General features: G+C 37.6%; 1 long non-coding RNA gene across 1 annotated transcript; it reads left to right on the top strand.

The window, feature by feature from the left end:
• The first annotated feature begins 66,861 nt into the window (after positions 1-66,861).
• LOC140609432 (uncharacterized) lies at positions 66,862-132,272 on the top strand. The gene is made up of 4 exons (XR_012011265.1): positions 66,862-66,953; positions 76,389-76,516; positions 89,723-89,783; positions 131,928-132,272. It is a non-coding gene; the product is annotated as an uncharacterized lncRNA (long non-coding RNA).
• The last annotated feature ends 11,907 nt before the right edge of the window (positions 132,273-144,179 follow it).

Raw genomic sequence — 144,179 nt, 5'->3', positions numbered from 1 at the left:
AGGCTAAACAACACATTCTAAATTACAACTGGGTTAACAAAGAAATCTAAAAAGAAATAAAAAATACATGGAGAGAAATGAAAATGAAAACACAATGGTCAAAAATCTTTGGGGTGTGGCAAAAGCAGTTCTAAGGGGAAAGTTTATAGGCTTACCTCAAAGCACAGAGAAAATCTCAAATAAATAACCTAACTTTACACCCAGAGTAGCTAGAAAAAGAGTAACAAAGTCCAAAGCTAATAGAAGAAAGAAGAAAAAGATTAGAATGGAAATAAATAAAATAGAAACTAAAAAAAAAAAGAAATGAATAGATCAGTGAAACCAAAAGCTAGTTTTTTGAAAAGATAAATAAAATTGATAAAACTTCAGCCAGACTCATCAAGAAAAAGAGGGGACTCAAGTAAATAAAGTCAAAAATGAAATAGAAGAAATAACAACCAATATTACAAAATACTAAGAATCATGAGAATATTATGAAAAACTATACACAGATTCATTCTACAAGGACAGCATTACCCTGGTACCAAATCAGATAAGGACAGTAAGAAAAAAAAGAAGAAGAAGAAGAAGAAGAAGAAAAGAAAACCAGAGGCCAACATCTCTGATTTTTAAAAATCCTCAACAAAATAATTCAACAATACATTAAAAGGATCATTTCTCACAATCAAGTGGGATTTATTCTGAGAATGCAAGGGTAGTTTAATATTTGTAAATCAATCAATGTGAAACATCACACTGAGAAGAGAAAGTATAAAAGCCATATGATCATTTCAATAGCTGCATTTGACAAAGTGTAGCATCCATTCATGATAAAATAGATGATAAAATATACCTTAACATAATAGATGTCATATATGAAAAACCCATAGCTAACATTTTACTAAATGGTGAAAAACTGAAATCCTTTTTTATTTATATATATATCAGGAATAAAACAAGATGTCCCTTCTCACTACTTGTATTTAACACAGTACTGGAAGTCCTAGTCACAGCAGTCATACAAGAAAAAGAAATAAAAAGTATCCAAACTGGTAAGGAAGAAGTAAAGCATCACCATTTGCAGATAATATGATACTATATATAGAAAACCCTAACGACTGCCAAAAAAAAAAAAAAAAAAGCCTATTAGAAGTGATAAATGGATTCAGTAAAATTGCAGGACACAAAATTAACATACAGAAATCTGTTGCATTTCTATACATTAATAATGAAGGAGCAGAAAGAAAAATTAAGAAAACAATCCCATTTAAAATTACACCCAAAAGAATAAAATACCTAGGAATAAATTTAATCAAAGAGGTAATAGACCTATATCCTGAAAACTATAAGATACTGATGAAAATAACTGAAGACAACACAAACAAATGGAAAGATAAACCATGTTCATGATTCAAAGAATTAAAATCATTAAAATGTCCATGCTTCCCAGAGCAATTTATGGGGTCAATACAATCCCCGTCAACAAACCAATAGTATTTTTCACAGAACTAGAACAAATAATTCTAAAATTTGTATAGAAGCACAAAAGACCTCAAATAGTCAAAACAGTCTTGAGAAAGAACAAAAGTAAAGATGTCACAATCCCAGATTTTAATCACAACCCTGTATGGCTATAATAATCAAAACATTATGGTACTGGTACAAAAAATAGACATACAGATTAATGAGACACAATAGAAATTGACACATCTATATTGTCAATTAATCTATGACAAAGGGGACAAGAATATACAATGGAGAAAAGACGGTCTTTTCAACAAATGGTTTTGGGAAAATTGGATGAAACTGGACCACTTTCTTACATTATATATATATATATATATATATATATATATATATATATATATATAAACTCAAAGTGGATTAAACATCTAAATATAAGACCTAAAATCATAAAACTCCTAAAAGAAAACGTGAGAAATAATCTCTTGGACACAAGCCTTTAGCAACATATTTATGGGTATGTCTCTTCAGGCAAGAGGGTAAAAAAAGCAAAAATAAACTCTTGGGACTACACCTGGATAAAAAGCTTTTGCACAACAAAGGAAGCCATCAGCAAAACAAAAAGGCAACATCTTGAATAAGAGAGGGTATTTGCACTATATCCCATTAAAGGTTAATATCCAAAACATATAAAGAACTTAATACAACTCAATACTACACACACACACACACACACACACACACACACACACACAATCTAATTTTTAAAAGTAGGCAATGGACCTGAATAGACATTGTCCCAAAGAAGGCATAAAGATGGCCAACAGACACATGAAAAGACACACAATATCAGTAAACATCAGGGAAATGAAGATCAAAACCACAATGAGATACCACCCTGCACCAGAAGTGTGAAATGGCTAGTATCAAAAAGACAAGAAATAACTGGAGGAAAGGAAATCCTTGTGCACTGTTAGTGGAAATGTCAACTGATGCAGCCACACTGGAAAACAGTTCCTCAAAAACATTAAAAATAGATGTATCGGGATCCCTGGGTGGCGCAGCGGTTTGGCGCCTGCCTTTGACCCAGGGCGCGATCCCGGAGACCCGGGATCGAATCCCACATCGGGCTCCCAGTGCATGGAGCCTGCTTCTCCCTCTGCCTGTGTCTCTGCCTCTCTCTCTCTCTCTCTGTGACTATCATAAATAAAATAAAAATGAAAAAAATAAAATAATTAAAAAAAAAACTTAAAAAAAAAAAGATGTATCATAATATTTAGTAATTCCAGCGCTGGGCATTTACCCAAAGAAAACAAAAACACTGATTCAAAAAAGATATATTTTGCTGTGGTATCAGACTCTATGTTTATTGCAGTATTAAATTTACAATAGTCAAGATAGGGAAGGAACCCAAGTGTCCATCCAAAGATCAATCGATAACAAAGATACGGTGTATACACACAAGAGAATATTACCTAACTGTAAAAAAGAATGTGTTCTTGCCATTTGTGACGTTAATGGACCTAGAGGGTCGTATGCTAAGGGAAATAAGTCAGGCAGAAAAAGACAAATACCATATGATTTCATGTACATGTGGAATCTAAAAAACAAAAGAGACCAACAAAAAACAGACTCTTAAATATAGAGAACAATCAGGTGGTTGCCAGAGGGGAGCTAGGCTGGGGGAAGGGCAAAATAAATAAAAGGAAATAAATAAATAAATAAATAAATAAATGGGATTAAGAGGTACAAACTTCCAGTTATAAAATAAATAAGTCACTGAGATGAAAAGTACAACACAGGGAATATGGCCAAATACTATTTTAATAATTTTGTACAGTGACCGATGATGACTCTACTTAGTGTGGTGAGCACTGAGTAATGTACAGAATTGTCTAATCAACACATTGTGCATCTAAAATTAATAAAACATATGTCAGTTTCACCTCGATAATAAAACACGTTTCTTTTAAAATATTATTTTAGCACTCATTGAGTGCTCCTAAGATTGTAAGCAAAATACAAATGATTAACTGGGACAAATGTAGGGCAGACTGAGTGTGTTTCCTGATTCTCTTAACTATGATAAGCTGGGTCAAGTTATCTAACTTTTCTCTTTGTTTTTTTTTCCCCCCTCTGATTAGGGTAAATAGTAATAGCACTTATCTCAGAAGATCATCATGAAGAAAAGAGATAGATAAGCACATGTAAGGAGCATAGAGTAACGCCTGGTAACAATATGTGCCCAATAAACGACACATCGGGTAACCGAGGCCCTGATGGGGACCCAGGAGGAAAGGGCACTCAATATGTGACATTTGCATTAATGGGTCTTAATCCCCCTTCTATAACATTTTGTGGTTTTAATGCCTATTATTTTATTTGATCCTTAAACACAACTGTGAGATAAGGAGTACAGGTAGCAATCCTTCATCTTGTTCGACGGACAAGAGACGAAGTCGCAAACGGGAGGACCTGAACGTTGTCACATGGCTTGTTATTAACAAGTCAAGATTTTTAGCTAGATCTTTTCAAGCCCTCCTCTCTACCCACTGCATGTGACCACACTGTCTTCATTTATTTTGCCCTCGCCAGAAGGATGCTCAGTGGATCTGTTCGCTGTGGGTCTAGCATCTTCTAACAATTTCCGGGACTTCATTTTTTTTTTTTTTTTTTTTTCTGAGGCTTTAAATAGAAATGAATTATCAACAACTATTTCGATGTGTATGGGTAGTTTCACCAGGTTTTTTTTCAGCTCAATTTCAAGTGTACAGCCAATTACAAGCTACTGTGGTAACATTTGTAAGGTATTGCTGAATTTCAGTGCAACCAGATTCTTTTGGAAATAGGAGGCTTGTAAATAGTACCTGTAAAAATAAAGTATTTTACCAGTATCTTCTTACTGGGAGGTTTACAATGTTTTCCTGGTTTTGCTCAATGTGTGGCTCGGCCTATAGCCTCCTTCTGTCTGTGCTTTGACCTTCTCTTCTGAAGTGCCCCACACTGTCTTTGTTGCTCGGTCTAACTTAGCTGCTGCTTCTCCTGAGAATAGTCTAGTCGGTGTTGCTTTGCATGTTCCAGAGGTTTACACGCTTCCGTGAGCAGTAACTGAGTGCTCGTTGTCCCTGTTACGACTCGGGTGCACTGATCTTATTGCAAATCCTAGACGCTCAATGTTTCACCAGGGTCTAATGTCTTGTCTTTTTTTTTGCACTTCAATTTTTTTCTGCTTTTTTCAAACAAGATCCCATAGGAGATACTTCTTCACACCTTTAACTACTTTGCCTTTCTCATGACCAAACACCCATTTGGTATTTACACAGGCTCCCATGGTGGACATCACCTTCTTTTACTGATCGTACAGCATAGGATTCCCATCCACCTTTCCCTCAGGAAATCCTCCCATATGTAGCTGGAAAGAACCCGCCTGGAGGAGAACCACCAGAAAGTCAGCTACCCTCAAGAACCAGCACCACTGGGCCTGCTGGATACTTCTCATTCCTTCATTCCGTAAGGACGCTTTGGCTAAAATAAAAAAAGGCTGCACATCAAAAGTTTGTAGCAATATGCCTAATTCCTTTTCTGTCCCACTCTTTACTCTGCATTAGTGGTAGTTTAAAAATATATAAAAATTCAAATAAATTCATTTAAAAAAATTTCTCCTAGAGGCAAGACAGAAGGACAAAGTGGAAAATGTAAGGAAAAGATTTCTATTTGTTATTGTCATAAGTATGCAATACGCTTTTACTCACTAGTAGGTATATATTTGTGAAATACAGCGAGGGTCACTGTAGTGTTGAGTTACGTAGAGAATAAAGGTAACTTGAATGGGTCCTCTTCCAGCTGTTTCTACTTTGTTAAGGGAAGGGGAAAGAGAAAACAGATAACTAGAGAAGAAAGTTTGGAATATTTGCAACTTCTCAAAGATTACTGTAATTAAGATTAAAAAGTAGATTTATTTTATTTGGCCTGCATGTATTCTTTTTTCTTTTTCCCATTTAGGCTTATCTTCAAAGCATTGTTTTAATAGTTGTGAAAGTTCAAACTCTCATACCTGAAATAAAACATTGAAATTACTGGTTGGTACACAATGGCTTTATGGAAAACTAATCTAACCGAATACTGGCACTGAGTGCAGAAATCTCTATCATCTTGAACGACACACAGGAGGGCCTAGGAGGGGTAGAGCAGGAAAGGGCGGAACTCTGACACCAACGGCTACAGAAAAATATCTCTTGCTGATTTCCACAAGGGGTGGCAAACATCTGTTTTACTAGTTTCCTCAGACATGCTCCTGGGGCCTCCCTGTGTGAGGGCCTAGAATTCCACTAACCCCCTTACATTACTAAACCTTAAAATACACTAAAGTGTCAACTTCTTTACTTTTTTCTTTTCTTTTCTTCCTTTCTTTCCTTTTTCCTTTTCTTCTTTCTTTCTTTCTTTCTTTCTTTCTTTCTTTCTTTCTTTCTTTCTTTCTCTCTCTCTCTCTCTCTTTCTTTCTTTCTTTCTTTCTTTCTTTCTTTCTTCTTTCTTTCTTCTTTTTCTTCTTTCGTTCTTAAATCCCATCCTTGTCATTTCAAAGGTCAAGGCCATTTCCTATTAGAATGAAGGATAGTTGGGACAATAACACCACATTCCACAATATCCCTTTGCACAATATCTCTTCACATGGTATTTCCAAATGATACAAGGTTCAAAGGAAACCAAGTTAAAAACACATCTCTTGGTGGGTAGGGTGGGATGCCATCTAGTGTCCCCTGTCATGTCTTCTTGTCCAAAAGTAGACTGCAAACCTGGATGAAAAGGTTTTCCAATTATTGTAATATTCCCAGAGCCATTGACAAAGATAATGGGGAATATTCTCCAGGAGTTTACAGTTTGTATAATTTATCAGTGAAGGGTATTTCCTATGACTCCCTTTTTGCCATATCATACCTGGTGGCTTGCATGGTGAAAACACGGAAGTCGAGAATAGCTAACTTCCTTGCCCCTGAGAGCTCACAGGGCTTTAAACATTTTGAATGTTTGCTTACTTTTTAAAATAGTGGCTTTCTACATGCAGAAGCTAAATTTGTGTCCTTCCCTCAAAATCTGGCACCACAAGGCCCGTGAATCCCATGCCTCCGCAAAAAATGGAGCCGGGCAATATGTTCCTTTATATGGGACATTTCCTCATCCGTTCAAAGGAAGCCAGATCATCCTGAACATAGGTTTACATGTCTTGACTAGCCCCCGTAGGCATTTGAATTTGACATAGCTGAAAGTCATTATCTCATCTCATTGAACCATGTTTTGAAGAAAAAAATTTATTAAAAAAGAATATACACAAGTCATGCACGTATCAGTGTATACCTCACAGAATTTTTACAAACTAAACATCCCCAGGTAATCGGCATCAAGTTTAAGAAACAACATTATGAACCCCAAAGACTCATGAGTGCCCCTTCCAATGACCACTCATCCCCAAATAGCACTAACTGACATCTAATCAGCCCTGATTTTGACCACACTTCTGGAATGTTTGCTAAGTGTTTGAATATTTTTTGTCTCATTTGATCCTTACAACACTGGGAGGTAGGTGGGCCTGGGTAGTTAATTAGATAAAGAACGCAACTTCATTTATTCAGTGCCATCTTTCATTGTCTTCATCATGGCATTCCATAATTTGGGCAGTTATATTTTGTGAATTACCTGAATAAAATCCACCTGAAAATCCTCCTATCCTACTGAAATAACTAAACTTGAGACATTATATAACAGATAATAAAATCTGACCCACTGAAAATGCCTGTTATTTCAAGCAGTGGGAGACTCCAGTTCAGTAGAACTTCTCTTTCCCCTCCAGCCTTTATTCATGTTGCTTGTGTTGAGGGCTCCTGGGTGCTGCTCTGATTAGAAGTGAAGAATACAGTTGTTAGAACATTTGCTGCAGCTGTATGCTTGGCTTTCAAAGTTCCTATATTACCGGGATATTGCAATGGTTCTGAAAATACATAAAGCATTATTGTTATGCTTAGCATGAGCCTTCTAATGCTTCCATTTGGGGAATTTATTTTGATGGAAATAGCTCATTAGACCAGAAAATGCCTGTTTTGTTTTCATTTCATTTTTTTTGTTAAATATCTGTGCATGTTTGCATAGCAGGTAGAGTTAAAAACCCAGTATAGCAAGACTTTAGCTGTTTTTTCTTCCCTTTCAAAAACAATAACAGAAAAGGGACTTTATATATAATATGGACCCAATTTACTTGAAAATAATGAACGCATACAATTTTGCATCCTCAAGTATTAATTATAGAGGAATTTATAGTAATTTATAATGCATTAGAAGATTATTTTTTTAAGAGAACTTGGCCAAAGCCAATGGTAACTTTAGCTCTCATTTATAATAATGGAATAACTGCATTGAAATTTGACTTTTTATTCTAATCATATAATTGAAAAATAACATTTAACATACCCCCAAACATGATGAACTCATTAAAAAGCTTTTTATTTGTTATTTTACAATAGTTAAAATAATTAACTTATTTTAAACAAAATTTTAGCCATTATTTTCCTTAGTTCTTTACAGACTAACAAATAGTAGTGGAGTTGTTTCTTCAATTATGTCACAGTATATGTCCAAATAGACTGCAAATATATTGAATTATAGTGCCCCGATGGTTCTGTTTAAGAAACTTTCTATAACTGCAAACTTGCCTGGTATTGTTTCTCTAGAATTAATAGGCATTTTTTCCTTTTATATAAAAGAAAATCAAGATTTTCCAAGGGTGGTATAAAGAAGTTGAATCAGTTATAGAATAGGGGGCAGGTGGATTTTTATGGGTTTCTTTTTGGGGATTTTACCATATTTTCCCCTGCTATACTTGTAGCTCTCTGATCCCAATTTTGTTCTTAGAAGTGGGTTTAGTGCTTTTCTGGTTATTCCATTTTGACCCAACTATGAATATATAGTCTTTACCTTTATTACCTGCATTAAGGAAGGCATTCAGACAGGACTCTCACTCTTCCAAATGGAAATACATGAGAGAAGTAGATAAACTAGACTATTTGGCTTATGAAGCAGAACTTAATTTCAGCTAGAATTTTACAATCAGGATACAATAGCTCTTTTCTGGGTCCCCAGAGGCCTGTTCTTAACAGAAGCGGTATCTGACCACTGGCCCTTGGAAACACCTTCGAAAACATCAAGAAGTCTCAAAGTCATTAGGAAGATGGAGAGGCAGAAGTAGAGTTGGCTCTTTTTTTTTTTTTTCAGATTTCTTATCTAATGAAACCACTCTTCTGTGAGCAATTGGTCCACGGACCTCAGGAGACACCTCATCTGCCCACAAAAGCTTAAAGCCTCCATAGGAGAACCTGTGGGTTAACAACACAATAATATCACCCCTCCCCTTACCAGTCACACCAAGGTGCACTTACACAGAGGAGGGTGCTTGCTTTGTGTTTTCACCTCTGAGGGAAAGTCCTTCATCTCTATCCCACAGGGAGGTACCCAAATTCCTTGCTATCCTCTGGCAGAGAAGGGACAGATTTCACCTTAATGGGGGTGTGTGTCTTTTTTTTCTTCTTGGTAGGCCTCCACAAAAGGCTGATCAGCCATAACTCTTGACAAAATATTTGTATAGCCATGCAACATAATTATTCCTGGTCCCTTCCAGGTCACAGCGGTTGATGCTTTGTACCAACTTTCTCCTTCTCTGGGGCCTTACCATCTAGTGAGCCTGCTTCCTCCAAGCTCTGCCCCATGGTAGAAAGGGGTTTGCTGTGACCAAGTTTCTTTTTTTTTTTTTTTTGTGACCAAGTTTCTACCACCTGTGTGTGTGTATGTGTTGAGTGGGGGTGACACAGCTGAGTTCTCTTTCCTTAGATATAGGTAATATGCACATATGAATTAGGTCTCTTTTTATCGCAATTTAGAACCATCTAATTTAACCAGATTAAGAAAGAGGAAATTCTTTGGTTTAGGTAGCTGAGAAGAATACGGGGGTGGTTAGCTCTTTCAAAGAATATTCAAGAGGGACTGGACCCAGAATGCAAATGCTATTTGGCCTAATCTTATTTCTGTTAGTCTCTCATTTCTGCTGCTTTCTGATTGGGTTGCATTCTACCTGTAGTCTTTTCCAGTTCTGCTGGAGAAAAAGTGTATTTCCCTCAGCATCCATTCACATATTCTAAGACAGGACTGTTGGTTTTGCTCCTGTCACAGGCTCCTGTCTTGCAGTGATCACTTTTGAAGTTCATCCCCGAAGACATGGAGTAGTGTCTGGGACCAGAAGAAGAGGGGTGGGTGGAGACATTTTGCTGGCTAACGAAAACAAGCCAACAAACAAAAACAATGTCTCCAGCAGTTCTCTCTACAGTGTGCGTGCATTCTGTTCCCTCTCTTTCTGTTAGGGAGGGTTGAAGCCTGTTTCTTCCTAAGTTTACCCAAGTGCAAACACATTTACCACGAATATATTCTCCCATGAAGAATGTGTATTCCTGCTAATCACATGGCAACATTGCTTTGGCACCATTCCTTTTGAAGACTAGTATCTCTGGTATTGTTTACTAAAAGAGTATTTTTTTTATTACTAAAAGTGTATTTGTCTTATTTTTGGACAAAGACATTTTGAAGGGCCTCACTTTAGCTAAAAATGCTTCTGCCTGTGCAAAGGTGAATGGATACATCTTTTATCAGTATTTTCTTTCTGAACCTCCAGTGTCTCTCCTGATGGTGGTATATGTATATTTCATTTTTTCCTTATTACAGCTACAAGTGGACAACTGCAAAGGTGCACTATTTTGAAAAAAGAGAAAACTTGGTTTCAAGATGTGCCTTTCAGAAAAATTCACAGGGAATGACCTGGAGTGTCTTTTCAGAAAGCAAACCAAAACAATCACTTGAATACCAACTGAATATTTCTTAGCCTGAATTTAATTTCCCCTCAATCCTACCTTAATACTTCAACCTCTGAAATTAATTGCTTAAAATAGTTTCGGAACATAATAGAAGCAAAGCACATGCATGAAAATGGACAATAGACTGGCTATTTAGATTGGGGGGAAATGAAGGGAATCGTTTATTTTGACCTCTTAATAATTGCTATAGATAATAATGTTTCATTTGAAGATAGACATGAGTATTGAGTAAGAAAGTGGCCAAAACACAGAGTAACCATGCTATGTGACACAGTTTATGCTACTTTGTCAGGTACTCTGAGGTCTTCAGGTGGGATACTTTCCCATTAAGATCAAGCATCAGGCACAAGGGAGAGAACTTTCCTCCCAAAACTTGTTGCTGATAACCAAAGGAAACAGATACTTCTTGCTTCTTTTGGGACAGAGAGCTATCACTATTGACATGTATTATTTTTATTAAATCTCATTCTTCTTGAGGCCATTGATTATTCCTTTTGTGAGAAGAAATGTCCACTAATGTCAAACATTACTTTAGAAAGGAAACAATTTACATAAAATAAATCACAGAAAACCAATGAACTGAGAACTCTTTTGCTGAAAGCCAATTTGCCCAATGACCAATTTGCCTAAAGCTAATTTGCTAAAACTCAATTTACTGAATGATCTATTCTCCAAATTATTGAGGATTAAAAACAAATTCTCGTTCCCCCACTGGTCCTACTTCTTTCACTGCCCTTTGTCATCACCTTTGCCCCTGGTTGGGTCTTTGCATTTGGTGACAAAACAGCTACCAACTACACAAAGGCCTATGTCAAGGTATTTATCTGACACTTCTTAGTCTATGCCTTCCATCTTAGAGAAAAGGAGATTGAGGTTTACAAAAGTTAATTAAAAACTTGTGCATTTAAGTCAGTTAAGTTCCCATATGCATTATGTACATAGATTCCTCTGGGTTTAAGACATCTACTCGGCCTTCATCATCATTTTTTTAAAGATTTTATTTTTTTATTCATGAGAGACACACACAGAGAGAGGCAGAGACACAGGCAGAGGGAGAAGTAGGCTCCATGCAGGGAGCCCGATGTGGGACTTGATCCCGGAACTCACACCCTGAGTGGAAGTCAGGCACTTAACCGCTGAGTCACCCAGGCATCCCGGCCTTAACCATCATTAACCATTATATTGTTATCTAGTCATTTGTAGAGTATTTCATACTGCGACCATACCTAAGAAGAAGTAGGGCAAAACAAATTCTTAATGACCAGGAGCTTTTAGGAAAAGAGAGAAAATACCAATATATTAAGTAATGACCTGTGAGGGAATGGCACATTTGGATTTATTAAATATTCTGTTTAATTATGTGCATCCCACATTGGAGATATGTAAATATAATATAGAAATACACAGTTCTACGTCTACATGGAAAGAATGGAACTTTGTTATTTATTTTAGGTTGATTTTAAAAATGTCACTGAGCCTGGAGTCACTGTTTTGATCAAGAGGAAGCCAGATTCAGAGTTCATACCTGGAACCAAGGTCCCACAAAGATTTAAAATACTAAGAGTACAAAGTTATAAATTCATTTGACAAATGGTATTAGCTGCCAAAACATGTTACTGATTAGTAACAACGTATGTGTTGTTGCTTATTAGTGTTACTGGGAACTTTTTTTTTTTGGAACTTTTGAGAACAGTCCTGGCAACTGGGAGGGAGAGGGGAATCTTGCTTTGGAGGAGTAGCTCATTGACAGTCACATCTTCCAATGAGTGAAGGTGCTTGCGGTCCCTGCCCACGGAATAAGAGACTAACGTACAACTCAATAACCTGTGGTCAACAGTGAAACTGAGGCTGAGGTGTTAGAGAGGTGATGTACGGAGGCGTTCATGAGCCCAGGCAAATTCAGGTCATTTTTTTTCCCAGAAACTACCGTACGGAAGAAACAATCTGCTCATATCACCGGATTTAATGCCTGCTCTTTTGCAAGGGAGGATATTTTTCTGGCTAAGTGGTTATTGGCTCTTTAGAAAAAAAAGAGAAGTTTTAAAACCTCTCCTGGAATTTAGGTGGGAAACAGGATCACTGAGCCGTATAGGGAACTCTGGGGTACCTATGGATGAATTAGAAAATGAACTCCATCAAGGATAGGGGATATATTCAGATTGGCTGAGGGAATCTGGGCTGGACCTAGCTCCCCTGTTGCCTTGACTGAGAATCTTTGTGTGGGGCACAAATTGTTTAACATGTTTTCCTTCCTCATGCAAAAACTGTGACCAGCAAAAAAATCATACTGGTTACAATCTAATTTCCAAAAGTCTGCTCCTATGAGGAGCATTTCATATATAATATATGATATTTCAATTTCATATACTTGCCAAATATCTTGTAATTAAATTCTAATTACTTTCTAATTCTCATTGCCTATTTTTTTTTGTTTCTTATTGATTTTAGGGTAAATAAATGCATGTTAAAGTTTATTTGATATAAAATGGCTCAAGCTCATTATACCTATATACATGTAAATGTATCTGTCTATATAAAGAAACATTAAGTAGATATAAAATAACAATCCAGGAATACAAAAAAGGACAAAGAAAAAAGGAAAGTCATTCTTCGCTCCTAGTCTCATCCTCTAGAAATATCCACTATAGGACTAGGCATGGAGGGGAGGAGGGTAAATAACTTGCCCAAGCTCTACCCAATAGTAGGCAAGGGTTTGACTCAAGGCCCTTTGACCCAGAAAGTTACTCTTTAAAACTCTACACTCAGGATTCCTGGGTGGCTCAGTGGTGGAGCGCCTGCCTTTGGCTCAGGGCGTGATCCCGGGATCTGGGATTGAGTCCCACATGGGGCTCCTTGTGGGGAGCCTGCTTCTCCCTCTGCCTGGGTCTCTGCCTCCCTCCCTCCCTCTCTCTGTCTCTCTGTCTCTCTGTCTCTCTCTCTGTGTCTCTCATGAATAAATAAATAAAATCTTAAAAAAATAAAACTCTATACTCCATTGCCTCTTAATGCTTACAATGTCGTTTTCTTTCCTTTGGATTTTTCTGTTATTGCCATAGAAAAACTTCATCTCTCTTACTTTTATTCTCTCTTCACTTTGCTAGTTGGGAATCCCATATGGTCTCAGTCAAGTCAAGCAAGAAGAAGAATAGAGCTAATGAAATATCTTCATTAAATAAAACCAAAGTTTTATCTTTTGTAGCAAGATTAGACACAGTATCAGAAAGCAATGGCATCAACCTTAAAATATCTTGAATCCTCTTCAGAATCTATAATGACATCTTCTACTTTCTCTTATAATTAAAATTTTAATTTAATTTACCTTAAGCACCAATGTTCAAGGGAAATTTCTTATTAAATTTTATTGTACCTCTTATTTTCCAAATTTATAGCAACTTCTACCTTACCTTTGTATGAATGAATTTGAATACTGCTTCAGACTTCTTTCTTAAACTCCAGTATCTCTTTGGAATACAAAAAGTACATAAAGTATGAGATAGAATCGTAAAAGTGGCTCTATTTCTATGTAGTTGATTGACTTATAGGAGGAGTTTCTGCATCATAGTCAACATAATATGCACTACCGGATTGTATTATACTTATTTAAATGTTTTCTAGTATGTGATCCCTCACCCTTTTAAAAATCATTTTTCTTATTGCATTTTGAAATTCTCAAGACAGAACCTCTTTCTACTGCATGTCAGGTCTGTTTACAGTGGAGACTACGTTGGCTTATTTTTATACAAGTTCAACACATTTTGAGAAATTTCGTTACATAATTAGCCATCAGATGGCTACACAGCTTTCTACTACAGATATTTTTCTGTACATACAGATATTTCTACTACAGATATTTTTTTTCATAACATGATATGACTCTTAGGTTACAGACTTTATTTACGATGGGTATGTGGTAAGTTTTGCTGATTTTATCCAAAAGGTTTCAGATGATAAAATTTGGGAGGAACCCGGGCTAAAAGCTTCAGTCCAACTCACGGCATCTTGTTCCTGGTTCAGATCCCCCCCCCCCACCCCCACCCCCACCCCCGGGCCTTGGTTTCTTGCACCATTAACTGAGAAGGGCCAGACTCCAGGAATCCTGGTCTGCAGAGCTGGGGCTCCTCCTTCGAGATAGAATGCAATCTATGAACTGATAGTTTACTTTTCCACGTGGAGCTCTAAAGTAGGGAAATGTTATTCACTATAAAGATTACTACGCTGTTTGAAGATTAAATGTGGACCACACTCTAATTACAACTTACAACATTTAAGTTCTGAAAATTTTAAAAGCCGCTTGTTTGTCCCCACAGATCTTTCCTCCTCTTTTATAATATCTTACGTATTCATGCATTTTTAACTTGCAAAAGCAGCATGATGCTTAAGCTCCTGTATTCTTTTTTTCCCCCTTTTCTTAGGATTATGATTTTAAGATCTATCCACGTTTGCCGTTTGCATTTCTAGTTCATTGCTTCTAAGCAAGGCATAACATTTTATAGTATGCGTTTGCCGTGTTTTACCAATCTATTGCTAGTGATCTGACTTGATTCACACTCTGCCACCACCAGTAGTGTGACGTGTTTTTTTTTTTAATGTCCCCTTAAGCAACTGTGTGAGAGATTCTCTAGGGACGTACCCTGGAGGGGGATTGCCGGGTCATTGGTTACAGCACTCCAATTTTCATTAAGTATTGCCAGATTGTTCTTTGGAATGACTGTACTAGTTTTATTTCTACATTTTGGCCAACTCTTGGTATTACTCAACTTCTAGATTTTTACAAATCTCCTAAATATGAAGTGATACCTTAATTTGCATTTTTTCCTAGTAATTAGTCAGACTAAGCATCTTTGCAAATACTTATGAGCTGTGTATATTCCCACCCGTGAATTTCTCTTTCTGTATTTTGCTCAATTTTTCCCCCTATTGGGTTTCCTATCTTTTACTTGTCTTTTCTGTAGAGGTTGCTCTTAGACTGTAGATATTAATCCCGAGGTAATTCTTATTTTTGAAGCATCTTCAGCTTTCCAGTTCTGTCAACCATTAGTCTATGGTAATGATAAACAGAAATCCCAAATTCGGTTTGGTCTTCATCTCGCTGACCTTTTTGAATCTGATTAATAAGTTCTTTCTCATTCCAAAGAGAGATTTTCAGCTATGATTTCTTCTACTGGCCTCACATTTTTTTTCCACCAATTTTTCACATAACATAATTTTATTGAACTTCAGGTTATGCTACAACCTTTTCTCTGGTGAGAGATCCGAACCCCTCCATGATGCAGTAAACCACATTCAGCATTTGGGCAAAAAAGCAGATTCTGGAGTAAACCTTTTCTTTTTCATATTTGACTTGAATTTAGATCTAAAAAAAACTGAAATGTGAGAGAGATTTTTAAAGACGTCTCGTGCTTTCTTTAAACAGGAAGGAAAATCGTTTTGAGAAATGTTCACAGTTCTTGGTCTGATTCTGTGACAATGGCTGGGATGGAGAAGATGGGGCACAGTGCATTCACACAGAGCCTCAGAGCAAAGTTCTTAAGGTGTTTGTATTTGCTTGGATCGGAGCAGTTCCATTATAGCACAAGGGTTTAAGTGCATTCCCTGTTGTGTGAGTAGCATCATTATTTTCAAACATTTTCCATCCCTTCCCAGCCCCCTTTCGTTTTGTGACTTTCAAATGGTAAAAACAACTCCCATTTCAGAGCTGTTGCAGTGCTAAAAGTTATGGCTTCACAGAAACTCCAAGCATATTTTTCTTTTGCTCTACATTTTGATATTTTTGTGCATTTGTTGTCTCTTTTGGTTCTTAAATTAACCTAATTTATAAATTGAGCCCTATTCATTTCCATTTATTTTTTTATTGCCTGAAATTTGTGTCAAAAAACTCAGAGGATACGGCCCCAGAGGAAACAACCTATTTCCCAATTTTAGATGCTAATTCACTACTAAAATCTTGGATTCTTCTATTATTTATTTATTTTTTATTCTACATCTCACCTTGGATGTACAGTCTGGACAGAGCATCTTTTGGGAGGATTAGCCTATGCTCTGAAGAAAAGTACAGAGGATGTAGGGAGAACCCACAGCTCCAGCGACCTCTGTCTTCTGGAGACTGTGATTCTTTCAGGCACTTGCCATTCCTAAAATAGCCAGAGACCAGGGAGCAGAGCCCCCGGGACAGGAACAAGGGGCTGATACAGTGACCTCCCGGGCCAGACGTGCAATTGCCTCCTTATCTTGCAGAGAACGAGGCCCTGCAGCAGCTGCTTAGCAGAGAGTGCTCATGACCACACTGGTGGCCTCTTCACTTGTCTGCTCTTTGATTTCTTTTTCCCCCTTTTGTAAGCACAGATGTGTGCTCAGATGTGAGACAGCTGTTCAAAGGACATCTCAGGACAAAAAGCAGCTTTTATGCAGTTATTAGTAGCAATGCTTCAGATGTCATTAGTCTAGTAAATATATACGGCATCACTCAAACCAATGCTCCACTACTAACCTGAGTATCTTCTCAGTAAGGTTGCTGTTAACTAGACTTAAAAAAAATATCCTGTAACTATTCTTATGCTTAAATATATATTTTTAGTAATCTCCCCCTCCTGCCATGGTTGGTCCTATACCTACCTTGCATAATTTAAGGGGTGTAGAAAAGTGACTCTGTTCATAAATGTTTCACCAGCTTGTTACGAAAGCTGCAATTTCTCCCAGAGAGGCCTCCTTTAGCTCAGGTGTTCCCCACTCACCTGACCCGCCAGGGTTGTCTTAGGACGCAGTCATCTTATAGCAGGCCCGTAGTGGGAAAGCATCTTGCTGTAAACTGAGCATGCAAATTTGCACAGGTCAGGGAAGGTTCCTGCCCTCGGGGCGCTTATGGTCTGGAGAGACAGGGCACACGTACATCATATGTGTGTGTGAAAATATGTGTGATAAAATGACAAGCGAAAGGAGCGTCTGTGGAGATCGTTACCTCCATTTGTGGAAATCATCACTTGTGTATAAATCATCATGTTTGGGGAGCTGAGAAAAATCTCCAAGGGCTGGTCCTCAGAAAAGGGTGTTTGGTTGACTAGGTGCTGAAGGCTGACCCAGATGGAAGGTAGAGCTTGGGTAAAAGAGAGAAGGTAAGGAATATTCTAGACAAGGAACAAAGTTAATAATGTGGAAATGGGCCAGACCAGGGTGGCTGGAACGCGTAAGTTCATAGAAGAGGTTCCCGACAGCAAGTCTGCTGTTGAAGACAAAAGCTTGCATGACAAGGTCAAATAAGTGAACATTTCTTTTTTTCTATTTTAGATCTAATCCATGGAAAGCCTGATTTTTCAAATACATGTAAAGCAAAGCGAGTCATTCTGTTTACTATTGGAGCCATAGAAAGTCTTCCCAAAGCTGTGTATAGGTGACACTCAGCCCCCTCCTAAAGCAAACCTGTGAACACATCAAATCTGTGCTTGAATCCCTGACATCCTCTTTTTTCTAGGAATCTGATTTATTTTTTCTGTTTGCTGTCTCTTCTATTGGAGATGATCTATCTAAATGCCTTTGGAATGAGCCCATTTTCTGCCCATCCATGAGGTTTTCATCAGAAAAATTGGGAGAGAAAGAAATCCACGATGCCTTGTCTCCGAGCTGTCACTAGAGTCCCTTAAATTGAAACCCTCTTCTCCGGCTCTGGAATCTTCATCCCAGACCACTCGGTGCCTCACCTTGCCTGACTCCTCTTCCACCGCAACACCCTTCTGAGTTTTTCAGTGTGTCACCTGAATCCTCAGATACTCCTGGCACCCTCCAACCCTTCATGGAATGTTTTCTTCCTTCCTGATCTTACTAGAGACCTAGAGGCCTCTTACAGGTGCCGTTTCCAAGGCTGCTCATCGTACTGAGGTTTCTCATTCCCTTAGAGCCGAGTAACACCCTCCTCCCTTCCCAGTACCCTCCTCTTTTAAAAAACATTTTATTTATCTATTTGAGAGAGAGAGAGAGAGAGAGAGAGAGAGAACAAGAGGGGCAGAAGGGGAAGCAGACTCCCAGTTGAGCTGGGAGCCCGATGTGGGGCTTGATTCCAGGCCCCTGGGGTTAATGACTTGAACTGAAGGCAGATGCTTAACTGACTGAGCCACCCAGCTGGCCCCCAGTACCCCATTTAGATCTTTTTTCTTTCCCAAATACAAACCCTTAGTCGTTTGAAGCTCTTTATTTCCTTTTACCAACCTAAAGACTACCAGCCAGTCAGGTGTTTTGAACTGATTTACTGCTTTTCCGTCTAATCCAGCTCTTTCCATCACCTACAATGACTCTGTTGTTCACATTAATGTTTAACTCAACATTTTAGCTCATTTTCTCTATGTCTTCCTCCTGGTGGCCTTTCTACCCAGTTTATTTCAGGTACCCAATCCTATGACCGCATTCTGGACGCTGGAATCATTAGCAATGGTTCCTTTTCTGGAAGGACACGCTGGAACATTCTCCGTATGATGACAACTAGACTGTCTTTCTAAGTCTTCGTCCAATTACGAATAGCTCTTCTCAACCTTTGCTTGCTTAGGGATATCCAGGCTTTTCACTGCTCTACTAGTTTCTCAGGTATCATGAGTACATGTCCCTGTGCTCTCCTCCCTATCCTGACTGGATACCACAGTCTTTTATTTTAACTACACTGTTGTCCGTATCTCTAGAATCTTTAACCCATTGTCATTTTGTCCCCTCCAATCCACCTGGTAAAATTCCAACCCTGGGTCAATGCAGCCACGTGCTTTCTTCATAATGGCTTATTAATTGAACTGTTGAATTATTGAACGGATGGAGTCACACACACACACACACACACACACACACACACACACAACTTCATGGACTATTGCCACCAAAATTCATGTTTTCTACCTTCACCTGGTCATCCATGCTGCCGGCATTTCTTCTGGTGCCCCTATCTCCCCTCTATTCCCTGTGGTGCCTACCTCCAATCTTCTCCATTAGCTTCTGACTTCTGGTTGCCCCCACCCCAACCTCCACAGTCTCATTTGTGGCAAATGAGCCTGCCTCTAAGAGGAAATAAAGAAAGAAAAAAATAAATAAAAGGAACTCTCTTCTTCTTTCCCAAGCCAACAACCTTAGCTGCCCGAACAACTATTATTGCCTCTGCGTCTCCTGTTGTATCAGAGAAGACGCCCCTTCTTGTTTGAGGATTATCCTACTTGTGGCGCTTGGAGTTCCATCCTTTGATAGGATGCTGCTCTTCAGGTTACCAGCCCCTTCTGTCTCTTCAATCTCCAACCTGCTCACCTAGTTACCATCACTCCTCTGTCTATGCGTCCTCAACTGCACGTTCCTCTCTGACCGTGGCTCTGTCCCTCCTCTTTGCCTTGCCAGCAGAATTCTCCAGCGAGTTGCCTATCCTTGACCTATGCTATATTCACGTCTGCATCCACACCTTGTATCATCTCCCTTTCATAATCCAGCCACCTTGGGAATCTGCTCTTTGACGGAGATGAAGTCGTTCATTCCAGAGACACTGGAAGCCCTCCCCTTCTTTGTCTTCTCTGTAGCACTGACAATACTGCTTCTCCCTTTTTTTCTGACAAAGTGCTTTCTTGCCTTGCAATTCACCTCATAACAGATGTGGGAATATTTCAGCTCGTCAACAAATTCCCCACCCATACATACCTCCACACTCAAGGTTCCTTTCCCCCTCCTGTTGTCAGAGAAGAGGTGACTTCTTCTTCCAAAGCCTAAGCCTGTCACCCACAGGTCTGAATCCACTCAGCCAGAAATCCAGGCACCCTGACTCCTCCCCTCTTACTCTGCTTGTTATAATCAGGCATCATGTCCTACCATTTCTGTCCCATTTCCTGTCTCTCCACTTTCTCCAGTATCCTCATCTCCACGTTAAGTATTTGGGATCAGTGTACCATTCTCAGGTCCATACTGTTATTTCAACAGCCTCTAGACAGGCCAACTTACTACTAAGCTAATGATGCTTCGGCATCCAGGTTCTATACTTCCACAGGCTTTGCAAACACTTAGAATGTCATATTCGTCGTCTTAAATAGAACTTCCAAACTGCTTCAGCTTCAGAACCTACCACCCTTGGGTCTGCCCCCAGGCCCACACACTGTGTTGTCCCTGGTATCGTGCTCAACTAACCCATTCTCCACACTGTCCACAGTATGACGGTTTGCAAGTGAAAATGATATTGTGCCACTTTCTCCCTTAAAAATCTTCCAATGTTTTCCTATTGCTTTTAGGATTTAGGGAAAAATTCCTAAACACAGCTTTTAGGTCCATTCTGACCTGACCTCTGCTTTCCTCTCTGGTATCCCCTTTCGTTACGCATTTTACAGGTTTTTAGGGCATTCTCTCATCTACAGTGTGGCAAGCAGGGTAGCTTCTATCTTTCTTTGAAGACGAGAAAAATAAAGCTCGAAGAGGATAAATAATCTTCCCAGGTTTATGGAACAAATGACTTAAGGGGCTGAGATTTGGGCCGAGTTCTTCAGATTCCACTTATGACTTATTTTTCCATTATAACATGTGGTTTCTATGTACAAATGTGCTCATTCTGTGACTATGCTGAAAACAGAAAAGTCTTTGTAATTTCTGGGTCACTTACTAGTTGGGAAGGTTTTCACAATTTGGACTGTATGTCAACAAAATCAACTGGCTTTAAAAAACATATTTTAAGTAAGCTCTGTACCCAACATGGGGTTCGAACTCATAACCCTGAGATCAAGAATCACATGCTCTACTGACTGAACCAGCCAGGTACCCCTCCACTGTTTGTTTTTTTTTTAACATGTAAAACTAATTTTCTAATTATTATATTTTAGTTCCTACAATAATCTAAATTTTCATGTGAACTTTTTTGCAGGCTGGCATGTGTTTCCCAAAGAATCGTTTGGTCTGTGTGAGGTCATCCTACTTTCTGAATAGTGCACTGACTGAGATGGTCTGGAACTTGTCTGAACTTTAGCCAGGTTTCCTCCTGATGTCTATTTTCTTAGAGTATCTGCTTAAAAACAAAAACAAAAACAAAAACGTGCAATTCTAAGTTTTTTCTTCGCCCTCTGAGATGTAAATCTTCTCCCAGAAATCTAATAATACAGTATCTTGAATAAAGGCTCCCTTGCCATGTTTATCAAGTTTCCTGTATAATTTCTTTCTTGGTAGTGTCCATGATTGAGAAAATTTATACAAAATACGGAGAACTATATTGTAGGTATGACGCCGATACTGATCTTGGTCCTTTTCATTGCGTTTCACTTGCCAAAAAGATTTTCTCCTAGGTATTTGCTACTTGTACACAGAGAAATAATTGATGCATATTTCTCAGAGAGCACATACACTATTCCAAGTCCATTGATTTATTTAGATTCCCCCCGCCCCAAAATGGATTTGGACATAGGGTGTCACTTTGGCTTACAGACTTTCTTTTCCCCCCCTTCTTGGTAGTATGTTTTCCTGGCAAGGCTTTTCTTACTACAAGAAGAGACAGCATTGTTTTCCTTGCTGATAGTGCCTTGAGTTATTTTATGACATAGTTTCATTTGTCTCCATAAAAGCAGGAGAATATTGAGAAGGCTGGAATATAAGGAGAGGCCGTTCAGCCCACCAGGCTCTTTTTCCCTTTAATGCACCCTGGAGAACATTTAATTGCTTCTTGAATGACCCCCAAGGTCTTCCTAGAATGAGCTTGTTGTCTTCTTTGTGGAGGAGACCATCCCCATTTCATTCGAACTCATTGTGACTTAATTATAGGATACATATAATAAATTGGAGGCAATCAGTAATCCTTAATCAAACAGGGTAAATTTGTTTCACATGCAAGACACAATGGGCCCTTGTGAAATAGATGGCACACTTTCATTTACTGAACGATACCCAGATTAATTAACTCACCTGATAGCTGTGGTTCCAATTTCCCAACTGCAACTCCAGTCTATCTGATGCTTGCCCTTCTTTCTTCTCTTTCTTGTTATCATTCCATGACTCTCTGTTCCTCAGCAGACTCTCAAAGATGATCATTTCTGTCCACATATATTATTTTGTCATTATACAAAATAAGGCATGTATTTATGAAATGCACACAGTATCCATGTGTATATAGGACATATATCTACATGCATCTGTACATACGTGTGTGCACACGCACGCATACGCATACGCACTCGGTGGAGGAAACAGCAACATTTCTTTTGATGTGGCATTTCTTTAATTACAACTCTATTACAAATCTGAGTTCAATGGGTCTATATCCAGAATTTTACAGTAATTTCCTCAAGCCTCCAGCGGTGCCTAATCACTTGCGAGAGCAGAGATTTTAGCTGTTTGGTGTCTGCTGGCTGTTTTCCCTGAAAATTACTGTAAGAGATTTAATTGATTTATATTTCATTTATCTAAAAAAAGTTGAGGTTTTTATTAAATTTAAGTGTCTGTTTAGTGCCTCTCATTGTGTATCCTGATTACTTTTGGTGACTCAGTGTAACATTTAATAACTATTAGTTTTCTTTTGGAGAGTTCTTAAGCGGGAAACAAGAGTTCTTACAGCTACATAGATAATTAACTTGAAGCTTGTCTGTCTCCTGAGAGACATCAAATATGTAAATGAGGAACTTAAGCCTTAACAAGACATGGTAAGGAAATCACTAAAACTTTTATCACATGAAAGCTAAAATCCGCAGTTAAAAAATATACCAATATGCTTTGAAGAACTAATATATGCTTCTTGCTTAGGATTTGTGAAATTTATGGGCTTTAAATTCTTTTTCAAAGCTGCAGGAGCTAGCCAGATCTGTTAAGAAAAAAAAAAAAAAAAAAAAAACCAAAGAAGATAATAAGAAAACAAGGACAGGAACCGCATTTACATGTTCCACGATGCCTACCATATTATTGGAGCTCAAGAAATATTTTATAAACTTACAGCAAGTTTTTCTCTTTTATTCGACAAAATCCTCATTTGCAATATCTAACATTGTTCCAATCCTTTTAATCCCGATGCCTTTCAGAGCAAACCAACCCATGACATCTTTGGACTGTTTTTATGGCTCAAGACTTGAGACAGAAGGAAGAGCCATTCACGTTTGATTTTTTTAAACCGATTAACCAATTTTCTTCATTTTTCTGTACATGCCTTGATTACATAATGCATCTGAAGAAAAACCTGGAGGAAAAGACCCTTTACATTTCTGAGCTTGTTTTAATATGAAAACATTTTATCATTACAAAAACTTTCAGTTACCTGGATAATGTATTTTTTGTTATAATTGCGGGATTATGTTTTCTTGAGACACAGGCAACTAGTGGATGCAATGGGTGAAACTGAGAAACTATTTGCACATTCACGAGAGAAGGGTTTTCTTGAAAAGTCGATAGATTCTTTTGATTTTTTTTTTTTTTTGAAAAGGCAAATCATGTGAAGCTCTTAAAGACAATTTCCCTGGCTCTCAGAGGGTTATGTACTTTTGGTGGAATGCACTTGTGACTCTCGACTCAAAGTCTCCAGATGATGTATTTGCCATTATGTCGCCAGGTGGGCGACAACATAGAGGCCCCCAATTCCTTCCCTCCAATTCCAACTTGGTTGCATGCTCCTGTGGCTGGTGCAGCGACTTTGTCCTGTGGGGACAGGGCCGGATGTCCTTCATGCTCCCACAGGGCAGTGCCTTCTCCCTCTGCAAGTCGCCAGGCCCAACCTGGGCTCGAACCAGGATTAGTGTGGAATGTGCATGATTTCCTTGAGGAAATTGTCTGACTCTTAGGTAAACACATTAAATAGCACCTGGTCAGGGATAAAGGGCATCTGTGTGCTTGGTCAATTCTCCTCAGCCAGAACCCTGGGGGGGGGTAGGGGGGGGCCTCCCATACCAACGGGGGGTGGTGGTGGTGGTGTGAATCTGATCAAAGGCAAAAGGAGTAAGAAAAGGCAGCATGGAGGAGACGGCCACCACCATCATATCTCCTTGAGGGTGTTAGTGCTGCTTTCCCTTCCCTTCTGCCCATCACACTACTTTGTGCGCATGTGTTTGCCCAACGTCCTAATATTTCTCAGTTTCCCAAGGGATAAGCTATTCCTGGGATTCTAGTCAGAACATCCACACAATTTTTAATGACAATGGGGTGGTTTTTTTTTTTTTTTTTTTCTTTAAGCTTGTTCCCAGGGTCTCCTAAGCATGAGGTTCTGAAGAGCTGGCCGTGGCCCCAGGCCATGGATTGGTTATCGCTGCAGTGCAAGCTCTGAAACACTGCAGGGGGTGTAAGATGTTTCTAGGCTCCTGAGAAGTTAACAGCCTCGCAGGGGAGATAAAGTTCAAATTATGCATATTCACGACCTGATGTGGCAAGGCTCTGGTTCCCTCTTGACTCCCAACCTGTCCTCCGCGTCTTTTAGACCTCTTCAATTGATAATAAAAACATCTTCCATTGGTATGGTCCCTGCCTATTCAAAAGCTCTGTCACACTCATAACCCTTGACCCTGGTAGCAGTGCTGTCTCTCTGGCTACCTACTCGTCGCCTCATTAGCGGAAGTTAATCTCTAAGTCCATTAGACACATCTAGAATTAAGATGAACCATGTCATCGTGAGAACAACGACAAAAAAAAAAAAAAAAAAAGACACATCGGGAGAAGAGAGAGGACTGGTTCGATTGTAAGACAGCAGTTGTGTGGGAATTGGGTTTGGACCACAGGAGCTGATCTAAAAAAAAACAAACAAAAAACAAAAAACCTCTGATCATCCATTTAGAAGTTCATTTGTAGATATGTGGACCAGTTATTCTTTAATTCCTACTTTTTTCGGCTTGCCCTCTTGGGAGTCACGCTAGATAATGTATGATAGGGTGGCTGACTCCATGGGAAGGGGAAAAATCAAATAAAAAAAATAAAGGCTTGCCCGGCTTCCTGTTTAATTCATTACCTAAAATGTTCCTTTTAATCACATTAGTGATTTTAAATTTTGTTACAAATATTTCCAATTAAAACTAAACAAGGGATCCTTTTCAGGATAGAAAAAGGAGTTTATGGTTCAACATTTGGCCTTTTAAAAAGGTAATTTAATTTTGTTTCCCTTCAAAGTGAAGGGAAGATTTCAAAGCTTTAAATTATTAGAATACTTGGCTTTTGGGAATATAGTAAGAGGATTATTTTTGGTTAAATTACTGGGACCATCCTTAATAATTCATAATAGCTACATCATTCATGACTTAAGATTGCCTTAATTAGAGAGGATTTTTATCTCATCTTACTTTTTACTATTAGCACTTACTACTGTTTCAGTTCTCTCCTTGACACTATTGGCATCAGAGCCATCTTTTCCTGTGCCAGATACATAATTATTATTTATATTTGGATTTATGATGTTTAGGAAAACACGCAATGTCGATACATAAAACCTAAAGGAAAAAGGTAACTTACCTTGGAATTCATAGAAATGCATCAATTCTGATATTTTGGGGGGTCTTGGTGATTTTAGTTTTACTTTTCTACGTAAAGAACAAAGTGCTTCCTGACTGTTTTCTTTGGTTAAAGAGACATTAGAGAGAAACATGGATTTGGGAAGAAATAAAATTTGAGTACTTCCAGGGAGGTTTTAATTTGTTGACTCTTTAATGGATTGTTTATAATTGTCAGATGTAAGAACAATTAGGGAATAAGTACTAATTCCATCCTTAAGAAAAGTTACAGCTGTCTTTGGCTGTGCTCATCTCTTTCCACGTATTTCTTGCTTCTTTTCTTTTTTTAAAAACAAGATTTTATTTTTAAGTAATCTTTATACCCAACAGGGAGCTTGAACTTGCAACCCTGAGATCGAGAGTCCCGTGCTCTACAGATTGAGCCAGCCACTTACCCCCATCTTTCCTTATATTTCTCGCAGAGAGTAATCATATGCAAAGGTATTTGTATCTTGATAAATGGACAAATGAAATATATTTTTGAGTTACTTTCAATATGATCAAGTTTGATTATGAAAAAGGTGAGTGCAATCATTCATGTGCTGGTAAATTGTTTTAAGACTTAGACAAAAGTGTTAGAGATTTCAAATCTAAAATCAATTACAAAACACTTAAAATGCGACAAAACTAATTTTGGCCAATGTTATTCGCTCATATGATAGCCAAATTAACTAGCAGCGAATATCTTTGTTTCAGGAATCTAAAACTGGAATAAGGCAAACAGGAACTTAGTAATCAAGTAACCCATAGTTTTTATGCTATAAAAGCCAAGATAACACTGTACAATAGATGCATTCCTGCTTCTTTGGGTCGGGTTCTCGTGGATGTTTTCTGGAAAGGCTCAACAATGTACATTAGTCCAGAAGTATTTATTTTTTAATGCACTATGATTGTAACTGGAGGTTTGTTCAATAAGTTTGGTTTTAGAGCTTGTTTTGTGTGCAAACATACTACCTTTGATTTAATTTTTTCTGACACCGTGCCCACTGCACAGTAGAGAAAAAAAAAAGTGTAATTGTAGTTTTGTCCTTTATAGCACAGGACAAATAAATGTCAAAATCAAATGGTGGTGTCCCCCAAGGGAAAAGGCACTTCAGTGATGAAATATTCTTCCTCACTTCCCATTGCTATTCCTCTGAACACCCAGGTGAAGCTGCCTCAGGACCTAATCAAATGCTACTAATTTGCATATAATAAAAACCTTGTCATGAGACTTTAGAATGTGACAAGGGAAAGTGCATCACATCTCTAAAATGGTAACTCACAAAGATATGCATACAACTGCTCTGAAGCCACAGTTTATAAACCCTCGGAATGCTTCGACCAGACGGAATCCGGGACGAGCACCTGCTTAGGTTGTTGATGTAATTGTCAGTTTAATTCTCTGCTTAATAAAGATCCTTGGAAGTGGTGTACTGCTATTTCCTCTGTTCCTTGAAAATGCTGTGATATTGATAAAATGTCAGACTCCTTCTTGGGAATGACGATAACAATCAACTTTGCAAAGCAATCATTAGGGTGGCTTTACAAAGAGTTATGTGAGCAAACAGTTTTCCTGGGAATTATTTGTACTTATAATAGTACTTTTGTCTTTCAGAAATAACAATTTATGTAATAAATGTGAGGTTTTCTTACCAGAATCATCTCCACCCCAAATTATTTGAAAGAATGTATTTTTTAAGTCATGTGAATTATTTTTGGAGTAAATTCTTTGAACTTTAGGACTGTGGTTGTTTTGATAATTTCTGCAAATTTATCAAGTGGTTTAAAAAAGAAAACAAACTCATTTTGCAATATTCTTTTTGGATCTATAGGGTGAAACCGAACCTTTTTTTTTTTTTATTACAGCTAACATCAAATTCGCAAATACAAAGTATTAAATTTCTGTTCCCTAATCCTAACATTATACACAGAATTTTGAAAAATGTCTTCTGGAAATTATGGAGTTACCTAAGCATTTGAAATGCTTGAGTCTTTTTTTTTTTTTTTTTATTATGAAAGGCTAAATCCCCTTTCTCTAAAATTGAAATACTTAACTGGTAAAGGAATACATTTGAATTCTGAGATAATTTCATGCTATCCGGTATTGTAGAGAGATACTAGTTATCATTGCATTGCATTTGGCTGGCATGGGGTACAATAAATATTCCATTTTACGCAGCCATGGTAAATACTGTTTTTAAGGACACAGTAAATTACGGAGAATGAGTTGCTGTTTGAAGGCCATATGGTCAGAAGGACGAAGGCTTACCTGAAACATGAGAAGATGAGGGCAGCCAGAAATTTCCTGTCTAGGTTAGAATTAGAGACGTTACTTGGGGTGTTTTTGGGATTTCTTATATTGAAGTTTTTGAAAGCACAATTGGTTCTCATTTGCCAGTGATACCCTATCTGGAGAAGAACAGACTAATATTTAGTAGTGTGTCAGTGGCCTTCCCTGTAACAAAGTTCATGTGACAAGAACTTAGTGTTCTGCAGTTCAGATCATGTCCTCTGTAAGGCAATGGCATGTAGAGTAAGAGGCTGTCTGGAAGCAAAAATAACAAGACCAAAAGAAAGATTTGTCCCTGCTGCCGATGGCTAGCTTCTAAGGACTGTTGGATTACTTTTTTTTTATTATTTTAATTCCAGCATAGTTAACATACAGTGACAAATCGGTCTCAGGTCGGATTACTTTTATTTAAAGTAATCATGAGATCACTCTTCTTCAGTCGTGAGCAACAGAATTTACCCATCTGGGGAATCTCAGGGGATAGGGATTGTGTCCACTTCCTCTTTTTGTTCCCAGAATCTGCACAGGGCCTATGGTATAATAGGCTCTCCATTAATGTGTGTGGATGAATGAATGAAGTAACCATTGATTAGGTTTCCTGGCTTTTTTGAGGCTGGGTACCCTTTTTCAAGGACTGAAGCTGTAGTTTGATTAATTCAGCTACAGAAAGTCCTGGGGGTACCCATGGATTTGAAGCTTTCTTATGAGGATCCTACAGTGATCCTGTCTCCTGGATGGAACCTTGTCTCTAGGGTGGTCAGTGGCAAGATGGCTTTTCTGTGGTCACCATCTCCTCGGATCCTTTACCACCACGTCAGCAGACATTGTACTGCAGAAGGAGTGTGAAGTAGCCCTCAGAATGGACTGATCCCTTTTTTCTTTCTGTTTTGTCTCAATGAAAGGATGGAGTAGAGTTATGGACACACTACTTGCTTCCCATCACGCTGTGCATCTTGGGTGAACCACGCCCTGCGTTAGGCTACAAGTAGACTGTTTTGTGTTCTGCACTTCTCTGACATGAAAAAGTTTGGATTCATGAAAATGCTATTGCATAGGGACCCCAAATTAGGCAGAGTCCTTTAGTTTAGGCTCCTTTGAACAAATTTGAATTTGAATGTAGGCTTTTCCTCTTGTTTCATTATCACTTTCAATTTCTTCGGTCATTCTCTTTTTTTCCATTCCGTGTCTACTGCTATCCAAGCTGAAGTAATTTCTTCATATGAGTGATCTGCTTTGAAAAAAATTGTTTTGGATTTACCATTGCTGACTAAGAGAGTTCCATGGAAAACTTAGTGAGAGGTACTTAACTTATTCTGCTCAAATGTTGCCTTTATATACAATAAACATCTTCAGAGTAACTTCTTTTGAAACTGGGTCTCACTTACTGGAAAAGCCTAAATTTGAAAACAAAGCCACTACACGGTTGTGATTTTTTTTTTTTTTTTCAGAATGCATCCATAGTTTCCACCATGGTTTGGGCTTTTATTTTTATTCTCGGGGTTTATTAATTGTTTTCATCTAACTTCTTAATGGAGTTTTCTCAAAATTCATGAAGGAAATTTTCTTGGCTATTATCAAGGGCTTCAGTTTTGTCCTATTCATGAAATGTCCTGCCCTTTTAAAGATAACTTAAAATTCTTGACAACTTTAATATCCAAGGTTTTACAATCATTTGTGAGTGCATTTTTCCTTGACACTTTTCTCCTCGTGCAGAAAAAGTAGGGCAGTAATAAATGATGAGAAGCTTAAACGGCAAACATGAAAGGTTTTATTTTTGGTGTCCACAGCCTATAATATTTTCTGAATTAACGTTTTTGACCAATGTATATTTTGATTATTCATCAATTGATGAATCAATTATTAACTCTTTAAAATGCCTAGATCTACTCCTTTAAATGCCATAATCTTTCCCCAGAGATAAAATGTCTATATCTCATGATGTTTATGCCAGGTTAACCAGAACTCTGTTAACAGTTTTTTTTTTCAAATAAAAGGTACATTTACTACACTGCCATTTATTTGTCATTATCTAAAATCTGAGACAGGGGCACCTAGGTGGCTCAGGGGTTGAGCACCTGCCTTTGGTCCAGGGTGTGATCCTGGAGTCTCGGGATCGAGTCCCACGTCAGGCCCCCTGCATTGAGTCTGCTTCTCTCTCTGTGTCTCTGACTCTCTCTCTCTGTGTCTTTCATGAGTAAATAAGTAAAATCTTTAAAAAAAAATAAAATAAAATCTGAGACAACTCTATATATGACAAAAACTAAACAATGGGTTTTTAATGTGTCCATGCATGATTATCAACCATTTTCAGGGCAAAGACTACTTTTAAAGGGAAAAAAATGCAGGGTTTATATTAGAGAGCAGTTGAATCTGCCAATTGCATTGTTTCAAAAAAGTACCTGGTGACAAAAAGTGGCTTTAAGCCCAATAATATTTCTAACTTTATTATCACACAGTATTTACATATACTTGAAAAATATAAGTATATAACACAACAGGAATACACCCACAATTATTTTATTATGCTACCTATGGGTCATGTTGGGGAGACCTTTGCCCAAGTGAATCTCCTACAATTATTTCACAGCTTCCCCCACTCCAAGAGGATTGTGACTCACAGGAAGGAAGGACACTGCAGGTTCAGGAAGGACCATCATAGTCAACTCATCTCATCCTCCTATGGTCAAAAAAGTAGACCCCCAGGCATTTGTTTTGGTGTCTATTTGGTGGGACAAATCCTATAGCCAAAAAAGAGAAAAATTTAAAGAAATGGCTGTAGAAAATTTGGCTGTTGGGGAAGAGAATGGCCAGAACTCCTAGACATGATGGAAGATTGCATCAGAATCTTCAGAAGCTTGCTTTTCTCCATGGGGAGAAATATCACTATTTCCTTTTCCCTAGATGAGTCCAATTCTGGTATTCAGAATATATCAGATTTTATGGCACTTTATATTCTGGTTCAATACTCATTCAAGAGTTGAACATGAGTTTTCTTTATAGGTGAGGATCATGGTAGCAGACACATCTGGACTTTAGACCACTACTGTCTCTTGGGTGACTACCCAGGGGTTAGGACTGATGCCACCTAGCCACTGCTTGGAGGGAGAAATAGGAGGTTGAAGGTGTCAGTAGATTTTTGCCACGTACACTGACAATACAAGAAGAGATCCTTTTAATCCTTTCACTACAAACTTAATGAGCACCGGATAGTGCCAAGCATTGTGTTCGATCATGGAAATTTACAGTTTTGTTTAAAAAAGCGTGGCATCTGCCCTAAGAAACACAAGTCTGGTAGAGATACAGATGTGATAACAAGCAAGTACAATTATGTGGAAGCTTTTAGTGGAAAGAAATATAAGAGAATTTAATAAAAAGAAACAGAAATTTAATGGGAAAATAAAAAGGAGTCTTATGACTTATTCCAAGTATGATGTGACCAACTTAACAATTAAAGATGAAGAAATAATTATCTGCCATTTCAAGTCTCTTTCCAGGATATGTACATAGCATAAAGTGCCTGTTGGCTCAATTATAATGTCCCCCAAGTGGAAAGTTGAGCTTAGCGTTCTGCCAAAGACTAAACCTCAAAAGCATTTCCAAGTCACATTAATGGCTCTTCTGGACCAACGTTGTCTTTGTGACCACAAACCAAGACAAACTATTAACAAGTCACACCACTGATAAAAACGGTTGTCTCCAAAATCTATAAAGAACCCTTCAAACTCAGAATTAAGGCAACTATTCCATTAAAAAAAAAAAAAAGGGCAAACGATTAGAATAGACATTTCATTGAAGAAGATATATGGATAACAAATAAGCAGATAAAAGAGTGTTCAACAGAGTCATTGGGGAAATGCACAGTAAAACCACACTGGGAGACCACTAGGTATCTATTAGAATACCTGAGAAGAAGGCCATGACCATATCAAGTATTGGCGAGGAAGCAGAGGAACTAAACCCCACACACTTCTAGTGGGAACACGGAATGTTTTAACAACTTTGCCAAATATCGTGGCAGTTCCTTTTAAAGCTAACCACACAGCTACTATATGTGTTTCAGCTCCTCCCTGTTCAGGCAATTACACAAGGAAAATGAAAGCACATGTCTACACGCACACTTAGACACGAGTGCGCAGAGCAGCTGCCCCTAACTGGAAACAACCCCAATGTCCAACAACAGGTGAGCAGATAAACTAACTGGTTCATCCATAACATAGAATACTACACAGCAGCAAAAAGAATAAACTGGTGATATGTGCTGTAACATGACTAAATCCCAAACTTCTGCGACGTAAAAGAGGTCAGCCAAAAATAGAGCGGAGACTGTAGGATTCCATTTATACACAATTCTTTTAAAAGTGCAGACTAACATAGAGCAAGAGAAAGCGAGTATCTGCACCGAGCGTTTTATTTATGCCATCAAGGGTCATGCCTGGGAAGCATTTTGGTGCTCAGACAGCTGAGAACACACTGAGGCTGCAGGAAGAGGCAGCAGGAAACTTTTGGGGATGAGGAATGTTTATCACCTGGATTGTGACAATGATGTCGTCAAAGTACACATATGTCAAAATTTACCAAAATGTGCCCGTTGAGTGTGTGTGTGTGTGTATCCCACCTTAGTTATAATTCGCTACATCTATTTTTTTTTAAAGCAGCTGGAACCCCACTGTTACACCGATTGCTAAGATTGAAATCAGAAAGGGTCTTGGAGCAAAAAAAGTAGGTGCAATTTCTTTCCTGCCCTCTGTTTTCAGTCTAATTTTTCAATGGCATTACATCACTGGTGACACTGGTCAGCCCTTAAGTCATTGAAATTTTGTTGAAACATACCAGGGTAAACCGTAGATTAATATATTTCTTAAGGGGAACCTCCACAGTCTTCAGCTGCCTGGGAAATCCGTTTTAATGGAAGCTTTCATTGCACTCAATACATCAGAGATTAGAAGCCTTAGCTACCTTTTATTTAAAACATGTTTGCTTAAATTACAACAAGTTATTTTACAGCTAGACATATGAATGCCACGTGCTAAGTAAATTGTACATTATGTAGAAAGTGTTTAAAAATACCCTGAAGTTGTAGAAATATGAGATGCATATAGAGAATGATAATTTAAGCAGATTCAGTCATCTCACTGATGTGAAACTGAGCTTTCTGTAGTTCCTGCAGCGGAAGAGACATATGTCTTGAATGTATTTTAAATATACGCCAAAGCTAGCCCTTTTAAGGGCATCATTGAATTGATAATTTCAAACAGTTTGTCAAACTTAGAGATGTTCCAGAGAGGGAAGGGGAATCTTGAATGCATCATTTAGTATATTTTATAATGTCATTTTTTGAGGATTCATGTTTACTTTGACTGCCTGTCCCACTGTACCCAAAATATGAATACATAAAGAAGAACACTTGGTTTCCATGTCCTTCCACTACACAGTGTCGAATGAGTGTTAAAGCTAATGTAGCTGGATATAAGTCATATCCCCCAGTCATCACTCTGTTAATTTGATAATTGCTAAATACTGATCTTAATGAAGTTAACATGCCTGTTATCTGTAACCATAAAACGTTCCTGATATAAAACAGTTCCACTGTAAATCAAAGAAAAATGATATGGTCACACATATTAACATGCAAGGTGGTGAACAAATTTAGTTGAATTACATGACACTGTCAGCTCTGTACAGAAAATTCTAATTTTGTATAAAAGGTCTTGATTTCTAAGCTCTTTACTTGAACAAGAAGATTTAATTTATCTGTTATTTTATGAAGCATTTTTATGTGTAGAAAAAGTGCTACTTGTTTGCACATGCTGGTTATGTGGCATTCTTACATGATTTCATGCTTTGCTGATGGAAAATTAGACCCTTGTGTATTATAAAAGAATAGAAGATGGCTATAGAATCAGGATGCAATTGCCTCAGGACATTCTGTTGACAGCTAGAAATATATACAGACAAAGCAATGTCACTGGATGCTAATGTGAACTATACCGCTGATGAGTACTGTAAATCCCTCTAAAAGGAGAAGCCACGGCCCTTTTATTGAACTGGGGGCAGGGAGAGTTACCTTCAACTTTAACTATGGAGGTAATTTCTACACTTCTGTACAATGAGACCATTTGGAATATTCTATAATCACCTTATGGAACTCATACCCGTGAACTCATACCTGCGATCCCAGGGGCTGACGTATCTGGATAAAGCCACATACAGGTACACGATCCTCCATCTCTGTTATTGATGTATTAGACTACGAATATGATGTCTTTCATGCATCCCGAAGATGAATCATTCACTTCTTGGATTAGTTTGTACCACGCAAATTCTTACACAACAATTTCCTTGTCAGAAGTCTTCAAATTTTCTCCAGTGTGGAAGTGAATGAGAGGTACGCTGTAATTTAACTAACAATACGTACAAGTAATAATATTTCTAATACTACCTTATAGGGAATTCTAGTAAGAGATGTCAAAACAGCCCTAGAAGCGACAGTGTCTCTGTTGGCCTTTTTAACCTTCCGAGTCAACTTTAATAAGCATCACAAATACTCGAAAGAACAAACCTCAGTGCAAAGGTGTGAATCGGAGGCCAGTGAGCCAAGTTCCGAAAGGATTGCCTTGCTTCATCCCCATGTGAAACTATTTACCTTACATTTCAGAAAGCATCTTGTTGCCTATCAGCACAGAGTGGGGATAAATTGATCCTGACTGCTTCAGCTCTGCTTCCAGAGGCCTGCTACGCTTTATAACTTGTGGCTGAAATATTGGAAGTAAGTAAAAAATGTACAGTAGTCAAGTGCAGAGGTCTTTGGTGATGTTAACATTCTTGGTGGGTTTGGCACCCGGAGCAATTTTCCATTACAATGCAACCGTAATATGAGTGGAAACATTTTCTTTAACCAAACAACCCTGTAGGCAGGCTGTGTGTAGTGTTCCTTGAAATGAGTTTGGAAAAACAAAACAAAGCCCTTCCTTGTTTCTTCTAATTGTCACACTCTGAAATGAACTGTAAGTGAAACCTGGTAAGTAGAGATGTCAGGACTATTTGGTTTTCCTACAGCAACTGCTTCTTGGTAGTCAGTATCAAAGAGCAGCCCTCTGCCAGGTTCAAGAATTGACTGAAAAGAATATAGAAAAGTCCTTGAAAATCATGGCAATTATTCACAGCAAAAAAAAGACTCTGGCCTAGAAATCCTAATGCCAGTAGATACTTTTGGAATTTTTGTTTGGGGTGTGAGTAAAACAGAAGAGCTATAGGAGCAGCTCTTTATAAGAAAAGTCTTTTGTTGCTATCCGTAGGCTGACCCTACTTTGTAAGAGTGCCAGAGACAACTGCTAGGGCATAAATTGAGCAAAATGAACAATGAGCAACAAAACCTCCTGGGACAGAAGATCAGGGACCCTAGTGAGCATTATTTCCCATTTTAAGTCAAATGATGTACTAAAATAGAATAGGTACTAACTATACAAAACATTCTCAATCTGACACAGTGGAGTGCTTAGAAGTAAATAGAGTTCACATGATTTGTTTCTATTTCAAACACGTTGCCCTTTCTAGATCAATTCGACACTGTCTTCAGTTCTAAAATGGAAAAACAATTTTACCAACATGAAAATGACTTTGAATGCAGCAAAACCAGAAGGAACCAGGTTTATTAACAGTCAGATAGAATGATTTTACCTGTAAAAATATCTCAAGGGAAAAGGAATACCTTTGGAAACACGAATGAAAGAAAGAGGACACGAAGAGGTAGCAAATTATCTCCCCAATTCATCAGCACTATTGTTCTTAACTGATGAGACTGGTAAGTGGGCCTGACTGAAGAAGACTAAACTGTTCACGCTTTCTCTAAGGTGAACCTTCTTTTTATGATGACTGACACGACACCACCATCATCTGGGTCTTCCTACCTCACAGCAGTATTATCACAATTATTATTGCCAATTGGTACCATGTTTCTACTTGGAGCTCCCAACCTGTAGCTCAATTTGTTGTATTGTTCCCTCTTAATTTTTAAGAACGGTATATTATTATTTCAACCTTGTTCAAAGCATTCCCGTTGCCCTCTGGAGAAAGTAAAATCACCTAGCCTAGAGCTTGAAAGCCCTCCACAATCAAGCATAAAGTTCCCATTACAAAAATCCCTTTTCCTCCTTATCCTGCTCGATCACAGGGGCTCAAAACATTATTTTCCCCTTCCAAATTTTGATTTAGCCGTTGGCTCTTTGAATTGCCTTCTGTCTCTTCTGCCTAGACAGCCAGTGCTCATTTATTTCATTTAACAAAGAATGACACACCCACTGGGTGTCAGGCTCAGTGCTAGGCAGAGAGGATACAATAGTGAACAAGACCAACATGGTCCCTGCTCTCAAAGAATCATGTTCTAGAGAGTAATTTTGAGGACGGTAGACATACTGCTACTATTTTTTTTTTTTTAAGATTGATTGAGGGGATCCCTGGGTGGCGCAGCACTTTGGCGCCTGCCTTTGGCCCAGGGCGCGATCCTGGAAGACCCGGGATCGAATCCCACGTCGGGCTCCCGGTGCATGGAGCCTGCTTCTCCCTCTGCCTGTGTCTCTGCCTCTCTCTCTCTCTGTGAGACTATCATATATAAATAAAAATTTATAAAAAAAAAAAAAAAGATTGATTGAGTTTAGATAGATAGAGAGACAGACAGAGACAGAACAAGCAGGAGGAGGGCAGATGGACAGAGAGAGAATCCACAAGCATGGAGCCTGATGTGGGGCTTGATCCCAGGACCCTGAGATCACAGCCTGAGCCTAAACCAAGAGTCAGCTGATCAACTGACTGAGGCTTCCAGGTGCCCCATACTGCTACTATTAAAAAAAAAAAAAAAAAAGATAGTAAAAGTGCCATAAAAGGGTGGGATCAGTTAGATTTCGTAATCAAGGAGAACCTCACTGAAGAAGAGGCATTTGAATTAACTAAGCACAAGAAAAGCAGCCACGCAGAGACTGGGAGCAGAGCTTTTCAGAGAACGACAAATGTAAATGCCCCAAGTAGAGAAAAATCTGGCCTCTTCACGGAAAGAAAAGGCAGTGAAACCAAAGAAGAATGAGCTGAACCTCAGAGAACCCTTAATTTTCTGTATCAAGTTCCTGGAACTTCCCCTGCCCTCTTGAAATATTCTGACATGTAACTAATTAACTCCTATCTTGTTTTCTATCTTTTTTTTTGGGGTGTGTCATTGCCCCAGTTAGACTCTGAGTTCAATTTATGATGGAAATAAAGTCACATGGTAAACGATTATGCAAGGCTTACCAGATCTTCCAGCGCACTTTTCACAGAGTTGGTCTTTATTTTATTTTATTTTTTTAAATTTTTATTTATTTATGATAGTCACAGAGAGAGAGAGAGAGAGAGAGAGAGAGAGAGAGAGGCAGAGACCCACCCAGGCAGAGGGAGAAGCAGGCTCCATGCACCGGGAGCCCGACCTGGGACTCGATCCCGGGTCTCCAGGATCGTGCCCTGGGCCAAAGGCAGGCGCCAAACCGCTGCGCCACCCAGGGATCCCCAGAGTCGGTCTTTAAACACAGTAAAGATGTCAGATCTCTCCAATATCATATATAGGTTTAAAATTATTCCTATAAGAACCCAAGCAAGGCTTATTGTAGGTATAGAAAAGATTATCCTAATATTTGTGTGGAAAAAAACCCCAAAGGAACCAGAATAACTAAAACAAGAAGAAAAAAAGATGGAAGGGTATCAATCTACTCAATTTTAAGACTTCTCTATCTACAGTAATCAATACTCTGTGGTACTGGTGGAGGGATGGACACAGAGCAATGGGACAGAAAAAAATCCCCCAAATAGACTCACACAAGTTCAGCCAACTGATTTTTGACAAAAGTGCAAGAGCAACTGGACCCCCCGGGGGCCGGAGGGGAATGAACCTTAATCTAGACATTGTACCTTTTAAAAACTTAATTCAAAACATATCATGGGCTTAAATGTAAAATTATAAAACTTTAAGAGGAAAATAGAAAATCTTTAACATCGAGGGCTGGGCAAAGCGATCTCAGACTTGACACCAACAGCACAATCTAAAAGGGGAAAATTGATATGTTAGCCATCATTAACATTTACAGCCTTTGCTCTCTGAACCCTTTTAAGAGAATTAGAAAAAAAAAAAAAAAGCTATGGACTGAGAGAAAAATATTTGCAAATCACTTATCTAATTAAGGACTAATATCTAGAATATATAAAGAACACTCTAAACTCAACACTAAAAAACAACCACCCAATTAAAATGGGCAAAGGCATTAACAGACATCACTGAAGCAGGTATACAGATAGCAAATGAGCACATGAAAAGATATTCAACATCATTAGCCATTAAGGAAATTCAAGTTAAAACCACAGTGAGATATCATTAAATACCCATCAGAATGGCTAAAATTCAAAACAGTAATAACACAAATTACTGACAAGGATGTAAAGAGGCTTAATTATTCATACATTCTTGGTTGGAATATATAATGGTACAGACATTTTGAAATGGTTTGGCAGCTTCTTAGGACACTAAGGATCCTGTTACCGTATAACCCAGAACCATAAAATACAATCTTCGGCGTTGATTCCAGAAAAATGAAAAAATTATATTCACATAAAAACCTGTATTTATAGAAGCCTTATTTCTAATAGAACAAAACTAGAATCAACCCAGATATCCTTCAAGGGTGGATTGTTACAACAACAACAACAACAACTATAGTACATTCATAATGTGGAATATTATCAAACAATGAAAAGGAACAAACTATTTATACATATAACAACTTGGATAAATCTTGGGAGAATTATACAAGTCATAAAATCTAATCCTGAAAGGTTTATAATAAATATGTGCTATGTTATTCCATTTATATGACCTTCTTAATATTACAAATTTCAAGAGAGTCCGAGAAAGTGGTTACCATTAACTAAGGAGGGGTGGAAGTGGAAAGGAAGTCTTTGTATTTGATAATAGGAGGTATCCTGGTGAAGAAATTGTTCTTTATTTGACTGTATCAGTGTCAATATCTTGGTTATGAATTTGTTATATTTTGGTCCATCTCTATTTTTCCTTCTAGCAATCTGACTTTTCCCTTGCCAGGTGTGAATGTGTCTTCTTTCTGCTCCCTGGATTCTTCTCAGCTTACTTCTTATTTTGTGGTACATTCTCTACCTGAACAAGTATATTCATGACCTCAAGTATTACTGGTTGGAGCTTGAGTGAGAAACGATACACATACTCAAAGGCTTTAACCACATAGAGTGAAATGAAGGAACTGGTTAAAGAGCTTTGTGACAGTTAAAGGGAACCAAGAAAGGACAGTGAAACACCAAACAACATGTAGCCATCAGAAGCCATTACCATCTCAGGGCCTGAAGGTTCAAAGAGAGGGAATAATGACGGCGGGTCTAAAGAGCTGAGGTCAGGGACTGCGTTGGTAGATGCATTGCAATGAAAGGGTGTCCATCTGCATGTAAAACACTAAGGACAACTTGCCACCCTCTGTCTGAAAGAAGCCCAATTCACCCTGCCACTGGGTGACCAAACTGCCCTGCCCTGCTGACCCCCAATACTTCTGTCAGTCTGTTGTATCAGGCTGTCAGTCTGTTAATCGGCATTGGCCTTTGGTGCTGGGGTACCCCAGGAGTGCCACACCTGCTGTTGTAAGAAGTTCATATTGTTGGTAGCATACCTGGCTTCCATCCCTGCTGCGATGGATAGCATAAACTTCAGAGTAGATGGGGAAAGAGCTGACTTCTGTGAAAGGATGAGTGATGTTTTACACCTGGTTAAGAGCCTCCGGCACTGTGCATACCCTCTGCTGAGTATTTATGTCAGAAATTCTTCTCTCTCCTCTCTGTGCATGGTTTATTCACAAGGATCTCCCCCAGATAAATGCTGCCAATCTTCCCACCTTGTTAGGTCATGGTATAGACGTTTATCTCTAACTTTAAACTTCAGGTAACCTTTCTCTGGTTAACCTTAGTTTTTTCTTTAGTTTTCAGCCTATCATTTTGCTCCTTTTTAAAGTGCTATGTTTTTATGGGTACTCTCTATGACTACTGAAATATTAAAGGGAGAAAGCAGCTTTAGTGCAAAGAAGTGAGTTTGAGCATTTACCAAAAAAGATTTGGTTTGGCTAATTTTATGTATAACTCTTATTGATATGATGTTTCTATGCGTTATATATTTCATTCAATATAGAGAATGGCCCAAGACATTTCAGGAGTCCCAGAGTAATGGGTGGTTTGTGTTTTTCATAAAAAAATATGAATGATATAAAATACCAAATACATAAATGTCATACTTTTTCAGGAATAAGGGATGAGATGAAGACAGAAAATGTCAAATTATGTATTAATTGGTATTATTCATAATGTTTGTTTTAATCAATTTATACTGATGAAGTCATGCCAGGCTTGCAGTTTGACCTCAACATTACACTCATTAACATCTGTCTGAGAAGGCTTAGAGTGATGGTCTCTATGATTTTATACTACAGGGACTAAACAGCTTTTGTGGCCTTTTGCTATTCTATTCCCTTCCAGGATTATCTTGCACAGTACTCAGAAACCAAATTCAGATGGCAAACTGTTTAGTAAGAAGCTAAATTTTTATCCCTAAGCATGGAGATAAATTGTTGCTTAGTTAGACTGGCCAGATATTGTTGAATTCTGTATTGTGCCTAAAAACTTTTTCATAAAATAGCATTAATCTTCTAGGTAGTATTTATAGTATCTTAAAAATGGTGAACATTTTATAATCCTTTAGTCCTGGCTTATTATTCCATGACCAATTTTTTTTTCTTTTAAACTTATACTAAGTCTTACATGATTAGGAATTAAACATTTTTGAGCTGGAAAACTCAAGTCTATCATATCCAATTATTTTTTGAATATACATATTAGGCATAGATACATTTATAAGACTATCAAAATTCATACAATAAAATATAGGCATTTCCCGTATATTAAATTTATCAGATAGCAAAATGGGTGACACTGACAAACAAAAAAAATGATGGAGACATTGTCACCAGTAAACCCACACTAAATGAAATGTTTGGGAGTATTCTTTAGGTAGAAGAGGCCCAAAGGGAAGCTCAGAGAAATAGGAAAGAATGGGGGAAAAATTAACTGGATAAATACAAATGAATTTTAATGATAGAAAATAATAATGTCTTTTTGAATTTTAAATACATAAAGAATTAAAGCTAATGATAAAAATATACATCTGGAGTGGGTAGAGAGGTATTCCAAGGCCCTTATTTCATGTGGGAAGAAATAAAAGAATTTACTTACTTTAGTCTTTGAATAGTAAAGAACGTGCATCACAACCTCCAGGGTATATTAACCAATAAAAATACCATATCAAATTATTAATTCAAAAGAGGAAGAGGAGAGAGAGAGAGAGAGAGAGAGAGAGAGAGAGAGAAAGCAGGTGGAAGAAATAAAAAATAGTATGACTATAGATTTATTCCAAATGTACAAATAATTACATTAAACACAGCATAGCTAAATGATCCAATAATATATATAAATTAGATTAAAATTCAAAACAAAAGAAACACAATTATAGACTACTTTCAGAAGCACATCTAAAATATAACACATAAATGTAATTTAAATTATGGAGAAAATATATTATTCAGACACTAAATAAGAGAAAGTTGGTGAAACTGCATACTTATTAGATAAATAGACTTATAAGAATTACATAAGATTAATAGAGACACTTAATAAGAAAAGTTTAATATACCAAGAAGATGAATGATTCTAAATTTATATGTACCGACAGCTTAGCCTTCATTTTATTTTATTTTTTTTTAATAAAATAAAGGTTCAGAGAAGTAAAGGAAATACTGACAAATTCACAATCATGTGAGATTTTGGCACACCTTACCAAAAACAACATGTTGACCAAAACAACAACAAAAACATTATAGCTATAGAAGTTTTAACAACATTATTTTTTAAAGTATGATCTAACTGGGACACCTGGGTGGCTCAGTGGTTGAGTGTCCACCTTTGGCTCAGGTCGTGATCCCCGGATCCTGGGATCAAGTCCCACAACAGGCTCCCGTCAGGGAGCCTGCTTCTCCTTCTACCTGTGTCTCTGCCTCTCTCTCTCTCATAAATAAATAAATAAAATCTTAAACAAATAAAATAAAATAAAATATGATCTGATACAGATTATTGTACCCAACAACTGCAGAATACACATTACTTTCAAATACACATGGGATAGTTATCAAAATTGACTATATGCTATGTTATAAAGCCAGTTTCAATAAATTTCAAAGGGTTAATATTCTGGAACTACAAAAGAATTAAGTTGGCTATCAATAAGAAAGGATTACTAGAAAATCTTCATTATTATACAAGTCACAAAATGTACTTCTAAGCAACCTAAGGTTCAAGGAAAAATCAAATAGAAATTAGACAAATTTTAATTGAATAAAAATGGAAGTACTACTTATAAAAATTTGTGAGGTAACATTAGCAAATGGCGATAATAGGAAGCCCCGGCTCCTCTTTCACCCCAAGAACATATCAATTTAACAATTTGTGGACCAATTTCCTTTGTAAGAAACCCAGAGAGAGGTTTCTACACCCTGAGTAAGTGCAAATATGCCCATATCAGAGCTGGTAGAGAAATGCAAAACACCATCTTGCTATCATCTCTATCCCAAGCACAGTGCCCTATGATCAGTAGGAAACCCTATAGCTCCCAGCTTCATACTTGGGAGGAGGAAAGGGAGACCCACAGATCCAATGCTCCAACTTTTTGGGGAGATACTCAGAGGACTGGCTTCTGTCCGACCAATCTTGGAGTGCTAACAAGACCTGGCTAGGGAGATCTAGCTGTTTTGGGCTAGGGAGAAAAAAGATGCAGTTGAATTGGAATCCTTCTCCCTGGCTCCATCAGTAGACAGAAAACAAACAAAAAAATCCTACCCCCAGATGTTCCTTTGGGAGGGAAAGAGCTGGACTATGTGTCTAATGACCCAACTTTTCCAGAGGATACACAGAGTATTGCCCTTTCTTCTGGCTGATCTTGGAGGGCCAACAGAACCCAGCATAATCTAGCCTCCTGGCAGCCACCAAGAGCAGGTAATGTGTCATGAAACTATTCACCACAGTCTCTCCCTTCAGGTTACTATGGCATGAATAGGTAAAAAACACCATATCCTAGTTTTTCCCTGGGATGAGGGCAAGAGTCAGATCTCTTTAGCATTTAATGATCCAGTTTTTCTGAATATTGCTTGAAGAATTAGCTTCAGTCTCACTCATCTTGAAGAGTGAATGGGACCTAACATACTTTAGACACTTGGGACATCTAAAAACAAAGGAAACAAGTTGGATAAGCATGATGATTGAGGAGATAGCCAGAATCTCTGGCAAGGCTGTGAAGACTAGGAAAGTGGCTACTATGTCTAATGCACAGATGCCAACATAGAGTCAAGGAAAATGAAGAAACAAGAAGTATCTTCCAAATAAAGGAATAAGATAAATCAGATAAATCTCCAGAAACTGATCCTAATGAAAAATAATTATGTGATTGACTTGACAGAGAATTCAAAATAACCATCACAAAGGGGTTCACCAAGATCAAGAGAATAATGCATGAACAAAGTAAAAATTTCAGTAAAGAGATGGAAATATTTTTAAAAGTACCAAACAGAAATCATGAAGCCAAAAAACATAACTGTATTGAAAAATTCACTAGAAAGGTTCAAAGCAGAAGACTGATCAAGCAGAAGAAAATATCAATGAACTTGAATACAGATCATTATAAAACTATTCAGTCAGTGGAGCAAAAAGAAAAAAGAATGAAAAAGAGTGAAGAACGCTAAAGGGACTTCTAGGGCACCATCAACCAACTAATATAACATTGTGTCAGTTCCAAAAAAGACAGAGAAGGGACCAGAAAGTATATTCAAAGAAATAAAGCTGAAAATTTCTCAGATCTGGGGAAGGAAAAGGAAATTCATTCAGATCCAGGAAGCCCAATGGGTATCATCAATCCAAAGGAATTCACATGGAAACACATTATAATCAAAGCTTTGGAAATCAAAAGCAAAAACCAAATTTTGAAAGCAGTGTGAGAAAAGCAACTTATCATACACAAGTGAAACCCATAATTACACAATAGTAGAATTTTCAGCAGAAGCCTTGTAGGCCAGAGGGAAGTGTAATGATATATCCAGACTGTTGAAAGAAAAAAAAGAAAAAAACCCTGCCAGCCAGTAATATTATATCTGGCAAAACTGCCCTTTAAAAATGAGGGAAAGGTGAAAACTTTCCCAGACAAAAAAAAAAAAAACTAATGGTGTTCATTATCACTTGAACTCCTTTACAAGAAATATTAAATGGAGTTTTTCAAGTTGAAATGAAAGGATACAAAACAGCATAAGCTAAATAGCATAAGAAAGTATAAAACTCACTGGTAAAGGTAAATATATAGACAAATACAGAATAGTGTACTACTGTAACGGTTATGGGTAAATTGCTTTCAATTTTAGTGTGAAAGTCAAAAGACAAAAAAAAAACAAATATAACTAAAAAATATTAGTGGGTTCACAATGTAATGGATGTAAATTGTGACATCAAGAATATAAAGTGTGTGTGTAGGAGGGAGTAGTAAAAATGTAGACTATATGCAACTGAAGCTAAGAAGTTAGCTTAACATTGACTGCTCAAACTATATTTTATGTAATCCCTATTGTAACCACAAAGAAAATACTTACAGAAATTATACAAAAGACAAAGAGAAATTAAAGTGTATCAGTAACAAAAATTTTTAAAATATCAGCTAAACACAAAGTTAGAGAAAATTAGGAACAAGATGACTCTAAGGCAGACAGTAAACAATTAACAAAATGGCAATAGTAAATCCTTCCCTATCAATAATTACTTTAAATGTAAATGGATTAAACTCCCCAATTCGACAAGTGACTAAATGGATATAACAGGACAGGATCCAACTCTTGCTGTCTAAAAGAAACTCATTTTCAATTTAAGGACACATGTAAAGTGAGTGAAGGGATATAAAAAGATGTTCTATGCAAATGGCAACCAAAAGAGAGCAGGAGTAACTATACTTATGTCACATGAAATATATGTTAGGTTAAAAACAAGAGATAAAGAATATTTTTAATGATAAAAGGTTCAATTCAACAAAAAGATATAACAATTATAAATCTACATACATCCAACATCAGAACACCTAAGTATATAAAGCAAACATTAACAGTACTGAAAGGGGGAAATGGACTACACTCCAACAATAGTTGAACTCTTCAACACCTCACTTTCAATAATGGAAAGAACAACCATACAGAAAATCAACAAAGAAACAGTAGACTTGAACAACATGATTAAAAGAAAATGAATCTATCATATGTACAACATTCCACCCAATAGCCCTGGAATACACATTCTTCTCACATGCACATGGGACATTCTCTAGAATGGATCACATGTAAGGCTACAAAACAAGTCTTAATAAATTTAAGAAAATTGAAATCATAGCAAGTATCTTTTTTAGCCACAAAGAAATTAGAGATCCAAAACAGAAGGAAATTTGGAAGACACAGAAATATGTAGAAATTAAGCAACATACTTTTGAACAATGAGTGGGTCGGAGAACAAGTCAAAAACAAAATTAAAAAATATCTTGAGACAAATGAGAATGAAAATACAACATAAAATAACTTATGGCATGCAACAAATGCAGTATTAAGAGGGACATTTATAGCAATAAATGTCAATATCAAAAAAGAAAAAAGATTGGACATAAATAACCTAAGTTTACACCAAAAGTAACAAGAGAAAGAACAAACTAAGCTCAGGTTTAGCAGGAGGAAGGAAATAAGAAAAGAATAATGTTTAAAACAGAATTAAAATAGAGAATAATGGAAGAAAAACAATGATACTAAGGGTTTGTTCTTTGAAAAGATGAACAAAATTGGCCAACATTTAGTGAGATTAAGAACAAAACAAGAGAAAACTTAAAGTAGAAATGAAAGAGGAGACATTACAAATGATGCCACTGAGATAAAAAGGATTACAAGTGACTACTCTGAACAAGTATACACCAACAAATTGGATAACCTTGAAAACATTTCATAAATTTCTAGAAACATATAGGCTACCAAGATTGAATCCTGAAGAAACAAAAAGTCTAAATAGACCTACAAATAATAAAGACATTACCAGTGATTAAAGCCTCCCAACAAAGAAAAGCCCAGGACCAATCTGATAGATTCATTTGTGAATTCTTTCAAACATTTTTTGAAAGATTTTATTTATTAATTAATGAGAGAGAGAGAGAGAGAGAGAGGCAGAGACACAGGCAGAGGGAGAAGCAGGCTCCATGCAGGGAGCCTGAGGTGGGACTCCATCCCGGGTCTCTAGGATCAGGCCCTGGGCTGAAGGCGGCGCTAAACCACTGAGCCACCCGGGCTGCCCTCTATCTAACATTTAAGGAAGGAATTAATGCCAATCATTTTCCAAATTCTTCCAAAAAAATAAAAGAAGAGGAATACTTCTTGACTCATTTAATGAGCCAGCATAATTGCAAAGCCAGACAAAGACATCCCAAGACACCTAATTGCAAAGCCAATTGTAAAGCCAGACAAAGACACCCCAAGAAAACTACAGACCAATATCCTTGATGAATACAGATGCCCAAATCCTAAAAACCAAGCAACAAAAAAGCACACAGAAAAGGCTAGCAAACCAAGTTTAACAGACATTATAAGGATTATACACCAAGACCAAGTGGGGTTTACCTGGGACATTCATTCGACATTTGAAAATCAATTAATATGATGTATCAACAGAATGGAATAAAAATCACATGATCATCTCAACAGATGCTGAAAAATCATTTGACAAAATTCAACATCCTTTCATGGTAAAGCTAGGAAAAGAAGGAAATTTCCTCTGAGTAAAGAATGCCACATATAAAAGCCTACAACTAACATCATTCTCAATGGCAAAGACCAGGAATAAAGCACCAGAATGCTCACTCTGATTATGGTTAGTCAACACAATCCTGGAAGTTCTCACCTGAACAATTGAGCAAGAAAAAGAGATAACACTCATTCAAATTGGACAGGAAGAAATAAAATCATTCCTGCTTTCAGATCACATGAAGAGAAAACTCTGAAGAGTTTACCAACAACTGTTGGAAGTAATAAATGAGTTCTGTAAAGTTGCAGGATAAAAATCAATATATTAAAAAAGTCATACATAAAAATCAGTATAACTATTTGGAAAATAAATTAGGAAAATAACCAAATTTTCAAAAGCACCAAAAGTAATAAAATACTTATAAATAAAATTAAAAAGGTAAAAGACTTATACACTGAAAATTACCAAACCCTGATGAACTAATCAAAGAAGATATAAACAAATGGAAAGATGTCCTGTGTCCATGCATTGGAAGACCCCCTGTTAAAATGTCCACCCAAAGTCATCTACAGATTCAATGCTATCACTAACAAAATTGCATTGGCAGTTTTTACAGAAATAAAATCAGCAAAACTAAAATGTATATGGAACCACAAAAGACTCCAAGTAGCCAAAAGGATTTTGAAAAAGAACAAAGTTGGAGGCATTGTACTTTCTGATTTCAACACATATTGCAAAGATATAGTAATGGTGACAGTATGGTAATGGCATTAAGACACACATATAGACCAATGGAAGAGAAGAGAGTGTAGAAATGACTTCATGCACATGTGGTCAACTGATCTACCACAAGGATGCCAAGAATACACAAAGGGGAAAGGTAGTTTCTTCAACAAATGGTGCTGGGAACACTGCATCTCCATATACAAAAGAATGAAATTGAATTCTTATTTTATTCCATACACAGACGTCAACTCAAAATGGATTAAAGCCTTAAACATAAGACTCGAAACCATAAAATTCCTGGAAGAAAAAAATAGGAAAAAATCTTCATAATGTTGGTCTTGGCATTGATTTCTTCGACATGAAACCAAAAGCACAGGTAAGAAAAGCAAAATAGACAAGTGGGATTATATCACACTAAGAAGCATCAGAGCAAAGAGAACAATCAACAGTGGGGAAAAAAAAAGCATCTTATGTGATTGGAGGAAATATTCACAAAACATGTATGAGGTGAGGCATTAATATCCAAAATGTATAAGGAACTTCTACGGTTTCCCAACATATGTAATAACATGGACCAACCTTGAGGAATTATGCTAAGAAAAATAAGCCAATCATAGAGGAAAAATACGGCATGATTCCACTTAGATTAGGTATGTAGAAAAGTCAAACTCATAGAATCAGAAAGTAGCCAGGGACTGTGGGGAGGGGGAAACAGGGAGTTGCTAATCAACAGCCAGAAAGTCTCAATTATTCAGTTATTAGACATTCTAGAGTTCTGCTATATAAAGTTACCCCTTTTATTCTTATTTACATTCTTACTGTGCCTTCATTCTTTTGTGTAAACCCAAGATAACAATTTTCATCTGGTTTCATTTTCTTTCTGCTTGAAGAAATTTCTGTAATATTTTTTGTAGTATACATACAATGGCAATGAAATCCCTTGCCTTTATTTCTCTGAAAAAAGTATTTATTTCACCTTTACTTTTAAAAGATATTTTGATGGAATTAGAATTCTAGGGTGACAGCTTATTATATTTTGTTATATTAAGGGTGTTTTTCCACCAAATTATGTACAGTACAGTTTCTGCCAACAAGTCTGCTATTATTTTTATATGTGCTCCATTGAATGTAGTGTGTCTTTCTCCTGGCTAATTTAAATACATATACATATATATATTTTTTTGATGTTTTTTTTTTAAGAAATAAACTTTGATTAGGATAGTCCTTGTAATTGTCTTCATCCTTGTCTTGCTTGGGGTTCGTTAAGCTTCTTGAATCTGGTATAATCTATATGTTTATTAATCAAATTTGGAAAATTTTCAGCCATTAATCCTTCAAATATCCTGTATCCCCTTCCCTTCCTTGACTCCCAAGAGTACATAGATTAGATTATTTGATGTTATCTCAGGGATCACTAAACTTTTATGGACTTTTTCTATTTTTCTCTTTATGGTTTTGTAGTTTTTCTTGCTATACTTTACCAGTCATTACTTCTGCAGGTTCTGTTCTGCACTTAATAGCAAAATTTCCATTTAAGATATTGTGTTTTTCATTCCTAGAACTTCTGTGTGGTTCTTTTTTATGTACCACATTTCTCTCCTATGTCCTTCTTTATCTTAAATCCTTGGAAATAGTGAGCATATTTGTCATAGGGCTTTTAAAGTTTTTTCTCTTAAGTCCATCACCTTAATCTATTCTGGGTTTGTTTCTAATAATTGATTTTACTCCTGCTTAGAACATTATTTTTCTGCTTATTGGCAAGTGATTTTAATTGGATGCTAGATATTGCAAATTTTATGTTGAAGGGTACTAGATTTTATTGTATTTCTTTTTAAGAGTAGGCCTTTGCTCTCTCCTAACATTAACATACTTGCAGATTAAATGTGATTCTTTCTAAGCTTGTTTTAAAGCATTCTGAAGATAAATCTATAGCAACCTTTTCTCTATAGCTAACTTCGATTCTTTTTTAATCTGTCCTTAATGTGCCATATTTTCACTCTGGCTGGTTAGGATTCAGATGATTCCATTGGGTGATTGATCTCTGGCAATTCTTTAGCTCTGAGATCCCTACTAATTATTCTTTCCTCAGATTTTATTCTTTGTTTGGCCTTGCTAAATTTCACCCAATTCAAACCAAGATCGGTTTTCAGACAAAGACTCAAGGGGATCCAATTTCATATTCATTTTTAAAAAATATAAATATTTTTAATGTATTTGAGAGACAGAGAGCCTGTGAGCATGGGGAGGGGCTCAGGGAGAGGGAGAAGCAGACTCCCTAATGAGCAAGAAGCCCAGTGGGGCTCAATCCCAAGACCCAGGGATCATGACCAGAGTGGAGGGCAGACCCTTAACTGACTGAGCCACCAGGGGCCTCCCACTTTTATATTCTTAAAACTATTTTTCTTCGTATTTCTATGACACTCTATTCCACCATTTCTTGCTGCCTTATCTTCCTGAGTTCCAATCTCAGTCTTCTCAATTCAGAGGGATCACTCGGCTTTGATTGCTTTTCCCTCCTCTGCAATGGAATTTGAAAATTTCCTCTACATAGAAATCTAGGATGATCATAGACCTCTTTTCATTTATATGCTTTTCCAGAAATCTTAGTCCAGTATTGTTTTTTGTCCTAAATTTTTATATCACATATTTTTCCAGTGTCTTAGTATTTTTATGATGATAAGAGAAGTCAGAATTCTATTACTTTCTCAGGACTGGAAGCAAAAGTCCAGAAGCACATTTTTATATTTCTTGTGGTATATAATCAAATTGTTTTCCAAGTGAATCAAACCAAGTTATATTACCGTTCCAATGACTACTTCCTTTAGAACAGCTTCACTGAATTTTCATCAATGGACTTATTTTGATAGTATACTTTAACATATGTGTATGCATTTTCCTTATAACTCATTCATCATAACTAAGTGCAGAGTGTATGCTATGTGAGATTGCCAACAAAGCTCCCATGGCTCTGTCTGTAAATATTTTAGGTTATCATAGTTATCTCTGGGGTAAACTGCATTGTTATCTCTGGATAAATTGTAAATCATACATTCAGCTTTGGAATATTGAAGCATTTAAATAATGTGAATTGATACATTATCATAAATTTGTAGAACATGATAATATATGTGTAGGTAATTAAAATATGTGCCTTATTTCATATTCTATGTTTTTATATTAATAAAATATATTAAAATCATCTCTGTATCTTGCTAGGATTCTTTACTCATTAAAAATAAATTTTAATTTAAAATTTTAAAAATAAATCAGAAATTATAGAAAGCAGAAAAACGCGAAGATGAAAACAAGGAAAGGTTATCACCTTTAACATCCATAATTTTATTAATAATTACACTAAAGATAACTAATGCCAAAATTTGGAACATTTTTTATATGGTTGCAGTCTAATTTCATAAATAGTTTTATATTCTGCTTTCCCACTTAATAATATACTTAAAAATATTTTGTGTTTATCTTTTAGAATCACAGACTAATTTATATGTGCACTATTGTTGGGCAATTAACCATCTATGCTACTTCCAATGATTCTGAATATAAATACTTAATATATTTGAGAATCAAAACTTTTTATTGTTTATGATCTTAAGTCACTACTACAGGAGGTATATTTAAATGCTCAGAAGGTATAAACTTCTTAAAAGGTGCTTAATAAACACTGTCAGTTTTTTATGAAATTGAGAAAACTGTATATAGTTTCACAAATAGTGCATGAGACTAGTTGATTCTCTGCATTCAAATTAACTTCCACTGTTATCATTTTTTAACAATCCAGGTTGAAACTGCATGTCTTATCTTACTCCGGCAAATTTCCATCCTAACCAGTGCTGTGTATGGGATTCTGGATCCCTAGGAATTATAGATTGTTCAGATCCAGGCAAGAATCCTGAAAGGCCTGGATGTTTTCCTTTCTTCTGCAAAATTAACATAGGTCCAGTTAAGCCTACTTTGTTCAAGGGGTGCTTAGTACGTAAACGGAGTTAAGCCTGGTATAATGGTAGGGAGGTTGACACTTGCTTATCCCTCCTCAGGTTTTCACATTTCCAGATCTAGAGTTACTTTGATGATATACTCAAGTAGCGTCTTAGAGGGCTGCTTATTCATATCAGTCTTAGCAACCCCATGATCAGTCTCAGCACCAAAAATTCTTGCAGTTCATACAAGGCTGATTAAAATGCAGGCCGTATTTCCTATCAGGGTGATACATGGAGCAGGAAACCTGTGAAGATTTTTTCTCTTACCCCCAAATTATCTACTACCTCAAAAGATTAGTGGAGAGTAAGTGGAAATAGTTTATATCTGGGAATATAAGCCTCGACTTGCTTCAGTTTTTAATTTTAGAGAAACATTCACTGCAATGCAAACTATCCCAACAAAGAACTTGGAGAGTAACAGCGTTCCCATAGGACAGGTACAGTGATTCCTTCCTAATTCCACTATGAAGCAGGTTTGAGAGGCAGAAAGGGTTGTGTCTTCAGGGAAGGAAAAGAGTTTATTGCAGATGTTAGCTCCTCTTTTCCTTTCTCTCTTTCCTCATCATGGAATGGAGGATCCCCAACTCAGAGGTGTTCACAGAATTAAGAGGTACTTCTGGAAATGGTAGCAAAGCTGTTGACTTTGTGTGAGAAGCTAGGATACATACAAGTGTTCTGTGGCAAGCTATGATGAAAACAAAATAAAACTAATGTGGAAAACCTAGCATTGGTGAAGGCGGGTGGAAGAGTCCAAATCCAGTACCACTTAGCTATAGGCCCCGATGGCATTCTAGGTTTTTGGTATTCTCTATAAAAATATTAATGGAGGGATATTTTATGATCCAAGAAAGGGGATAGGATCCAAAAGAGAATATATGTATAGTGGTGGCTCAGGGTGAAGTAACACCCCCTTGAAAGGTTTTGCCCATGCCTTGAAGTCAGGTAAAAAGGAGCAATACTCACAAATGCACTTGGTCAATGCCAAAACGCCTACAGGGGACAGAACACTCGTATAGTGAAGAGATCACAATGGTGATTAATTAACCAGTTATCTCCATCATTTTATGCAAAAGCAAAAAGGACTAATATAGAGGTAACTCCTTATTACCCTCCTCCAAAATGGACAGACAATAGTATTTTGCCTCCTCAGTAATAGTGAGGAGTGATCTTGACATAGAGGGCATCCGTCCTTTCAAATCCAACAAAAAACACATCCAAGTATTCTTTGTGGAAGAAGAAAGAGCTGACCAAGTGATATTGAATATATTGTTTTGGCATGAGTCTTTTTCAAAATCAATATAGGGTTACTATAATTTGATATCTAACAACAGAGTGACCCTTCCATGTTATTCCAACTGTAGAGTTGCAGTTGTGCTCTCCTACAAATCCTCCTGGAATTCATCTGATGGTCCACTGTGGGATTGCAGTTACTTTAGACATTTATCCCAAACCAGATCATTTTTTCAAATAGATCATCTTTTCTAATCATGGAATGGTAAAAACGAAACCAGTTGCCACTTCATCTATCAAACCAAATAAATCAACAATAATGAATAGAGTGGTAACATATGTCAGAGTCAGATTGCTCTCATTTTTTCAGGGATTTATGCTTTCACCTATTTCCTTTTCTCATTAGCAACACACCTGTTGTTTTTCAAACTACTTAGTATCTGAAGATGCAGTCTCTAAAGATAGAGCCAACTGCCTGAAATTAATTGTCCCGTGACAATTAATACTATTATACAAGGAAAGTGACCCTCAAAACGGCAGGTTTGAGATGCACTATGCAGACCATCTACTTTAACACTCTTATTTCAGAGGAAAGAAATGAAGCTAAAGAAAGTTAAGAGATTTGCCCCTGGCAATTTTCTGTAAATACTCTTAAAAAAAAAAAAAAACTCTTATATGTGTTGGAATTAGGATACCAGCTTTGGGGTTAATGGAATTAACCACAGAATTTAGCTTCTCTATACCTTATCTTACCCTTTTATAAAATGGGAATAGTAATACCTACTTACTATCTTTCGCACAGGAATTTTATGAAACTAGTGTCCCAAATGTATGCAAACAATATAATGATATAGGACAATTATTGTTTGGATTATTAGTGAGCGTTAGTAGTTGGGGTTCTGTCTATCTTTACATAGCAGAATATCAGATAAAGCAAAAAGTTCTAATGTTAAGTAATGGAAGACATATAAGGCAAGAATTGTACATTTGTGAGATCACAATAGGGCCCTTAGGCTATAATTTGAATGACAGCAATGGGATTTGGTGTCTAATCTAGCACCCTAAATTGAGTTGTAACCTGCATTTGGGTGGGAGACTAAATGAAGAAAATTAAACTTATGAATACCTTACTGCCTGTCAACTACTTTAGATTGCCATTTTGCTTAACCAGGTCTGTAAACTACTTCTGAGTCTATCATCTTGGAGAAAAAATAACTTTTGAAACAAATTGTTTCTTTCAATAGTTGTTCCTAGGTATTAGGCTTTCTGTGAAAATGGCACACTTTTTCTCAAAGTCGAATCACTGGAACACACACCCACCAAATAGGTTGTGTCTTAAAGTGCTGAATTTTGATTGGCCTTGGCAGCTGTACATTTTAAAGGGACAGATTAACACATATAACCTGTCTGGCTTGGCCGAAACTTCTGTTAACACTGTAAACTGACAATTTTGTCTTCTTGAAGCAAAAAACAACAACAAAACCCAACCCAAACCCAAACACCCCCCCCACCAAAAACAAAACAAAACAAAACAAACAAAAAACCTACCCAAACACAGTTTTTCTTCCCAACAAAGGCTTTTTATAAAAGCAATAAGGTAATGGCATGAAGTGTGCTTATCATGCTGTAATCACACCCCAGGGGGAATGGGAGGTACGCCACTGCACCTCTTGCTTTGTAATGACCCAGGGGTGTGATTATCTTATGATAACCACACTCCCTGTCATGCCTTATTGCTTATATATTCCACATGTCATAATGAATCCTGAAGCACTTTCTAGGTCTCACAGCAAAGGCAATGACTTTGAAGTACAGGAAGTAGCCAGCTTTTCTAGATACACACAGATTAATATTGTATACATTAGGGGGAATTATGAATGACTACTTTTAAGTGCCAACCAAGCCACAAATATTGGGGAACTTTGGGCTTTATGCTTTGAGAAAAAAAAAAAAACTACTTTAACTACCTTTTTAAAAAAAGTTTTATCCCCCTGTTCTAATTTTGATGACTATTAAATTATTCTGTTTCTACAAGGAACAGTATCCTTTTCCAAAACCACCAGGGAAATAACATCTATGACATAATTACCTTGTAGTTAGTCGGTATGATGTTTTACTATGAAAATTGGAGAATGATGAGCTTTCCGACACAAAAATTAGTTTCATTTGATTTTAAGTGTCCATTACTCAAGAATTACAACCATTCTAACTACAGATTTCTAAATCTTCAGGTGTAATATTTGAGGAAGGACACTGAGAGAGCATTTTAATTTCTTCCACATGATTAAGGGTCTTTATTTTTTTTTCAAATGTTAGAGTTGGTACATTAGCTCTAGTTATACTGTAGATTTTAATCTTATTTAGAGATAACAGTTAAGCTTTGAGATTCTTCTTTGCAACTGTTAATATATTCAAATTAAAATGGGTAGGGTTAACAGTAGACCTATAGGGAAGAAGAGAGATCAAGAGTAAGAGATTTCTGAATTTAGCATGAGGCTTTAATATAATAAGACAACAAGGTAATAAACTAAGCAATTATTTTTGATGCAACTCGCATGATTATCATACCACAGGCTGAATCTGCACCTTAGGGAAAGGTTTCCAAGTAATTTTGCAACCTTCGAATGTACAGAGCAGTCAACATCGAACTCCTAACTATCTCTTGCAGAGAAAAATCTGCAGCAGTCTTTTTATCTTGTCATTGTAACCTGGGTGATGAAGATGATGGCCTTTCACTGTGACCGCTGATGAGTTGATTCAATGTCTGTGTCAGCTTCAGGATCAACCATGTTAACCTTAGGTCACTTCAAGGAAAACTGTGTGTCGAAAGTGACGATTATTTAGCCGCCTACTGCATAAGCAGCGATTCTTCTGATTACCATAAAGGTCAAATATGCACATTTTGACTGGTGGTAATGAGTAGTTTTAAAGATGTTTTAGCCTTTTCTTAATCTTGCAGTGTCACTAGGCTTCTATTGTTATGCACCAATGAATGTGCCTCTAATTGTACCATTTGCCCTATTGTAGCTTGTACATAGAGCCAGTAGTGTGATGTTACTTGTGATAACCGCCTACCACATGTCCTAATAATTATTAGCCTTCAATAAATTGTATAATAAGGTAACTCAAGTCTGGAGAAACCAAAGGTTCTTAAAAAGTTGAAAGCAATATTTAAAAGGCTCATGTACCAAATTCTAATAATAGTGGAGAACAAAATGGGATATAAAAATACTTTTCAAGGTGTAAAAACCTTTGAAGAATTAGGAAGTATCCTAAAAGACGTCAAATACCAGAATTGTGTGCATACGTGTACACTCACGTGTACAATACGTATGTGTATATTTATTTTTAGATTACTTAAAAGTTCCCTTTAAAAGAGAGAGGCTTTTTGTCAATTTGTCCCAAAGTTAATATTTGTCACAAAGTATCTTACAAATTACATCAATTGAAGCTGCCTGTAAAAACTAACTTTTTATAGGAGAACTGATAACGTCACTTAAAATTTATAAGAAATGTGAAGAGTGTTTCCACATTGCACAGATCCACGCAATTAATTCTTCAGGTATTTTCAAAGAAACTAGCTTTAAAATCAACAAGTTCAAGTAGTTCAAAATACCATTGTACATACACAAAGTGGAATAGATATGTAAAATACTACTTAGAATATCAATCTTGACCAAAATCTGATTCTGCTCAATAAATTGAGCAGGAATGAAACAATTTCAATTTTTTTCTTTGTATTTCAGTGACTTCTTGGATTTAATAAGGGCACTAACTAACCTTTTTGATATTCTCTATTTTAATAGCTGTCAAACTTTTCAAAATCCAGTATAGGTGAGTAAATACAATAGAAAAATGAATAGTAGCTGGGGAAATCACAAATTGGAATGTATGACAAATTAGATTCAAAGTATCAAAATGTAGATTAATGATTCAAACTTCCATCTTTTTAAGATATGTTTACATTTCTAAAGATGGTGAAAATGTGTGAATACAAGTAGATTCCATGTAAGTATGAGGTTAAAAAATGGATTTACTTTTGGCTGCCTTTGGACTTTCAATCTTATTTCCCTAACTTATGACAAGCTGCTATGTGGCAGCTAGTGGTAGAGTGACTGCAAAGTAAAAGAGTAAAACCTGAATTTTAGTAACATGTAAAAAAGAATTTAGCATTTTTGTATTATAAGGTCTTACTGAGCTCTTTTAAAAATAAATAGAAACTTTTATCATGAAAGTTAAGTAAATACACTCAATACATTTATGATCATAAAAACAACTTGTTAAAAGCTTAGAATAAGCATTGTTAATTCTCACATAATTCCTGCTGTGTCTATTGTACGAATTTATATGAGTTAGTCTGAATTTGTCTGTCAGACAGTACATTATACCAAAAATCTAGTTTAAAAGTGAACATATTTGTTCTGCATATTGCTGAAATACCCATGACCAAATTAATATTTATATATATGATGGGCTTATAAATCACACTTGGATTTATAGGAATTCCAGTCACATAGGAAATCTGCTTTCTCTAGTTATAAGAAATAGAAAATGAGAAAATGTAGGAACTTAATTTCAAAAATTATTGTTTGTTAAATCATTGTTAAATATTTTAACAATTTGAGGCTGAGAAAACACCTAAATTTGAAAATACAATGGATTTCTATTTATTAATGCTTTTTTTTTCTGAGTATTTTGTTTGTAAATGGTGAAATAAGTAGGCTTCCTAGACTTAGGAATGTGACTTTTCTTAAATTTCCTACTGTACATTCCAAATTAGTAGCTGAGATAGTCTAGTATTTAGATCTGGTACTCTCTAGGGTATTGGGAAATGTTGATTCTCAGTTTCTTCTTTTACAGTATTTTAAATCTAGAAGTATCTACTTGGAATCCTTTTCCTAAGCCTTTCACTTATAATTATTTAATGTCATTACACATGTGTATGTTATATGAAAAAACCCAAGTAATGTAAATTAATAAGGCTAGCAGACATATTCACTAATAGCAATTTTCAAATATAAAATGGAATGTTTTAATACAGTAGTTTTCATACACTCAGAATAGGTAGATTGCTTTTCTTGAACTTTCTTTGCACTTTGTTTTCCATTGAAGTCTATAATTTTGTCTGTACATGATTATTTTTTAAAAATATTTCTTTATTTATTTTAGAGAGGGAGAGAGTGTATACATGAGTGGGGGCGGGGCCGCGGGAGAGGGATTGAGACTCTCATGCAGACCCCATGCTGAACGCAGAGCCTGACTGACGCGGGGTTTGATCTCATGACCCTGAGATCATGACCTGAGCAGAAACCCAAAAGTCCAACACACAGCTGACTGAGCCACTCATGTGCACCAAATGGCTGAATTTTTACGTACAGAGAGTGCCACTATCCCAGTGTTATACTGGAATCTACTTGTTCTGGCCCATAAGAGCTGATAGTTAAATTATCAGGAATTTTGCAAGCTAGTTGTTAATTATACCCATTATTACAAATTTAAATTATGTAAATTCATAATTAAATAAATTTAAAACAAAAGTAGAAGTGCAACAACACGGTGAATAGCACAAGAAGCTGAGGAAATCTTATTCTAGTATTCAAAAACTATCAGCCCATTCAGCAAAGTATTAATTCACATCATTGATGAATGAGTGCAGTTCTGAATTAATAAATATATACCTATGAATACTTGTGTACTGTTTCACTTTTTTCTTATTTATTATTGCAGGTGAAATTATCAACCAACATTCAGGTTGGAACTGCAGCCATTCAACAACTACAACCATGGGTTGCCTATGGATACAACCATTTGGCAAAAATTTTAAAAAGAATTGTGGGCAAATAATTGGCTATATAGCATTTACCAAAAAATATGATATACTTTGCTGTTTGTAAATTATGTTCTATATATCTTTTTACCAATAAAATATATAATAAACTTATGTAGTATACACACGCACATGCACATTTTTATTTCCGTGAGAGTCACTGTGTAAGAGAGAGGCAGAGGAATTCTAACTTAGCAATAGCTCATCCTATTTTTTAGGATATCCAGTTATTAGGAAGTTTCCTATGTTTAGAAAATTCTGCTTGATTCAACTACTGCCAGTTAGTCTTTGGGAGTTACATTTAATAAATCATTTTTATATTGTGGCCCTTTAAATCTTGCCCCGATGTTCCCACATCTCTTTTTTTCTCTGGGAGAAATACCCTTCATTCCTCCACCATATACTCCTGAATTGATTTCTAAGCTGTGACACTCTAAATAAGTCCTTTGCATATTTCTATTAGTCAACAGTATGCTTAAAAGTTAAGGTAAAAAAATTAAACAAGTTTTTGAAGGTAACAGTGGAGAACTGTGCCTGTCCTAGACCACTGTATTTCTATGCATCCAATATTATTCTGATTAAATTGGCAAGCATTTGACCCTGTTGTATCTAGAATCAACCCAAATCTCCAAGCTTTTTTTCTTTAAATATTTTGTTTATTTTAGAGAGAGAGAAAGCATGAGTGAGATGCAGAGAGAGAGGGACAAGCAGACTCTGTGCTCAGTGTCCCCAACATGGGGCTCGATCCCATGACCCTGAAATCATGACCTAAGCTGAAACCCAGAGTCAGATGATTAACTGACTGAGCCACCCAGGTGCCCCCTCCAAGCTTTCCAATAAGCAAACTGTTGCTAGCTTAAGTAGCATCTGTACTGATTTTAATAATTTTTTTTGTCTTGGTATTTTGAGGTTGATGCTTGAAACCTGGCGAAAGGATGTACATGGATCCTCTCATTTCTAGTAGTTCTTCTGTCCTATCAGAATTTAGGTGTAACCTTTCACAAGTATTTTGATAATATGACTACTTGGGATCCAAGAACGGTCAAATCTGGCCCTTCCACACATGTGTAACGTCTGCCCAGAGCTCCCGAGGGAACTACAGGCAGAGAGGAAGGGGAAGGGAAGTGACACTCTGCTAACAATTGCACGGTTGTGTGCAGCAGAGGCTTTCCACCAGAGCGAGTCCATCTGTCTGCCTCATTTCTGCAAGTGGAACTTGGGATCTGCGCTTTCAGGTTTGGTACCCTAGCTGGAGAAAGGAGAGGGAGGCTTGCATCTCCTGGGCAGACTGTGGTCTGACGTCCTACCCAGGTGAATGCTTGGAGGAGGTGAGCCCACCTCACTCGGGCTGGCCCTTCCTCCTGGGTCCAGGCAGCAGGCACCTGAAGTCAAAGTTCTGAGGGGAGTCCTGGCCTCTGGAGCCCACCGCCCTCATAAACTCACACTTGATGAGTACACAGGACTCTCTTGGATCAGATTGGCAAATTTCTGTCCTTTAAAGTGGAGACAGGCATCAGGTAAGAGGAAAGCAGTTTGTAGAAAGTAACCCTAAGAGTCCTTTTCCCCTGGCTTTCCCCCTTTTCTTTAACCTATTAGACTAAGAGCCAAACTGTGATCACCTAGAAATGTGTCGTGCCCCTGAGGACAGGATTCCAAAAGCTTCCTAGGGTGTGTTGATGCTTTGCTTTGGCCTCATGAAGCTTCCCGACCTCCCCCCACCCCTATCATCACCACTGACACTGTGACATGTAGCTTCCCATCAGCAGAATTAGCATGTCTACTGTTGACCCAATGTTGTTGAAATGGGTCTGCATGGAACTTAAAGCTTTAATTGGGAAGTTACAACATGCATCACGCACACCATTCACCTTGTCTCCACTTTTCTCTCTCAGATCTGTGTAGCCATTTTGTCTAGACTAGCTTAACCCAAGTGGTTATTGAGGCCAAATGATTCATCAGAGTAAATCATGTTAGAACCATATAATCCCCATTCCAGCTCTAAATTCACACTAAAATCTTTATTTGTATGTGATAACTTTTTTTTTAAATGTTCAGTGGCCACCCACCACAACTCTTTCCTCCCGGAGCAAGCTTGCCCAACGGGGAGTATTCAATCTTCAACCTTGCTCCTGTGTACCCTAAAGCTTACCGGCCAGGCCTTCATCTCCCTGCCCGACACACAAGTTGGGGATCATGCCCATGTATGTGAAGCATGTTCTGACTTTCTATAGAATAGATATGTTTATGATTTAAAACATCAAACAGTAATCAGAAGTATGTGAAAGAAAGCAAAGATCACTTGAAATCCTCCCATAATCAGATGCCAACCATCAATGCTGGGGTGACGGTGCTTTCCAGGCGTCTTTTTCATAAATACACACTTGGTAACATTTCATAACAATAAGAACATGTCATGCATTTGTTTTATTTTTTGAATCTTGTAAAAAAACAACAACAAGTATAGCATGCTTTCTTTTTAGCTTATCGTGTCTCTCGGTTTCTTCACATTCCTATCTCCCCCAACCACTATCTCCCTCTACATGTGTTTTAACAACTTGGTGTGTATTCTTGATCCCCTTAACTGCGGCCATGTCATCATATTTAAGTATTATTTGTATTCAGTCTTTCTTCTTGATAGGAGATGAATAATAACCTCTTTTCACTACCTGTATTCTGAACAAATGGGAAAAACACAGCAAAAGATGTAGCAAATGGAGGATAATGATGTCATTATTGTGTGGTCTGGAGTGGGTGAAAGCCATATGAATTGGTTGAGTTTCAGATTCCCCAGTGGGAGGCGCTGCTCATCTGGGACAGATGCCTCCCCTCGTGCACCTATGGGGGGAGATGAAGGCCTGCTCCCCCTCCCCTAAGATTTATGTGCAGAGGAGCAGAGCTGTGGAATTAGTGCTCCCTATGGGCAGACTTGCTCTAAGAGAGTGGTGTGGGGGGCTAGCATTGACCTCCGGCAGGGCCAAGAGCTGCCCCAGGGTTGCAGAGCACAACTTTTCCCTGAGCATCCTCAAACCCCCTCGTAAACACAATGGTGGGCTAGGGATCAAACATGCCCTGCTTATTTTCCCCAAGTTCACCCACTGACGTCACTTCACCCACCCAGGAATGATAGTTTGAGATTCTTACTCACATGAGAGGAATGTCAGGGGTAGCAAATCCAGCAACACCAATTGTGGATTTCTTTTCCATATCATTTCAGTGGAATAATATTTTTACATACCTCTTTAATTCTCACTTTTGCATTCACAATACATTAAGGAAATCTCTCAATATTTACAGGCATGGACCTAAGTCTTTTAATGAAGTACAGGCAAAGAGCAGGGATGTACCACAATTTATTGCTTTGCTTTATACAATACTGATTTTTATGCAGTTAAAATGTCCATCTTTCAAATATTCTGAGTGTCCCATTTTAATTAAAAAAGGTCCATCTAAACATATATGTTTCTTCTTCTACAATTTTTGAGGCTTTACTCTTCCATTTAAGGCTTTACTTTAAAATGGGATGAACCATAACCAATAAACTACATAATTACATAAAAATATTTACCAAATACCTTTGGACTTGGGCCTTTACTGTGCTGGTCTTGTTACATCTGTGAGGATAGATTTGCTGGAGTGAGACGATTGAGTTGAAGGACAAATGCAATTTTAATAGACATTACTAGGTTTTCACATGGATTGAAATGGTTCACATTTCCACTAGCAATGTATAACGGGACGTATTTGCTTGAATACCCACTAGCAGTAAATATTCCCACTTACTTTTCATATTTGCCAATCTAACAAGTATAATGTGATAGCTTCCATTTATGTGCTGCTTGTGCACGGAGGTCTCTGATAAAAATTCACTTCATTGGAGAGGCCTTTCTGGGCTAATATATCTGTAATGGCCAAGCTCCACAATCAGCATACTCTACACCTTTATCCCAATTTTTAACTTTTGTACTATTTGTCTTCAGGTTACATATTTTTATTTGTGCATCATTTCCTCTGCATTCACCTCGGACATAAGCTTCATGAGAGTCACTTTGTGTTTTTTTGCTTGATGTTGAATATCTGGAATTTCAATAAGCAATCAATCTGCATTAACCTGTATATAAATTGAGCATTTTTTTTCATTGTCCACTGGCTGCTTGAGTTTGCTTTTCTGAGTTGCTTATTCATATTATTAACCATATTTGTAATCATTTTCTCAATTTCCAAGTGTTTTGATATATTATAGCTACTATTGTCTTTCATACACATTGCAAATGTTTCCCTCATTTTTAAATTTATGAACACCATGTTTCACAGTTTTAATCTTTATATAGCAAACATGTCTTTCTTTTCTGTTAATTTTTTAGGTAGCCTAACTTGCTTAAGATTCATCATCTATATACAGAGACAAAAAGAGAGGGAAGGAAGGAAGTAGGTTCTATTTATTTTTACATTTAGGCTTTATTTTATCTAGAATGGATATGAGCCCAGCTTTATTTTCTTCCAAGTTGATATCTACTCATACAAGAAATGTTCTCAAGTTAATCGTTCTCCACTCAATGGAATTACCATCTTTGTCATGTATTAAATGCATTACATACTTGAATCTCTCTTGTGGCTTTCTACACAACTCAATCTCTTTGCCTATTTTTACTTTGATTACAATGCCTTTATAAGTTATATTAATAGCTGAAAAGGCATGTCTACTTTTGTTTTTTAAAATGTCTTTTGGTTATTCTTATTAGCTTGATGTATAGGAATTTTTATCTCATTAAAAAAACAAAACACAGCACTGTTTGGGTGTCTATTTGAATTGCGTTTAGGTTATCAATTTGCGTGGTAAGGCATATTTTGTATGATAGTAAATCTTTTAATCCAAGAACACATGTAATAGTTACCTATTGCTGCATAACAAACCATCCCAAAAAGTGGCTTAAAATAACAATTATCAGTTATCATTTTTCAAGTTTCTATGGTTTAGGAATTTGGGAGTGACTTGACTAGAAGGTTCTGGCTTGAGGCTTCTCCTGAAACTGCAGTCAGATGATGGCTGGGCCAGAGTTACTCTAAAGCTTCTTCACTCACATGTCTGAAGCCTGGGCTGAGAAGGAGTGCCAGTACCACATTGTAGGATGGGCTAAATGTTGTTGCAGCCATCACTGGAAATTTCTACCTCCCACAGCATGGCATATATATATATATATATATATATATATATATATATATATATATTTAAGATTTTTTATTCATTCATGAGACAGAGAAAGAGAGAGAGAGAGAGAGAGAGAGAGGCAGAGACACAGGCAGAGGGAGAAGCAGGCTCCATGCAGGTAGCTTGACGTAGAACTCGATCCCAGGTCTCCAGGATCATGCCCTGGGCCGAAGGCAGGTGCTAAACCACTGAGCCACCCAGGCTGCCCCATGGTATATCTTTTCATTCCTTCTGTCCTTGTTTCATGGGCTTTAGTAGGATTTTCAATTTTATCACATTTCATGTTAAATTTATCCTCAGATATTTTAGAATTATTTCTATTGCAAATGAAGTATTTTCCTTTTTCTTATTTCTATCTTTTTTGCTAGTATAAAAAAGACTACTAGAGTATTTAAATATTTATTTTAATCCAGTTACTTACCACATTTCCTCATAAGTTCAAATGGGTTTTTAATAGAATCTTTTGGGTTTTCTTAAATTTTCAGTAATATTTATTAGCAGAATGAGGTGACTTTCCAAATGATAACTGACCAACTTTTCTTCTATATTCTAGACATGAGCATCTCTGAAGAAATGTTGAATAATAGTGGAATGGCAAGCATTCTGTTCTTGGTCCTTATTTTAAAATAAATGGCTTTGTTTTATTTGTTATTCCTTTTGGTAAATAACCTTTATCATATTTAATTAATGTCTAAATCCACTGTACTTGACTTGCCTCAAAACATTGCTATTATTTATATTTTACAGGTTAGATGGAATTCTGAAGCATCTGGTCTTGGTGTGCTTTTAAATCATCAATATTTTTATCACTATTTTTATCTCTTCCATAGCACTTTTTCTTATTTTATACTTCTAATTGTATTCACTTTTATTGTTTATATTTTGCTAAGAAATTATCGATCTCTTCCAGATTTCCTACTTTATTTCTAGACTTACATTTCTCACTTATTTATCCACCCAGTTATTTATTTTTCTAGATCTCAGGTTGAGAGGGTTAGGTAAGCATATACTTTTTGTTTCTTGAGCTCTATAGCTCATGGCTTTCTATATTCTTTCTACTCTTAGCAATAGCTTAATTCATAGTGATTTTGTTATGCAGATGACCCCTCAGTGCCCTATCTTCTTGTCTCCTCTTATAAGGGTACTAATTTCATCCATGAGGGCTCCACCCTTACGATCTAAACCACCCCTCCATGGCCTCACATTCAAATGCCATCACATAGGAAATTAGATTTTCAACATATAAATTTGGGGGGTACATAAACATTCACCCCATAGCACTTAGAGAAAATGAGAATGAAATAAGCATAAAGCATAATAAGAGAGAGTTCTCATGGGCCAGACTGAGAGCCTGACTCGCCAGGACATCTTTACCAGGATGCTCAGACAACTGAATTACCCGGTTCCTCCTCTTCCTCAGGAGAACCAGTAAGAGAACCAGCAGAAAAAATATGGTGAGGGGAGTCAGAAGAGACCACTCTTCTTAAAGCATTATCGCTTTCTATACTTCATTGCAATTATTTACATAAATCTTAGTTTTCCTACCAATTGTAAATATTTTTAGGAAAAAATGCCTCATTCCTTTTTGAAATTATATTATTCTTCTTTCCTGTATCAATGTATATCTTAGTGACTGACTGAATTCATCACTGGTTAATGTATCTTGTTTTCTGCTTGTTTCTTCAATCTTTCAAATTAGTTTTTAATTTTTCTGTTATCCAAGAGCCGGCTATACAATCAAATAAATTTTGAAGTGTCTCACCCGGTGTCTGGTCCTTAGGTAACGCTAAATAAATGGCAGCTGTTATTAGTAGTAGTGGTGTTTGTGTTATACACTGATCTGATGAATGTATAAGAAAGAGGATTTATGTAAGAACTAGAAAGTTCTGTCCAAATTTACAACGTAATTACTCCTTTTTTGGATATGATAACTTTAAAAACTTAGTTTAACTGAATGTTCAAACACCCAGTCCACATGCTTTGCCTTTTTAAAAGTGGACGTATTTGGGGAGACATGATGATGTATTTCAAAAATCAAAATACATTCTACTTGTTTCATTTCCCTAATTTATTTTGAAGTGTATAGAAAACATATTTTATAACATATAGTAAAATTTTACGGAGAACTGAAACCATGGTCCCTAGTTTGTGTAATGCATGTTATATTTTCAAAATAACTGTATACTTACTTATTAGCAAGCTCATTTTCCTTCTATACCCTGTGCACCGAGCCATGAGACTAGAGTCAGGAAGAAAGGGTATATTACTGAAGCGAAGTATTTGCTAGAGAGAAGGGGAGAGAAAATCCTGTCTCTATAAGTGAGGGGCAGCTAGACTTTAAATATTGAAGGAAAGATAAAAGAGAAGCATGTGGAGAGATACTTGTGTTCTGACCTCCCTTTTCTAGCATGAAATCTGAGAGAGGCAGAGAAGGCCGCATAGGTAAAGATGAGAGGAAAGGGTCTTTTACTTTACTTCCTATTCATAGTTGGTGAGGGTCTACCTTGAAGGTTGGTGGGCCAGGTGGGTGAGTACATCAGATTTGGGAAGAGGTGGCACAGCATCACTGAACAGTGGAAGAGAACTTGCGTAAATATTTTGTAGCTGTTCTTGCCTTTCTGTGGTATAGAACGAATCCAGAAGCTCCTCTGTACTCTATGAGAAAGCTGAATCTAGCTGGCGGAGAAGAATGCGAGAAAGGTGGCAGCAAATAGGTATACAAGTGACCCCATAGTCTAGCACAATGGGACATTCTCCCCAGGCAAAGGGTCAGCCCCATTTTGAGGATTTATGGCCAGGTGATAGCTGAGGTAGATTGAGTCAGCAGTGACACCCACCATTTCTGATGACACAAAGAGAAGACAACCAGATCATGAACCCTCCCCTCCCTTGGTGCATGGAGGGCTGAGTTTTCCCTCAAAGCTCTATATCACATCTCCCTTATAACACAAAACAACAAGCTCCAGAGCCAGATGTTATGGTCCAGAGGGGTATGTTTTCTATATTGTGAGGGAACCATATATGGTAACAGCTAGTCTGAGCCCTTACCATGATAAATGGTAGCTGATGGAATTTAGTAAATCTGCTCTTAAAATAACAGTCTGGCTTGCTGATATAGGTGTCTTGCTGAAAAATCTCATTTTGAATGTCAAAAGTGAAATACTATTTTCATACAAATCCTAATATCCCACTAAGGAAATGGATGCCTTAGACCAAAAAGGGCAAGCATCTACTTGGAAAGGGAAAAGGGACTCATTAACAAGCTTCAAAATATCATCTCTGTTATACTTATTTTTGAAACTAGTTAGAATATCACTAACATACTATAGCTGTGCATACTATTTATCATATATAAAAGCAAATATGGTTAGACCTGAAAGAGATATTATAAATTTTCTAGTCCAAGCTTACACAAAGAATCCAAAGAGGTTTAGGTAACAGCCTTGGGCCACATGTCAAGTCTAGAGCAAAGCAAAGCCTGGAAGAACTCGTTCTTGGTTCTCATTCTGGGGTCTCCCCTCCTATCCCTCATCTCTACAGAGTCGGTGACTCCTTATCCTTGAGTATTTAGCCATCCATCTGTAAATGTTTCAAGACACAATGCTTCACTGATTCTTCTTTTTGCAGATTCAATTTCCTGCTTAAATTCTGGCTCTAAAAGGGGCTTACTCAAAGAACAACTGCTGGGCAAATTATATGATGATCTTAGTAATTTCGAAACATCATGCCAATATTAGACTTCTTAATTCTATTTTTTTTAATTGCAGTTATCTAGAGAATTCTCCATTCTGGTCAAGAAATTTTCATGGTAATGGTTTTGATTTTTAAAGACACTTAAATGTTTCTTTTAAAAGAAAGACCTAGAAAATTCTTCCACTATTATTAATTCTCAGAAAATAATTTAATTGAACCTTACTGAAGCTAATTAAAAGGATAATTTCTCATTTTGCTTTGTGGTCCCATGGACTTAATTCAACCAAAGAAGTATTTTATTTTTTTATTTTTTTGGAGGTAACCGTGTGCTCAGAGCTGCATCAGGGGAACAAGATGAGAAATGCCCTCATATTTCTATTCTTCTTATCTCATGACAAAAACATCTTATACTAGTTGACTTCTTCTGAATAATTTCACTTTTCTTCACGCATGCTTCAATTATTTCATTTTTGATGCTATTGAATATCTTTATTCTTAAGAAATATTGCTTTGTGTATTAGAAATAGTCCAATATAATTCAGCAAACATTTATTTACTTTTATTTAACATGTTGTAGCCCTTACAATGTTGCAGGCACTACTGTAAATGCTTCATTAAGATACTATTATATTACAGACCTTCCTGTTTTATAAATGAAGACACTGAGGCACAGGGAGTATAAAATAACAGTAAACAGGTATGCACTACACAGGTTTAACTCTTAAATGCTGATTCTAGGAGCTAAGAAGGATGGTGTGAAGGATATTAGGATGAATGATATCTGTGCCCTCAAGAAGCTTGGCATACAAAGTACTTTCAGTAGAGAGAGATGTATAAAAACAGTACTGTTTACTAGTATGGAGACTTGTCAAACGTGGTATGGGAAAATAGAAAGAATTTTAGAGGAAGTAACACTGAAGTGGTGCCATGAGAATGAGGAGAACTTTATCTAAGTAGAATGTTATTTAAGCAAAGGTTAAAAAAAAAAAGAGGGAGAGCAAATCCCAGCCAGTGGAAAAGTGCAAGACATATTCCTAGAAACATATTCATCTAGTGTGGCTGGGAGTTGAAAAGAAGTGACGAAAAAACAGTGTGAAGTGTTAGAGTAGGGCCAGGTTAAAAACGACATTCAAAGTGAGAGTCAAGATTCCAAATTTATCCTGGAGGTGGGAGTGGTTATCTAAGGTTTTTTTCCAAATATGAGAATGATATGATCACTTTTGAGTTTTAGAACTTGAATCTAGCAGTAATGTGGAGAGTGGAGCTGGGTGATGAAAGACCAATAGACTACCAGGTAAGGGGATACTGCACTAATCCAGGCACAAGACAATTAGGGCCTACACAAGGATAGTGGTGATGAGAATAAAGTGGAGGGAAATGGCAAGAAATATGGGTAGACAAGTTTGCAGGACAAGAGGATCAGTTCGTTTTTGGAAATAATGAGTTTAAGGAAAATATGGCTCAAATGTGGTTGCAAATACTGACGAAAAAGAGATCAGGGTACGTGACGTGGAGCTGGGAATCATCAGGATCTCTACCAATGGAAGCTGTGGGACTGGAGAAATGAGTATGATATGATTGTAAAGTTCAAAAATAAAGTGAAAGATGACAGAATTTAGTAGAAGAAAAGACGGTAAAGGAGGGCAATCATGGGAAAAGAGCATATGACAAAAGTGAGAGGAAATTTCTCAAGCAGCAGAAGTGGTTATCCACCTTAAATGCAACAGAGAATGTTAGTAGGAGGATGACCATGAAATCTGGCAGTTAGGAGGTCAATTAGTGTAAAATCCCCCTTGGGCTTCCATTCTTTATTCTTCATGTGGTTTCCTAAATCATGGCCCCCAAGGATGTCCATGTCCTAATCTCGGGCACCTGTAAATGTTACCTTATATGGCAGAAAGGATTTTGCAGGTGCGGCCAAGGTAATGATCTTGAGATGAGGTGATTATTCGGTATCATCCAGGTGGTCCCTGTGATATAATCACAAGTGTCCTTATAAGAAAAGACGGAGGGACATACAGAAGTATGAGGCAATGTGAGGACTGAAGCAAGGTGCTACGCTGCCGGTCTTGAGTCAAAAAAAATATTTGTTAATACCCAAGAATACCCAATATGCCTGAGATTCCATGAGGAAGGAATAGCAGATGAGATGGCTGGTAGGGAGAAAGAAGAAAATCGTTTGCATCTTGCAACTCTAGACTCCAGTTCAGCCAACACACTGCCTACACTGGAAACGACGTAACTGAGGCCCACCAAGAGTGGCCAACCTGCAAGTTGCAAGTTTAAAGGAAAGACAAAAATAGGTGGATGGTAGTGGGAGATGACTAAGGAAATGAGAATGAAATCAAGATCAGTTGTTCAGTAGAATGTCTTAAAAGCGATAGCAGATAAGGAGACAATAGGCTTTTAAAAAAAATCCTATTTTTAAGTAATCTCTACACCCGACGTGGGACTCAAATTTACAATCCCGAGATTGGGAGTCTCATATCCTACCAACTGAGCCAGCCAGGCACCCCAATAAATAGTTATCATTCCCCAAAGCAAAGAAATACGACATGAACATTAAGGAAAATGTAAAATATAAGACCTATTTAGCAGAGGTCACAAACTCAAATGTCTACTAGACCAAGTTTTAAAGAAGAAAAAAGAAAACCAGTGCCTCACCAAGCCCAATGGACAGCAAATGACCTCTAAAAGGAATAGCTCCCACCTGTCATTGCCACAAGAAATTAGAAGATCCAGATTTTCCAGTTTTTATGGAGGAAAAAAAATAAAAATGGAAAGAAACCTTAATTTTTATAGAAAGTCTTCTAATTATGAACTGTAGGCACTGTAGGAGCTTCTTATTGCTGCTGCAACAAGATGCCACAAGTTTAGTGACTTAAAGTGCAACTTATTCTCTTGCTATTCTGGAGATTGGAAGTCTAAAATGAGTCAGCAATCTAAGTGATGTTTCTTCTGGAGCCTCCGGGAAAGAACCCATTTCCTTGCCCTTTTCAGAGTCTACAGGAGAACTACATCCTGTAAATCGTGGCCCCTTCTTGCATCATTGCAGCCAACAGCGTAGCATCGTCAAATGTCTCTCCCTCTGCAGAGGATTCTGACTCCCTTAGTGTCCCTCTTAGAAGGAAATACTGATGACATCAGGCCCACCTGGATAATCCAGGATAATCTGACCTCAAGATCTTTAATTTAACCACCTCTGCCGAGGCTCTTTTGCCATATAAGGCAACAGTCACAGGTCCCAGAGATTAGGACATGGACATTGTCAGGCCCATGATTCAATCTATCACAGCAACCAATAAGCAAAATTATGGTATGGTAGCCAACATGAAAAGGGCTAATTATACATACCAACGAGACAGTCATCTTGCAAGCTGCCAGTTTGCGATTTTGGAACTTTTCTTTGGGTTCTGGATTTATTTTTTTCCTCTCACTTTGTGTGGCATGTCTTACCTAACAAAGGGTTGCAAATGGAAAGAATATGTGTTGTAAAATGATAAACGTAGACAGCGGAGTTTGTTGTCATGTAAATCTGTGAGTCTATGGGCAAGACTCTTGAAAATCTTGTGAGTTTTTTGAGGGGAGGAAAGGACTTCCCAACTGCATTTCAATTAAATATATTCAGAACCATTTGAATCTAATTTTCAAATGTATATGTCTACAGTATGATTTGTGGTTCTCCTCTAACATAGCTATTGGTCAAAATAAACATTAGTGATTTTCATTTCAAGAAATGTTGCGATTTATCAAGGTTTATCAAACTGGCAAATGTCCTGAAATATTTATAAAAGCAGCATAACAACACATGTCATATTTTATCTCCGTTGTCCTCTTAATGTTTCTCTCTGGCCCTTTTGGTATTATATAAAACGTTGTAAGATTTCTGACAACAAAATGGCCATAGAAGTCAAGGCAGATGGTCAAGAGAATAATGCATGTGTTGCTTATGTCTTAGAAGCAAGTTTTGTGTGAAAGAGAAGAAAAAGCTTTTGTTCTCTAGTTAATTACCTCATTATGTTGTAGGTACATAATTCTCTCCAAAGAAACCAACCCGTTTGAAGAGAAATTACAAAATATTAAGGATTATATATCCAAACCACACAGAAATATTAAAGATGTTGACTTTACATAATAAAGGATTTGTGTTCATGTGAAAGAATTTAAGCTTAGGCAATCAGTGCTTCAGTAATGTTTTGATTCTTGTCCACATAAAAATCCTCTTTTGTTTGTAAATAAAAAGGGGAAATATTTCATTGTGGCATGTCCATCTGTTACCTGAACAATCAGTGAGGTCATGCAGTTAATCAACAGCATTTTATAATGGGATTTGAGGTTAAAGCTATACTCGGCTTTCTTGTATGTAGGCATAAAACATCTGCTCACCAAAACTAACTCATTCTCTCGGCATCGTGTTTGGCTTCTAGTATGAGATGGTTCACCGCTCACAGATAGAGATTTCCTACCAAGTTGTATTTCCATAAAGACCAGTCTTCCAAGTGGGTGTACCACTTCTAACAGCGAAATCATGACCATTGATGGAAGAAAGGATTCAAAAGCAAAATCTGTTTGATTGCAAAAATATTCAGACAAATGTAATCTTCCATTTATTTAACTTGACTGTACCAGCAGACATGAGATAGTGGGAGGGAAAATCCTTGCAAGCTTGCTAGCTCAGACTACCCCAGCCTTCTCCTCTGCAGTGCCTTTAGTTGTCTCTTCTGAGAAGTGTGATTCAAAGCCATTTTATGAGCCTCACATTCCTTAGCAGAACCTCCAGCACAAGGCCAGCTATTTCAGAGCTAGGTGACTTGCTGAAACAGGATTAAAAAAAAAAAAAAATACTAGGATCCTCCTGAGATGAGTGGTTCAGAAACAGCTCCTACGTAGCAGGGAAATAAAGGGTCATGCATTTGGGAGGTGAAATGTTTTTGAAAACTGGCCACTTTGCTCTTTAGAAGAGGTCACATTTCCATTTACTCTTAGGATGGCCAATTGTATAGAGAATGCTATAAAACCATGCCTTTGCTATGGAATTCCTAAAAGAGCCATATTTTTTTTATGAAAAAAAAAATAAAACCACAAGAAAATAAATTTTCCTGGCTATCAAGAACACTACTTTTATGTTTCTTAGAGCGGAAAACAAAGTGTTAAAGAAAAACTTCCCTAACTTAAATACACCTGGAACTTTTAATTAGGATCATAACTTCCAGTAAGAAGAAAAACAAGAAAGCATGTCAAACATCACATACAGATACAGGTGTGTGTCATTAAGTACTTGTTGGTTAAAACACGTGGTACTTAATAGAAGATGATACATTATCTTTGGGACACATCTGAAAATGCACACAACTGCAAGGGCATGGGACTTAATTGATCACTAGAAACAACATAGGAAAAATTTTAACTTTTTGCTGATGAAATTCAGTTCTAATCCAACCCTAAAAAGGAAGCACCCTCTGCTGGATTATGTAAGATATAACTGTGACCCAAAAAGTGAAAGCGAGTTAGAGAGTCTAGCTACAATCAGAGAGATAAATTATTACTGTGTTTCCACATCCATCATGATATTTACCACCTGACCTGGATCTAAGACAAACTTTTGGAGACTGAAAATACACCATTTATTTTCTGCATGTTAGTATGAGGATTTAATGTTAGTGACTAGGATGTGTATGAAGGCATAAAAGGTCTAAGGAAGCTAATCTTTGCAGGTAAAGAGAACAAACGAAATACACAGTCTCATAGAGGTTTCAGTGGTTACAATATTTCAAACTCAAATTATACACAATGATGAAAGATGTAAAAAATATTAGGCAAATATCAAATTGTATTAGAAAATAATATCCATTCATTCAGTAAACAATTCTTAAGAAGCTATTTCTACAAATGCATTTCTGTATTATAATTAAGATTTTTTGTCTGATTTTTTTTTCTGTTTGCTTCTCTGTGAATTAGCATTTAATCCCGGTAGATAGTATCTGGAAGTGTAAGACACCTTGTTTCTTTATTGAATAAATAACTCAAAGACACAAAAACACAAGCACACATGTCTAAAGCATGTATTCATGTTAAAGTCTGGGAAAAAGCAGGTCATTCTATGTCTTTGCAGCTTCAAATTTAAGCAGAATCCAATGTTATCTGGTCTGGCCAGATTACTGTCTGTATATTCGCACAGAGGATGTATTCTTTTCTGATTAGTATATCAATACATTGAAGAGATTTGATACTGCACTATTCAAAATTTGACTGTAGATAGAATTAAAATGATTTTTGAGAAAAAATTCTGGCTTGATGTCTCATATAGCATTTTTGAAGAATATTAATCAATGTTTTTGTAATATTTTTTAAGTGGGCATAAAGATAAAATAATCACGCATCTTCATAATATAGATTTAAATTCTTAATGCATTTATGAAAAAAAGAAGCCCAATAATATTTACTTAGTCATTTCTAGATGGCTACTGAGTGGACAGCAGAATGAAATTAGGATATAGTTTTCCCTCATTATTTCCCTGGGATTCTATTGTAGAGCCTGGAAGTTATTTGAAAGCAGTGAACATGTCTTAGTTTTTGAATCCCTCGCTCCTAGTAAAGTAGCTGGAGCATCCCAAATACTAAATAAACATTTACTTCTCTACACTTAAGTTTAGAATCTAAGTTTAATTTTCCTATTTGAAGAATAATAACTGTTATTGGCATGTTGAGATTCCTCTGGAAACTCGCTCTGTTGATTATTCTGTCTCTTTCTCTTATGTCTCATACTTCACCTCCTTCTTCACTTGTTCTCCTGTCAGGGTCCAGCTCTACATAAATCTCTGTCATAAAGCACCCACCCTGGCACAGTGCCAACCACAAAAGAGATATTCAATAAAAACCCGTTAATGGAGTAATGAGGTTCATGCTTCCAAATTAGAAGCCATTAAATTTAGGTAATTAAGAAAGAATGAAGTCTGGCTTTTAGGAAACAGTATAACCTATCAGGAAGCTAACATTGATGGGGTACACAGATAATCCATAAACAGTAATCCAGTTATGCCACTCCCCAAGTTAAAATTTCTCAATAGTTCTCCATTGCCACAAGGTTAATTTCACACACCAGCATGGCTTACGAGACACTCAAGTCAGACAGAGGCCTGGATAATGGAATTAGTGCAAATACGGAAGCACATAGACTAGAAATGCTGTTCTACCTTTTTGTCAGCCCTATTACTCCACTGGGCTTCCATTGTTCATCTGTACAACCGGATTAATATTATACATTCTTTAGGGCCACTGTGAGGATTGAGATAATGCACAGAGTGCTTAGAAATTAGGAAACTCTGAATTAATATTACTTATTTGGCATCGTTTCTTCTATTGCCTGGCAGTTACTCTAAGCTCTGACCATCCTATTTCTCTGGTATGGGCCTACTACTCTTAATGAATCTGGAGAGCTCCTAGCGATCCTTCAATACCCCTATTGAAGAATATATAATTTCTTTTTTACTCTCCCAATCAGCGTTATTGCTACTTTTTGCCAGCACAACTCCTCATGCATAATTTGATTATAGCTTTCACTCTGCTGAATTGCAGTTATTTTACCTGATGCCTATCATGCAATAGGTAATAACAACATTGCATTGAATAAGTAAATAAAAGAGGTAGAGCTTTGGTTAATCAATATTGATTATGCATTATTACATGTCATGTGTTGTTAATATTAAGTTCTATGAACAATGCAAAGAAAAAATATCTCAAAGGGAAGCAAACAAAAACACAAGAAAAAATGAAATGAGCTATTCAAAGGAAGTTGATATATAATAAACGTCACCAGGGGGTAAAGACAGTAAGAACTACATAAGACAGCTAGAGTATAAAGACAGTGTTTCATTAGCAAGACCGTTGAGATGGAACTGTGAAGACACGTTAAGTTTTAGATGTGAGAGGGTTTCAGAATGACAGCATGATTTCTAGGCTTGGTAACTGGAATGACAGAAAAATACTCAATAGAGAAAACATTAATAGGAAAAGCTAACGAATCCTGTTTTAAACAGCTTACGAAAGCAAAATCCTTTCATCTCTACGACAACCCTACAGGGTGGACTCTAACATCATGATTTTACATATGCAGAGCAAATGTCCCAAAAGATTATAGAAGCTGCTAAGAAAGTAGATCTTAAATGTTCCAACCACAAAAAAAGAAAATGGTAATGATGTGATGTGACCGAGGTGTTAGCTAACATTATGGTGGTAATCGTGCTGCAGGATTCAAGTGTGTCACATCAACAGGTTGTGCACCTTAAAATTCTAAACTATCAATTGTGTCTCAACAGAGTTGGAAAAAAAAAAAAAGATTACGGGTGTTGCTTCCAAAGACACTCAACTAGTAAGTGACAGATTAAGGATTTAAGGCAGGGCAGAGCTGTATCACCTCATGAGTAAGTCTCTCCTAAGTGTGAGGGGTATATGTGTGGGATGGGATGGTGCTGGTGAGAGGAATCATCCTTCGAGGTTGGTGACCTTTGCTTTGAGTCCATCTCCATATTCGGCCGACCCTTTGTTGTTGACATCAAGAAAGTACCTCATTTAGGCACCTTACAGTAGAGTAGGGAGTTGACCCTAGGTCTGGCAGGCTGGTGCTGGAGGATCTGATAGGCACACTCAGAAAAACGGAGACCCACAGCTCCCCACCAGGCAAGTTGGGTGGCATATGGCTGAGGCTGCAATAACGACAGTTTCTCCTTTTCTAGGTTGCTTCTCGTGTTCATCGATATGCTGTCACCTTTGTAGAAATAGAGGTTTGATTGTTGATTTGCTGAGTGTCACCTGACCTGCGCCCTGAATCACCCCAAGAGAGAGATGGGCCTTACCCTACAAGGTCTGTATTCAAAGGGCTGAGAAATGTAATTGATGTCCAAATGATTTGTTATTCGTACAAAGGAAAGAAAACGAGGATTCTATGTAGATTAACCTGGTATTGGTTCAAATATTGAATTTTTAGGTAAAGTATTTACTATTTTGCTACTTAATGAAGAGAATTCATATGTAACCATCAAAGCTGTGTTGCAGATCTAGAAGTGACCTTTTATAGACACAGGGAAGCATTTTCAGAATTTAAAAATTATTCTTTTTTACAGTTGGGGAACTTAACGTGTTATAGCGCAAGGTACACGAGAGGGATAACCAGGGAATTTTAGCTTCCGGAGTGTAGTCTTGGTTGTGTCACTAATTAGCTAGGTAACTTTTGACAAGTTACCAGCTCAGAACTATGAAATATTGCAGCTAGGAGGTGCAGAGACTTCATCCTGTGCACCTTTCTCACTCAACCAAGAAACTGGGGCCCAGAAAGTTTAAATAACTTGACAAAGAGGTTATATTTTCGGCCCGCGAAGTTCTCAACAGACAATTTTTTGAATAACTGAGCAATAAATAATCTGTAAGACTCTTATAGTTTCCAAATTCTATGATCCTGTGAGGTTTTAAGTTTAAAAAAATAATTTTCCCATCTATATTAGAAATATAAAAATGTGGATTTTTATGAAAACCCACATTTTCATATGACTGTGTAGATGTACTTAATAATTTCTAAAAATTGACAGTCTGCCTTAAGTGATTAGGCAGATAGGCTCTAATTCATCTTGCCTGGGGTAATTCCCACTGACTTCAAGCCTTAAATGAGGTATGGAGGAAAATGAGAAATGAGCCCATAGAGTTATAGTATTAAAGAATCACAGAGATCGTAACCATAGAGGATTTTGACTAACTCACATTAATTATCCAATTTGTGAAAGAAATAAAAGAATTACAGAGAGCTAAATTTCTGAAAAATGAGTATTTCCAGTACTCTTCAATGAAGCCACGTATTTCTATTTATAACGTTTCCTCACAGGCTGTATCATTTCAGAGGTGGTTGTTTTGTTTTTGTTTTTGCGATGGTTGATCAGCTATCTCATAGTCTGCTTATTCCTTATCACCAGTGGAAACTGTCCAGTGTTAATATAAAAGTTGGATTTTTATGGTAAAACAAATAAAATCAAGCAGTGAGAGATGGGCTCTTCGCATACTGGAGCACTGAGGAATGCCCCACGCCCAGCGCACAGACCCACACCCACAGCAGGATCTATAAAGACTAAAGGAGGGATGGGGACAAGATTTACTGTTTGTCTAATAAGTTCCAGACGCTATGAAAACACTTTATAATCCTCCTTGAGATCTCACAAGTTTTGACAAGTTTGGATTGTAATCAAGTCCATCTGATCCAAAGGATGCTTTCAAGGACTCTTCTTTTTTTCGATACCTATTTACTATTCCTGTTGGTGCTTTCAGAAATTTAGTTAGAAATCCAGCCTGTTGTCACTGTTTTAAAGACTTCAGATATTTTATTTTATTTATTTATTTTTTGACTTCAGATATTTTAATTTCATTTTAGTTAAATGATATTAGGCGCATCCGCCCTTCCTCATTTAAAAACATTATTAATCAAAGTGTTCATTTGAATCATTATTTTCCTTGTACTCTATATATTTTGCTTTTTCTAAGCTAACCTTTATTATTCCTGCAGTGCCATAGGACTGTTCACCCTTCATATCATTTTAATCTAAGATTACCATGTTATTTTATTTTATTTTTTTATTTTTTTTATTTTTTTTATTTTTTTTTTTACCATGTTATTTTAAAACTTAGGACATTATTTATTTAGCCCAAGCCCCCCCCCCCCCAAAAAAAAGTGGAGGAGTTTGTGTAGTTTAGAATACTGATCCTAATTTGCTTGTTTTCAAATTCTTGTCCAGTTGACAATGGGTCATTTCAGAAATTGTAGTATCTTGAGTTCTTACAAAAAAAATTTTGCGCAAGTTCATATAAGCCAAGAAATAAAATACTAAGATAGTAATTAAAAATATATCCCAAAGCAATTTAAAATAAATAAAAATCATTGGCCTCTCTCTCTCTCTCTCTCACACACACACACACACACCCCACCACGATGAATTATGCTCCAGTATATAAGAGCTGAAAAGCTGAAAAGAGAGGAAGCCAGAAAAATCTGTTGCAGGTAAAAAGACTTGCAGGTGGTAGAAAACCAGTCCTATAAGATTTAGGGAGGTAGAACAATTTCTGCCCTTCTTCTGTCACAACTTCATGTGGTATGTGGCAAATTTGTATGTAGCATAGGCTTATTTCAATATTTATGATGGCTGATGTATGGTAGGTTAAGTTATTTTACCCACATAAAAAAAAAAACAAAACAATTCTGAAGTTGGTGAATGTTTTTACCCATGAGACGAGGATGCCAAGAACCACAGGGATGGCCCAGCACAAAGGAAGAAGTCACAAGGACCTGGAGACTCAGGAAGAAGAGACTGTTGGAGAAACAAGTTGTACCTGTTGGTGATACGTTAGACAAACTGACGTCTAGTCATTTTAGAGACGCTTCGGATGAGTGCTGGGGACTGGGTGAAGAAGCAGCAACACTATTTCCAGACTATTCTGTGGGTAAGACTCGGAAAGTTCATCAAACTTGGTTTTTGGCAGTTCAAGTTAACCCAGAAAACAGAAGAGGCCAAAATCATTACCATTGCTAATGTCAGTTGGAGGTAGGATGGGCATAGGCAGGGCTCTGACCATGGCGTTGACATTTCCATTTCTCCATAGAGAAATAATATGACATAATGTTAATAACCTGGTCACTGCTTCCCAAATCTCATAGGTTGGTCTGGTCCTGTGTCCATCTTATTCAGTATCTGTATCTTAGATGGAAAGTCTAAGAAATGCATGATAGGAGAACAAAGCAGTTGTCCTGGCTTTGACAATTTGCAGCACATTATTTCTTCAAAACTTTCAAAACTTAAAAAAAAAAAAAACTTTAAAAAATCTCTATTTTTGAATTACAAGAATTAAAAGGCTGCAGTGGCAGTGGCAGCTTTGAATCTTCGTTTGAAAATAATTCTTTAATACTTTGATGTATTTTCATCATCACAGAGAGAGCAAAATATTATCAAAAAGGCGTAAGTTCTGCAGTCAGATATGAGTTCAAAATCATCTTCCACTAATTTTTTGCTCCGTGAGCCTCAGTTCCTTCACCAGTAAAATGGGACATAATTATACTTACTTCTGTGGGGCTGTTGTGAAAATAAACACGAAAGTAGATGAAGTATCTGGCTTATTGTAGGTACGCAACAAAAAGAAGCCATCATTAACTAAATCCTGTATCTATAGGAGCAGTAGTATTTAGCTTAATGTTCAGTTTTTACTTGGGCAAGAATTATAATTATCAGCGACCAAGATTGTCTATCTGTTGTATCTACATTTTTTCCCCAAAGAAGGGAGACGTCTGCCTTAGAATGTAACCCCCTGTAGGAGGCAAGTTTCCTGCAGGAACATCAGGGAAGCCTTTGAGAACTACGTTGCATCACAGCATTCCAAGACTGAGCAGCTCATTCCTTTGGTGGATTATGGTGCCTTCCCCGTGTGATCCAGCTAGGGAGGAATAAGCCACCCAAAGCTTCCTTGAAGTTTGCTTATCTTTGCAGGGAGAAATTTCTAGGGTAATCCTTTGCAAGTTTCCTTCTCTGACACCCATTTCTGCGTCAAAACAGAGGGCAGACCTTCCCAAGAGTTGTATCTGCTTACAGCTAATTGGGTAAAGCATTTACACGAGGATTTTGCAATAACATAGGCTTGTTTTAATTTGGTTTTGAAGACTAATCCAAGGACAGCTGGACCTTTTCCTGTTACTGGGAGAGACTGTGGAGCACTCTTTCTCACCTCCCAGGGATTCAAAACATGAAATAAAACACTAAGTTGCTATTGTCCACAGAATATAAGAGGTATAAAATATCAGGAATTGCACTGATACATAACTGCCACACCCCCAGCCCTGAAGGCCTACTCCACCAAAGATCATTTGGGGGATAAGATGAAAAATAGAATGTAATCTTTGCCATGAAGGAATTTCGCATTTAGTGAAGGAGAAAGTCATGCAGACGATAAGCTCCCATGCTGAGCAAAATTTAGTGAACGTTTTAAAGGGCAGAAACAATGTTGAGTGGAAATTAATTGTAATCCAGGAAATGGGGGAGCTAACTGGTCACAGAATGAAGTCATCATTTCATTTGAACCAGGAATAAAATGAAGAATTTCCACGGGGAGCTGTCCGTGTTCACATGGAAGCGACGTCTAGGGCGTGAAGGGCAAGGACACAGCACCGCTGGGCAGGGTGGGGGGAGCGGGGTTGAAGGGCAGGTGAAGCTCCATCAGTGAAACCGGAATAAAATGTTAGGTTGACACTGGGGCAGGTGTGCAGGGGTGAGGCTGATCGAGCTGTGCTTTGAACATGCTCAGTTTGAGATCTTAGCATAACCTTAGGTTCTCTTTGTCTAAGAGACAGAATTTTGAGCCTGGAGCTTTAGTGGGGGGGGGGGGGGAGAAGATGGGAACTGAAGGCAGTTGATTTTCAACAGCATAATCGCAGCGGTCACGGTCCCAACCATTGTTGGAAAGGTGGCAGTTACAGTCATGAGCACGAAGGTTGTAGCTGAAACCGAGGCAGGGACCAAACAGGAAGTTATGGGTCAAGACCAGAGGAGGCTGAGGAGAGATCCTTGGGGTTTTCTACCCTTCAGGGCATTGGCCTATGAAGCTGGGCCCATAAGAGACACAGAAAAGGGAAATTTTGAGAAATAGGAGAACCAAAAAAATGCATTGCCCTAGAATCCAAGGGGAAAGAAAAAGCTTCAAAGGGGAGCTGGCCGTTAAATGGGTGGTGGGGGGATCCCTGGGTGGCACAGCGGTTTGGCGCCTGCCTTTGGCCCAGGGCGCCATCCTGGAGACCCAGGATCGAATCCCACGTCAGGCTCCCGGTGCATGGAGCCTGCTTCTCCCTCTGCCTATGTCTCTGCCTCTCTCTCTCTCTCTCTCTCTCTCTGTATGACTATCATAAATAAAACAAAAAATTTAAAAAAATGGGTGGTGGGTTCCTTACAAAGGCTGAGCGACAAGGACAGCAAACAGAACAAACCTGCAGTTCTGTAGCTGCTACAGGTGGGGGGGGGGGTGCCCTCTGCCGAAGGTGTGGTGGAAATAAGATGAGAGACACACGTTGTAAGTGGGCTCACTCTCAAAGGGTGCTTGGTCCAGGCCCTGGGAACGTTGGGCCCAGTTCCTGGGAGATGGGACAGGCCAAAAGAGTGGATGACCTTTGGGGGATAATTAAGAAGGCTGTCATTGTCGCCCCTACCTCTCTGGCACAGGGGAGATGAGGACCGCCAAGGGTGAGGCTGCCAGGATGGAAGCATAAACCAGCATTTGAGACCAACACGTGGCATAGCGGACACAAGTCAAGACCGAGGGCCTCTCTGTGTTTCCCCAAGCCCTTGTCAGCCTAAGCCTGCTGGGGAAAGCGTGCGTGGGGGGAACCCAGGAATTCAAACACATGAACAGCTGGTGATTTTAAGAGTAAGATCCAAAGATTTTAAGATTGGTTCTCCTGCTCCCTTGATTTTCTTCCCTCGAGATCAATGTGGCTTTTGACCAAGATGGCCTTCACGTTCCCCTCGCCTTCTCTAAACTTTAAGCACGAGTCTTTCTGACCCTCAGCCCCTGACCTCACTTTTCTGAGTCTTTGCTTCAGATTATTGTAAATTATTTTCTCAGTCCCTTAGAGATGTAAATCGCCTCCCCGGCCTCTTGCTAGTTTTAAAACCCAAGGATGTCTTCCTCAAGGACCTGGGAGCCATCCCCTTGAAATGTAATTATCAAGAAAGGTGGGGCCCCTCATCTCTCAGTATCTGTGGGAGGGTAGGAACCTGACTTCCGAAGTGTCAATTAGCAAACACAGATGGCTTAATCATGTTGGCCAACCTCCCCCCAACGTCCTCCAGTACTTTTTTACTAAGTCACCTTGGTGCTTAAAAATCTTCCTGCCTCTTGTTCCAATAAAGTGGAGTTCAACCTCTCCCCTGCCGCCATCGTCTTGACTCCTATTGCAATAATATTGAGTAAAGTCTTCCCTCGCCTATTTAATTCCATTTGCTGCTTTTGAGGAGCGTGTTTGGTTATCATGGGAGCTTTGATTCTTCCTCTTTTCTTCTTCGGAACATGCTCAGCCTTCTCCTGGGTTGGCTCGATCTGGAGAGGCAAGGTTACTGTACTTCTCTGCTAGGTGCTGAACTGGCCCAATGCCTTGGAAACATGGTTTATAGAATGGAAACTGAGAGATACACCCCAGCCAGCAAAATGCAAGTATTCTGGCCCTTTCCCTGGAATGTAGTATACACAATACTTAGTCATTTAAAATATAGAAATGACTAGTAATAATTTCTGATATTAGGGGGCTTGTCCTGCATCTCTCTGCATTTGTGAAACTTCAGAGAAGTGGAATCTAGTCCTGAATAATGGAATCTGAGCTCTAGGATATCCACTTGGTTTAGAGTCAGCTGTCTCCCATATGCACTAAAGGATAAGACCATGCTTTAAAAAGATTTATGAAATATTTATTGAAAAAAAAATACAGCACATGTGAAGAGGCTTCTTCTCCAAACAAAATAACTTGGTCATTTTATTTTTATCCCTGAAATGCCTACAGGCACCAGTCAACATCATGGGCTAATGGTTGAAAACGAAGCTGTACTTGAGTCATAGGAGGCCAGAAATAAAAATAAAATAAAATAAATAAGCAAAAATGCACTTTCTTGTGTGGGTGAAATGCTATCATTTAAAAATAGCCAAGAGGAGTTCTCTGCAAAATTTATTTTCAACAAATGTAGTTCCTGGGCTGTGAGCTAACTTTTGGATAACTTCAATTTTGACTAGATGTTAATACATCCTAGAAGGGGAAAAAGACTTAGAATGGCAATGCCGACACTCTCAAGGTATTGTTTTCTTTATACGTCCTATGATTCTGATCTGGCACTTTGTATCCTGCAGATAAGTAAACACACATCGCCAGGAAAATGCTCATTCTAAATCTAAATAGCCTTGGGTGTGGACGTGAAAAAAATCACCCTTTTTTTTGCCATTTGAACTTCAGCGGGTAGAGTTATCAATTTAGAAGATCCCTGATTTTCTAGTGACAAATTCTTGCTGGGCAACACTCTTGCTGGGTGTTACGGTCCTACAATAAAAATAACCCCCTGCTTTTATTTTTACTGAAGAGTATGGTGTCAGTATAACACAAGTTCAGATGACACAGAGGAGAGAACTAAGTAAGAAATAAGAATGAAACCCATACAAGGCATTTTCCTCCTGCCTTCGATCATTAAGGCATCAAGGGAATCCGTTGAATGTGTTCCCTATATATACTCCCGAAGTATTATATGAGAACGACAGAACTTTCACAAAATTTTATAAAGCAAATTTCACACTGAATTCTTTTATCATCTGAAGGGGAAGGTGTAACTTCAACATCCAAAAAAAAAAAAAAATCTACAGAGGCTGCATTCGGGTTAAGAAAATAAAAAGAAGAATCCTTGACAATCTGCTCACACCACGGAACTGGGCCCACATTTTTTTTTTCCTATTAAATGTGCCCGCGTGGCTTTGTGACGGGTCACCCAAAAAGCTACTCAGTGTTTCAGCTCCTGTGGTGGGGACACGCCAGGTGAGCACCAATGACCAGAGAAGTCCAAGAAGCGAACGTGGAAGCCACTGCTTCTACAACTTTAAACTCAAACCCTCCCTCTTACGGGGACATAAAATTCCAAAAACCAATTGTAGAGGTGCCATCGAGGGCCTGGGTATAAAAGGGGAATGATGCTTTGCAAAATCCCCCAAGACTTCCCGAGCTGAGCTTTTTCATGGTAATGAAGAAGTGTCAGTGGAAGTTGATGGGGCCTGCGTGCATGCATGCGTACGGATGGGGTGGGGGCCACGGGGTGGGGGAGACGCCCGCATATGAGATTTTAAAATCTGAAATGTCATTTGGAAATCACTTGTGTACTCCAAGCCCAAGCCCCAAACTCTGCCTCTGCTATTAAGAATGGTCTGCAAACCAGGTCAGTCTGCTGTAAAAAATTGATTTGACAACAGCAATTTTTAGTTGCTGATGGCTTGAAGTTTGCAGCATTTTCCTCTGCTGTGATGTGGTGTGAACAGGAGGATGTTTATCTGCTGCTTATGTAACAGCCTGATGAAAAAAAAAAAAAAAAAAAACGGAGCCTGTGCTTCTCTCCTATTTGTCTTCTGCATTAACCTCTTCTTGGGGTCAGGCTGAAAATGCTATAGGTACTGATCGCGGCCCGTTATCAACATTATTGCTTAATGTGCCATCAACCACAAGTGTAAGTGGGCTCATAATCACCACCACGGTCCTCCCGGGAATCATCTATCTGGGACTAACTCTGCAAAAATCATTTAAAAGGGTGACATTTAAAAAATAAAGATTAAAAGTTCGGAAAGGAACAGAAGTCACCCACACCGGGCCCCACTGGCGTGTAAATCCAAGTTTCTTAGGGCTGCGAGTCTCCGGGAGAGCACGACCCAGACCTCCTGCCTCCACCGTGGCTGCTCGGCTCCCGCGAGCCCCCCGACTTCCCCCCACGTACAAAACCCCTTCGGGTTTGAACACTGTCGTCTGAATGTCGAGCACGGTCTTGGCCAGGACACAAGCGCCGAGGCTGCAGGGGGAAGCCTGGGCAGTGCAAAGCATCTTTTCCATGGGAATTTGAAATATGCATTTGGGGCTAGCCATGGGGGGGACTCCCTGGTTCCCTTTTGTCACCAGGGCCGGATGAAGGCTGTCTGCAGTCACCCCACTAGGCTTCGGGAGTAGAGGCCCACCCGGCTGCGCCCAGCCTGGCCGCACACGGTCACCTCGGGGGGCGTCTGAAGAGCACCCTGGGGAGCCGGCTGCGTCCTGGCCATGCTGCACCCAATTCTAGTCGGAGCTCTTCGCTCTAAAGGATTATAGGGCTTAGAAACATAGGATATTTGCATTTAGTTCTGGAATTATTGAAAATGGCAACCACTGGGAAGACCAGGATGTTTAGGTACGAGCTGTACGCGTGCTATGACTGACATGCCTTTTTCCAAAAAAGGTGGCTTTGGCATCAAAAATTAGTCATCCTATCAGTAGGAGGGGCTTTGCTGCCAATAATCCCCAATGCAGATTACCGTGCGGGGTGCTCACCAGCCCCACCTCGTGCGGGGGTCATCGAGGCCTGAGAGGCTTCGGGAACCACCAGCCAAGGAGCCAACCGGCCTGAAAAACCACTACTCTTCTCTGCCAAGAAGTTGTGGAGAGTGAGAGAGGCTGTTTGTATTTCTCCCTTCCTCGAAAAGAGAATAAGATTATTTCTCAAATATTTGCCGAGGAATCTATCATTCTAAATGCATTTGAATGGTCGTAGAGAAATACTTCTGTTTTAAGGAGGCCTCGGCGGTGCCGGAGAAAGTGCAGCAAAGGCTCATGTGGAAAGACCTCTGCAGTGTGCTGCAGCTTGATTGTTCACACTTCAAAGCAATCCTAGGAAAAACTGTAAATAAGGACGAGGCATAAAACTCAGGCGGCACCTGGGAATACTCAGCCCACTGCCCCACTGAACAGAGTCGGCTTCTGGCAAACGGCCAGCCTCCGAGGATAAATCTGGAAAGGCTTAATGTGCACTGAAGAACCCAGGCTCTCAGAAACCATGTGAGTGCACTTAGCTTCGTGGCACTTAGAGAACTTGTCTGACTCCCTCGAATATGAAATAGATCTGGTCCTGATGGGTGACACCAGCTTCTAGGACCGTGGGCACACCTGCCCGACAATTCGGAGTTTAGACCAGGGGAGTGCCTTTCTCAGGAGACACTTCTTCCTTCCTCTCTCTCCTTTGATTTATTATTATTATTATTTTTAAGATTTTATTTATTTATTCATGATAGACACAGAGAGAGAGAGAGAGAGAGAGGAGAGAGAGGGAGGCAGAGACACAGGCAGAGGGAGAAGCAGGCTCACTGCAGGGAGCCTGATGCGGTACTCGATCCCAGGACCCCGGGGTCATGCCCTGGGCCCAAGGCAGGTGCTCAATCACTGAGCCACCTGGGTGTCCCTCTCTCTCCTTCTAAAGGCACATTTGGACCGAGCAGAACCTCGGCAGCAGTTCTTGAACACTTTAACCCAATGAAGTTACCCTGGGAAGGTAACTGGGCGAGGATTACAAAGTGGGAGTCATGGAATGATGACAAAGGCTTGGGGAGGGTCACACAACCCAGGTCCCACGGCGATGGCCACACAGCCCTGCCTCCCCTCTGCAAGTACAGACTGCCATCGCGCCTAGCAGCGACCAGCTAAGGGTTTTTTGCATTGCTCATCCTAAAATAGTCCCGGGTGTTGAAGTTTCTGTCCTGTACTCCCCAGAGTAAGGTCCTTTGGCACAGGAACCACTGCAACAAACATAGGCCACAGATCACTTGTATATTTTAAAACAGGAGATGCACAGACATCGCATAGACTTTTTTTTTTCTTCCCATGATAGCCTGGTAATAAAAAATTTTAATACAAAAACCTTTCGTCTTCAAAGGGATCTGAAAAAAAAAAAGTAATTATCGAACGCACCAGCAAATGTTAGATTTCTATTAAGTTAGCTCAATTTTCCAGTGTCTCTTTTCTTTCCTTCAGCATACATTTCTCCATTGCTGGCTTCCCCAGAAAAATAACCGCTTTGAATTTATCCCTGAGCTAAAACCTATCGAATAATTGACAAAAAATCTTAGCTAACTTGAAAAGTGACTTCCATAAAACCCCGTTTGCTATTTGGGGGCACATTCTGCGCTCGGTGAATGAATGTACCCTTTCCCCCCATTTTATCAGCAGCAGGAAGAGAATCTTCTTCAAATGTGAAACTTTCTTATAAAGCCAAATATCTTTTGTGCTACTGTGAGTCATACCTGAGCAAGTCTTTTATTCCTTTGTGATTTTTTATCAAAGTTCAGATTTTTTGAGAAGATTGTGGAATTTTCCAAATAGGGTTCACGTACTACATTCTTCAGCTATGCATTTTGTTTTGTTTTGTTCTCCCAAAAAGCTATGAGGACTAATCCAGAGCCTGACACTCGTCTTGCGTTTCGCATTCAATCAGTCGACTTCTTAAGACGGCAATGACTTCAACGTTGGTAACTTTGCGTCACCACCATGGTTGTATCTGTTGTGAAAATACTGAAAAATTGCTACACAGGTTGGTAGGGAGCCACCTCTGCAGGCCCTTGGAAGGGTCTCTGTTCTCTCTGGCCCCACCCCAGGACCACCAGGCCCCCCTTGCCCCCAGCGACCTCAAATGCCTGTGTACCCTGAGCCCTGGAGCCCTGCACCTCAGCTAGATTCAGCATCTATTCTGGTGGAGGGTTGCCCATCCCACAGGTATCCTTGAAAACTCACCCCAACTTGGGGGCCCCTGGTGGGTTCATGGGCTATGCATCAGCTCAGATCACGATCTCCTCCGGGCCTAGGATGGAGCCCTGCTGCCTCAGGCTCCCAGTGGGAAGCCTGCTTCTCCCTCTCCCTCCTCCCCTCCCCACCTCCCTCACCCTCTCCATCTCTCTCAAATGAATAAATAAAATCTTAAAAAAAAAAAACCCACCCTGGTTTATGTGTACTGGAGACAATGGGGTTAGACTGTCGAGGTTGAATCCATCCCCATCACCTTCTTCATAGAATGGAGATAATAATAAGCCTTAGCTCAGAGGGGTTTTGCGCCCATTAAACAAGACAATACACGTGAAGCGCTTAGAATAGCACCTTTCAGTACATGTTCAGTATTGTCTTCTTTGGCGCCCGAAGAAGGAACAGAGCCCCAATTTCTTGATTACGAGCTTAGAATTTTTCCACTAAGCAACACTTCTCCCGCTCAAATGTTGCTAGCGATACAATAAGGTACAATTCAAGAGCAACCACGTGAGTGAGAAATGAAACACATTTCCAATCTCCATCGACTTTGAAAGATGATTCACTTGGTAGGATTGCATGTGGATTTTCACAATTTACAATACTACGATGCAGAGAGACGAGAGTGATAACTCGCATCCCCTGGAGCCAAGTAGAACTTGAATTTGACTGAAGGGGAAAGTCAGGGAGTACCTCACTGCCATCTAGCACTGGCCTTCCCTTCCCGAGGATGATGTGAACACTTGCACCTTCGAAAAGTGCTACATTAGCTGCCCCTACAGCAGCTCCACTGTCTAGGCAGAAGCAGGGCGGGGGAGTGGGGGCAGCGGTTGGTGATGGGACCACAGTAGGTGAGGGGTTCAAGGGAACAGCATTGTCTTTGCTTTAGCCTCTCCGTGCTTTGTCCCTAAGCACTGCACAGTGGGGTGGATCCTGGTCCTCTTAAGCCAATCCAATTGGTTCATTTAAAAATTAGCTCCTGTTTTCAGCGTAATTGCCAAACTCTTGTCACTTTTGATGTGCATGTTGTGGGAGGAGAGGGGCCTGTTAAGAGGTGGGGATACGAAGAGAAGGATAAAAGGGAGATGCCAGCTAATCCAATTAAATGGCCTGTCTTCTTGCTGTGAATTAAGTATCACCTTCCTTTTGCCCCCACTTTCTGTGAGAGGGCATGACAAGCATTAGCCGCAGGAGTAATTGATTATTCTATTGACACCTACTACACTGCCAGATGTCCCAGGCTGGGATGCACTCCTTCATTACTGGACTCTGCATCATAAAAATAATTTAAATTGGATGGCAAAACAAAATAAAATAAAAGAAACTGGATGTGTGAGCCTGACTCAATATCAGTCACAAAAGCAGCCGTATGAGTGTGTTTAATGAAAGAAGGACAGCACGGTCAAATTAGTGTTGGTCATATTTTGGAACACGGTTGGAACAGATAGTTATGGTTTTTTCCCCCTCTAAGATTATCAAATTCTACTTCTAAGGTTACCTGGCTACATTATTTATTTATTTATGTTGACAAATAGGTTCTCCCCTTAAAAATGCTTCTTTGATGAAAGTGTAATTGTTTTGACAGAAAAAAAAAGGGATTTAATAGTGACATGACCCCCATAGCCTGTTTAGTAAAGATGAATTTTTAATTAAAGAGGAGAGAGAAAAGTGAATGACCTGTAGACACTCAATGAGTAGATTTCTCAGCTAATCTCTTCTTTCTAGGATTCATGAAGACACATGCACAGCCATGGGTGTGGTGAATCTAAAATGAGCAAATGTGTGGGTGAGTGTATTTCTGCTCCTAAGAGGCCATAAGATGTCTTCAGAGCCAGAGCCAGGTCTGGATTAAAATCTTCAGTAGCCAAAGCAATAAAAACCATTATGAAAACTTTTGTTCCCACCTTCTAACGACTAATTAAAAAAAAAAGAAGTTCAACTCTTACGTGTATGTAAGAAAATTGGGCAAAGTTCCAATTTCTCCCATATCAGCTTATAATGCTTTTTCTTGATATATCAAAAATAAAGCATTCTTATTCATCTAGATTGTTGCACCCCAGCTTTTCTGGAGCCCTGAAAATGTGCTTAGTCTGTCTATTGGGTGGTTAAGGGTTTTCATTTGAGAAAATAATGTTTTAATTATTATTAATATTATTATTTTTACTGCTCCTTTATCATCCAACTTCTGATTCAAGAGTGTTCACAGGAGTGTTGACTCCTATGAAGCAGGTTCATTTTGAAGTGGTCACTCCTTACCTTGTTTCTGCACTTTCTGTCTCACCCACTTTGCAAACCATATACTACCCAGTAGCCAGTCATTGTTCACAACACTCTCCCTCTTCAAATCCCTAAATGGGTTCCCATTGTCATGATACTAATGAGGATGACAGCAAATACTGAAAGAGCATTTTGCTACTTGTCAGGTTCTATTTTTAGGGCTTTTCCCATACTAACTGATTTGATCCAGAGAACAATCCTGCAAGGTGGGTACTATTATTATACCCAGTTCACAGATGTGAAAATTGAGCAGAGAGGAATTAAATATCAACCAAAATCGCACAGATGCCAAAAAGGCAGAGCCAAGATTTAAACACAGGCTGTAGTTTCAAACAGTAAGTATCAAAAAACCTAAAATTCTTGCTTTTAAATAAAAAAGGATAAGAATAATGACTTCTCAACAGCATTTTTAGAAGCTAGAAAGTCATGGAGCAAAACCTTCAAAATTTCATATGAAAATTCTTCTCAATCTATATTTCCATACCTAGGAAAACTATCAATTAAATGTGATGGTTAGGGGAAAAGGACATTTCAGACATGCAAAACTCAAAACAAAATGGTCCTTTCCTCGGGAACCTACTAGAAGATGTGTTCCACAAAAGGAATGAGTAATCCAGATTAAAGATAGCTACAGAATCCCAGAAACAGGACCACAGGAGAGAGTGAAGGGAGTTTCCACAGTGACAGTAAAAGTAGTCTAAGACAGATGAGTAGCAGTTCTAAGGAACAGTCTATATATGACCAGAAGATTAGGAGCTTCAGAAAAAAATTAGAACTGATAAATTACATGAAAAATGTGACCAACTAGAACGTCATATTGAGAGATATTTTATAGAGCTGTTTGAATTCTAAAAGCGATTTGAGAACTACCAAGCAAATTTTTTAAATCCCTAAAAAAAAAAAAACACTCTAGGAAAACAAAACAACAAAAAAGTAGCACAAAAAATGGAAATGTAATCAAAATACTCGAGTCATTAGTAAAGAATATGTTCATGCTTATAAAAGTGAAATCACCTAATATGGATTTAACAAATACTTGTGATTTAACAAAACTTGGAAAGTAACAGGGAAAATCTTCATTGATTAAAACAGAAAGTCACTGGACAATGTCTAATTGACTGATCAGAAGGTAGTAGAGTACAATATGCACACACACACACACACACACACACACACACACACACACATTTACTTTAGAAATAGGAATGCCCCAGAAGGATGGACAGTGTTGAGAATGGCTGATTCTGGCATAACAGGCAGGAGAGAGATTGCTGTTTTTAGTTTGAGTCTCATGGGTCCAGTGGACTTCAATGTTCATGTATTACTTTGACAAAAATAGTAAATGTACTTTTTGAACTTTCAGAATTAATCATGTTAGATATATTTTTTAAGATTTTATTTATTTGAGAGAGGGGGGAGACAGAGAGAGCATGCCTGGAGGGAGAGAGAGAAACCGACTCCCGCCTGAGCAGGGAGCCTGACTTGAGGCTCAATTCCAGGACCCTGAGACCATGATCTGAGCTGAAGGCAGATGCTTAACGGACTGAGCCACCCAAGCAGCCCAGTCACGTTAGATATTAGAACTTTTTTTGATATAAACCCAACATTATGTTCATAAACAACAAAATAATAGCTACCATTAATGGGTGCTTACTCTGTGCCAAGCACTATGACAAGGGATTTTACACATTATCTCATTTAAAAGCGTGGCCCAATCCTGTGGAAGTTGACATTTTTGTTCCCATTTTATGAACAAAAAACCTAAAAACCAGAGAGATGGAGGGACTTTCCCAGGATAACTACCTAGGAACAGGAGTCATGAATCCTGTTATAAGACTATATTAAGTGCTGTGGCAAACTTCCAAATAATCTTCTAAAGTGGCTGTCCCATTTTGTATTTCTACTAGCAAAAAACAAGAGTTCTTATTATCCCATATCCTCCTCAGCAATTGGTTTTGTCCATTTTTTAATTTTAGCCATTCTAATAGGTGTATAATGGAATCTCATTAATTGGAACTCCATAATGACAAATAATATTGAGAATTTGTTATAAGATTATTTGCCATCTATATACTATCTATATAATTTCATTGGTAAGGTGTCTTTCATTGGTAAGGTGTCTTTCAGATCTTTGTACATTTTTAATTCAATTACTTATTTTCTTATTGTTACATGTTTTTTATATATTTTAAACACAGATCCTTTATGATATATGTGTTGGGCAAATATTTTGTCCCAGTGCATGTATGGCTTATACTTTTATGCTCCTAATAGTGTCTTTCTCAGAGCAGACGTTTTTTAGTGAAACCCAACTTACCAGTTTTTTTCTTTTATAAATTGTGCTATTATATTTAAAACTTACCACTGAACCCAAGGTCATGTATATTTTCTTATACATTTTTATATTTTTTCAAGAAGTATTATGGTTTTGAATTTTACATTTAAGCCTTGACCCATTTTGAGTTATTTTTCACAAAAGGTGTAAAATCTGTGTCCTGCTTTATTTATTTATTTATTTTGCATGTGGATGTCCATTTATCCTGGCACCATTTGTTGAAGAGACTGTTCTCTGTCCATTTATTTTGCTTCTTTGTCAATGATCAGTCGACTTTAGTAGTATAAGTCTATTTTTGGATTTTCAATTCTGTTCATTTAAGTTTTGTGTCTATTGTTAATATCATGCTGTCTTAATTACTGTAGCTTTATAGTAAGCCATAAAATCAGGTTGTTCTCCAACTTAGTTCTTCAGTATTTTGTTAGTTATTCTAGGTCTTTGTCTTTTTTACATAAACTTCAAAATCTGGTTTTCAATATCCACAATATGTCTTTTTACATAAACTTCAAAATCTGGTTTTCAATATCCATAATATCCTACAGAGATTTTGATTGAGATTGCATTGAATCTATAGACCAAATTGGGAAGAAGTGACATCTTAACACTGTTGAGTATTCTTACATGTAAATTTGGAATACCCAAACATTCAGATATCTTGGATTTTTTTTTATAATTACTTCATAGTTTTCTGTATATATGTTTGTGCATATTTCATTAGATTTATACCTAGGTATTCCATTTTTGAGGTGCTATTGTAAATGGTAATTTTTTTAAAATTCTAAAGTTGATTGTTCTTTGCTGGTATTTTTGTATATGAGCTTTTTTATCCTAAGACCTAGTTATTACTGTTATAAGTTCTAGGAATTTTTGTTGTTGATGTTTGGTATTTCCACCACAGATTGTCCTATCATCTATGGATAGTTTCATTTCTTCCTTCTCAATCTGTAAACTTCTATTTCCTTTTCTTATTTTATTGCACTGACAAGGACTTCCACTATAATTTTGAATAGGGCTAGTGACTGAGTACATAATTGCCTTGCTCCTGAATTTAAAGGAAAGTTTTCTGGCTTCTTAATATAAACATATTGTTTGGTGAAGGTTATTTGTACATATTCTTTATCAGACTGAGGAAGTTCTTCTGTATTCCTTGTTAGCTGAAAGTTTTATCTTGAATGGAATAGTATTTTGTCAAACATTTGATTCTGTGTCAACTAACCTGATCATATGATTTTTCTACTTTAGTTTACTCCTGTGGTGAATGCAGGATTCATTTTCTAATGGTGCATACCTGAAATGAATTCCACTTGGTCATGGTATACAATTATTTTTATTGTATTTTTTTCTGAAGCATTGTGCTTACAATAATTTTTAAAAGTATAAATTAGTTGTTGAACATAAGAGGGAGGTCTATGTCAGTGAGTCTCTGCTGAGCTGCGAGAGGTGACACTTAATGAAGCTCTGGCGTTTGCCACAACTCTTACAGAACTAACATAGTTAGTTGCCACAACATTCCATGAAATCCTCATCGTTTTCTTCAGAAATTTGAACCTCAGGTGACTGTCAAATTATACAACCTGAGATGTTTCAGAGAAATCGCAAAATATTTTACACCTTTGTTATATATGGCAACATATTCTCAAAATTCTTGCCAGGATGAAGGGGGAGAATATTCAAGGAAAAACATCTCCCAGATTTTGGGGATCCATATATAGCCTTCCCCCGAAAAATGATATGGAGAAAATAAAGCCAGTGATGGCTATAGTACAGAACGTCTAGTACTCTCAAACTTTTCTTAGGTAGGAAAAATAATCAAGAAATAAAGTTAGATGGGTTGCCTCCTGAGTCAGGCAGTGACCCAGCATTTTGGTTAAGCAGATACTGACATCTCCTCTTGCATTTCTCTTCTCTGTGGCCAGAAATGCCTGCTAGACAGGGAGACTTTGAATTGATATTCACTGTCCTACCTATGCACAAAAGTCTGTAGAAGAATGGAAGGTTCACCAACTAATCTCCCTGACAAGAAAATTTTAGCCCTAGGCTATAAAAACTTTGTAATGTATAAAACTGCACCAGTTATTTTTGTGATTTTTATATATCTATACCCAGATAGACTACAGCTGTATGTAGATTTGCTACCCACTATGTCATGATATCAGATGAATAAACATACCACCGAGGCTTTGTTTAAATATGTATAGAGGGAGCATATCTATGGAAACAGCACTTCCACTGCTTACTGCTTATTGGTAGTCACGACATAAAACATACTATATTAGCAGTATGTCGCTTTGTATAACAAGGCTGACCTATAGGAAAATAGAGATGATGCATTCAACTGTAAAGCTCACATTAAAACTTTATCAGGCTCACACATACTGAAAGCAGTTTTTACACAAAATATGAAAAAAAATCACTCATACAAGATACCTCTATTTTGATATTATGCCCTCAGCCTCAGACATGTCGAATCTCAGTAACTTTATGACTTAGGAATTATTTTATAGTTATTGGCCTCAGAACCAAAGTTTGTCTTAAAATATACTGAGTGCATTATATATATGTTATTTTTAACAGAGACAGATGCAAATTAAGATATTTAACATTCAAGAGTTGAAAAATATTCAAATTCACAATCACTGACTGATTTACTTTTGTTATTGGTATAAGATAACATTCATTGTCTGAGTTCTTATGTAATTTGGTTTTAAAGAAGTTTCTTATACCCATATTTCATTGGTAATGTGTACAATTAAAGCATTTATATTGAAATGTAGAAAAAAATATGGTTGTAAGCATTGCCATTTAAACATCCAAGTTTTAGTTAATTTAGTATAAGAAACATAGTTGTAGGTTTCTGAAAGTAGAATGTTTTAAAATATTTTCCCTTCATTTTCTTAACTCACAGATTTTGTATATACACAGTTCCCTGGCAGTTTTTTTCTGTTTTCATGTGACCCAACAGTAGGCCTGAAGCATTATAAGAAGTTTCCCTGAATTGCTCAGTCTGCAGATTACTAAAAATAAATTGATGAATATGCCATTTTTTAACACTGTCAGTAAACAAAAGCCAATGAAGTTCAAATATCTCTTAAAATAAGGACTTTTGGGGATTTGTGATTTACAAACACCGTCCTTATTAACACAGGTAAGATATATCTCAAATGATAATATATTATGCTTACAACAAAGATAGAAATTTGTTTTTCTACTTTTCAGGTCCAAATTTAGTTTCTTTATAGCATAGAAAATATTAATTTTTCTTATTTCTAGTTATTTCTATTTCTTGGTCCCAAAGAACTATCTGAAATATACTTGTAAGACTAGGGTGATGTATAATGGCTCAGTCACAACACAATTTTATTCAGAAAGAATGAATAAAAACATGCAGTTCAATTTAGTATATTGATCCTGTCTTTACTGTTTATCTTAGATTTTTAAATTAAAACATGATTTCTTAAAATATTGCATTAAAATATTTACCTTTTTTATTATTTACCTTATTTATTATGATAAATAATCACCCTCTGTATTTTTGCACCACGGGCAAATGCCTCACTTGACTCATCCTGGCCCTGGTTCAAGCACTCCTTAAACAGTGAGTTTACCAGGTAGCCCATTAGGCTTTTTACAGATTAAAAGTGTTTCTGACTATAAAGCAGTAAAAAAGGAAAGTAAACATATTTTTAGAAGTTAATTTGGTATTGAGGTGCAAATTAAGTATATTTTGAAGAATTTGAAGGATTTTAATTCCTTAAAACACATATTAGAGTCATATAAATGATTACATTTGAAAGCATTTGAGTACAACAGTATAGTCTTCAGATTTTAGTGGTATTTATATATACAATAAAAAATGGAGAATATAGAAAATGCAATCAAACTAGTTTAAAAACTGTCAAAAAAGTGTGCATAGAGGGAAAGTACCTCAACATAATAAAGGCCATATATGATAAACCCACATCTAACACGATAATCAATGGTTAAAAATGGAAAGCTTTTCTGCTAAGATCAAGAACAAGGATATCCATTCCCATCACTTTTAGTCAACATAGTATGGGAAGTCCTTGTCAGAGAAATTAGGGTAAATAAGAAATAAAAGGTATCCAAATTGGAAAAAGAGAAGTAAAATTATCACTATTTATCACTATTTATTATCACTATTTATTTCACTATTATCACAGACAACATAGTATATATAGAAAAACCTGAAGACTCCACCAAAAAACTGTTAGAACTAATAAATAAATTCAGAAAAGTTGCAGGATACAAGAATCAATATGCAAAAAAATCTGTTGCATTTCTATACACTGACAATGAACTTTCAGAAAGAGATATTAAGAAAACAGACCCACTTACAATTGCATCTGAAGAGAATAAAATACTTGGGAATAAATCTAATAAATCTTTCAGTGTGAAAGAAAGACTTACACTGAAAACAAAACATTGAAGAAAAAATTAGAGAAGACACAAATCAATGGAAAGGTATTCCATGCTCAGGGATTAGAAGAATGAATATTATTAAAATACCCTATAACCCAAAGCAATCTACAGATTCAGAGCACTCCCTATCAAAATTCCAGTAGCATTTTTCACAGAAATAGAACAAACAATCCAAACTTTTGTAAGGGACCACAAAAGACTTCAGTCAAAGCAATCTTCAGAAAGAAGAACAAAGCTGGAAGTATCACACTCCTTGATTTCAAACTATTTACAAGCTACAGTAATCAAAACAGGATGGTACTAGCATAAAAACAGACACATCAATCAATCGAACCGAATAGAGAGCCCAATATTAAACCCTCCCATATATGGTCAATTAATTTACTAAAAAAAGGGGCCAAGAATACATAATGGAGAAAGGACAGCCTCCTCAATAAATGGTCTGGAAACCCTGAACAGTCACATGCAAAATAATGAAATTAGACCGACATCTTATAGTGTACACAAAAATTAATTCAAAATGGATGAGAAAGTTTAATGTAAGACCTGAAACCATAAAACTCTTGGAAGAAAACATAGGTGGTAAGCTCCTGGACATCAGTCTTGGTGATGATTTTTTGGGCTTGACACCAAAAGCCAAGGCATCAAAAGGAAAAATAAACAAGTGGTGGTAAATCAAATTAAAAAGCTTCTGTGCAGCAAAGGAAACCAACAAAATGAAAAGGCAACCTACCAATTGGGAGAGAATATTTGCAAACCATTTATCTGAGAAAGGATTAATGTCTAAAATAAATGAAGAACTCATACAACTTAATAGCAATAAATAAATAAGTAAATAAGCCATCTGATTAATTAACGGTTAAAACAACAATAGTTATTTTTCCAAAGAAGACATAGAGATGGCCAATAGGTCAATGAGAGGATGCTCAGCATCACTACTCATCACGGAAATGCAAATCAAAACTACAATGGGATATCACCTTAAACCGGGTAAAATGGCTATTACCAAAAAGATAAGAAATACATGCTGGCTAGGATGTGGAATAAAGGGAACCTTTGTGCACTGCTGGTAGGAATGTACACTGAAATAAGCCACTATGGAAAACAGTATGAAGGTTGCTCAAAAAATTAAAAATGAAGCTACCATTTGGTCCAGTAATTCCACTTTGGGGTATTTATTCAAAGAAAAGAAAAGAAAAGAAAAGAAAAAAGAAAAGAAAAGAAAAGAAAAGAAAAGAAAAGAAAAGAGAAGAAAAGAATAGAAAAGAAGAAAAGAAAAGAAGAAAAGAAAAGAAAAAGAAAAGAAAAGAAAAAGAAAAGAAAAGAAAAGAAAAGAAAAGAAAAGAAAAGAAAAGAAAAGAAAAGAAAAGAAAAACGCTAACTTGAAAAGATACCTGTGCCCCAAGCTCACTACAGCATTGTTGGCAGGAGTCAAGATATGGAAACAAACTTAGTGTCCATCAATAGATGAATGGATTAAAAAATACCTGATACACACACACACACACACACACAAATATTATTCAGCCATAGGAAAGTGGGAAATTTTGCTATTTGAAACATGAATGGATCTTGAGGGCGTTATGCTTAGTGAAATAAGTCAGAGAAACACAAATACTATAGGTCAAAAGATGGGTAAACGGGTGAAGGTGATTAAAAGATACAAATTTCCAGTTATAAAATACATAAATCACATACATGTGACTGTAGTTATTATTACAGGATTGTATATTTGAAAGTTGCTAAGACAGTAAGATCTTAAAAGTTCTTATCACGAGAAAAACACTTTTATAGCTATGTACGGTGATAGATGTTAACTGGACTTATTTTGGTGAAACATTTTGCAGTATATACAAGTATCAAGTCATTATGTTGTACAACTGAAATGAGTATGGTGATATAGGTTAACTATACCTCAGAAAACAAAAGATTGATTTTATTGGGAATTAATTTTTGCTGGAAAGTCAGTGGTGGATTGCATTTGTGATCACATCAATAGGTTGCATTTCAAATGCAATATCCAAGCCAGGAAATCTTTTTTGCTTTTCAATACTTTTCTGAATTCTTAGAAGACTTGGATATTTAATAATCACATTTTTAATATGGTAATGATGAGTGTTGGTGACTAAAAATCAGAAAGAGAAAAGTACACTTTTCCTTGACTCCGAGATCCCTAACGAACACTTCCAAAGAAAGAGTGTAGCATTTATGTCTCTTCTTTAGGCCACTAGAATCCTATGTCATATTTAGATTAGCTTCTGTCTTTGCAGGTAACATTATTCAGTGTTGGAAAAATATTTCAACATTAACTTATATATAATAAATATATGTTTATAAATATATATCAATTAAGTTATCTTTTATTAAATCAAATGTAAAATGAACTGGAGAAAACATTTCAGTGACCCTATTAAGGCTTCAATGATATATTTCTTCACCTTAATTTTCAGAGGTTGGTGGACCTCTGGGATTGTCCAGTTCTCTGGTTTACTGAGGAAGAAGCTAAGAGAAGCAAGTGACTTACCTGAGATCACAGAGCTAATTAATTGTGGAACCTAAATTAAAACCCAGGTCCTCTGGGCACAAGTCAGTAAAATCTAGGGCTGAGGTGAATGGGAGGCAGTATTAAGAATACCTCCAATCTGAAATCGCTGTTTTTTCTTTTTACTTTTTCAATTAAAATTTCAGGTATAATTTACTTACAATAAATTGGACAATCAATATCCAATTAGACACATGTAGATCCTTGGATTCCGAACTGTTCCTTCACTAAAAATTACTCAAACCAAACCAAACCTCTTGTGGGCCTCTGAAGTCCACTCTGGTCCACCACTTCTGAATGCAGGCAATTAGTGATCAATTTTTTGTTGTTGTTATAGATTAAATCAGTTCAGTATAGAATTTCACATAAATAAAAAAAAGAATTTCACATAAATAGGTTTATCCAGCATAGATCCTTTCTGTCTGGATTCATTAGTTCAGCATATTTTTGGTCAGATAGAATTGTGTTGAATGAATATCCCATCCTCTGTTTATCCATTTATCTCAGAACTTGAGATGTTCCTATCTTTGGGCTATAAATAAAGGTTCTATGAACTTGAGCATACACGTTTTGGGATGGAAATAAGTTTTCATTCCTCCGGTGTAAATAAATGAAGTGGAACTGCTGAGTCATATGAACTTCTGTTTAACTTTATTAGAAACTATTAACCAGTTCCCTAAGGCACCATTTTATATTCTTGCCAGTGAGGTAGGAGAGTTCCCTTTGCTCCATGTCCCTGCCAGTGCCCGGCATTGCCACACATTTTAATTTTAGTCTTTCCAATGGGTGTGGACTTTCATTTTTCTTTTTAAAATTGTTTTGGATATTTGATAGCCTTCCCATTTCCATTTAAACTTTCAAATTGGATTGTCAATATGCACAAATCACCTCCTGGGATTTTCACTGAGATCACATGGAATCTGTAGACGATTTGGGGGATAATTAACTTGCACGTATTTTAAAAATATTTTCTTAGGGACAGATCTTGGTTTTTATGCTGTTTGTTTTTCTTTCTAATGGTTCATGCCACATATGTAGACATATAATTGATTTGCATATATGTTCTTGTATTATATCCTTACTAAACTCCCTTACTATTTCCAGGAGCCTCTGTGTAGTGGGTTGTTTTTTTTGTTTTGTTTTTGTTTTTTTACATATGATCGTGTCTTCTGGGAATAAGGAATGTTTAATTCTTTCTTTGCAATCTATTTTTCTTTAATTTTCCTTTCTTATTTCACTAAGACCTGCAGGACATTACTGAATGGAAGCGCTGGATGGAAGTAATCATCTTTTCCTTGTTCAAATACTTCCAGAAAATAGTTTAGTGCAATTCTAATGTTAGCTGCAGTTTTTTGTAAGTTGTCCTTCAAAATTTGACAATGTTTCTTTTTATCCTTCGTTTGGTAAGAATTTTGTTATAAATAGGTGTTGCATTTTGATACCTTTTTTCCCTGAATCTCAGATGATTATATGGATTCTCTTTTTTTTTTTTTCAGTACAGAGGAATACTATTGTTTGACTTTTAAATGCTAAACCTATCATGATTTCGTAGTACTTCATTTGGTCATTATGCATTATTATTTATATGGATTGCAGAGATCATTTACTTTGAAACTTTTGTTGGGTATTTGAGAACTTATGTGTCTATGTTCATGATTAGTATTACTCTGTGATTGTCTTTTCCTACAATTTCTTTGTATCATTTTGATATCAGAGTAATCGTGGCCTCAAAAATAATTAGGACGTATCTCCTCTATCTTTAAATCCTGAAATAAATAAGATTTATATTAGTTATTCCTTAAATTTCTGTATCAAATTCACCAGTGAATCTATGTGGGTCTAAAACTTACATCTTGGAAGGCTTTAATTACAACTTAATCACCTATAATGGCAGTTCTGATTTTCTGAAGCAGTATAATTTCATATAAGTTTTGATAATTTGTGTCTTTCAGGAATTTTATGCTTTTCTTATAAATCGTTTGCAATATTCCCTATTTGTCCTTTATGTCTGGAACTCAAGGTATTTCTTAATATTGGTAATTGGTGTGTGGTCATTTCTTTTCATATTAACCATTCTAGCTAGATGTTTATCAATAGTATTGTTTTTTTTGTTATTACAGTATAATGGACATACATTATCCTATTAGTTTCAAGTGTACATCACAGTCACTTGATATTTGTATATGTTATGAAATAATCTTCACGATAAGTCTGATTATGACTTTAAGAAACAAGCTTTATTTTATTTTACAAATTTTTTTAATTTGTATTTATTTATGATAGTCACACACACACACACAGAGAGAGAGAGAGAGAGAGAGAGAGAGAGAGAGGCAGAGACACAGGCAGAGAGAGAAGCAGGCTCCATGCACCGAGAGCCCGACATGGGATTCGATCCCGGGTCTCCAGGATCCGCGCCCTGGGCCAAAGGCAGGCGCTAAACCACTGCGCCACCCAGGGATCCCAGAAACAAGCTTTAGATTGCGTTCTTTTCTGTTTTTTAAATTTTTTTTATCACCTCTACTCTTATCTTTATTGTTTTCTTTCTTTTACTCATTTTAAGTTACTTTTCCTCCCTGATCATGATTTTATAAAAAGACTTAAAAGTGATAAAATGTATTTTTAATTTACTCATATTTAAAATGTTTATGCTCCTCCAATAATGTATAGTTCAATTTCCATTTGGTAGAATAGCACAACTTTGTTGGTGGTATGTTTTCTTCATTTTGTTTGTATGAATATGTCTTCATTTCATTAGTATTTTTATGGATATTTTCATTGTATATAGGACTCTAGATTTGCATTTATTTGTTTTTCAGCATTTTAGAGATGTTATTTATATCATATTTTGTTTTGCATTGCTTCTGATGGAAAGCCAGCTCAGTTCTTCTTTATTTGCAAGTATTATGTCATTTTCTTTTTCTTTTCTTTTTAAACTTTTCTCTATATCATTAACTTTTAGCAACTTGGTTAAGGTGTGCCTTGTTGTGGTTTTCTTTATGTTCTTCTATCTTGAGAATCAGTGGAATTTTAGGGTCTCTGAGGTTCTAATTCTCATCAAATTCAGAAATTGTCTGACCATTTTTTTTTGTTTTCCTGAAGTTTTTTTTTTTTTAACAGACTATCTTTTTGAGCAGTTTTATGTGCACAGCAAAATTGAGAGGGAAGGTATAGAGATTTTCCATATACACCCTGTACCCACTCATGAATAAATAGCTTTTTCAACTACCAACATCTCCCAACAGAGCAGTACATTTGTTACAACTGATGAACCTTTATTAATAAGTCATTACTACCCAATGCCCCTCGTTAGTATTAGGGTTTATTCTTGATGTTATACATTCCGTGACTATGAACAAATGTTTAATGTGTATCCATCACTATAGTATCATACAAAATAGGTTCACACCCTTAAAAATTCATTGTTCTCAACATGTTCATAATTCCTCCCTAACCGCTGGAAATCACTCATATTTTTTAGGTCTTCATAGTTTTGCCATTTCTAGAATGTTTCATAGCTGGAATCATATAGAAAGTCACCTTTTCTGATTGGCTTATTAGAATTAATAGTATGCACTTAAGGTTCCTTGATGTTTCTTCATGGTTTAATAGCTTACTTCTTTTTAGCACTGAATAATAGTCCATGATCTCATTGTATAACAGTTTATCCATCACCTACTGAAGAATATCTTGATCACTTCCAAGTTTTGGCAATTAAGAATAAAGCTGCTATTAACACCTGTGAGCAGGTTCTTGCATGAGTGTAATTTTCAAGCCCATTAGGTGAATACCAAGGAGCACGATAGAAGGATCATAAGATAAGAATGTGTTTTTTTAAAAATAACTGCCAGATGTCTTCCAAGTAGCTAGACTATTTGCATTCCCACCAGAAATGAATCAGAGTTCCTGTCGTTCTACATCCTTGTCAGCACTTGGGTTGTTGCTGTTTCGGATTTTGGCCATTCTAATAGGTGTGTAGTAGTATTTCATTTTATTATTTTAAAGATTTATTTATTTATCTGGAGGGGGAGGGGCTGAGAGAGAGGAAGAGAGACTCTTAAGTAGGCTCCACACCCAGCACGGAGCCCGACATGGGGCTCAATTGCATGACCTTGAGATCATGACCTGAGCCGAAATCAAGTCAGATGCTTAGCCTACTGAGCCACCTCAGGTGCCCCAATATTTCATTACGATTTGCATTTTTTTCTGATGACATAGGATGTGAAGCAGTGTTTGTTGAAGTCTTTGTCTTGTGTTTAAATCAGATTGCTTATTTTCTTATTCTTGAGTTTTAAGAGTTCTTTGTGTATTTTGGATAACAGTTCTTTATCAAATGTATCTTTTGCATATATTTTCTCCCTGTCTGTGCCTTGTCTTCTCACTGACATTGACATTGCCATTCGTGGCGTGGAAGTTTCTTCATTTTAATGAAGTTCAGCTTATCAATTATGTCTTTCATGGGGCATGCCTTTGATGTTGTATCTAAAAGTCACTGGCAAACCCAAGGTTTTCTCTTATGTTGTTATATACTAGGATTTTTCTATTTTTCCATTTTATATTTAGGTCTGTGATTCATTTGGAGTTAATTTTTGAGGAGGATGGAAGGTCACTAGATCTTTTTTTTCTTTTTTGCATGTAGATGTCCAGTTGTTCCAGCATCATTTGTTAAAATGGGAATCTTTGCACAGCATATTTTTCCTTGTTCTTTTATCAAGTAGTTTTGGCTTGGATCCTATACATTATGGATACTATGCTGTTGAATAGCTGAATTTTGTTGAATATTGTTTTGGCAGGCATTTAAGTTATTTGCAGATCACTTGGTCATTTCTGTGTTTAAGCTTTATCAAATGGGTCTCAAGAGAACTTTACTCTAGGGTTTACTACTAAAACATCCTTTTATGGATACTTTATTAAATGCTATGAGTGTTCAAGAACATCTTTATATTGCCAGATAAGAATCTGAATAGCTCCAGTCTATATTCTGGAAATTGTGTGACTTTAGCACACCCAGCTGTTCTCTTCTCTTGCCTGCTCTTGGGTACTCTCTGCATGTTGTGAATACTTTACTATCTGGATGAGGACTCAAACAGACCCTTCCACAGATCTGCAGAGTCTCTCTCCTGGTCTTTGATAATTCCATTCCACAAATTTTAATTACTTCAGATTCTCCAAATTCAAATCTCTGCCCCTTCAACATAGAAAGATTACTGTGCTCCATTTGGAATTTCTTTTTCTACAACCTGATCTAGAAAATGACTGGATAGAAAGAGTATTCACAGAGAAAACCTCATTTATCTCCCATCTTTCAGAGTTATCAGGCCTTACGGCCCAACTTCCAATCATATTTATTTTTTAGTTATTTATGGCAGGAGAGCATCTGGGTTCCAGATATATCAAAGGTAGAAAAGATATTTTAAGAAAAAATTTCTTGCAGCTTTCAGAAATTTTATTCTTAAGAATTTCCAATTGTATCAGAAATTTATTTTATTCTTAAGAATTTCCAATTCTTAAAATTGCTCTGAAAGTAAGGCTGCATTTGACAATGAGAATAGCAAAAACAATAGTCAATGATACTGTAATAGTGTTGTAGCGTGATGGATGGTAGCCACGCTTGTGGTGAGTACAGCATAATATATAGAGATGTTGAAATCACTACACTGTACCCCTAAAACTAATGTAACACCGTGTAGCAATTAATCTAAAAAAAAAAAGAGCAAAAATGGATGTACAGATAGCTGACATGGGTTTCCTGTTCAAGTGAATAGTTTTGAAAGAATAAGATTTATTTAGTGTCCTTTAATTATCTGATGTGAAAGATGAAGTCTATAATTCTCAAAGTTTTTAAAAATGTGTTCAAATAAGCTCAAAATACACACACACACACACACACACACACACACACACACATACAGAGGCTTTTTCCTTTTTAAATTGTCAGATTTTCTTCTTTTCCAAGACCCAGCTATTTGTTAGGTAAAACTGAATGCCAACACCTTTTAAAACATGATATTTTAAGCTGAAAAGTTAAGCTGTGGGAGTTTGGGAAAACTTACTTTAGAAATATAATTGCTTTCAAAAACATTTTCTAGGACTTGAATGTCACAAAAGGAATTAAAAATGAGGGGGGAAAAGTAGACTATGATCCTGAAAACATTTGGGGAAGATTTTTTTTCAAGTTTCATGATATTCTGTATATTTTCTTCTGTTTCTTAGGTCTTGGCATGCTTTTCCTTTTGTTTATGAGCTTCCATTAGATAAGAACCAGGGTGTTTTTGTTTTTTTAGTTTTTTTTTTCTCCTATTAGTGTTAAAAACAAAAAGAAAAAACTTGAATTCTGTTTAGTGATTGTTTCATTGATTCTCCGCCTGTCCTTTAGCATACACTGGAGTGGCAGGTAAGTCTGGCCTGTTAAATGCTGATGTGGTGTCAGGGGATTCTTGATCCAATTTTTCACTAGAACATAGTCTCTCGTCTTAGTCTGACATTCTACTCCACTCGCCACTGTCAATGTCAGAGGAAGTGTCATTATTTGAATAGCATCTTCCAGAAGAAAAGACACAGTGTTTACTTTTAAGAATGTCAGTCATTGTACATTTAGAAGCATTTTCTGGGGTTAACAGAAACGTATCTGACTGGACTAAAAGCAAAACTCCTTGTCCATACTGAGAATCACTGACTCAAGACTGGAAGGGACTTTAAGAAACTCAGCTAGTACAGTCTCCTGCTTTCAGCTAAAAGAGAAGAGATTTTTCTGCTAGATTTTTGAAGGTCTCCATGAAGCACATTCCGCGATTACTTTACTTCTTGAGGATTCAATAAACTTCTGGTTTGCTTTCTTGAAATCGGATTTATATCAAAAGAATATTTGTTTGCAAAAATTTATTTTTTTAAAGATTATTTATTTATTCATGAGAAAGGCAGAGACATAGGCAGAGGGCTCCCACAGGGAGCCCAATGCGGGACTCGATCCTAGGACCCTGGGATCACGCCCTGAGCCAAAGGCAGATGCTCAACCACTGAGCCACCCAGGTGCCCTTTTTTGAAGTATTTTAAAACAAATCCTTATATCATGTCATTTTGCAAAAAAACCTATCTTTTGAAAAACATTCAATCATTATTCTATCATTAACTGACAAACACTGTCTTTACCACATGTCCCTTAGAGGGACAAAGGCAGATGCTCAACTACTGAGCTACCCAGGTGTCCCTCAAATATATCTTTCAACTACTTTTATCTCTAACCAGAAAAATTACATGCATAAATCACATTCTTACATAGTTGGTAGCATTCTACTGTGGGGTTCAGCAAACCTTGTCTGTAAAGGGCCCTTCAGTCTCTGTTGCAAAGTGACCGTGAGATCTCCGTTGCAACTGCCTAACTCTGCATCATACCATGAAAACAGGCATAGCTTATAAGAAAATGAATGGCTAGGACTCTGTTCCAACACATGGTCATTTGCAAAAGCCTGCCATGGGTCAGGGCCTGAAGACACTCGTTTGCTGTCCTCCCTATTCCACTGTTTTGACCAATGTGCTCCTGGGAAAGGCAGTCACCAGGTATGCAGGCTTTTGACTCCTCCATTCTCAGGTAATAACGTGCCTTGGGCCCAGAATGTTTCCAAAGAATGAGGAGCTCCCACAGCCTGTGATGGGCATATTTCTCTGTCTGAGAAGATCCTCCCCTGGTCCAGACTTGATATGTACTTCTCTCCTCTGATGGCGCATGTGTGCCATTTGGTACATGGTCAACCTCATGCTCTCTCTGCTCCGGGGGGAAAGGTAAAGTGGTTCTTTGCCTTTATGCAAGAGGCCAATGTGCAGACGATCTCCAGGCTTAGGGATTTCGGGGTGAGGTCCAGTAGCCAGGGAGGACTGAGCCTCACTACCACAATCACTAAGCTTAGATTGCTGCTTCTCTTCTCTATGTGAGTAAAGTGTTGTTCCATTCAGTTCTGCCTCAATTGCCCTTCTTGGCAACACCAACACCTGGAAACCAAGGAATGTGTGGATGTGCTCATTGAGGACGTCATGAGCTGATTGCTCCTGCTGGCTGACTCTCAAATCGAGGCATTTGCCATCTTCCGAGCAGTGGGGCTCCTCTCCCAGAGGTAATAGAGCAGATGTCATTCAATATAACATTTTGCTTTTTTCCTAATATTTGAAAGGTACAATATTTTCTATATAAATGCATCTTTTAACGGGGATCAGTTCGAGAAACTGCTTTTGGCAAAAATCTCTTACGAAACCATCTTACAGCAAGGCTACGAGTTGTCACAAATATTCTGGCCAATACACATGTTGTCTAGGTGTCTTATTTCTCCTTGAGACTCCTTTGTTATTCAGAAAATAAACTGTATGTTGGTTATGATATAATTCTGGGATATTGTACAGCATTTTGTTATTGAGGCTTTCTATTAAAACAAGAGTATACAAAATTAAATGAAAATACGTAAGTATTTAAATTCTTACATAGCATGGTAATTGACATTTATGGCTTATCAACCGCCAACCATAAATTAAGATCATTCTGAATGAAGATCATGCCCATGCCCACAAATATTTGAATGGTTTGATGGAAAAATATTCAAATCAGTCCAAAAATCAGACACCAATAAAAAATAATCAAAATAAAAGTTGTCAGGTATTTTTTAAAAACGTACAACTGCTACTCAACTAATGATTTTCATTTTTGACTGACACTCTTGTAGTGTCTTAAAAATTCTTTTAAAATCAGATTTTGGAGAAGTACTTTCCATAGGATGATATTTACTCACCAATTATAAATTTAGAATTCAATCTGTGATTAGTGCTTACCCACTACAAAACTCTTAACAAAAAAACCATTTCCGTCACCCACAATTCCCCTTCCATTCCTTTGTAGTCAATCCTTTATCCACTGCCCACCCCTGGCAACCATGGATCTGTTTTCTTCACTCACTTCGCATCTTCTAGTATTTAATACAAATGTAATCATGCAGTATGTAGTCTGTTGTTTCTGGCTCTTTCATGTAGGTCGATTCTTTTGAGATCTATCCATGTTATTCAAACAAATGTTATAAAACCCACAATATATTGACAGCATTTTTGCTTAAATTAATCATCTTTTAGCAAAATTATAGGTGAAAAAATGGTTTATTTGGTCATGTATTTACCATTTGTGGTGCTCTTCATCTTTGTTCAGATTGAAATTTCCCTCTGGTACCATATTCTTCCTCTCTGAAGAATTGCCAGAACTTTCTTTTACTAGACATCTGTATGTGATTAATTCTCTGTTGGCCTGAAAAAGTTGTTATTTTGCCTTCATTTTTGAATGATATTTCTACTGGCCTAATAATTCTTGATCAACATCTTTTTTGTTCTCTTCATCAAATCTTTAAAAATGTCCATTCATTGTCTTCTGTATTGCATAGTTCCAGGCAAAAAGTCAGCTGTGATTTTTTTTTCCCTCTCAATAAAGGCATCTTTTTTCTATGGTTGCTTTTAAGATTTTTTACCTATAATTATTTTTAGCAATTTGATCTTAATGCATTTTTTTCATGGTTTTATTTATGTTTATTCTGCTTATTTGTTGAGTTTTTGACCTATTAATTTAGTTTTCATCAAATTTAGAAAATGTTTTCCTGTTATTTTTTCAGATATCTTTCTGCCTTCACTGCTCTCTTTGTGAACTCTAGTTACAAGTATGATAGATGCTTAATGTTGTTCTGCAGAACACTGATGCTCTGTTCATTTTTCCCCAGTAATTCTTGTCTTTCATTTTCAATTATTTACATTATAATGTCTGCAAATTTATTCATTTTCTCTGCTGCAGCATCTCACATACTGCTAGTGCCATCCAGTGTGTTTTTCATCTCAAATATTGCACTTAAGAAAAATCAAGATGTTCTCTTTTTGTCTTTTTCATGTGTTTCCTTTCTCTCAACATGAATGATTTTCTCTACCTAGCCAAAGAAATGGAGCATGTTTATAATAGCTCCTTCAACATTATTTTTCTGCACTTTCTAGTCTCCCTCTCATTTCTGTACTAGTTATTGTTGACTGATATTTTTCACCTGGTTATGATATTTTCCTGCTTCTTTGCATACCTAGTAGTTTGTGGGGCTTTGTTTCTGTTGGACATTGTGAATTTTACCTTCTTACATGCTCTTAAATAGAGGTTGATTTTGTTCTGGCATGGACTTAATTCCTTGGAATCAGATGGATGCTATTAAGGCTTGTATTTAAGTTTTATTAGGATAGGTCTAGAGCTTCCTGTAGTCTTGGGCCAATTCAGCTCTGGCTATGGAGATATCCTTCTGAGGATTTGATCTATTAGTCCTTATTTTACAGTGTCTTTCCAATTGGGTTGGTGGGAATGCAAACTACTCCCAACACTGTGGCAACCTCTGAAATTCTTCTGCAAGTTCCTTCCCAATGATTCTCTCCTCAGCTTCAGGTAGTTTCTCACATACATTTGTAGTACAGCACAAAGCCAAAACCTGTAGAGCATCCCTGCATAAAATCCAGAGTTCCCCTCTGTGTATCCCCCTCCTCTGCAGTAGACTCTCCTGAAAATTTTAGCTGTTTTGTCTTCCCAGATCTTTAAATTCTGATTTCTCAGAACAATGACATACCTGGAAACTCTTCAGGGTTCCTCTTGCTGAGAAGCTGCCTAGAAACTGCCTCATTGAATTGAGGGCTCACTTTATTCTTTTCCTTCATTTAGGGATCACATTCATGAATTGCCTATTACCCAAAGTTTGAAAAATGGTCTTTTATTCATTTTGTCTAATCCTCTAGTTGCATAACACAGGAAGATAAATTTGGTTGGTGGAAACCCTGATTTGTTAGTTAATTAGTTAGTTATTTTTACCAATAATATTTTAGGAATCACAGCATTGACCTGATGGTACTATCATCCCTCAGATATATATCTAGAATTTGATCCTTTCTTTACCACCTTCACAACTACTTTCTCAATTCAAGTCACTGTCATCTCTTATTTGTATCATTTTCAAGCTCCTTAATTGTTCTCATGATTTCCCTTCTTCACACTCCACAGTCATGTCTTCCACATTGCTATCAGTGGTGTCTTACTAAAATGTCATGCTCTGCATTTTCAACTCTCCAATTTATTTCTCTTACACCTTGAATAAAATGAAAGGGTCTTATCTTGGCTTACTGGACCACATACACTTCTATCTTCATGGCTAGGTCTTCAACCAAATTCCCTATCATGCTGGGTTTTTTGCTTATTCTGTATGCTGTAACTGTACAGATCTCCCTGCTGTTCACTGAACAAAGCAAGGTCACTTTCCATCCCAGGGCCTTTGCACTTGCTATTCCCTCAGCTTTGACTGTTCTTTCTTCAGATAATCACAAAGAATGTCCCCACGCTTCATCAAATGTCTGCTCAAGTGTCACTTCCACAGAGAGGTTATTTCTGAGAACTGTATTTGAAGTAGGACTACCTCCATTATCTGCATCCACTTACCCTGCTTTATTCTCTTCTTCATAGCACTGCTCACTGTTTGACATTATGTTATGCATCTAATCTTTTACATTTCTCCACTAGAATATAGGTTTAATACAAATGAAGATTTTAGTTTTTCATCCTTAAAATTGTTTTGATAAAAAATCAATAGTTAGGTAATCAGTCTGAAAGAAAATTATTCCTGAATGTTTAAAAATTAAATAGTGTTATAGAAAAATAAACTACAACAAAACAGAAAATTTCCTCCAGGCTCCATAGAGCATGGATTCCCCAGATGGGAAGGTGAGTGGAAGCTTCTTTTGGTTTCCAGACTCCCAATGAGCTTATGTCTGCTTTGGGAGAATTACTAGCTTGAAGTATATATTATAAACCACTAGTGCCTTCAGGTTATTTTTTGTGGATCTACGAGAATTTAAATGAGGTAACATACTGAAATGTGTTTTGCATTTTTGAGACTGTAACACTTTAATTTTTATTTTACAACAAATATCCCCTTTATTAAAGACATCATTTTATCATTTTGTAGAAGCTTACTTAGCTCAAGTGTGCTTGCTTGCTTTTTCTCTCTTATCTCTGTCTCTCTTCCCAATAGTCTTTTTTGAAATCTTGAGATATAAGGAGATAATGGACTTTAAGAAAATAATGTTTTTATTCATAATCTAGGTCTCTATTCAGAGGTTTTTCTGTGGGGCATAGTGGCCTATGCCAACCATCTCTCCAGCCCCAAGTTAATGAAGGGAAATGTTCTCTGAATGTTCACTCTACTCTCATTTAAGAGGTTTAAATATTCTCCCAAACATATAAACACATTTTTGTAGTATATTTCTGAAATCTATTCTCTGAAATATTCATTAGGCAGACTTCCTGAAATATTCTCAAGTAATTCTGAGGTCTTCTAAAACTAATCACTAAAATGTTTGGCCTCTTAGCAATAATAGATGTAGCAGCAAGCACTGGCTTAAATATAGAATTCAACAGTATGCTGAATCTTAGACAGAAATATAAAGAGGAATACCAAGCAAAAATGTTTCTCATTTTCGCTGTTGCCTCAATAATGATTAAGTCTGATTATAAATAACCTCAGCATTGGCTGCATCTCCCTGGCTCTGGAGATTTGGAAATACTGTCCCAACTTCCACTCTTAAAGCTATGCTAGTTCAGATCACTCCCAACAATTTCTGTGAATGACTCATATCTTATTTCCAGGGTCTTTCTCTGGCCACATGTTTCTGCACCCACAGGTACCGTCTAGATCTTATCTCAGAGCAAACAAAGAAATTGTACCTCAGCCTCTTCTCCATTTTCTATGAGAAAGTCAATGACAGACAGTATTTCATGGTTCTAGAAACTTTACTGAAGTGTTAAGAAGTTATAGGAATCCCTGTATTAAAAAACATTGCCCTCCATGCCCCACACTCCTGTACGTGAGCCCTCTGACAATGGCAATTTTTGAGTGAAGAGGCCAGCCCTCCTGCTTTCAGAGAAAGCACCCCATCTAGGCTTTATTGGCTGCATAGGCACAGCCTAAAACTCAATAAATGGTTTCTCCTTACTGTTATGCATTACTAAAGACTTCCGTTACTTGTGTACTTGATAATTTTCCTGGGGGAATAAATAAGAATTACAAAATAATGTTAAGTTTTCGCTCACTACTGAAAGTACTCTACAAACATACTTTCCTTGTCACCATCATCTTATGACTTTTTAATGTTACTTGCACATGACCAGCAAATTTCTCTTGGCTGCGTCTATTTTTAATTTGACTAGTATAGCCGATCAGTTTATTTATTGGCCCATTCAGTCGAAAGCAGTTGTACATTCCCCTCCCTGTGTGGGCACTTTCTGTGGGAAGCCAGGTGGTTTATTCATTGTAAATTTTAAAAAGTACTCAGAGAGTACTATTTGTGCATCCAGTTCTTTTTCTCTACTGTCAGTCATTTAGAAAATTAGTAATTGAAGTTTAAGGAGCCACAGCATGCACAGAAACAGTTTCACTCTTTCTAGAGTGTTCTTTACTTCTCTCATGCACCTGGAAAGATGATGCTCCCTCTTTACTATTCAGTTAATGGGTATATCTTTCTATAGTTTTAGGACACCTAAAAGTACAATTAGCTTCATTCTGTTCCTTTTGTTTAACATATCTCATAGCTCCTTGAGAACCAGAATTATATCTTTGATTATATGGACTCAGAATCTTGTACAATATTCTCAGTAAATATCTAAGGAACAACTGAATGAATAACAGCAGTATTCAGTACATAATACAAACTAATCAAGTACTACATATAGAAACAAAGATGAATATTGGACATAATTGAAGAAAGTGTCATTAGAAAAGACTCTAGAATTGAGCATTAAAGAGTATATTCAGATGGAGAAATCTTCCAGGGCATTCTGGGAAAAGAAGTATAACTGGATGCAAAGATGGAAACTGGAGTATCATGTTGGATATTAAGGAGACTGAGTCAATTTAGTTGAAAATCTATTTTGAAAAGTTTCAAAAGTTTCAGATACGTTAGATGAGCTAAATTATCCAGATCCCTAAGTTGATGGCAAAAATGTCTGGACTTAGTGCAGTAGGCAATAAAGCAAGAGTGATAATATGATTCAATTCTTACATCCCTGTCCTTTCCTCAACCAGGAATAGAATTGTCTTGAAAAGCCTAACTTTTTTCTTTATTTTGACTATAGTTAGGAATGGCTATAATCACCAGATGATAAAAAATTGGGAATATTGCAAATGGTGTTATAATATGGTCATTCAAGTCTGCTCACTAGCGCTTTGCTTGCAGTCTGAATCTGAATGCCAGGCTGCTGAACCTGCCTGCCTGACCTGACTCCATCCCTTGCCTCTTCTGATCTTGTCTACACTGACTCAGACCCCAGAAGAGCGGGGCTTGGAGTCCAACAGGAAAGCTCTAAAAGTACTCCAAATGAGATAGAGAAAGCTTAAATTATAGTCCTGTTAGTGGGAAGAAGTCACAGAGAACTAAGAGACAGTTCAATGGAAGAACAGATAAGACTTAATGGTATCACTAGGACAATTGTGCCTAGAAAAATGACTGTATAATTGATAGTTAATTGGTAGAGTGAGGGTCAGTTTGAAGTGGGTAGGAGAGAACGATGAGTTAGGGTTTGCATATATTCAGTTTATGGTGACTCCAAGAGGAGCACAGTATAACACAATACACTGAACTAGAGTATTTATTATTATTATTATTATTATTATTATTATTATTTTTAACTAGAGATTTCAAAGGAGAGAAAACAAGTGCAGAAGAGAGACTCAGTCCTGGAAGGAGGACCTGCGCTTCTATAGAGATCACAGTGAAGGTTAGGAGAAAAGATGAGCATCCTGGAGGAAAACGGAGAACCTGTTTCAGTGTTTTATAATCAAATAAGCCATTGATTCTAAATAAAAGTCAGTTTACTCCACATTGATTCCCTTAATCGGAAACTATTCCATGAAAGACGATTATAGGCAAAAAACACTGAGGCAGAGGCTTAGGTCTAGGCACCACGGAAGAGAAAGAAGAAAATTAGTCCCCGGTGTAGAGACCTTAACACAGACCCAGTAGGCACCGGTCACTTGGAGTCCCCATGACAATGAAAATAAGTTGTGTTCTACACACCGAAACCTGCCATCAACCTGAATGCACTCGGGGACATCTGAAAGAGAGTAAGGGGAAGAATACATTTCTGGAAATGCATTTCCACAAAAACATTCCCTCTTCTTGCCAAGGGACTAAAGTTTTGCATACCAGTGGGAAAAGAAGTGACGGCCAGGAGACAAGCTGTATGATTTTCTAAGACCCAGAAATCTGCAGGTCTGAACCACAGAGAATTTGCTGTCCCAATACCCTGAGACTAAGGTCTCTTCGCTGGAGTGGGTGGCACCAGGCTTGCCGAGAGTGTGATAACAACAGGAGGCATATGGACACTGCCCGAGGCCAAGGAGAAGGGCCCTCCGCAGTGCACGTGCTCCCCAAGGGGTTCTCTCCTGTGGTCTGTGTAAGCCATCTCGTTCGCGGAGGACAAAGTACGCCAATCCACATAACCCAAATTACCTGTGAGTGGATGATACTTGGGGGCTATTTATTCCCAGGGAGATGGAAAAGAAATTTGCTAGAATGGCTTCTAATAAAGAATTCAAAACTCTAGATCAAAGCTCTAGAAACAGCTCATTGTTGGAAAACGTCACCTAGCAGAATAAATGTGATATTTATTTCATTTCATAAGCCTGGAATTCTCCAAGATGAACACTAAGGTCCGCTTCTGGAAATCGCATTGTAGAGACATATGGGTTCTAATACAAATCGCAGACTTTTTTTTTTTTTTTTTTAAATAAGGAGAGATAAACTCAACTCTGTTCCCAGTCACAAGTGGTGGGAAGCAATGGATCAGATTTCCCAAATAACAAACCTTTTAGAACACGATTTGAGGGGTGGCAAGGAACAATTACTCTTCAGCATGGCCACACTCTTCGGGGGTTTGACTGTAAAAAGGAGTGATGAAGAGAAGGAAATTGTTCTGAAAGCATTTAATTTGTGTATGCTTTTAATCATCAATCATCAGCATATGATTGATTTTCAAATGCAAAGACAATTTCCATTTCCTAACTTTTATAATCCTAAAGGCAGAGGAATTTTAAGTAGGCGCCCTCTAGACTCAGGCTTTTTAATCGCCGAGGAACTCAATCAGAGTAGTAAGAAAAAAAGTGATACGTGGAAGGCCCATTTTTTTTTCACGCCTGAGACACATAAGGTAAAATGTTGCTGAAATGTTGATGATTATTGCAATGGGAAGATGTTGGTGTTAATCCATTTCAAACACATCGACGACTTCCATTTTTATCAAAGATTTTCCTAATAAACCAACTGCATTAATAAAATATCACTGTGACATATACAAGACATACCCGAGAGTTCATAAAACATGTAAATACAATCTATAAAACACTGACACGGTGAATTCTTGTGCATCTGCCACGTTGGCTTAAAAAATAGAATAGGAACTTCCATTCCAGTTTCCATCCCCTAATGTGAAGGGATTGGAAGTTTTACTCTGTCCTCACAAGTCAACAAGTCGAACAAACCAAGACTCAACAACTCTTCCCTCAGGTCTCTACGAGAGGTGAGATCACAGGGCCAACCACTGCCGGCAAAACTAGAGTGACCCACCAGTGGATACAGAAGCACAACTTACCCGAGCACAAACTCACAAGCTGAAACCTCCTTGGAAACCGGTGGAAACCAGGGCGGTTGTAGGAAAGCCAGGCCTGCAACTGGTGAATTGCTGGAGCTTCCAGGTGGATGACTCTCAGGGTTCAAAACTCCAGAGGAACCCCCATCGTTGTAGGATCCCCACACTTTTTGCGAGTCTCACATCCATGAGCTTGACCAGCTTTCCTGCAGGGAAAACTTCCCCCAGGCTTTCCGCAGGACGGAGGGAAAGGAGCCACCCTGAACCACACCACAGCACCCTGTTGGGAGCTCTGGCCCCAGGAGCAACCACTTAGCCAGAGCCTGACCAGGAGGCCTTTCTCGGAGCCCAGGTAGCCCTGGGGAAGCACTACAGCCAACTGGAGCCAGCTGCAACCCTTCAAGAGGGAGCAAGGAACCCTCCACTCCAGCCAGTCTGGCCATCCTGGCCTACTTCTGTGGGAGAAAAACCCCAGAAACACTCATTTGGTTTACACTAGAGAAGCACACGCTTACTCAATGGCCAACCCGGTACCGAAGGAGAAGAACAAACGGGAAGGGCCGACGCTATTAGAAATTCAAGACTTGGCGGGATGAGCACTGGGTGTTAAGCTATATGTTGGCAAACTGAACTCCAATTAAAAAAACAAAAAAAAGAAATTCAAGACTGATTTACTACAGGGGCACCACTTCTGCCTCCGGCTCAGGGTGATCCCGGGGTCATGGGATGGAGTCCCACATGGGGCCCCCCACATGGAGCCTGCCTCTCCCTCTGTCTGTGTCTCTGCCTCTCTTTCTGTGTCTCTCATGAATAAATAAAATCTTAAAAAAAAAAAAAAAAGACTACAAAGCTCCTGTAATCAAGACATGTATTACTTCTTAGAATGAGTGGGAGGTTGGTCTCTTTCTTTCTTTTTCTTTCTTTCTTTCTTTCTTTCTTTCTTTCTTTCTTTCTTTCTTTCTTTCTTTCTTTCTTCTTTCTTTTCTTTCTTTCTTCTTTCTTCTTTCTTTCCTTCTTTCTTTCTTTCTTTTCTTCTGGAAGACTTCTTAGGTGAATGAAAGGATCTGTTCTTTGGCAGTTTAGTAGAATTTCATTTTGATGGTGTACATGCTTGCCTTTTAAAATTGTTGGTGGGATTGCAAAGTGGAACAACCCGACAGGAGGGAATTGTGAAGGATCTAACAAAGCCATACTATATATGTATTTACACTTTGCTTCAGCAGTCCCTATACTTCTATGGGTGCCTGGGTGGCTCAGTCATTGGTAAGTGTCTGCCTTGGCTCAAGTCATGATCCTGGGGTCCTGGGATGAGCCCCGGAGTTGGGCTCCCTCCTCAGGAGGGGGTCTGCTTCTCCCTCTCCCCTTGCCCCTCCCCACTTGTGTTTGCACTCTCTCTCTCTAAAATAAATAAAATCTTTATATATATATATATATATATATATATATATATATATACATACATACTTCTATAAATCACAATGGCATATGTACAACATTATTTGCATAGCAAACTTCTGGGAACAATGTGAATCCCCATCTACAGGAGACTAATTGGACTCACTATGTTATATCCCACAACTGTGTTGCTGTGTGAGCACAGGCCTCATCTCTATTACGGCACCATGCTTCACCATATTTATCTATTCCCGCGTTAAAGGACAGGTGCCAGGCTGCATCCACTCCCTCATCACAACTAACAAGGCTGTAAGCGGGCATGACGTAGACGTGCTTACAGCTGGCACATCACAATCCTTGTCTGGTTAAAACAGTCACCAGCTGCAGCCCTGGAGCAGGTTCCTAGAAACCCCTGCTGGTCGGGTTCACCAAGCAATAGGGGTCTATCTCAATATTTTAAAAACAACTATGGGGGCACCTGGGTGGCTCAGTTGGTTAAGCGATGGACTTTTGATTTCGGCCCAGGTCGTGATCTGGGGTCATAGGACCAAGCTGTGTGTGGGGCTCTACGCTGGGCACCGAGTCTGCTTGAGATTCTCTCTCTCCCTCTGCCTCTGTCCCCGCCTCCCTCCCCTCTGGGCTCTCTCTCTCTCTAAAACACGAAACACACACAGAGAAACAAACAAAAATAACCCAAACATACAAAAACAAAAACCAAGTGTGCCATCCTGGTATGTGCTGGCTGATTCATAGATTTAACTCTGAGGAACATCCTTGGGCACTTCCGCACTGTGAATACCTTTCAAAGTCCTCTGGACTGGGATGGCTGTTTATGGCATGCTCCCTGGAATGTCTGGACTCATCGACACCCCCACATTCCTTTCGGTACTTGTGAGTTTAGAAGGCGTCAAGGTGATCCCCTGGTTTTCACTTACAGGTCTCTACTGAATAATCTTGGGCCTCTTTTAGGTTTCATTTTCTGCAAGTCTTTCCTTTCTCTTGTGCCTTTTCCTATTACAGGTTTTATCTTCTTTGTTGATTGTCAGGGATTCCTTGCAATCAGGGTATTGCTACTCTGTTGTTTTGAATATGGCAAATATCTTCTTTTCTATCACATTTCCCTGTACTATGTTCTTTGCAGAAGAGAAATCTTTAATTTTTCTGTTATTTAAGCAATGAATTCTTTTTATAACCCTCTCATTTATAGCTTTGTAGTTTCTGTCTTTCCATATACACTCAGGACACAGAGTGACTGCTTAGATTTTCTCCTAGGTTTTGAGGCATGTGGTGTAAGAATGTTTGATTCTAACTTTTACAAAATATCTACTTTGGAACAAAGTGATAACCCACAAAATATCTCAAAAACTCTTGGCTTAGTTAATGGTCATAACCTGTTTCCAATGTTTTGTTATGAAAAATTTCAAATATACAGAGTGAAGAAATTATTGCGATGGATATCCATAAGCCCACAGCCCATGTTCAATAACTGTAAACATTTTTGTCATACTTGCTTGAGTTCTATCTTCATTCTTCACTACTGAGTATATCTGAAGATTTCTTAAAATCCCTTTTTTCCCTTTAGAATATATCCCACTGAGGATACAGAGTCAGAGCTGTGTTTAGATGACATTTTGAAGAATCTTTTTTCTTTCTCCTCTTTGAGGTCATATTGCCAGTTTAATATACAATTAGGCTTATTTGTCTCAATTTGTTTTCAGTTTTTAGGTTTGTGTATAGTTTAAGGGTCAAAGCAATGTAAAGCAATTTATTAGTGAAGTTTGCTGTCATCCCTGTCCTCTCCACATTGTCAACTCCCTTCCCTATACATGACCATTTTTTGTTACATTCTGGTATTTTATATACATAAATACCAGAATGTGATTTATATATATATAAAATAATATATATATATGTGATTTATATATATATATATAAAAGCAAGTATGACACTTATATATATAAAATATATTATATATGTTATATAATATATATATATTTCTGTTTTCAATTTTTAACCCAAAAGTGCCATAATCTATTCATTGCTCTGTACTTTTTTTCCATCTATAATGATACCAGATATCACTCCATATCAGTGTATAGAAATCTTTTCCATTCTCTTTAATTTAATGGTCACATAATACTACCCTTCACCCATGGAGCACAGTTTGTTTGTTTTTTAATCAGACAACTATTAATGGACATTTGTATTATTTCAAATTTTGTTTTATATTGTAGAGGTAGGCAGGTGGGGCAGATTTCTTAGGGATGGCATTTCCCGGTCTACTGACACATACAATTATTCAAGATATTGCCAGTTCCACAGGAGTTGTAACTATGTGCACCCTGACCAGCAATGTATGACAGATCCTGATTCTCTGCAGCCTCACTGTCAAATTTTTGGAGTTTTGCCAATCTGATAGGTGAGAAATTATATCTCATTGTAGTTTTAATTAGTGTTTCTCTTATTACAAATGAGGATGATTATCTTTTCATATATTTAACAGTTCATAACTTTTGGGAACCACCTTTCATATTCTGAGCCTCCGTGGTAGAATGAGGAGGACCTCATTAGGTTAAGTGAATCTGCATATCCTATTCCCTTTGCTACAACGATTGATTCAAAGATGGTCACTTGGCAGGTCCAGAGCCAATAAAGCCAGGACTAGAAAGGCATTGTGTTTTTTCTTGCAGATGGCAGGACTCCTTCCTATTTCATTTATATTCTTTGTCACATGGGAACAAAATTATTACCTCACCTTGTATTGTCAAAGAAATTTATGAAATAAGTAAGTTATTGTATTTAAGTATGTATGTAATTATTGCATTCCCTAGTGAGTTTAAACAATATGGGAATCAAGCAAGTCTATGAAATATAAAGACTGACCAGAGCAAGGAGATAAATTATTTTTTGTATGTGGTTTTATTTATATTTTTATTCTAGATAATGGTCTTTGTTAGAGTGATTTAGAATACTATACTTTCTTTTTTTTTAAGATTTTATTTATTTATTCATGAGAGACACAGACAGAGAGGCAGAGACACAGGCAGAGGGAGAAGCAGGCTCCCTGTGGGGAGCTCAGTGTGGGACTCGATCCCCTATCCTGGACTCCAGGATCACACCCTGAGCCAAAGGTAGAGGCTCAACCGCTGAGCCCTCCAGGCATCCCGAATACTCTACTTTCTATCACAGGTGATTTTTTTGAAAAAAAAAAAAAAAAAATAGGCTTCTGCTGAATCTCTCCATCTCTCCCATGAAATCTAAAGTGAAATATCCAGAATGGTTTAATGTCCTTCAGTGATCATCCTTCAGTGTCATCGTTTAAAAAAAATATATTGAATATTTACTTAAAAGAAAAATGTACTATTTTTGAAAACAGAAAATTTTACAAAGTCCCCTTAATATATTTGTTGTGGATGTTCACTCTTGTTGATCATTGTCCTTTATGTATCTGTCATGTATAACTGAAGTGATGCATGCAAAATCTAGGCGTTTTGATTAAAAGTGAATTAGGCATTCCAGAAAAAAACTTTCATTCAGCAAAACTGTACTTACAGAAAAAGAAGGATGGGAGTCAGCCACTCAAAATTCAGGCATCTCTGTTTCCAGATCACTGACAAGCACGATAAAAAGTGAGAAGACACTAACACACCTTAAAGGGTAGATCAATGTCCAATATGCTGAAGAAATAACACAGCAATGAGGAATTTTTTGCTGGCAGTTCCACTTTGCTTATTTTGTATTTAGCTAAGTTATGGTATAAAATATTTATGCCCCCCCAAATCACATATAAGCAAATGCAATTCATTCTTTATGCTAATATCATTTTCCTACTTACTGATCCACCCTTGAACTAATTTGTGTGACAGAAGCACATTTTACATGGGAATAGAATAACTTCAACCCTCTGTCTGAAACAAAATAATCACTCAACTGCTTACGCTTCTGTTTTTCTCATTGTCCCTATTATTATTATTATTATTATTATTATTATTATTGATATGCACCATTTTGATAGCTTGCTGTTCACTAAAGTTTCAATTGTATGTGTCTAAGAGATTTGCAGAACACGGTGCCACATGGTCAACTAAAATCAGTACCATAGAACATTATTATTACAATACATGTCACTGTCATTATTATCATCATTAATTTATACGTAGGACTCTGGGAAGAACTTGGCTTACTGAAGAAAACTTAAACATGAAAATGAATACAGATCATTTCATTCAGTTTTACCAAACTTTCAAAAGCTTACCAAATGTCCTGTGTGGCCGTATTTCTGAACACAGAGTATCTACCTTTACGCCAACATTTCCAAAGCAAATCCTGCAGGAGGAAAAGTGGTGTATTTAGTAAGTTCAGCCTCCTTAGGCACGCTTCACTGTGTGTCTACTTCTGTCAACTTGAGCTGAATTATCAGCTGTCTTGCACCTAGAAAAACGTGCATGTAGAAATTCCCTCCCCCCGCCCCTCTGTTTTTTAAATATTGCAAATATTTGTTTTCCTCCCTGAACATAAAGAAATGAAAGCATTGTACTTTTCCTCTGGAAGCTTATGGTCTGGAAGGGCACGTAGGGTTCCTACCTGTGTGGGGGATGTGATGGAAATATCTGTGGTGCCATGAGTGGAACATAGGGGGAGCCCCTGCTGGGGAAGTTGGAGTTAAGAGGATGAGGTAGAGAACAGCAGTAGAGGACAGCCCAGGGGATGGAGAGGAGTGACAAGGTGGCACCATGCAGCTGGACAACAGTGAGAGGAAAAGGACCGAGGCCCAGTAAGAGATGAAGCAGACAAAAAAACAGATCACAAAAGGCCTTGCATGCCAAGCAATTCTGAATTTATCACAACAGACTTGGGGCAGAGGATGTGCTGGCAAGATCCCTCCGGCAGGTATGTGGAAAATGGATTAGGGGTGAGGGACAGACTCTGAGAATTTGTAGCATTTTCCCTATATTGCTATTATGTAGTTGTAAGCGACTGATAATCTGTGTAAACTAATAGCATTTATATTGCTTTTATTAGGCATATTGCTTATGGAAGTAGCCACCTCTTTCTAGACGGATCTCCCTGAGGGAGACTGTCTTACTTATCTTTAGAGTAATAAAGATGCCCATTCAAAAATTGCATCCTATTTTCTAGATAATGTGTTAAGGGACTTTAAAAATGCCATCTCGGTGAATCCTTGCAAGAAGTTTAAGAAATCAGTAGGGCTGGGTTTGTTTCTCCTGCCAGTGAGGAAACTGAGTTTCAGAAAGATGAAGAAAATAAAGTGTTTTGTACCAGCCAGGGTCCTGGCAGGCAACAGGCCACACCCCAAGCAGGTGTGAATGAGGAGAGTTGAATAAAGAGCCTACTTACAAGGAGAGAGCAGGGTTCAGGGAGTTGAGGGAAGGACTTGCAGGGCGCTGAGGTCGGTAATGGTGGGAAGCAGCTGCTCCCCTGGGCCTGAGGCAGCAAAGGGCCCACGGATTTCCAGGAACCTGCAGTGAGGGTCTCTCGTGGTTAAGAGACAAGCACCTGACAGGTAAGCCTAGCACAGCTCCCCATGCCTGGGGTAACTGGAACATTGTCAGGTGCTGAGGCTTTCGGGAGAGACAAGAAGGCGACCACAAGAATAAATACTCTGAACCCATTCTTCTTTCTTTCATTGGCCTCCAGCCAAAGTCACCCAGAGGGCAGGTGAGTCCTCGGACCTCCAAGGCAAGGGAGTCTCTTCAGGGAGTGCCCAGTGGTCATGATCGCCAGCACAGAGCGGAGCACCGAGGACAGAGACGGGGTCCATAGGAGCAGTGGGGAAATGTGCAGCACAAGCTAAGGTCACAGACAAGACCCTTGCCCAGAGCCCATGCACTTCTGAGGATCCCCAGGTCCTTGCCAAGTGTCCCAAACAAGTGCTTGCCACTAAACAAAGAGTAAGTGTCTGCATTCAAGGCTTACTCCCTTGTCCCTTCCAGTTCCTTATTCAGATACCACCTCATCAGGGAGACCTTTTCCTGACCGCTGGGAGAAGCAGAGCAACCTCACCCATCCTCAAGAACTCCCCATCCCCTTTCCATGTTCATATTTTTCCGTAGATCTTATCATCTTATTAGTTTATTTCACTAATTGATACTTTTAGGATGTATCCCTCACTCTTTCCACAACTAAAACGTAACCCCTTTGAAAGCAGAGAGTCTCCTCTGTTTTGTTCACTCCAATAGCGACAATAGTGCCTGGCACATAGTAAACACTGAGTGAATGAATGAATGAGTCAACATGAATTGAACACAACCAAATGCTTTATAAAAACGTATATTTTTGGTGGATAGTATTTTAAATAGGGTGCATAGTGGATTTCCTGAAAACAGGATTTCTTTTCTTCTTCCATATCACTTTTTTCTCACCAAGCCCAATGGGTCAGCTCATTCATACGTACCTAACTCATGTCTCTGAGAAAGAGCAACGCTCTTCTACTTCATTGTTATTACTTTTTTATTAAAATATTGCTCATTACTGCTAAATATTATCATGTATCAAGTCAAGTCAAATCATTGGAAAGCTCCTTGCCTGGATTTCCATGAAAAAAAAAATCACAGAATTATGGTTGAATATTTAAACTATATCTCTAAGTTGTTATTTATACAACCTCACGTTTTCTCACTGCTCTTCTCTTATCCTGCAATTTCTCATATTTTACTAAATTTTTTTTTTGTTATGGTTTCTTCAAGTTGTAAAAAACAGAGCAATGTTCCAGTTACCCCAGGCATGGGGAGCTGTGCTAGGCTTACCTCTTAGAAGCACTGGACACCACGCTGGCAGGCACAGAAGGCCCCACAGAGGTCTATCACATCTTTCAGATTGCAATAGGGGTTCCCTGACCCAGTCGTCTCGCTTTCCCTTTCAAAATCTAACTTCAATTGCTTCCTCTGGGTGATACCTCCATTTAATTTTTTTTAGAAAAACTTTATTGCCTTTGATGTATAACATACGTATAGTCAGGTAAACAAATCGAGGCAGTTTACAAGGAAACATATCCGTATGACCACCATCCATACAGAGATAGGGACAGTATTAGGACTCCAGAAGCATTACTTTGCTCCATTCCAGTAAACATCCGATCAAAGGTGAGCAAACTTGAGTCTATCAATACAGATTGATTTTTTTAATAGGTTGGTTGAGATATAAGCTACATGCCAAATATTCATCCTTTTCAGATATAACCATAAATCCATTTTGTCTGGTTTTGAACTTTATATAATTCAAATCATATCATAAGTAGTCTTTAGTGTGGCCTCTTCCAGTCAATGTTATATTTGTGAAATTCATATCATTTTGTGTAGCCTTAGAGGGTAATTGGTTTCTTATTGCTGTATAATATTCCATTGCACAAATACATGGTGATTTATTTATCCATCCTACTGTTAATGGATTTAAGTGGTTTCCAGATGTGGACTATTATGAATAATATTTCTATAACCTTTTGCGCATGTCTTTTGATGAACATATGCATACATTTCAGCCAATAAATATCAAGGACTGGAATTTCTGAACATAAAGTGGGCCTATGGTCAGCTTTAGTAGATACTACCAAAGGATGTCTAAAGGGGTGTTATCAATGTACATTATCGTTGGTTGCCCCACTTTTCTACTCACACTTATATTGCCATTTTAAAGAGCACCACGTGATGTATGGAAGTGTTGAATCACTATATTGTACCCTTGAAACTGGTATTATGTCAACTGGAATTAAAATAAAAACTTAAATAAAAGAAATAAACATATGTGTAGACACATTGAAAAAAATTAGCCATTCAGGTGGTCATGCAGTGACACCTCATTTTGGTTTTAATTTGCATTTCACTGATAAGTACTGAAATGAAGCTATGTTTGTTATCTGGGTACCTTTCTTAAAAAGTGCTTGCTTTTGCCTGTTGTACATTTAAAAAATTGAGTTGACTGTCTTATTATTGATTTGTACTTCTTTAATCCTTAATATAAAGCCTTTGTGTATACAAGTTCCCATATATGCATACAGATAGTGTGTGTATACATGCACATGTGTGCTTCCCTATGTATACACCTATGTGTATATATATGTATGCATATATACACGCATGCATTCTCACTATAAGGATTTTACAAACTAAATTTGTAGCAGCGACTCTGCCAAAGGCCGAAGTACAATTCCTTCTCCACTTTTGTGTCTTAGCTGTTTTGCATAATTTCTTCTCTGTTGCCTATATATTATTAAACTACATTTAATGTATGTATATCCTCCTATTAATGACCTTGTGACAGATTGTATTTCCCAGATAGCTGTTAAATATAATCTTCCTTTTTAAAAAGATTTTATTCATTTATTTGAGAGACAGAGAGCTCACAAGTGGGGGAAGCGGGGGGCAGCAGAGGGAAAAGCAGACTCCCTGTTGAGCAGGGAGCCTGATGCAGAGCTCCATCCCAAGACCCTGAGATCATGACCTGCACCAAAGGCAGCCGCTTAATCAACTGGACCACCCAGGTGCTCCTCCACATAGTCTTCTTATAATGTGACTTCACCATTCCACTCAGAAATAGAATCTTCATTTCCTCCCTTTGAACTTAGCCAGATTCAAGATGGTGGTAGAGTGATGCGATGTGACATCTGAGGCTAGGTTAGGAAAAACAACATAGTGTTCACCTGTTTCTCTCTGAATGTTCACTCTTGAACTCCAGCCACTGTTCTGCAAGGAAGCCTGAACAATCAAGCCTGTGCTGAGATGTCACAGGCAGTCCACGTGATGGTGTTCTGGCTGCCAACCCAACTGAGGTCCCAACTGACCGCCAGACATGAGAATAAAGATCGTTCTGACTCCTCGTGGCTATGTCACTCTCAGCCTTCATATCTTTCTATGTGGAATTCTAGGCATTGTGGAACAGAGAAAATCCACTCCTTCTAGGACTATTCAAATTCCAGACTTCATAATCCATAAGCATAATAAAATGGTTGTTTTATGATACTAAGTTCTGGGATGATCTATTACACAGCAATAGCAACAGAAAAAAAATGAAAAAACCCACCTTTCTCTAATGCCTAGAATTTGAAAGTATTCAAGGAGGATCTGTATAGTATGGTTAATTTTTAGTATGTCTAAAAATATATTAACATATATTGTTAATTTTCTTCCCGTATTTTTAATTATTTTCTCTCTCATTCCTCCAAGTGACAAGTTTCTTAGGGCAGATGTTTAGCAACAGTGTCAATTCTTCATCCAGTGAGTGATGGCCAGTGGAGTATTCTCTTATTTCAGAGACCATCATTCTCAGAAGAGAGCTGTGGGAATGCCATGTGACAATTAAACCTTCATGAACAGCCCAGCGTAAAACACACACCTGCATTAACTGAAAAATAAAAGTTTATTAGATAATTTGAAGATAAAATTGAATGCTGTAGGTTAAAGGTAGGCTAACTCTTGGTACTAGTAGATCCCGACATGTAGGCCGATGGCAGACTACCAATTATAACAAGTAGAAACTCAAATGGATGCTGGTACAAACACAACAGAAGTCTGTTTCAGGCCCATGCAACTATTTTGGTGGCTAAATAAGTCAAAGCGTGGTTCTCCTCCATGCAGTCATTTCAGGAACTCAGACTGTCAGAGGCTTTCAACACATACCTTTCCAACTGGAAATGGAGATTGCGGGGAGTGACATGAAGGGAGGGTTTTATGGGCCAGGTACAGGTCTGAAAGTAGCACATCTCACTTCTGATCGCCCTCTATTGGTTAGAATTCAGTAATACGAACATACTTAACTGCAAGGGAAACTGTAGCATAGTTACATACCAGGAAAAAGCAAAGAACTTGGACTTTGGTGAGCCGCCAACAATCTCTGTCTCAAACCCAAATAATGCATTTAAATTAAGTTTAGTATATTTATTAATACTATCTAGGAAACTAAAATAGAATCAAGTGCCATACAGCACTTCTGTTGTTTTCCTTCTTATATTTGCTCGATTACAACATTGGTTAAGATCTGGATAGATTCCACTCCTAACCATACCCTTTCCAAGACATGAAACTGAGAACATTTCTTTAATCAGAGTCTCTCATAGCATAGAAAGATAATTCAAAATGTGATTGCAATAAAGAAAGGCACAGGGACTCTGGACTTGAGTGGTCATTCTCTGGTTGACTAGTTAGCTAAGGGATTACACTGACATAACATTTTATCTCTCTCTCCACTGTATTTTTTTGTATGTGTATGGATTGGGGGGAAAAACCCCTCTATATATTTCTCTTCTGTCCTTGTGCTTCAGTCAAACACTTTACCACTGAGACGATTTGAGTTGAATGATATATGTGAACACGAATCAGCACAGGGCATCTCTGGATTGGTTCGAGAAAAACATGCAGGAATTTCTAAATACTGATTCATGGCAAAGTAAAACAATCTAGTGACTTATTTTTAAAGTTAGATGTTTTCAGTTTTTTTGCAATAAAATGTCTATATAAATACAATATATAGAAATACACACACACATATATACACACACCCCTTTAAATATAATGGCAATGGCAAACTACATGTATTGAAATCACGTAACTATGTGCATTTAAAAACATATCCTAAATACACAAAAATTTACAGATTTTGTATGACAGCCTCCCAAATTTTTAAAATAATATCTTATGAAAGCCAAAATTTGAAAACTCGTGGCATCTAAAAAGCGAATTACCACAAAGGCCTCTCTCTGGGCATGTTCAAGCCTTTGCCTCATTTTTAGTATCACGCACTTAGCCTTCCATGGAGTTCAGTAATTTGGAATCCAAATTCCTATTTATTTTTATTTTTTTATGTTTTTAAAAGATTGTATTTATTTATCTGAGAGAGAGAGAGAGAGAGAGAGAAAGGGAGTGCACACAGTGGGGAGGGGCAGAGAGAGAAGGAGAGAGAATCTCAAGCTGATCCATCCATGACCCCAAGATCAAGAGTCAGATGCTTCACTGACTGAGCCACCCAGATGCCCCTGGAATCCAAATTTTAAAACTTTTATCCAGAACATCAATGGACATGAAAAACATCACGTTCACATCTCTTTAGTAACATCATTTTTATTCTTCCAGAAGAAATGCTGATGTTTAACAAAAGTAATGTCAAATAACATCGCTTAGAAAAATTCAAAATTATCGCTTATTGTTTTTATTTAAAAGGAAGATATACACTGCATTTTTTGTTGTAACTCTGAAATTTAAGTAGAGTTTTAAAAAATACAAATCTGTAGTTTTCAAATACTCTGTATACAGTATTTATTTTGAATGGAATTATCTCTTTAATTGAAGTCAAGGACATCTATTAAAGTTGGAAATATTAGAAGAGTCTCTTTTGGTTTGAGAATGTTTAAAGTGCTTTTTTACCTTTGAGCAAAATAACTGCGTACTGAATAAAAATCACATTTTGAATGTCTGAATGATGCTGAATTCTTTGCAGCTGATTTCAAATCTGAAGCAACCACACAAATTACCTTTAGTTTTAAAGTCGGCTAAATTCAGACGCATATTTTAATAATACAGTGTTGTGACCTTAACGAGGACTGCATTTGTCTTTAAGTCCACACGATAGTGAAAGCTTAATATTTAAAAAAAAAAAAAAAAACTTTTGTCTAGCAAAAGTGATTTGAAGATGTTTTGCTCCATGCATGTGAACTCAGCAGGTGATTCTTGCCTATCTTTGATGTCAAACAGCACAAAACTTCAGTGAGTAGTAGCTTCAGAAATGCAATAGACATAGCTGAGTCTTCATATGAAGCTCATGCTTGAACTACATCAGAAGAACTGACATCTATTATGGTGAGCAAAGACAAGTGTTTGAAAAGAGATTCAAACAGAAGTGTCAGAATTTACAGTGCATAGTTTTATATAAGTTGATTTTAACCAAGCATATCTCTATGAACTCCGCAGGATAGAAAAGAAATTTCAAAAGGCAGAGAAATTGTTGTCATCTAAGGGCATGGAATGTTTTAATAGCTTAAGGAAGAACATTTCTGTAAGGTTATGTGGTGATCCATTTACTTTGACTGAGTAATAAGGCTTGTCATTGTGATAGTGCAGTTTTTAACCCTTAGAACAATGGAAATGTATGTGAGCCAGAGGGCAGGAAGGGACACTTAAAAAACTCAGAAGAAACTTGTGGCCCATTTTAAAGTTTCACAGACACCCAGTTACTCTAAATTTTCTGAATATCATCAAGCCTCTGAAGAGAAAGCAAATAAAGAGCAACAAACAGAAGCCCCTTTTCGACCTACAGTGAATTACATACTGACCTTAACCGGAATGAGGCAGAGATAATTCCGTGGTGTCTCTACACTGGTACTTTTCAGGAGAAAACAAACCTTAGCACCGTTTGTTATGTGCTTACTTGTATTCCCAACAACACACAGGCTTTGTCCATTTTTAAATCATTATTATTATTATTATTATTATTATTACTACTACTACTACTACTACTACTACTACTACTACTACTACTTTAAAGGCTATGTTTGTGTTTATGAGTGAGTGGAAGTGTGCCTTGCAAGTTGCAGGGAGGGAGTGGGATACATGTTAGAGACCTCAAATGGAGAAAAGCTTGTTCGAAATTGTGTCCTGAGGGCTTAATCACAGCAGTCCTCTGAAACTCTCCCTAAGGGGTCTAGTGTCACAAACTAACTTAATTGTTTTCCTAGCAATGTTTCTCCGCCCCGCACCCAAACAGACGCAAACAGAAGCAGAATTCCTTCACCAAAGCACAAAACCGCAATTCCTGTGCAGCAATTTCCAGCTTGTAATCAACATTTAGCAGTGTGAGATCTACCTCTTCTTAACCTACAATTAGCACAATTAATGCACCACATGTCAAACCACTTGTTTAGTTATTATATTCTAATGTTTGCTTTTAACAACAAATTTCCCTCCCTAGATTAGCTGCTAATGCCTCCTCCAAGGACAAACAATCTGGCTAGTCAAATTCAAATTTGTCACTCCCTTGAGCACCACATCTCAGTTCTCTTAGATTTAATTACTGAATTTATTACATTGCATTTAAACAAATACTTTCGCCTTCGGAAATGGTCTAGACCTTCAGAAGGGAAAGGGGAGCAGATGCCATATGTTGTGGGCTGGGCCAGTCTGGCTATGGATGTACCAAGTAGCCCATAGCCCTTTCTTTCCTCCTATTGTAAGATGTCGCTAATGCAAATTAAGCAAAGAGAAAGCAAATTTAACAAATGTTCATTAGGCATATACTTTCTCCAAAGCATGAGCGTAGTGCTGTGGGGAGCACAAAAATGATATAATAATAACAAAATAACCACCATTCATTGAATTGTAACCAAGTTAACTCCGTCCATCCAGTAAGTGTTTATTTCCTTCGGAGCACTTATGAAGTATAGGGCAATTATGGCTGTTTCTTGACTTATTGAATGTCTCCCCTCTCTCATTTATGAACTCCAAGAAAGTTGGGATCTTACACGGTCCTTACTGTTCTCTCTCTAATACCCAGCAGAATGCCTGGTCCATTATGGGTGGGTGGCCAAAACGTTTTGTAGAACAAGTTCACAAGTGTGCTAAGTGCTTTCTATGCATTATTTCATTTAATTTTCAGTTGTTATTATTGTGGTTTTACAGAGGCGGAAATGGAAGCTTAGATGAGTTAGGTAGCATGGTCGGAGGGATCAATCAAACACAGGTCTGCGGACTCAGTGCCCAAGACGGTAACCATTTCCCAGTGTTGCTAATTCCGAGAATGCACACTAGGTTAGGATTCAAGGAATGATGCCAGGAACTATTATCAGAGAGCTAGAGATGTACATAAATAAATCACTGAAGAGAGACCTCAAATTGCTATAATAGAAGTACAAATATCAATCTGTGAATGAGGAGAAGGTTAATTTCAACTAGAAGATGAGAACCTAGGTAAGTTTCCTGGAAAGGCATAATTGATTTCATATATTTTATTTTGTAGTTTAAAGTCTTCCATTTGGCTCTCTTAAAATAATGCTTTATATTTTAATTCATCGCTAGATGCATTTTCCTTCAGGTTCTTAAACATGACAGCTGATTTAAAATCCGACCTGCTAAGTTCAGCGTGGAAGTGGTCTCAGGCTCGGTCTTCATGGATTTCTCTTTTGAGAATGGGGCATATTCTCCTGTTCTTCCTATTTGAGCAATTCTGGATTATATCCTGGACTTTGTGAAAATTGTTCTGAAGACTCTGAATCTGATTATACTCCCCTGAAAGGTCCTGACATTTTTTTTACATCTGTTTTTGCAGACAATTAACCTGGTCGGACTCAACCCTCAGACCTGGATACTCGGCAGGTGCTCACGGCTCAGGTCGATTCCTTCGGGCTCCACTGCACCTGCCCCGTGGAAGAGCTGTTCTCAGCTTAGCCAAAGATTTGAGTAGAGTCAACACAGAGAATTTGGGGCTCCTATTCCCTGGCTCCGTTCTTTCCTGGATTCCTTCTTACTTTTGAGTGGCTATGGTTTCCCTGAATTCTCTATCCCAGTTCTTCAAACCATACAAACTGTGGGTTTTCTATCAGAATTTTAGCACCTCTGTGGTACAGACTGCAGCCTCTCCTCTGGCTGGAAAGTGTAAAAATAAAAACTCACCAGGCGCAATTCCCTTTTGTCAAGTGTCAATTCCAGATTCTTCCTGCTTTTGGTTTTTGGTATATATATTCGTCTAAAGTTAAGAGTTGTTATCTCCAAGAGGGTTGGTTTGAAAGCCCACTTGGCCTTCAGTGGACTCGGAATCTCTCTAAATAGTAAGATTTAAATGACCTTGATGACATCCACAAAAATAGGGCTGGGGAGCGGGTGCCTGAGGGGACTTCCATTCCAAAGGAATTCTTTGTACAATGATAGGGAGAACAGAGTCAAAACACGAGGGGCTTGCAGCACTGTGAATAGCCGGTGTGGGTGTTTGGTTCTTTAAGTGACTGTGTGGGAGAAGGTGAGCATACCTGCCAGGTGGGTCAATTTGATGGGAAAGGTAGGCTGAAAAATCACTCTTTAGATGCCAGATGAGCCTTTCGATAATGGGGAGCTCTTACAGTTTTGGGGGCAGAGTAGGGAGGTCATGATATGTGTCTGGGACAAGCAGTGCAGAGGACGGCTATGGAGGGGCGGATGGACTTGGTGGCCCTGGAGCTGTAGTCAAGGAAAGCGGCCGGGAGGTTACTGCAATAATCGAGAGAAAAGGCCTAAATGGAGGCAAGTTGCAGCATAAATCCATCTGAATGGAGCAAATATAATTAAAGTTTGGAATATTTTTCCATACATATGCTCTGTAATAGTGAAAAAGACATCTAAAATGAAATCTTGTCAACATGGGAATCTAATTGTGAGAATATTTTGATTGATATTAAATTGGTTATAAAACATTTATGAATCGTGATTTCAACTTGTAGCTGAAAAACACTAAACTCCTTTGCAAATTTAAACACTAAATGTACTTAATTGTCAATTAATGGAGTGAGAGTGTGAAGAAACTGACATTTATAAATTGCTTACTACTTGCCAGGCGCATTATCACCTTCCGTGCCTAGTGGATCCCCTGAGAAAAAGTTATTTCTATTTCCATTTTACAGATGAGGAAATTGAGAAGCACAAAAGTTAAAAGTCTTTGTCCCAAGGTCATATAGCGAATAAGTAGAAGATATTACACTATGTAAGCCCAGGTCTGCCTGATTCTATTGTTTATTCTATTTCCAACACAATTCTGTTTTTTTTTTAATTTTAAAGATTTTATTTTATTTATTCATGAGAAACACACAGAGAGAGAGAGGCAGAGGGAGAAGCAGACTCCCTGCAGGGAGCTTGACGTGGGACTCCATCCTGGGACCCCAGGATCACACCCTAGGCTGAGAGGCAGGCGCTAAACCGCTGAGCTACCTGGGCATCCCACAATTCTGTTTTTTAAAGTAAATTGTGAAAGTACAAACAAGCTCTAACTCTTGTTTTGGGAAGCAACTTCCATATCTCCTCTTCTGCAGTGTCCTCTGGCAAATTCTAGAGGTATTATTTCAACAATAATTACACATTCCTTGGGAGCACAACACAAAGAGATGGTTCTTAGTAAATAATTGTTCAAACCTTCTTTTGCCCCTGGAATAAAACCATTAGAATGAGTTCCTAATGGACTAAAATGTGAAGGGACAAACATCTTGATTATAAAAAAAAAAAAAATACGTAACATACAAGAAGTAATCTTTATCCAGAAAACTCAATTGTTTTTTATTTTTTATTTTTCTTATGAGTTAACAGGGACAGCGAGGCCTCTCCTGGAGAAAAGAAGCAATTTTATTTTTTAGGATAAGTTTGTTTTGATTATGATTTTCAAAAAAAAAATTTGAGCATAGTTGCCCCACAACATTACATTCATTGTCTAGGTCCAACCATGTTGTCTCCAACGGCACGATCTCATAGGACAAATGTTTTTGTTCTTAGGCAAGTGTTTTTAAAGTCATCTTTCCATATGGAAAAAGTAGAGTGACCAATCACTTAGTTCTTCATAAAACCTTCAGATATCAACTGTTTCTTAATGATCCCTGAAGACATACTCCAGATTTAACCATATGCTCCCTTGTAATGATTTCAATATTTAGTTGCTCATCCTTTTTGCAGCCGACCCTATCCCAGATCACTCGATGTATTTAAGGTGGGCAACAGGCAGGAGACACAGACAGCACGATGATTCTTCTACAACAGAAGATACTAGGAGCGTGGGGAAGAAATGTCACCTGTGTCTTATTAAAGACCTGACTAAATCCAGTGGAAGGTGGCTCTGATTACTATTAAAGACTTCTCAAATTTTGGGCTTGCTCTCTATTATCTTTCGAGTAAAACTTTGGTAGAGATTTAACTGGAATGTCTGGCCATTTCATTGTCTTATGGAGATTTGTTACAATTCTCCGTATTATTTGGGAAAGGAATCACAAGAACTAAATCAGATTTTAGTTAGCTATTACTGGTAGCACACACAAGTCATGGAAAAATGAGGCTCAGGAGAATTAGGAAGGAGTATAGGTGCTTGGAAAATAGCACAATGCATAGAGCGAGTTGATAAAATATTTGTGAGGGTCACTTTGATGTGGGCCCTGGACACTGAGAATCCTTGATATTGGCAAGCCTGGTCAAGAACTGAGCACAACTTCTAGCTCATGGCTGCAATTTATATCTTTATCCCCAAGTGGTCTTGCTAATCTTTAAGCAGTTATGTGGGCAATGTTGTTTTACAAATTAAGCTCCACAGATTAACTAGAGACTGAGCTCAAAACTTTAAGAAAAATGCTGGAGATTTCATACTCACAATTATAAATATAAATACACCATCTTCACAGTTTTAGAAAGATTCCTCTAGGCTCCTGGGAGTAATATCATGTCAATGTTCCAGTTTCCATAAGTCTTGGATAAATAACTCCATGAAGGTGGTTCTCTGAGTTTTCTCTGAAAATTGTAATATATGAGTCAAACATACCAAGTATTTTTTTATTTGGCTTTTTCTTTTAAAAAGAGCAAGCAAAAATTTACTTATATGCATTTTTTTGGTTTTCTTTTAAAGACATCAATATATAATTTGAGCATAGTATATTTGGAAAGAAATATTTAGGGCTACTATATTAGGCTCCTCTTGAAATTAGATAGTTTTCCCCTTCTGGCTGAATCAGGTGCTTAATACTTGAATCAACAAATGCTCTTCTTTGGCTGTGCTCCATTCAGACAACCCTCCTGCATGATACCATGACACTACAACTACTAACCACTTTTACCAACTTAATGAGGACTTCAGTCATGCCTGGACCCTAACCAATTTAATGCTCACAATAATGCTTTATTGTCTCCCTCTCATGGTTGAGGAAACCAATGTTCAGGTAAGTTAGATGAACTGTCCAAAGTCACACAGCAAGGAGACTTATTTATCATATATCTATACCTATACCTATATCTAAATCTATATATGGTCCATATACATCCATATATATGATATATATCCAATTATACATAATATATATATATATATTTATAGTAATATATATGTATAGTCTGTCTTCCTGATTTTTAGACTCCTTTCTTAAAGTATCAATAGCTGAGACCATTCAAATTGACTGGTGACCAGAGTACTAAGGGGTTCCTGATGATAGGAGGGAAGGTGTGTGATGACTCACATGATCTCCAGGATGAATCTTTCAAAGGTACCCATGTTGCGTTCATGGCAACATCATAGCAGGTAACGTGAGCTAGTCTCTGTGGGGCTTTCATAGAAGAAATAAAAACCAAACTCCTTTTTGCCTGTGATGCAAATGAAGCTCACTTTCCTAGAAACAGATTTTATGGATAGTTTAACATAGTGGTGTTTTGTTTTGTTTCATTTTTCAGAAATTGGAAGTTAGATATACTCAATAACTGTGATTTCTTATTCTCCAAGAAAGACCACGTACACTGAAACTTGTCTATCTAGCAATTCAGTAAAACTGGTTGGAGAGCTTGCTTTCTCCAACGGAAAGAAGGAACTGTATTTGGACTCTAGTAAGCACTGTGTTTATGTAGACTCTATGAAAATGATGATTATGTTGCCTAAACAATCCAATATAAAAGCTAAAGACGTCTCTACCAAATGACAGATGGCTTTATTATAGGAAACATATATTCATAACGAGCCAATATACTCCTTCCAAAATTTTATGAAATGATGACTAAACATTTTCAATTTGTAATTGTTTGAAAATTTTGTTTATAGAACCTCTCTTTTCTTCCCAAATACTCACTATATAATAGCTGATATCTAATATATAAAGCATACATGAATGGGCCTCTGTGGTTGAAATGTGAATCACCTCTACAGGCAATGTGAGACACTGATGGAAAACCTTGAGATAGAACATATGTAGAATTTTTAAACATTTATTTATTATTTTAGGGAGAAAAAGAGAGAGAACGTGCATCTGTGAGGGGTGAGAGTGAGAGGGGGAGCACATCTCAAGCAGACTTCCCGCTGGGCACAGGGCTCAATCCCAGGACCTGGAGATCAGGACCTGAGCTGAAACCAAGAGTTGGACACTTAACCAAATGAGCCTCAAATAGGCACCCTATATGAGGAATTTTTAAACAAATATCAAATAAGTCTTTATTAATAATAGCAAGAAGATGAATTTTTAAAAAGAAAAAAAAAGAAACAAAATACGGCCAACAAAGGTCAAGTTAAAAATAAAATTTACTGACTAATGGATTAAAACTGATTTTTAATTATTACTTTAAATTGTTCAACAGTGGTTTAACATAGTTTTTAAATTTATGCTTATGCAATAAGGACAGGCTTAATCTAATTAGGCTTTGCTTAGCACTACACTTAAATCTGTCCACAAAAGTAGATAATATTCTCATATGTAAAGAGAATCTGTGTGATGTATTTGGTTCCCAACCAAGTGGAAAAGGGCCTTGATTTAAAAACTTGGAAGTCAAATGTGTTCTTTATCAAAATTAGAAGCTACTCTTCTGATAGATTATTGGGTCATTTCACCAGCAGTGGACCACAGACACAAGCTTTATTAAAAAATAGTGGCATGTTTTAAATGTCCATTAATGTATGTTTAATTATAACAGAATGTCTATAAAAGTCCATGTGACATCTATGCAAAGATCAAAACAATCAATTTTAATCAGCATTAACTAAATGGATACAGAATGGATTAAAGAAAGGGATGTTCCAAAGGAAATAAATAATACATACAGAAAGCCTGAATATCAATAATAATGGTGGTTTTATCTTTAAAGGAACCCAGTAAATTCTGATTTCCTATACATATGACTTAATTAGTGACTCTTTTAAGTGTATATTTTTAAAATCTGCCAAAAATTCCAATTCACTGACGTACACAAAAGGTACATACATCCATGCATTTGTTGATTGATTACCTGAGCAAATATTTATTCAACATTTGTTAGGTAGCAGACATTATAATAGCAAAATATGCTACCTGGCCACAAGTTGCTCATGGATTCAGTTCAGGGAGGTATATAATTGCATAAATAGAATTCAGTGTAAATAGGAACGACTGTAGTAAGAGTTATGTACACAAAGAAGAGAAGAGTCAGAGAAAATCCTTAATGGGTGCCCTCAAGAATATGGTGATTTATAGGTATAAAACGCAGAAGATTATTCCAGAAAGCAAGGAGAGCAGAAGGGGTACAGAAGAACAGAGTGTCTTCAGGGAACGGTGCACTGTCCACATGGGATGAAGAGTAAGCCTTGGGTGGTCATCGAGGGAGAGGTCAGCTGGAGGCTTTTCAAGCCAAACTGAGTAATTCAACTTCTAGACCCTGGGAAAGAACTGAAGAGTTCAAAACAGGTGGGCGATGGAGTATCTTATATTTTTAAAAGACCACTGTGTCTATACAGGGAGTAAATATTGGTTGACTATCAGAGAGGCTCAGATGGAAAGACAGAGAGGCACTTAGAGGAAGGTACAACAGCCCAGCAGGTGAGACCCTCAGGCACAACAGCAGCAGCAGCAGGGCACAAGCCAAGGGCAGAAGCTACAGAAAAAAACACTGACTTGAGGTTGGGGGGTGGGAAGGGACGTAGAGTATAGAGGGGAATGGATTACAGACTGACTCCCATGTTTCTGGCTTGGTGACTTGTTAGATCATGGTATCTTACTCCAATAGGACATACAAGGGAATGAAGGTCTGGGAGGAAAGACTGGGTGGAGGGTTGGGCCTGTTGAACTGATATGCCTCCAAGTTATACATGAAAAGGTCTCAGATATCAGCTGCAAACACAGAGATGTAGGGCTCAGAAGAAAGGGGCAGAATCAGAGTTTTCACATTAATCACATTATGTCCAGGCTTTGAAATGTTTGATCAGTATACATTTCTGTCTGCTAGGCTGTAGTGTTTCGGATGTGTAAATCATGCTACCACGGGCAAAGTTGAAAGAAGCACCTGTGGCAACTTTCATAGCAGAGAGCTACACATGGGGCAATCAAAAGTTTGAAGCAATATGTGCCAGTGCTCCGTGGGCATGGACAAATGATCCTGGAGCTCCGCGTTCTCATAGAAACCCACCTAACACATCTGAAAAATTAAAAAAAAAAAAATCCAATCAGAGATGAGCCACTTACCTCCTCTACATTCATTGGCATACCGGTTCCTTTATTTTCATTGTCCGGGCACTACTTCGGATGCTAGGAAAGTAGCAACCAACACGACAGAGAAAGTCCCGGCTCCATGGAGCTTCTAGTGGTCAAAATTCACCAAATAAAGAACGTAACTTAATTTCAGACAATGATGAACACAATGAAGGAAAAGACAGCTGGATGGAGAAACAGCATACAAAGTGGCATTTTAAAAAGGGTGCCCAGTGAAGAGGGAGTGATGGGAAAACCCTAATGTACGCTGATGGCTGCTACGAATGTGGTCATATTCCAATAAAATACACCCCCCCCCCCCAAGGAATCCCAACAGAGGGCACAAAAGATGAGGCATGGTGCGTGTCTATCTCTGATCCTTGTCTTAGCTTCATCAGGTTTCTAAGTATGTGAAAAAGACGCAGGGTGGTATCTCTGAAGTTTGGTAGCATTTACAGGGCAACAGCCTAACGAATATTTTGGTTTTTAAAATAGTCGTTTCAGAACGAAGAAACGTTTTGTTCACTTAAAATATACACATACATACATATATATAACAGTCATTTGAAGGCCAGTGGGTTCCCTCCTGTAGCTTAGACCAGATGAGTCTTATGGAAATAAATTTTACACTCATGAAAATTGGAGTTTACTCAGGAAATACCGCTAGCGTCTTAATGAAAGTGCCATGCATGCCCCTTCTGAAATTTAACACATAGAACGAACCTTTCCACATCTGTAGCAAATGCAGACTTTGCTGCCTTAAGGGCTTGGCATTTTCAGATAAAAAAGAATCAATGTCATTATACAGTATCTCTCTAGAGCATCGTAATTATTCTGCATGCATACAATATTTATTTAAAACTTAAAATTAAACTTCAAGAGGTGGTCATTTGAAAGCTGGCAGTCAGTGAACGGATCCTGTCTTCATGAAAAAGAGAATATTTCTTCTAAAAGTTGAGAAATAGATCAAAACGGTCTCTCCAGTAACTGGCACTTTAGTCATATGGATGCTTTTTATGTGTCAGATTTATTAATCAGGAAGGTCCATGGGAACGAGAGAAGGAAATCTTGAGGATGTGACTGTCGGTTTTTGATATGTCAGGTATAATTTTGTAGCTGTGATTTTTGGATTGCAGTACACACACTGCATTGTACTGATGTTTGTGTATCTCTTTATACTCATCATTTGTGATGACTGGAAAAGAAGATGAGGCGGAGATGTTTTGATACAGGATTGAAACTTGAAACTACAGTCCTTCAATTTGAACAGTATTCCTGTTTCATCTTTCTTTTCATGTTACCTTTTTAACTTTTGCCACTGATGTAAAAGGAAAAAAAAAAAGGAAAATTTGAAAAGATGCCAGGTGTTGGTTCTTATCTGGGTGAAGGATCACAGAAGTAGAGGATAAAATACAGTTTGTAGTTTGTCACAGCGGCAGACTTATGAAGATCAAACACTTGTCAACAACAACTGTTTGTCCTCCTCTGGCCATCACAGAATTATTAAGACGGTGACAGCTCTACATAGTTGGTACATTTTGCCAAGATTGTAGTGTCTAATGTCCCAATTAGTTTAGCAGGACGCATTCTGCTGTGATGAATACAGTCTTCCTTAATTGCTTTGGGCTGCTTCCTGAAATAAAAGGGTCTCGTTTTTGTGTTACAAATGCGCTGGTCACTGTGAAATTCGGAATGCTACGCTCCCTTTTAAGTCGTCAAAAATAACACGAAACAGGTATCTCCAAAAGCTGAGGCAAAGCAGTTTATTTTTATGATGTCTGAACTGAAGACTACAACAAAACTGTCTGAAAAGTAAAAGCACCAGGCCAAACTTTTTTTTTTTTTTGGTCATTATTTTATTCTGTTTGCCAAATCACCAGTTTGATGTTTTTGTTTTTTTTTCCCCCCTCTATTGGTTTTCATGACTACACCAGCCGCTTGCGTGTTACTTCGATTTTGTACCTGTCTCATACAATTCTGGGTGAAAAATTCTCCTTTGCGACCAACTCTGGATGACTATTTGTTTTATGCAAACTTTCTCTCTCTCTTTTTTCTTTTTTTCTTTTTGACTCCCGTGCTCATCAGTCCATGCTGGAAATCTTAACAGTCTTGGTCTGTGTTCAACTCAGATAGTTTCTGGGATGTTTATCTTCATGAAGTCTAGAGCCAACAGTGCCTCTCAGCATCTGCAGGCCTGGCGGCCCAGCCTGAGGCCCCTTTCAGGTTAGCACCCCTCAGCCATCCCCGTGACTGTCCTCAGCAGCCACACGAGGTCCCAGAGAGCCTGAGATGCTGGGAGAAATTTTGTCACCCTGTGGCAAAAAAGAAACCGGTATCAAAAATGAGGAGGAAAATGTGAACAAGAAAGTCTTGAGTAGAGACGAGAAGCCATGAAATATAAAGACAGAAAGTTTTAGAGGGGAAAAGACACCCCTCTCATACCTTCACGTGTGGTTTTAATTCTTTGCATGAGATCTGTACTTCCCTGTAGGCCAAAAAAATCACTCGAGAAAACCAAGTTGAACAAAATTATGTGCACGTAAATACAATGACATAGTATTTATAGAGCACTTCACAAACTGTGACCTAATCTATGGACCTTTTATAACTGCAAATAAATCCGAATTTGCCCAGAGGGTTCATTCTCAGATATTAAAAAAAAAAAAAAAAAGATGATTTCAAAGACCAAGGTCACTAACTCACCTAACCAGTCTGACTGATGTGGAGAAAACTCAATATCATCTTCTCAGCCTGATTCTTCCTATTAGCATTTATGAGTGGGAGTTCAACTTTCTGAAACTACTACGTGCAGGTCGTGCTAAAAAGGCTGATGTCACAATCCGACAGCCCTTACTGCAACCCTTAGTTATTCTGTTCTACAAAGACGACCACTTTCCAACCCATTACAGTGTTTCCCCTCGGCAAGGCACTTCCATGGTATTCACACAGATGTGTCACTTACGTGTTCACATATATATATACGGACACACATATTCTGGTGCACTCGTGATACCTACCACATATATGTCCATTTCTTAATTTAATAACTATACTGACTTTTTATTTTGGAAGGATAGAATTTACCTCTCTCTTATGCTCCCCATCTGCATGCTCTCCCCAGTCTCTCAATATTAGCTAAAGTATAATATTCTGGTTCAGGTAACAATACTCAGTGTTTACATAAACTATTGTTACATAAATAGTTTTTGCTCTGGGGGTACAATCCTTTTCTAATAAAGCTTCCTCCCATAGTAATATATCTCATTATTTCCTTATTTGTGTTCCTATAACTGTTTTTTTTCATTTATATTTCCTATGAAGTAGTTTCCAAAATAAATTTATTAAAATAAATTTCCCCTCAAAATATGTCAAAAGGCTTTTAACATTTTTTCTTTTTTAAATGTCGCAACACAGTTCGAAACAGCTGCCCCCACCTCCGCAGCTGTCTCCACACCAGTCCTCTCTCTCTTGCTCGATTTGATATTCTCTCTGGTTGTGCATGGTTGTCATACTAGTCCTTACCTCTGTGGGTCTCCTGTACTTAAACCCTGGATTCCTGGATTTTCTTTTGTGTGTGTGTGTGTGTGTGTGTGTGTTTCCCTCCTGTGTTTCTAAAGCATATCTTCTAGCATCTTCTTAAGAAAGAGTGCACAGAAACACACTTTTTAAATTTAGATATTGAATGACTGGTGATGCCTTTATTCTACCCTCATATACGATTGATAACTTCAAAATCACTTTCCTTTTTTTTTTTTTTTTAAGATTTTATGTATTTATTTGAGAGGGAGAGGGAGATGGAGGGAGAGAGAGAGGAAGGGCGTGAGCCAGGGGAGAGGAGGTCTCCTGTTGAGCAGGGAGCCTGACTGGAGCTCGATCCCAAGACCCCGGGATCATGACCTGAGCCAAAGGCAGGTGCTTAACTGACTGGGCCACCCAGGCGCCCCTAAAATCACTTTCTAATGAGATATAGGCACTGAACAACAGTCTTCTGGAAGTCAGGGTTGCTCTCAAGAATTCAAATACAATTTCTCGTTCCTAAGCCTTTCTCCGTGACTTGCTTCTACTCTTTAAGGAGTTCTTAGGATCTTTTTCCACCCCTGTGTTTCAGAAAGTTCATAACCATCTGCTTTGGTGAGGCTCCTTCTCTGCTGTGCGTGGCTATCTGTAGGGCCCTTTCCATGCAGAGACGTATGACCTTCCGTTCCGTGAAATGCTTCTGAACTGATTTTTGATAATTTTGTCGCCTCTGTTTTCTTTGTTCTTTATTTCTGGATTTTGTAGCTTTTCAGTTCTCTACTTCCTCTTCTGTAGTGTTTGTCTTTTTTCCCCCCTCTGGGACACTTCCTTCCCTGACACTACCTTTTTTCATCTTCTGAGAATTTCTTTCCAGTAATCACATTTTAAATTCTAAGGCTTATTCTTTGTTTTCTGATTATTCCTTCTTATTATTATAACCTGTTTCTTTTAGATAAAATTTCTTCTCTTATCAATCAGGATAATAATAAGCATTTACATTTTTTAAAAGTTGTCTTTTGTGCTTTATATATTGCCTCCATTTCCCCCCAGTTGATTCCCTTTATTTGTGTCACTCTGTACTTTCCCATTTCCCTCAAGCATTTGGTGTTTCTAGACTGTTCATTCAAACTTAGAAGTGAGACACATTGGTAAATTAAAGAAGAAAAACTGGATGGCATCTCTTGGTATGTGAGAAAGATTTCGACATGGATATTTATGTGACGGGAACTTCAAATGTCAGAGTCTATGGGTTTTTTCACTAGTGTTCTTTATTTTCTCCAGAGAAGAGTTCTTCCTCTTCACCTCCTGGGGTGGGAGGGAGAGCTGTGTGGGTGCTGGATTGGTGTGGGCAGGATGCTGTGGGTGGCCGGCGGGGGGGGGGGGGGGGAGTTCAGCGGGGATCATGCGCATCTCCCCTAACCCCTCCTGCATTCTCGCTACCCTTCAAAGTGTCTGAAGGCCTTGACTTCATAACATTTCTGGTGCTTTCTTTTCCCCTCAGAGACTCAAGGTCTGGTCTTTGAGGGGGAAGGTCAATAGGGGAGAACTAGCCCGGAGGTATGTGACAGGTGTCATCTTGCTCTCTAAACACTGAGGCAAGCCTACTGTTCATATTTCCTTGCCTGATATTAGGCTTCAAATCTTGGTAAGCACTTTATTAGGTAAAAGGTTTCACTTGTCTCAAAAGTTATACTTTTTCATAAGATAATTGGAATTGCATTTTTGTTTTTTTTTTTTTTTTTTTTTTTTTTTTTTTTTTTTTTGGAATTGCATTTTTGAGGTAAAACTTTATTGAAAGCTTTATAGCTGACCAGGTGCATTAAACTAAATACTTCTCCTTCATCTACTAATTTTGTAATTTTGTTAAAGAAAGG

The sequence above is a fragment of the Canis lupus genome, chromosome 18 (genome assembly GCF_048164855.1).
Source record: "Canis lupus baileyi chromosome 18, mCanLup2.hap1, whole genome shotgun sequence".
Taxonomy (NCBI): Eukaryota; Metazoa; Chordata; class Mammalia; order Carnivora; family Canidae; genus Canis; species Canis lupus.
The sequence above is the reverse complement of the archived record's forward strand: the minus strand, read 5'-3'. Positions and strand labels throughout refer to the sequence as shown.